Consider the following 144,179-nt stretch of genomic DNA (forward strand, 5'->3'; position numbering starts at 1 on the left):
GGTGGATGAACGCAGTGCCCTCGTTTGGGTGTAGGGACTGATCAGAGCCTGAAGGTACGGAGGTGCCGTTCCCCTCACAGCTCCGTAGGCAAGCACCATGGTCTTGTAGCAGATGCGAGCTTCAACTGGAGTGAATTATCTGGATCAAGAGTCCCAGTTCTCGTGAGGTACTGATAATTGCTTGAAACAGCGCACCAAACATCTCTCCACAATCTCTCTATTGTATGATTGTGAACACAACTTCTAGTGATTAAACTTTTTCTGTCTGCTCAACATGAAAAATGGAAATGTAACAAAATATCAATGTAATGTGTGTGTGTGTCCAGGAACTTGTACGATTTCCTCTGGATCCACTGACATTGTTGTTTCCCAATCAATGCCATATGCTTCCAAATTGTTTCTAAGGAAGAAGAGATAATTATTGAACATGCTTCTTGTCAAATATATTTAGCCTAATTACTGTAAACAAAATGTAACCTTAAGAAAATGTTATGCACACTACAATATATTGCATCATATTACCTATCAATATTAGTTATCAATGTATAAGGTGAATATAAAACCAAGCTATCTTGAACATCAGTGTAATTTAATAATATGCATGGGTGTTATAGTTGTATGAATTTATCACAATGCAAGCCTGCTTATTGAAATAAAATACCAGCAGTCCTAATGCAACACAATATTCGCTTAACAGTGAAACACCACTGTTCGGGCTACTTAACATTCTTAAACAGTACGCAAAATAATTTTATTTTTGGATTCAGCCTCTGCACCATGAATTCAAGCTTACCTGTCATACGTCCACAACGATTTAGCAAGCAGCAGACCAAGCAATGTGCGAGGAGGACCCCACATATTTACATTTACATTTTAGTCATTTAGCAGACGCTCTTATCCAGAGCGACATATAGTTAGTGAGTGCATAATTTTTTTTTTATACTGGTCCCCCGTGGGAAACGAACCCACAACCCTGGCGTTGCAAATGCCATGCTCTACCAACTGAGCTACACGGGACATAAAATAATTATTCTGATCGGTGTCAGTTTAATACACTGACATGAACTGAGGATCGATTCTGTTACTTGTTATTCTTGTTAAGTAATTCCATTCTAGGATAGTTGTTCAATGAATTGCTAGCACTAGCTAGTTGCTCACGCTGCTACATTGGCTGCAACGTAAACAAACAAGCAAGATAGCAATGTTTACGCCGGCTGTGTGATGATGCTTTTTCCTGTTTAGGAAGCTACATTTCGAACTACATTTGAAATGTAATGGATTTTAAGCACATATCGGAGTCACATGAACAACGAAGTCCAAAAAATGAGCAGTTAAAAAAAATGCGCAGAGTCACGTCAACAAGGCAAACGACATCAACCTGTGTATGGTGAATAGCAAACGACAAAACAATAGACATCAGCAAAGTGCCCTTTTCGGTGGTGGTATAATTCCACCCCATATTTTTGGCGGGTATGCATTTTTGATCGTTGTTGTTCTGAACCCACTTCTCATCTATGCTTTAGAACCGAAAAGTTGTGCCGTGCATCTTGATTGTTGGTCAATGTCAATCATCAGCACTGGCTTACAAAGGCTGGCGCGCATTTACAGATTAGTGACCACTGACCAGAAAGAACTTGTTTCATTTCCTCCAGTTTTGCCTGGCAACAACAGATGTTTATCATCCATATAACATACAGTTTAGCAATCTACCACTGACTTATGATTGCCAGCACAACCTGACGATTTCATTGATCATTTTCATATTTCAGATAGGCCTAGTTTAGGTGGCTACTGACTATATGTCTGAAGATAAGCAGCTGTAAAGTCACACTGTCTTCAATGTTATCGGATGAAGATGTATCATATTGTGGCAAATTTATTACCATATTTGTGAGGAAGAAAAGGGCTACCGGGCTTGGCAGGTAGGCTGCCCTCCAATGTGATGGCGCGGTGCAGACAGAACATGCTTTCCATCCGAGCCTGCAACCTCTGCTACAAGTAGGCCGTATGATTGTATGATTTAGCTTGCTCTGAACTCCAGAGATGTGACATGATGTATCCCTACTTGATATTGGCTGCTAACATGAATGACTTTCAGCTCCAAATGCAAGTGTAAAAGACAGTTTTTTTTAAAATGTAGCCTAACTTGCGTTTTGAAAATGCATCACCTTTATGGCTGTAATGACAGTCAACATTTGGAGTTGGGTTGGATATAGTACAGTATTTCTTACATCTATTTTGACTGGAATTGTGTTGGTTATTGTTAATAAGTGCTGAATTTATTCCATTCAAAATAGTTTTGCAATTGTGCTATTCGGTGTTTTTTCGCGTTATTTGTAACTTATTTTGTACACAATGTTTCTACCACCGTATCTTATGACTGAAAAGGGCTTCTGGATATCAGGACAGCGATTACTCACCTCGTACTGGACGAAGATGTTTTCTTTAACGAGTTGCACGCAAAGGATTTTCTTCAGACACCCGACAAGGCCCAAATCCCCATCATTCGCATGAGAAAGAGATGGAGATATCGGGGACGTAGGTCCGGGTGCCTTCCCAGCTAACAAAGAACTTAGCTGAGACATTTGTAACATTCCCCTTAAGTCTTTCAGAGGTACTGAATGTCATAGCCCGTTTGGGACATTATAGGCACATTCATAACGTTTCTAATAAGTATTATAGAGGTTATAAATAATCAGGTCGCTATACAGACATCATGGGAACATTAAAAACGTTCCTTGGTAGTCCATGAAAGGTTCTGAATATCATGTTATTTTGGAGATATCCTAGGAACATTTCATAACGTTACATTTAGAGCTATGGTTTGTCTTCATATAACGTTAAAATCGAAATGATATACATTTTGGAACATCGTCTGTAAGTTTCACAATAACGTTATCATAACTTATGTGGGGACTAAAATAACTTTGTGGTCACGTCCTGGAACGTAATTTTGTTAGCTGGGTTGTCAGGATCCGACGGCGAGTGCTTAATCTGCCTCTACCATCAGTCCTATTAGCCAATTTACAATCATTTGATAACAAAATAGACAAACTAAGATCACGGATATCCTACCAACGGGACATTAAAAACTGTTACTCAGGTAATTACTGAGTGCTGAACGACGACATGGATAACATACAGCTGGCAGGATATACGCTGCATCGGCAAGATAGAACATCTGCCTCCGGTAAGACAAGCGGTGGCGGTCTGTGTATATTTGTAAACAACAGCTTGTGCCCGAAATCTAATATTAAGGAAGTCTTGAGGTTTTGCTAGCCTGAGGTAGAGTATCTCATGATAAACTGTAGACCACACTATTTACCAAGAGAGTTTTCATCTATATTTTTCGTAGCTGTCTATTTACCACCAAAAACCGATGCTGGCACTAAGACCGCACTCATTGAGCTGTGTAAATCCATAAGCAAACAGGAAAACGCTCATCCAGAGGCGGCGCTCCTAGTGGCCGGGGACTTAAATCTGTTTTACCTCATTTCTACCAGCATGTTAAATGTGCAGAGGAAAAAAACATCTAGACCACCTTTACTCCACACACAGAGACGTGTACAAAGCTGTCCCTCGCCCTCCATTTGGCAAATCTGACCATAACTCTATCCTCCTGGTTCCTGCTTACAAGCAAAAACTAAAGCAGGAAGCACCAGTGACTCTTTCAATTAAGAAGTGGTCAGATGACGCAGATGCTAAGCTACAGGACTGTTTTGCTAGCACTGACTGGAATATGTTCCGGGATTCTTCCGATGGCAGTGAGGAGTACACCATATTAGTCACTGGCTTCATCAATAAGTGCATTAATGACGTCGTCCCCACAGTGACCATACGTACCCCAACCAGAAGCCATAGATTACAGGCAACATCCGCACTGAGCTAAAGGGTAGAACTGCTGCTTTCAAGGAGCGGGTCTCTAACCCGGACGCTTATAAGAAATCCCGCTTTGCCCTCCGACGAACCATCAAACAGGCAAAGCGTCAATACAGGACTTAGATTGAATCGTACTACACCGGCTTGCAAACTACAGACTACAAAGGGAAGCACAGCCCTGAGCTGCCCAGTAACACGAGCCTACCAGATGAGCTAAATTACTTCTATGCTCGCTTCGAGGCAAGCAACACTGAAGGATGCATGAGAGCATCAGCTGTTCCGGATGACTGTGTGATCACGCTCTCCTTTGCCGATGTGAGTAAGACCTTTAAACAGGTCAACATTCACAAGGCCGCAGGGCCATACGGATTACCAGGACGTGTACTCCGAGCATGCGCTGACCAACTGGCAAGTGTCTTCACTGACATTTTCAAGATGTCCCTGACTGAGTCTGTAATACCAACATGTTTCATGTGCCAGATTTGTCCCCTGGTGCAGTCGCCTTATGAAATGGCCATAGACAGTAATACAAATTGCAGTTCAGAAGTCCTGTTTTGAGATGAACACACCAATTTGGCAGAGGTATATTTTGTTACCCTGAAAAGATTTAGATATGGAACCCCCACAGATTTGCCCCCTGGGCCCGTGTCAACCGTTTTACTAAAAGGCTGCAGACTGTACCACTATTTTACAAACCTTTAAATGAGATATCCCTATATCCCTATGCTCCTTGGCGTATTACAACAACAGTTAGGCTATTTTCAAACAACTCTCCCCCCTCCCAACCCCCACCCCATTTGTCAACAAGTCTATAGTCACTGCCCTTTTGCATGCTATCTCCCTTTCATTCTAAAACGTGTGGATTTGTTTACATAGGCATAGCTAGCTAGCTAGCCAGCCATTTCATACAGCTACAGCAGCAATCTACTAGCTAACCACTTGAAACACAACATTTCAAGGGATGAGGTGAAATACAACGTTCAACTCCAAAAAGTATTTGTATTGTAATACCAACATTGTGCAATTTGTAAAGTTTCCGTGATGTGTTCTGTCGGTTCCCATGCTAGCCTTGCTAACGTTTGCTAAACCAAAGCTAGTTAGACACAATTGCAGCTACAGCTAGCTGCAATAGTTTCAACCTTGTGAAATTGTTTTGTAATAGCCAATTTATGTAAGAAAGTATTTCACATAGCAGTACATCTAACATCTAGCTAACGACATTCATTGTATGCGCAGGTTGCGTTGGACAATGTTGATGGCAGGCCGACTAGCAGGGCAAGAGGCAGTGGTAGTGGGAAAGCCAGGAGTAGAGGATGGACAGGCAGAGGCAGGCAGCAGAGAGACAGAAATGAGGATGAGGAGAGGCTTTTTGCTCTCTGATGTGATGGCTGCCACACAGGTTTGTATTATGTTGAAAATGCCTAGAGATTTAACAAAAATAAAGTATTTTTTCTTGAATAGTTCATGTATGAACAGAATAATTGGTGGCTGAATACATTTGGGTTTTTGGTATTTCTCCACATACAGTGTCTTCGGAAAGTATGCAGACCCCTTGACTTTTTCCACATTTTGTTACGTTACAGCCTTATTCAAAAATTATTAAATTGTATTTTTTCCTCATCAATCTACACACAATACCCCATAATGACAAAGCAAAAACAGGTTTTTAGAAATATTTGCTAATTTATTAAAAAACTAAAATATCACTTTTACATTAGTATTCAGACCCTTTACTCAGTAAAGGGTCTGTGCCCAAACAGTTTGAGCTTCTACTTCTAAAAATCCACCTTTCCAGAAATAAGTCTCTCACTGTTGCCGCTTGCTACAGACCCCCCTCAGCCCCCAGCTGTGCCCTGGACACCATATGTGAATTGATTGCCCCCCATTTATCCTCTGAGTTTGTACTGCTTGGTGACCTAAATTGGGATATGCTTAATACCCCAGCCATCCTACAATCCAAGCTAGATGCCCTCAACCTCACGCAAATTATCAACGAACCTACCAGGTACAACCCTAAATCCTTAAACATGGGTACCCTCATAGATATCATCCTGACTAATATACCCTCTAAATACACCTCAGCTGTCTTCAACCAGGATCTCAGCGATCACTGCCTTATTGCCTGCGTCCGTAACGGGTCCGCGGTCAAACGACCACCCCTCATCACTGTCAAACGCTCCCTAAAACACTTTAGCGAGGAGGCCTTCCTAATTGACCTGGCCCAGGTATCCTGGATGGATATAGATCTCATTCCGTCAGTAGAGGATGCCTGGTTGTTCCTTAAAAGTAATTTCCTCTCAATCTTAAATAAACATGCCCCATTCAAAAAATACAGAACTAAGAACCGATATAGCCCCTGGTTCTCCTCAGACTTGACTGCCCTTGACCAGCACAAAAACATCCTGTGGCGTACAGCATTAGCATCAAATAGCCCCCGCGATATGCAACTTTTCAGGGAAGTTAGGAACCAATATACACAAGCAGTCAGGAAAGCAAAGGCTAACTTTTTCAAACAGAAATTTGCATCCTGTAGCACTAACTCCAAAAAGTTTTGGGACACTGTAAAGTCCATGGAGAATAAGAGCACTTCCTCCCAGCTGCCCACTGCACTGAGGCTAGGAAACACTATCACCACCGATAAATCTACAATAATCGAGAATTTCAACAAGCATTTTGCTACAGCTGGCCATGCTTTCCATCTGGCTACCACTAACCCGGCCACCAACTCTGCACCCTCTGCTGCAACTTGCCCATGCCCCCCCGCTTCTCCTTCACACAAATTCAGACAGTTGATGTTTTGAAAGCGCTGCAAAATCTGGACCCCTACAAATCAGCTGGGCTAGACAATCTGGACCCTTTCTTCCTAAAACTAGCCGCCGAAATTGTCGCAACCCCCTATTACTAGTCTGTTCAACCTCTCTTTCATAACGTCTGAGATCCCCAGAGATTGGAAAGCTGCCGCGGTCATCCCCCTCTTCAAAGGGGGTGACACTCTAGATCCAAACTGCTACAGACCTATATCCATCCTGCCCTGCCTTTCGAAAGTATTCGAAAGCCAAGTTAACAAACAGATCATCGACCATTTCGAATACCACCGTACCTTCTCCGCTATGCAATCCGGTTTCCGAGCTGGTCACGGGTGCACTTCAGCCACGCTCAAGGTCCTAAACGATATTATAACCGCGATTGATAATAGACAGTACTGTGCAGCCGTCTTCATCGACCTGGCCAAGGCTTTCGACTCTGTCAACCACCGCATTCTTATTGGCAGACTAAATAGCCTTGGTTTCTCAAATGACTGCCTCGCCTGGTTCACCAACTACTTCTCAGATAGAGTTCAGTGTGTCAAATCGGAGGGCCTGTTGTCTGGACCTATGGCAGTCTCTATGGGGGTGCCACAGGGTTCAATTCTTGGGCCGACACTTTTCTCCGTGTATATCAATGATGTCGCTCTTGCTGCTGGTGACTCTCAGATCCACCTCTACGCAGACGACACCATTTTGTATACATCTGGCCCTTCATTGGACACTGTGTTAACAAACCTCCAAACGAGCTTCAATGCCATACAACAATCCTTCAGTAGCCTTCAACTGCTCTTAAACACTAGTAAAACTAAATGCATGCTTTTCAATCGAACGCTGCTAGCACCCGCCCACCCGACTAGAATCACCACTCTCGACGGGTCTGACCTAGAGTATGTGGACAACTACAAATATCTAGGTGTCTGGTTAGACTGTAAACTCAACTTCCAGACTCACATAAAGAATCTCCAATCCAAAGTTAAATCTAGAATCGGCTTCCTATTTCGCAACAAAGCCTCCTTCACTCATGCTGCCAAACATGCCCTCGTAAAACTGACTATCCTACCGATCCTTGACTTCGGCGATGTCATTTACAAAATAGCCTCCAACACTCTACTCAGCAAATTGGATGTAGTCTATCACAGTGCCATCCGTTTTGTCTCCAAAGCCCCATACACTACCCACCACTGTGACCTGTACGCTCTTGTTGGCTGGTCCTCACTACATGTTCGTCGTCAAACCCACTGGCTCCAGGCCATCTATAAATCACTGCTAGGCAAATCCCCGCCCTATCTTAGCTCATTGGTCACCATAGCAGCACCCACCCGTAGTCTGCGCTCCAGCAGGTATATCTCACTGGTCATTCCCAAAGCCAACACCTCCTTTGGCCGCCATTCCTTCCAGTTCTCTGCTGCCAATGACTGGAACGAATTGCAAAAATCTCTGAAGCTGGAGACTCTTATCTCCCCCAATAACTTTAAGCATCAGTTGTCAGAGCACCTTACCGATCACTGCACCTGTACACAGCCCATCTGAAATTAGCCCACCCAACTACCTCATCCCTATATTGTTATTTAATTTGCTCTTTTGCACCCCAGTATCTCTATTTGCACATAATCTCTTGCACATCTAGCATTCCAGTGTTAATACTATTGTAATTATTCTGCACTATAGCCCATTTATTGCCTTACCTCCATAACTTGCTACATTTGCACACACTGTATATATATTTTCTGTTGTATTTTCTGACTTTATGTTTTTTTTTCTTTACCCCATATGTAACTCTGTGTTGTTTTTATTGCACTACTTTGCTTTATCTTGGCCAGGTCGCAGTTGTAAATGAGAACCTGTTCTCAACTGGCTTACCTGGTTAAATAAAGGTTAAATAAAAAAAATAAAAAAATAAAAAATAAAAAATACTTTGTTGAAGCACCTTTGGCAGCGATTACTGTCTCGAGTCTTCTTGGGTATGACGCTACAAGCTTGGCACACCTGTATTTGGGGAGTTTCTCTTCTCTCTGCAGATCCTCTCAAGCTCTGTCAGGTTGGATGGGGAGCGTCTCTGCACAGCTATTTTCAGGTCTCTCCAGAGATGTTCGATCGGGTTCAAGTCCGGGCTCTGGCTGGGCCGAAGCCACTCCTGCAATGTCTTGGCTGTGTGCTTAGGGTCGTTGTCCTGTTAGAAGGTGAACCTTCGCCCCAGTCTGAGGTCCTGAGTGCTCTGGAGCAGGTTTTCATCAAGGATCTCTCTGTACTTTGCTTCGCTCATCTTTGCCTCGATCCTGACTAGTCTCCCAGTCCCTGCCGCTGAAAAACATCCCCACAGCATGATGCTGCCACCACCATGCTTCACTGTAGGGATGATGCCAGGTTTCCTCCAGACGTGACACTTGGCATTCAGGCCAAAGAGTTCAATCTTGGTTTCATCAGACCAGAGAATCTTGTTTGTCATGTTCTGAGAGTCCTTAAGGTGCCTTTTGGCAAACTCCAAGCAGGCTGTCACGTGCCTTTTACTGAGGAGTGGCTTCCGTCTGGCCACTCTACCATAAAGGCCTGATTGGTGGGGTGTGCAGAGATGGTTGTCCTTCTGGAAGAAGCTGCATTAATCAGCTTCTTGATATGCCACACCTGTCAGGTGGATGGATTATCTTGGCAAAGGAGAATGCTCACTAATGGATATAAACAAATTTATGCACAGAATTTGAGAGAAGTAAGATTTTGTGCATATGGAACATTTCTGTGATCTTTTATTTCAGCTTATGAAACATGGGACCAACACTTTACTTGTTGTGTTTATATTTTTGTTCAGTGTACTTAAGTATCAAAAGTATAAATAGTTTCAAATTCCTTATATTAAGCAAACCAGACAGCACAATGTTCTTGTTTTTTACATTTACGTATAGCCAGGGGCACACTCCAACACTCAGACATCATTTACAAACAAAGCATTTGTGTTTAGTGAGTCCCGCAGATCAGAGGCAGTTGGGATGACCAGGGATGTTCTCTTGATAAGTGCGTGAATTGGGCCATTTTCCCGTCCTGCTAAGCATTCAAAATGTAAGTACTTTTGGGTGTCAGGGAAAATGTATGGAGTAAAAAGTACATTATTTCTTTAGGAATGTAGTGGAGCAAAAGTAAAAGTTCTAAAAAAAATCAAAATAGTAAAGTAAAGTACAGATACCCCCAAAACTACTTAAGTAGTACTGTAAAGCATTTTTACTTAAGTACTTTACACAACTGACAGATGTAAAGGGGAACCAATAGTATCAACCTTCACAACATTTGGTTAGGAGGTTTTCATTCGACAACGACGATATAATAATAGAAATAAATGTGATTTGGTAAAATGTAACGGAGTAAAAATTAAGTTACTTCCTTCAGAAATTACTTGAGTAAGAGTATAAGTACAGCCCACAGTGAGTAACTAGAAAAGTACTAGTTCCTCCAAAAATTCAAAGGGCATTAGTGGACCAGATTCTAACCCATGCTTACTGTGGCATATGTGTGCCTTGACTACACAGGCACTGAATGTATTTTGCCTATTGCTTGCCTAGAACATATAATAAAACAATTGATCTAAACATATAGATATTTTCCCTAACAAAAAATGAATCTACCCCTACAAATATTGTCAATTTATTATAATCCACATAAGAATTCACTCGAGACGCGCTGTAGCCTGCACGTAGCATAGATAGGCTACTTGAACTGACGCCCAGTGGACATGCGGTCTAAGTTATTGTGTGGCCTACAAACATCGCTTCCAGCTGCCCCCTGGTGTCAATTCTAAATATTAAATAGACATTCAAATCCTCCTGCTGCAGTATCATTTTCCTCCTGCGACGAAATGGGTCATATTTAGATCCGATATCTGTAGTCATGGCTCTATTTAACACTGTGCGTTTCCCAGCCTCTGTTCTGGACCTGGGAACTGTGAAGGGATATCGTTTTTTTTATCAATAGCCTACCCTGCATAAACTTGATGTTGTGTTTATTCAAGGATTTACAGTGTTAACTCTATGGCAGTGGGACCTCTCTGACCTGTCTCTTGTATGCTAAGGGAGAGAAAGCAGTGTCAAGTTGGAAAGAGGGACGATAAAAGACACAAAAGCATTAGCCATAAATGGTCAAATATATGTTCGTAAAGAGAATATGTTTAATGCAGTGACCTTGGTATTTGTTCAAGTCTCACTGCATGAGATTTACCAGTAGTGGTGTTACATGCTCTTCAGTTTGCATTCACCCCATTTTGGCGTCACAAAAGTGGGTTCAAGGTTTCTCTGATGAGCTGAGCGCTTTAAAGTAGATAAACACACCAGAGCTGTCTACAAGCTGTCCAAACACAGGACAGAAAACTTGTACAAAGTTGGCGCCTACGTGGAACGAATTAGGGACTTTACATGTATGTGTGTAATGAGACATTGTGGGTGTGATGGCTGCCTATTAAGACTAATTAGGGAAAATTCCCTTCATGTCTATACTGCATGAGCAGTATCAACACTTGATACTTAAGGCTCCTATACTTTCCGTTGAAGCCTTTTCTTCATATAGCTCTGAAGATAACTTTTCTAATACCATTGAGTCAGTTTTTTTGTTTTTGTTTTTGCCACTCACAGTCCGAGTCTGTTTTGTCGGTCATTGGCTGCGTTTACACAGGCAGCCCAATTCTGATAGTTTTTCAGTAATTGATCTTTTGACCAATCAGATCAGGTCTGAAAAAGATCTTATGTGAAAATATCTGATCTGATTGGTCAAAATACCAATTGGTGGCAAAAAGATCAGAATTGGGCTGCCTGTGTGAATGCAGCCTTAGTTTCTTTTATCATCCAATTATAGGCTAGAGGAAGACCCTTGACCCTTTAATTCACCTTAGTGGTGCATATTACCGGTATGCATATATTTTATCTAATTTCCATTAATTGAATGACAGCCTTTTCGTCTGTGAATCTGTGGCGTGCCAATTGGCCACCCAGCTTGAGAGGTCTCTTATCCTCTCTGGTTTAGTCACAATGGCTGCGTTTACACAGGCAGCCAAATTCTGATCTTTTGCCCAATTATTTGCAAAAGATCTGATCTGATTGGTCAAAAGACCAAATATTGGTAAGATATCAATTGGGCTGGCTGTGTAAACACAGCCTAAAGGTGTCAGCATGCTTCAGTTTGGCTGGCTGAACTGAACGAGTGTGCTCGATACACGCTGAAAAGACCTTCACTTGAAAAACGAGAAAAATGCGGCAATAGTACTGTTTGTCCCTTTTAAGACACCGTTCCTCAAAATATTCAGAATTAATCTAAGATAATTCAAGAAATCTATCATTAATTTTGACGTTTGCCGAATTCCAAAATGAAGTCAAACTGTTCCGAACTGCTTCTACTGGGACAACATGTGGACGCCTTTTAATTTTTTTATTTTATCTTTATTTAACTAGGCAAGTCAGTTAAGAACAAATTCTTATTTACAACGACGGCCTACACCGGCCAAACCTGGACGACGCTGGGCCAATTGTGCGCCGCCCTTTGGGACTCCCAATCACGGCCAGTTGTGATACAGCCTGGAATCGAACCAGGGGGTCGTGGTGATGCCTCAAGCCCTGAGATGCAGTGCCTTAGACCGCTGCGCCACTCGGGAGCCTTTAGTGCATTGTATCACCAGTAGTTGATTATTTAGCCACATTAGCTGACACTGGATAAGATGCTGGATAAGAGTGTCTGTTAAATAAATACAAACAAGTTCCTGCTTCCTACTACACATTGTTAAATGTTAAAACAAACAACACAGTCAAGAGGAGCTTATGTTGATGCAACTTGATAATGCAGACAGAGCATGAGATGACTGCGTCTGCTGCTGTTAAACAAGCAATATCTTTCCTCCCTACTATGTGATACCACAAACAATGGTGGATCAATGGAGGATAGAGGATACATTTTCCATCACCCTGAACAGTTGCTACCAGCAGGAGGGAGGAATACTATTTGTGTTGGCTTTTCCAAGTCTGGGCATTGACAGTCTACCTTTCTTCTCTGTTTGATCATAACAGTGAAGACTTTATAGTACAGTCGGAAAAGATTTACAACACCCAAAACAAGCACTCTTGGCATTTAGACTATTGTACGGTCACTTCCGCAATTATTGGCACCCTTGATAAAGATAATCAAAAAGGACTATAAAATAAATAATACAAATACCAAACCCCCTTTTATTGAGAGCAACCAACAAATGTAAATAATATAATATGCCATTTAGCAGACGCTTTTATCCAAAGCAACTTACAGTCATGCGTGCATACATTTTTACGTATGGGTGGTCCCGAGGATCGAACCCACTACCCTGGCGTTACAAGCGCCATGCTCTACCAATTGAGCTACAAAGGACCATGCCTGGAGTTTGCTAAACGCCATTGGATCGGAACCGGGTTTTATTGTCAGATAAGACGAAAATAAAGCTCTTTGGCTACGGACACCAGTGGTGGGTTTGGCTTCGAAAAAAGGATGCATATGCAGAAAATAACCTTATACCTAGTGTAAAATATGGTGCTGGATCTTTGATGTTATGGAGCTGTTTTGCTTCCGCTGGTCCTGGGGCCCTTGCTAAAGTCAATGGCATAATGAATTCTACCAAGTCGTAAGACATTTTAGCAAAAAGCAAGACAATGACCCCAAGCACACATCACAATCCACAAGGAAATGGTTCATTGCCCACAAAATCAACATTTTGCAATGGCCATCTCAGACTCCGGACTTGAACCCTATTGAAAACCTGTGGTTTAAATTGAAGAGCGCAGACCGAAGGATATCAAGGATCTGGAAAGATTATGTATGGAGGAATGGTCTAAGATCCCTCCCATTGTGTTCTTCACTCTCAAAAAACCCAATATACTGTAGATAAAGTGCTGTTATCCTCGCAAGGGGAGGGTGCACAAAGTATTGAAAACAGGGGTGGCAATAATTTTTGACACCTATCTTTTTTTATTTATTTTTAGTGACTTTTATAACAAAATATTTTTCTCTGATAAATTGTATTAGTATAAAAGAATTTCCCAGTATTATTTCTTTTATACAGTCTTTTTTGCTTGTCTTTATCACAGGTGCCAATAATTTTGGACTGTATATGTTACTAATGAAAGCTTAGTTTAGAGTTTCATCCATTCTGTATATGACATGTGTAGACAAGGTAAACAGTTATAATTGGCATATTTTGGGGCTTATATTGACGCACCTCTAAAAAGCACCCTTGCCTCCAGGGACAGAGGAATGAGGAAGATACCAATAGATCTCTTTAATCTGAGGTTTTTTTTAGTCTTTGAGGACAGAAACCTTGTATTTAGCCCTAGGGGAGAGTCACATTTTCCTCATGGTTTGTTTCTCTTTGTTAATAATGACTCGACAGTGTCGCAATAAAAACAGTCTTTTGTCAGACACTTCAAAAGTTTGTTTACAGTAGAGATTTACTGGGATGCAATCAGAGGCGTCATGCCCATAGGGGGTAAGGGGCACGTGCCCCCTCAGATTTGTCCTGTTTAAAATAATAATAATACAACATTTTCTTTGTATTTTTTTGTTGCATTTTTGCTGTTGTTTATCTGTAATACTATTACAAATTTTATGAAGTTGGCTTTAGCTAGCCCAAATAGGTACCCAATCTCCCAACCTCAAAACTAGCTACAAAGAATCCATTTCAGGCTGTCAATCAAGTTAGAGTAGCTAGCTTGTCTAACCAGGGCCGCCGGAAAACATGTGACGAGGCGGCATTTGCCACAGCACTTTTCAATCAGGTGTGGCAGCGCCACACCACTTTTGATTTAGTTTAATAAAATATATCGACACAAATCTTAAAAAGAGGGGCAAAGTGCTGTTTTTTAGACTGATTTGCCTCATGATTTGTCAACTCGCACACAATTTCTCTGTCCGTCTCTTTGCATGTCAGATTCAGAGAAATCGCAGGCACAACGCACAAAGCTCAAGGCGTGCTCTCCACTTTTGTCCAGTATTTATTTAGTAAGCATGATAACACATCACTCCCGACGGAGACAAGCAAAAACTCTTACATAAATGTAGCAGCCTATGACATTAGCGATCTGACATGTTGTATTGCAGGGAAACACCATTTTTAAAAAGTCTGATCAACTGTAGGCTACTAACAACAGCAGCTGCATAGTCTATCTAGCCTACTACGCACCCTGTCCCTCTGGCCAGGGTAAACAAAATGGTAACATTGTGCATTTATAGCCCATTTGTTTGTGAGAAAATGTGAATGGGATAAAATGTGGTTTATATTCAAACTTGGGCTGACTAGGCTACCTAGACTTTTTCAATCCAAAAATGATTAACTGTGAGCAAATTTGTTATTAGGCCGACAGTTGCATAGGGCAGGACTACACGATGCAAACTTGCATAAAGCAAGCTCAGCCCTGTTTGAGTTGTCTGAGTTGTATTGTCCAATCATGTTGCTTCTCTTTGTCTGTGTATAGGAAACCCCCCTAGTCCTTGTTTAAAATATAATTAATATGAACAAGTACAAGGTTGCTGCAGTTCGACAATGGTTTCATCCTCCCAAAGGTCAGGAGTTTTTCCAGGAGTAAAAAAAAAAACTCAACAGATGAATCACATCATACCGTATAAGGTCCAGAGTTTTACCTGGTTAGGTTACCAGATCAGGAAAAACTACAGGCTCCAGATTGTATTCCTTCTCCACACCACTCTGGGACCTGTGGCGCTACCTCTGTGTCGAACTATCTTAGCTGGTATGCCTGCTGGCAAGGTTGGTAGACTTTAGAAAAGCAAGCAATTACTACATTTACTGAATAATACTCACATTCCTTTCAATCTTTTACCCAGATTTTAGCAGATGCATTTCGTTTCTTTAAAAAAATTACCACCAGTCAGGAGGATACAGACAGCTCAAGAGGTATGCTTAGATATGCACAAAAATCTACATTTTTGACACAGAACTAAGCATAATGGTTATGGCTCTATATTGCAGGACAAATATGGTCCTGCAATGGTGAGTATGGTCCTCTGTAGCTCAGCTGGTAGAGCACGGTGCTTGTAATGCCAAGGTAGTGGGTTCGATCCCTGGGACCACCCAGACACAAAAATGTATGCACGCATGACTGTAAGTCGCTTTGGATAAAAGCGTCTGCTAAATGGCATATTTTTTTAATTGATTAAATATGTTTCAGGTGTTTGAAAAATACAAAAAAATCTCCAACTGGCCCCCTCCAGACCACCCCCCCAGCCATCCTCACATAGTTTGTGCCACCTCAGATTTTTGGGGTGCATGACACCCCTGGATGCAATCGGAAAAGGTTTTCAGCTCTCTCTCTGTTCCCAACCTCTCTATTGTGTCCACGTCAATGCATACAGTACATTCCGATGGCGAAGCAGGACTGAGAATCAATACACACTGATCTCTATAAGCATTTTAGTCAGTTATCCTCCTTATGCACCTTAACTCTGCTTAGTGCTGGTCTGATCCAGTTTCTGGTACCTGTAGCAAAACCTCTGCTACTCACCTTGACATTGGATGTCAGAGCCACAGACTCATCTGACCCCTCTAACTGACCACGATAGCCTTGCATTCAGCAACCACTCGATCCTTAGTCACTTTTGACAGAAGACCCACAGTCTCTAAAACACAAGCCAGTATAACAGTAGGCGCCAGCACACACAAACTGTAAACAGAGTTGTTGTGCAAGCAGCTCTTCAGTCCATGCTGGTGTCCTTGAAAAAGTATTCATGCCGGCGTGAACATCACCTCACTAGTTCTGACTTGTGAGGTTCATGCCACCTGTAAAATGTAAATGTCTACAATGAAAGCTTGATGTGATGTAGTTAGATTAATTAGTTGAATTAGGATGTAGAGTTTCAGAATCCCTTCCAAGTAACCCTTCAAAATCATTTTAATTGACGAACATCTGAGTGCTTTTAGTGTGTCACGCCCACTCCCGCTCCGGCGCGCGACGTTGCCGGTCTACTAACCACCGGCCCTGGCAATCATCATTACACACACCTGCTCCCCATCATTACACACACCTGGACCTCATCATTACCTTGATTATTCTCCCTTTATTTAGCCCTCTGTAGCCTAAGTCATCAGGCAGTATTGGTTTGTGTTCATGTTCAGATCAACTTTATTCCCCCCACCAGGGGGAAATTATTTTGGTAAAGTGCTTAAAAGACAGTACATAAAACATGAAAACACAGAAACTACCCAAAATAATTCATTCAAAGTGCTATAGCTACATATTTAAAGTGAAAGTGCAATATGCTGTATACTCGAGGGACCAACAGACTATCTATTATACAGGCGAATGTAAGGGTTTCCTCCCCTCCTTGATAGGGGGCGTCGGAGGCGCTGTGAGAGTTTTTTAAGATACTCTTCAAAGAGGTAGGGTTTCAGACATTTTCGAAAGATGGGCAGGGATTCCGCTGTCCTGACTTTAGGGGGAAGCTTGTCCCACCATTGGGTTGCCAGGACAGAGAAGAGTTTTGACTGGGATGAGCGGGAGCTGCCCTCCCGTAGGGGTGGGAGGGCCAAGAGACCAGAGGTGGCGGAACGGAGTGCTCAGGTTGTGATGTAGGGTTTGAGCATAGCCTTTGCACTCTGGAACGGAGACACCATGGAGTTGTCAACCGTGATGGAGAGGTCTTGGAGCGGGCAGGCCTTTCCCAGGAGGAAGAGCAGCTCCGTTCTGTCGAGGTTGAGGTGATGGACCGACATCCAACCTGAGATGGGGGGGAAGGAGAAGAGTAGTTGAGTGTCATCAGCATAGCAATGATAGGAGAGACCATGTGAGGATATGACCAAGCCGAGTGACTTTGTGTAAAGAGAAAAGAGGAGAGGGCCTAGAACCAAGCCCTGGGGGACACCAGTAGTGAGAGCACGTGATGAAGACACAGATCCTCTCCACACCACCTTGTAGGAGTGACCTGCCAAGTAGGATGCAATCCAGGAGTATGCAGAGCCTGAGACACCCAACCCTGAGAGGGTGGAGAGGAGGATCTGATGGTTCACAGTGTCGAAGGCAGCTGATAGATCTAGGAGGATGAGAACAGAGGAGAGCGGTCTCAGTTGAGTGAGCCGCCTTGAAGCCTGACTGGTTAGGGTCAAGAAGATGGTTCTGAGAGAGCTGGTCAGACAGCCCGCTCAAGTGTTTTGGAAAGAAAATAAAGGGATACCGGTCTGTAGTTCTGTGTGAGTGGGACCAGTGGACTCAGTAGGTTGAGTGAAAGAGGAACATACGTCGTCAACCTTTTTTCAAAAGTGGTTGACAAAGTCATCAGCAGAGCGACGGAGGAGGTGGAGGATTAAGGAGGGAGGAGAAAGTGGAGAAGAGTTTCCCAGGGTTGGAGGCAGAAGCTTGAAATTTAGAATAATCGACATTAGCTTTAGCAGTGGAAATAGAGGAAGAGAAGGTTAAACAAATAGGCCTGAAATGACCGCAGATCAGCAGTTCCAAACACTGCCGGACACCAGGAACTCCACATGGATTGTGCTGGCAGGGTACACTAAATTAGAAGGGTTGCAGCCACTGGGTGGGGAGCTTCTGTAAAACCTACAGGGAGAGGAGCGAACTGGGATGGGAAACACACACATACTTGCCAAAGCTACAAAAGAGCAAAATGAGATCATCAGAAAATAACTAAGTAAGATACTCAAGTGAGAGAATGGTGTGGAGCCTTTCTCTCTTTCCTTCTTCGAATAACTCTGCAGAACAACTCGGCAGAACGTCTTTGTTTCGGAGTCAGTCTTCATTTTGGTGACAACATCACCGCTTGACAATGCTGCCAATGAAAAAACTGTGGAGACTGCAGTACTAGGACTACCTCCCAGCACTGATTGCTGATTGCCGGGCAGAGGTGAAGAAAACTCCCTACAATACAACACGCCCACAACTTAGCAAGACTGTTACACAAATAGTCCATAATGACAGTCACAAGTACTGAGCAATCAGACAGTTCAAACAGCAATAATTGACTAGGCTACTAGGTAAAATAAAATACTCATCATTTTATCTTTGAACTGTCTTGCACAATTAACTAAATTTTTTGGGATCACTTTACACATTTATTTTGGGATCCACAACACGTAATTTGCCTGATGACGGGCAAGTGAAGAAGGAGAGTCTCATTTCATATAAGCAGATTTTCGTCCACGTTCCCTCTCCTTGCCGCCTCCTCGATTACCTTTTACATTTTCAAAAGGAGGCGAGAGAGGACAAATTGAGAAAAGGCCCTGGATTCAGATAAGCAAAGCTTCTCATGTAAGCATGTAAGCTGTTATTTATCTAACAGGAGGAAAACAGATCAGGAAATATGACTACCTGTTGGCAAATATGAATATAATTACTTGTCATGAACTGGAAAATCTGGGAAATTAAGTCATTTGAATTACATTTATCAGCTACATGAAGTGTACATGATGTGTCCTTCCTGTATATAGCCTAATTACATAATGTTCCTTCTTGATAAGATAACAAATGAATTGCTGGGAACAAGGTGATGTGCCACGCCCATTGAAAATAGGAAGCGTTAAGACCTTTTGGATTGTAACCAAGGTGGACAGTGGTAAGTCATATGCAGAAGCAGACTTTTTAAGGTGCTCTCGGAAATATTTACAATTGTCGGTCCAAACTAAGGTTCACCTTCAACCCTCTCTTATAAACACAGCCACATAGTGGCAATGGAGGCTCAACACTGCCACTGTTATGGCAGTTGTCTGTTAGGGGTAGAAGAGGGTGAGTAGATCTTTCTTGTGAGGGGGACAAAGGAATCAAACTCTGACTGGTTTTACTGTAGTGTGCAGTCACTCCCTGACCCACTACTCCCACCTCTCTTGGTCAGGGGTTCACACTAAAAGGAATGAATCCCCTGGGTCCATAAAACAAAAAGTGGGATCTAAATTATTCTATCAGCTTCTTTTTTGCAATCCAGGATCATTTCGATCTGACGGTTTCTGTCGTTTTTTCCAGAAAATAATTGGATAGGAACATTCTGATACAGATACCACAATATCAAGATCACAGAATGTGGATTTTCAATGTATTGAACAGGGCCTAGTTTCCCAGAGCCTTCGTAGCATTAAGATCACTGTTAGAACCATTTTATGATGTATCTTTAGTAGCCGAGGTGTTTCCCAGAGCCTTCGTTAGTAACATGGCTCTTAAAAACCTTTGCACATCTACGAGTGATCCAGACCACTTGTAGAGCAGCCAAAGTGCATCGTTACAGTGCCTTGAATTGATTTTTATTTGGATTTCATGTACTGGACATACACAAAATAGTTCAAAAAATTATAAAAAGAAATAACGGAAAAGTGGTGCGTGCATATGTATTCACCCCCTTTGCTATGAAGCCCCTAAATAAGATCTGGTGCAACCAATTACCTTCACACAAGTCACATAATTAGTAAAATAAAGTCCACCTGTGTGCAATCTAAGTGTCACATGATCTGTAACATGATCTCAGTATATATACACCTGTTCTGAAAGGCCCCAGAGTCTGCAACACCACTAAGCAAGGGGCACCACCAAGCAAGCGGCACCATGAAGACCAAGGAGCTCTCCAAACAGGTCAGGGACAAAGATAAGGAGAAGTACAGATCAGGGTTGGGTTATAAAAAAATATCCGAAACTTTGAACATCCCACGGAGCAGTGACACAAAATCTAAATTGAACAAATGTAACACAACAAAATTTGGAAAAAGTCAAGGGGTGTGAATACTTTCTGAAGGCACTGTAGGTTGGGGTAAAGTGACTAGGCAACAGGAGAGATAATAAACAGTAGCAGCAATGTATGTGATGAGTCAAGAGTTAGTGCAAAAATTGTCAATGCAGATAGTCCGGGTAGCTATTTGGCTTGGGGGTAGCAGCTGTTCATTGTCCTTTTGGTTCCAGACTTGGTGCATCAGAAGCGCTTGCCGTGTGGTAGCAGAGAGAACAGTCTATGACTTGGGAGCTGGAATATTTGACAATTTTGACATCGCCTGGTATAGAGGTCCTGGATGGCAGGGAGCTCAGCCCCAGTGACGTACTGGGCCGTACGCACTACCCTCTGTAGCGCCTTGCGGTCGGATGTCAAGCATTTGCCATACCAAGCCATGATGCAGCCAGTCAAGATGCTCTCAATGGTGCAGCTGTAGAACTTTTTGAGGATCTGAGGGCCCTTGCCAAATCTTTTCAGCCTCCTGTGGGGGAAGAGGCATTGTCGTGTCTTCTTCACGACTGTTGGTGTGTGTGGACCATGTTAATTCCTTACTGATGTGGACACCGAGGAACTTGAAGCTCTCAACCCGCTCCACTACAGCCCCGTCGATGTGGATGGGGCGTGCTCGGCCCTCCGTTTCCTGTAGTCCACGATCAGCTCTTTTGTCTTGCTGACGTTGAGGGAGAGGTTGTTGTCCTGGCACCACACTGCTGGGTCACTGACCTCCTCTTATAGGCTGTCTCATTGTTGTCGGTGATCAGTCCTACCACCGTCGTGTCATCAGCAAAAGGCCACAAAGTCGTGGGTGTTTTATTTATTCCACTCACATAGCAGTCAATATAAACTGAAAACCATGAGTTAATGGATAAGAGCAACAAAATAAGAAAATGTAGAGTTTAAAAAAAATCTATAATGTCCTGCGGTATTAAAGTGACTCATTAATCAATGAGCAGAAATATGGGATTGGTGACCTCATATACCATTCAGTTCTAGACTTTGGTATAGTCCGTTGGATTTGGCTGCGGGTGTTCCTGCCTGTCACTGTAATTCGGTCAGTGGGTAGCCAGTCTCTGAATGTATGTTTTAGGAGGCTGATAGAGAAGTCAGTGCAGAGTTGTGTCCGTCTTTCATGAAGCCGGGATAAGGACAGCGTCTGAAGTGCCTCAGTATAACTGGAGTATCCTCCTAGGATGGTGTGGCATGCTCTCTTCTGAATACGCTCCATGTCATCAGACTGGGCCTGGGTCAGTGAGCTGTGCCAAGCAGTAGCAGCATACTCCAGGGTGGGGCGTATGTAGCCGGTGTAAATGCTCGCCAGTTCTTCCTGTGGCACATGGAACCTTTTAAGGTGGCAAAGGAAAAAACGTTTTCTGTTGCTCTTTGTAGAAACCTGCTCATCACGTTGTAAGTCCTTCTGTACCATTACCCCTAAAATCTTCACACTGATTGATTGATCGAATGTATTAGACCAGCTGGTGACGACTCCAGATAGAATTTAAGAACATCATCAGGGATAACACAATAAAGCTTAAAAGCTTATTTCCACATTGTGTCCTTTTAGACCACACACTTCCAAACTGTCTGGGGTCTATATTGCGTGTTATGTCTTCCTTCATCCAGGTGGCAGTGAATGTCTCAGCAACTTTTGATAGTTGTGGTGTCAGGGATATTGATCATAGCTGGTCGATTTACGGAGGGTTGGTCTTGGGGATGGGCACGACCGTGGCTTCTTTCCACTGGGAGGGGAATTCACCTTGCTGGAATGAAGTATTGAGGATTTTTACATGTTTAGTAATTTAGCAGATGCTCTTATCCAGAGCAACTTACAGATAGTGAGTGCATATATGTTGTCACAGATGGGTTGACTCAACTTGCAGGCAAATTCTCGTAGTATCCGCTGTGGCACACCATTGGGGCCGGGGGCTTTGTTGGTTTTGATCATACGCAGCTTACCATACACCTTCCAGGAGAGGCTGCGGTGCAGGTAGGAAGGCTGGGAGGGTTGATGTGTCTAGTGGTTGGCTGACCTGAGAAAACCGGTTGTTAATTTAATTTGCTATTCCAATGTTATTGTTTTGATGGTTTGCACCTGTCTGTGCCACTGTTTTGGGTTTTATTTTTTATGATGAGCAATCTGGTTAGAATAAAATGTATGTTTTGCATGACTGATGGCTTTCTGAACTTTGTTCCTGTAGAATCTGGAAAGTGTAGAATTCTTTCCACTCCCATATTCCTTTTGACAACGAGTGATCAGGTTCTTGATATCAGCTGTCATCCAGGGTCTGTCAGAAAGGTGCATTTTCACAGTTAGGACAGAGAAAGTGTTCGTTACACACAGAGTTCAATGTGCTATAGAAGGCAGCAGTCTTGGATGTTGCATTAGCAATGTTGTGTATTGCTTGCCAGGAGTGGGTTGTGATCCACTTTCCAAAACTGTTTAGGTTTGATTGTCTGATTGGTCAATACTCTCGCTTCTGTTTTTATTTTGTCTCTTGTTTATGATTTTTGGAGACCATAGGACTGGTGATCACTGAGGCCAATGGGTGGTAGGATGGATGGTTTATGGTAGAATTGTGCCATCTTTCTAATGATTAGGTCCAGTATTGCCTCACCTCTGGTACCATCTTGCACAACTTGGGTAAGTCCATTTCCTTGATAGACAGTGTTTGTGTCAAATCTATTAAAGTCTCCTAGTATGACAAGACCATAGTTAGGGTACTCAGTTCTTAATAGGTCTGATGATGTTATAAGATTGTCTCTTAATGCATTTTGGTGAAGAGACTGAAGAGGGATGTAAACAGTACATATGACAATAGAGAGGGGGCGAGGCAGGTGGCGAGGGCTCACCCAAACCCACAGGCACTCCAAATCTTCTGGGACAGGGATATATTTGACAGCTGGCTGTATGGGATGCTATCTCTAATGTACAGAGACATGCCTCCTCCACGGCGATTGGTCTGACACTTAGAGTAGTGGGAGTAGCCATCTATTCTGAACGCTTCCTCCGGATGATCCGGGGAGAACCAGGATTCAGACATTGCAGAGATGTCAGCTTTGTTAATGGACAAGGTTGCATGCAACTCATCTACACTGAGTATACCAAACATTAGGACACCTTCCTAATATTGAGTTGCACGCCCTCCGAACAGCCTCAATTTGTTGGGGCAGAGACTCGAAAGCGTTCAACAGGGATGCTGGCCCATGCTTCCAATGCTTCCCACAGTTGTGTCAAGTTGGCTGGATGTCCTTCGGGTGGTGGACCATTCTTGATACACACAGCAAACTGTTGAGCATGAAAAACACAGCAGCGTTGCAGTTCTTGACACAAACCGATGCACAAACTGGGATCTTGCTGGTTTACAATGGTCTGGATGTCAATTAAGTTTTGCGCATTTGTCTGATGCGGCAGTGCATTGTTTAAAGTTTGGGAGCACTCAGAGGAGGGTCTATTTCCAACAATAGTTTGAATATACTTGGAGTTACGACCTGCTCTCTTCCCTCTCCGGCGTCCTCTCTGGCAAAGTATACTGTGAGCTTTGAGGAAATCCTTGAAGTGTTGCTTGCCTTGAAGCGAGCATAGAAGGCATTTAGCTCGTCTGGTAAATTCACGTCACTGGGCAGTTGGCGGCTGGGTTTCGCTTTGTAATCCGTGATCGTTTGCAAGCCCTTCTACATCTGACGAGGATCAGAACCGGCGTAGTAGGATTCGATCTTAGTCCTGTATTGAAGATTTGCCTGTTTGATGGCTCGTCAGAGGTTGTAGCGGGATTTCTTATAAGCGTCCAGGTTAATGTCCCGCTCCTTGAAAGCGGCAGCTCTAGCCTTTCTCTCAGTGCGGATGTTGCTTGTAATCCATGGCTTCTGGTTGGTATATGTACATATGGTCACTGTGGTGGTGACATCGTTGATGCACTTGGTAATGAAGCCGGTGACTAATGTGGTAAACTCGTCATTGTTATCGGATGAATCCCAGAACATATTCCAGTCTGTGCTAGCGAAACAGTCCTGTAGCTTAGCAACCGCTTCATCGGACCACTTTCGTATTGGTACTTTCTGTTTGAGAAAGCAAGAATCAGGAGGATAGAGTTATGGTCAGATTTGCCAAAGGGAGGGCGAGGGAGAGCCTTGTATGCGTTTCTGTGTGTGGAGTAAAGGTGATCTAAAATGTTGTCACTTCTAGTTGCACAGGGTGACATGATGGAAAAAAATGGGTAAAACAGATTTAAGTTACCCTGCATTTAAATCACCGGCCACAACAAGCGTCGCCTCTGGGTGTGCATTTTCTTGTTTGCTTACGACCCTATACAGCTCGTTGAGTGTGGTCTTAGTGCCAGCATAGTTTTTTGGTAAATAGACAGCTATGAAAAATATAGATGAAAACTCTCTTGGTAAATAGTATGGTCTGCAGCTTATCATGAGGTATTGTAACTCAGGCAAGCAAAAACTTGAGACCTCCTTAACATTAGAGATCGCACACCAGCTGTTCTTAACAAAGACACACCCCTCCCCCCTCATCTTAACTGAGGCTGCCGACCGGTTTTGACGATGCATGGAAAAGTCAGCAAGATGTATATTATCCATATCCTTGTTCAGCCACGACTCCGTGAAACATAAAATATTACAGTTCTTCAGGTCCTGTTGATAAGATGGTCTTGAACAGAGCTCGTCCAGTTTGTTCTCTAGTGGATGTATGTTCGACAACAGAGCGGAGGGTAGAGGTGGTTTATTTGCACACCAACGTAGTCTAGTCAGGATACCTGCTCGTCTGCCTCTTTTGTGCAGTTGCTTCCTCTTTCGAGTCCCGGGGATTGGGGCCTGGTCCGGAGTAAGCAAAACGTCCAGAGCTGCTGACTCGTTGAAGTAGAAATTGTCATCCAAATCGTGGTTAGTGATCGCTGTTCTGATCTCCAGAAGCTGGTTTTAGTCATAGGAAATGATAGTGAGGACATTATGTAAAAAAATTAAAAATAAGATCAAATAAAACATCTGCTATCCCCTGCAGTGCCATCTTAGATCAATTGAGTTCTATTTTACCACTAGGCTACTGTCTGTAATTGCTGCCTCAATGTGTTTAATGATGTGACAACATATGCGCAATGATGTGTCCAAACTGTGATTTAGTGCATTATTATTGGGTACGCATATTAAACTGCCTCAATAGCCTATTTGCAGCCATAGGTGGTTTTCAGATGTAAGATCGTTTTTTTAAACATTGTCACCTTAGTTACATTGATATTTCTTAGTTGTAGTGCTTTTCACCTTTCTAAATCCACCCTGAATCCACCATTCCAGTGGGATAAAGATAATCCAGATTTTCGGCATCAAAACTATTCCAATCACTTTTAAAAAATGCAAAAAACAACATTTAATCACTATTAAAGGCCAAATCTGAATCCCTATCCGGAGGATCAGAATCATATTTTAAAAACCGAATTCTATGGAAGCCCATTCCCGCCACCCCAAAAAAAATCTGAGTCATGCCCATTTCGCCACTGAGTGTGTTGTTGACGAATCTTGTTCTACTAGCCTGAGTTATAATACTCGACACCGCCATTAATTTTTCATATCGTGAATTCTAATTAATTGTGTGAATGGTGTAGCCTTACCTTGGCCTTTTTTTTATAGAAGTGTGGAATCTCTTGGACAAGTTGGGAGTTACCTGTCAAGAGGAGAAACACGGACGCCTGGCTGGCTTAGCTAGCCTAGCTAGCCTGGAGCCTCAAATGGAGGACGCTAACAAACGTTTTCAACGCTGCAGAAGCTTTTTTAATTTTGCTATATTCCGGGACAATGTGGACTGCCCGGACTTTCAATGTAACAACTGTTTGCTTGCAGAGGACTACAGGGGTGAAGTGGCAAACAAGTAGTGAACCTACACAAGCTACAGGGGAATCCACGGCCGCCTACTTTTTCTTTCTCTTCTACCCCAGAAGCCAGACACCGCTCTGGCCTGGTGGAAGTGTTGCCGCCATGTCGGCTCTCCACAGCCGACTGGCTGGTACTCTGCAGGGATCCCTCCCCGAAGGGGTCTCTCCCTTCCTTGGAGAATGGAGCTAGTAGGATGCTCCTGGATGACTTGGTGGATGTTCCTGTTCTCGATCCTACCAACCAGCAATGGAGATACAGTGGGGAGAACAAGTATTTGATACACTGCCGATTTTTCAGGTTCTCCTACTTACAAAGCATGTGGAGGTCTGTAACTTTTATCATAGGTACACTTCAACTGTGAGAGACGGAATCTAAAACAAAAATCCAGAAAATCACATTGTATGATTTTTAAGTAATTAATTTGCATTTTATTGCATGACATAAGTATTTGATACATCAGAAAAGCAGAACTTAATATTTGGTACAGAAACCTTTGTTTGCAATTACAGAGATCATACGTTTCCTGTAGGTCTTGACCAGGTTTGCACACACTGCAGCAGGGATTTTGGCCCACTCCTCCATACAGACCTTCTCCAGATCCTTCAGGTTCCGGGGCTGTCGCTGGGCAACACAGACTTTCAGCTCCCTCCAAAGATGTTCTATTGGGTTCAGGTCTGGAGACTGGCTAGGCCACTCCAGGACCTTGAGATGCTTCTTATGGAGCCACTCCTTAGTTGCCCTGGCTGTGTGTTTCGGGTCGTTGTCATGCTGGAAGACCCAGCCACGACCCATCTTCAATGCTCTTACTGAGGGAAGGAGGTTGTTGGCCAAGATCTTGCGATACATGGCCCCATCCATCCTCCCCTCAATACGGTGCAGTCGTCCTGTCCCCTTTGCAAAAAAGCATCCCCAAAGAATGATGTTTCCACCTCCATGCTTCACGGTTGGGATGGTGTTCTTGGGATTGTACTCATCCTTCTTCTTCCTCCAAACACAGCGAGTGGAGTTTAGACCAAAAAGCTCTATTTTTGTCTCATCAGACCACATGACCTTCTCCCATTCCTCCTCTGGATCATCCAGATGGTCATTGGCAAACTTTAGACGGGCCTGGACATGCGCTGGCTTGAGCAGGGGGACCTTGTGTGCGCTGCAGGACTTTAATCCATGACGGCGTAGTGTGTTACTAATGGTTTTCTTTGAGACTGTGGTCCCAGCTCTCTTCAGGTCATTGACCAGGTCCAGCCGTGTAGTTCTGGGCTGATCCCTCACCTTCCTCATGATCATTGATGCCCCACGAGGTGAGATCTTGCATGGAGCCCCAGACCGAGGGTGATTGACCGTCAGCTTGAACTTCTTCCATTTTCTAATAATTGCGCCAACAGTTGTTGCCTTCTCACCAAGTTGCTTGCCTATTGTCCTGTAGCCCATCCCAGCCTTGTGCAGGTCTACAATTTTATCCCTGATGTCCTTACACAGCTCTCTGGTCTTGGCCATTGTGGAGAGGTTGGAGTCTGTTTGATTGAGTGTGTGGACAGGTGTCTTTTATACAGGTAATGAGTTCAAACAGGTGCAGTTAATACAGGTCATGAGTGGAGAACAGGAGGGCTTCTTAAAGACAAACTAACAGGTCTGTGAGAGCCGGAATTCTTAATGGTTGGTAGGTGATCAAATACTTGTCATGCAATAAAATGCAAATTAATTACTTAAAAATCATACAATGTGATTTTCTGGATTTTTTTAGATTCCGTCTCTCACAGTTGAAGTGTACCTATGATAAAAATTACAGACCTCTACATGCTTTGTAAGTAGGAAAACCTGCAAAATCGGCAGTGTGTCAAATACTTGTTCTCCCCACTGTATGTCACTTGCCGTGGAAGTCGAAAATAGCATCCTCTGGCAACTAGGGCCTCCTTGGAGATGTTAAGCCCGGACCGGACACAGACAAGAAACAGATTCGCTGCCTTTCTTTCCTGGGGGCTTCCGATTCGAGATCGGATCAAGGGGTACCTGCGTCTTCGTCCTCTGTTCTGTCTCCCTCTCTGGTGGCTTCTACCTCGGTTCAGATCCTCAGAGCTCCCACCCTCACCAGACCATGAGGCTGTCTGAGACTCCAGCCCATTCATCACCCACAACAGATACTACAGCTGGTTTGGGTCCATCTGGCCCCACTACCCTTCGGTCCTCGAGGGGTTTGTGAAACCACTGGATGTGAAAGAATGGCCGGACCTCCGCAGCCATTGCACCATCTGTCGTCATCGGCAGTTCTATGGTAAGAAACATCTTCGTTCCCGGGGCAAAACTCTGTGCTATCCTGGAGCACGAGTACAGGACATTACAAGGCTGCTTCCGACCGTTCTACGACAGATGCTGATGCTGTCGTAGTGCCCGTGGGGTCAAACACCATTAGGAGGGCATAGCTAGCAATTATTTCAGTTCCGGTAACATCGTTGGGCCGCAGGTGTGAACATTTCAGAAGGCTACTGGCATTACACACCTGACTAAAAGATTACTGTAGCTCTGTTGGAATCACTTTTATAGATAACTTCGACACCTTCTGGAAACAGAAGATGCTCTACAGCAGGGGTGTCAAACTCATTTTAGCTCAGGGGCCACATGGAGGAAAATCTATTCCAAGTGGGCCGGACCGGAAAAATCATGGTGTATATATAACTTAAAAACAACAACTTCAGATTGTTTTCTTTGTTTTAATACGATCAACATACAACATAAAGCTGGAGCCTGAGGACAGTGTGTCCAAAATAGTACAAGCACAACATCACTATTAATCATAAAACACGTCAAGTTTATTTGAAAATTCTAAAGAAAAAGAACACACAAACACACAATGCCTCAGTGATTAACAGAACTGTTTCACAGATCACAGAACTATATCAGGGTGTCATTTCTCAGGCAGAAATGTAGATAAAAATAATGAAATCCTGTTCCCCAAACAAGTGCAAGAACCACAGAGTCAAGAATAGGTTAAATATACAAATAAAATAAAATCAATTAAAAACAATAGCACATCAACATAAAAACATATAAACATAAAGCTGGAGCCTGAGGACAGTGTCCAAAAGCACAACATCACTATTAATCATAAAACACCTCAAGTTATTTGAAAGTTCTGAGGACAAAGAACACACAAACACACAATGCCTCAGTGATTCACAGAAGTATATCACAGATCACAGAACTATATCAGGGTGTCATTTCTCAGGCAGAAATGTAGATAAAAATAATGAAATCCTGTTCCCCAAACAAGTTCAAGAACCACAGAGTCAAGAATAGGTTAAATATACAAATAAAATAAAATCAATTAAAAACAATAGCACATCAACATAAAAACATATAAACATAAATCTGAAAGCGTTGCTCAAACTCCCGTAACAGTCCCGTTATTTTATCTTTGAACCGCTTCATGTCTGCCACATGTTGGGTCGCGCACACATTTTTCAGACAGGGGAAGTGAGCTGCATCACCACCGGCAAGTTGCGTCTCCCACAATGACAGCTTCAACTTGAAAGAACGTATGCTGTCATAATACTGCGTGACAACTTTGTTGCGCCCTTGCAGCTGTTTGTTCAAGTTATTCAGGTGCTCTGTAACATCCACCATAAATGCAAGGTCCTGCATCCATTCTGCGGAATGAAATTCTAACACTGGTTTGCCCTTTTCTTCCATGAACTGTTCAATTTCTTCTCGTAAATCAAAGAAACGCCTCAGCACAGCACCTCGGCTTAACCATCTTACCTCAGTGTGGTATGGCAGGCCATAGATGTGGTCTTTCTCTCTGAGAAGGCTGTCAAACTGACGGTGATTCAGGCTTCTGGATCGGATTAAATTAACAGTTTGGATGACCACCTTCATGACGTTATCCATCTTTAATGACTTGCAACACAAAGCCTCCTGGTGCAAAATACAGTGAAAAGTCAAAAAATCACGTCCTCCATTTGCAGATTGCACTTTCTCTCGGAACTTTGTCACAACGCCTGCTTTTTTCCCGATCATTGAGGGCGCACCATCTGTAGCCAGGCTGAAAGCGCGGGACCAGTCCACTCCGACCCTGTCCAGCGCGCCGACGAGTGCGGTAAAAATATCAGCTGCTGTCGTTGTATCTGTCATCGGCACCAACTCCACAAACTCCTCGGTGACAGTCAATGTGTCATCAACTCCGCGGATGAAAATGGCCAGTTGTGCAACATCTGTAATGTCCGTGCTTTCATCAATTGCAACCGAAAACGCAATAAATGACTACTTTTTGCTTCAACTGGCTGTCCAAATCCACTGAAAGATCGGAAATCCTGTCTGCAACTGTGTTTCTTGTCAGGCTGATATTTGCAAAAGCCTGCCGCTTTTCAGGGCACACAATCTCCGCTGCCTTCATCATGCATGTTTTTACAAATTCACCCTCACTATATGGTTTTGAAGCCACTGCGATTTCATTAGCAATGAGGTAGCTAGCTTTCACTGCAGCGTCACTGATGTCTCGGCTGTGAGTAAACACAGACTGCTGTTTCTTCAGACCCGCCAACAGTTCATTCACCTTCTCTCATCTCCGCTGTCCTTGAAAGTTGTCATATTTGTCGGCATGAAGACTCACATAGTGGCGACGAAGGTTATATTCTTTCAGCACTGCAACATGCTCTGAACACACCAAACATACAGCTTTCCCATTCAATTCTGTGAATAAATAGGATGACCATTTTTCTTGGAACACTCTGCACTCTACGACCACTTTTCTCTTTTTTGACAGAGCCATATTGGGGCATTGAGGGTGCCAAAGCACATAATGTTAAAAGTAGAAGCCGTAATAAATATCGCGGGCAAAACAAAGTAGCTCATTGGCTGCACGTGCTTGACCTACTTGCTCTGCCCCGGTATAAACAGTTTGCTTGCTTAACACAATTGCTATTGCGCCATCCAGTGGACGCAATTGGAACAGCAGTTTTTTTAAAAAATCATCTCGCGGGCCGGATTAAACCCGTTTGCGGGCCTGATCCGGCCCGCGGGCCAGACGTTTGACACCCCTGCTCTACAGGAATGACAGAGTCCATCCAAATCATCTTCGATCCTGAAATCTGTCCATGCATTTCAAGGCTGCGTTGAGACAATTACTCATCAATGACCAGCTAAGTTAATCACAACCATTGTGATGCTGAGTTGTCATAATGCTGCAGCAAATGTACACTTTCCCAGGGGCATTGGAAGTAAGTACTTTTATTTTATTTTCTTAGGGGGTAATGTAAGTAACTTAATGTATGTCCCTCTAACTACCTTGAATGCCTCTGTTGATCCTACAGCTATTGTATTCAGTAATCATGTGCTTTTGAACCAGAGTTATACTGTTAGCACTGAGGCGGTATGCCCTAGTAGGAAGTCCACCGTGTGCAGCTCACCCTATCAGCTCAAACAGAAATAACAAGAGCATGTCTAATTCTGATAAGCTTCCCAGTAAAGCAATAAAAACAATCAAGCATCCCAGAAAAGTGCTAAAAATAGCCCACATTAAAATACAGTACCAGTCAAAAGTTTGGACACACCTACTCATTCAAGGGTTTTTCTTTATTTTTACTATTTTCTACATTGTTGAATAATAGTGAATACATCACAATTATGAAATAACACATATGGAATCATGTAGTAACCAAAAAAGTGTTAAACAAATCAAAATATATTTAATATTTGAGATTCTTCAAAGTAGCCACCGTTTGCCTTGATGACAGCTTTGCACACTCTTGGTATTCTCTCAACCAGCTTCACCTGGGATGCTTTTCCAACAGTCTTGAAGGAGTTCCCACATATGCTGAGCACTTGTTGGCTGCTTTTCCTTCACTCTGCGGTCCAACTCATCCCAAACCATCTCAATTGGGTTGAGGTCGGGTGATTGTGGAGGCCAGGTCATATGAAGCAACACTCCATCACTCTCCTTCTTGGTCAAATAGCCCTTACACAGCCTGGAGGTGTGTTTTGGGTCATTGTCCTATTGAAAAACAAATGATAGTCCCACTAAGCGCAAACCAGATGGGATGGCGTATCGCTGCAGAATGCTGTGGTAGCCATGCTGTTTAAGTGTGCCTTGAAATCTAAATAAATCACAGACAGTGTCACCAGCAAAGCACCCCCACACCATCACACCTCCTCCTCCATGCTTCACGGTGGGAACTACACATGCAGAGATCATCCATTCACCTAGCCTGTGTCTCACAAAGACACGGCGGTTGGAACCCAAAATCTCAAATTTGGACTCATCAGACCAATGGATCGATTTCCACCGGTCTAATGTCCATTGCTCGTGTTTCTTGGCCCAATCAAGTCTCTTCTTATTATTGGTGTCCTTTAGTAGTGGTTTCTTTGCAGCAAAATCGACCATGAAGGCCTGATTCACACGGTCTCCTCTTAACAGTTGATGTTGAGATGTGTCTGTTACTTGAACTCTGTGAAGCATTTATTTGGGCTGCAATCTGAGGTGCACTTAATTGCCGATTTCTGAGGCTGGTAACTCTAATGAACTTATCCTCCGCAGCAGAGGTAACTCTGGGTCTTCCATTCCTGTGGCGGTCCTCATGAGAGCCAATTTCATCACAGCGCTTGATGGTTTTTGAGACTGCACTTTAAGAAACTTTCAAAGTTCTTTACATTTTCCGGATTGACTGACCTTTATGTCTTAAAGTAATGATGCACTGTCGTTTCTCTTTGCTTATTTGAGTTGTTCTTGCCATAATATGGACTTGGTCTTTTACTAAATAGGGCTATCTTCTGTATACCAACCGTACCTTGTCACAACACAACTGATTGGCTCAAATGCATTAAAGAAGGAAAGAAATTCCACAAATTAACTTTTAACAAGGCACACCTGTTAATTGAAATGCATTCCAGGTGACTACCTCATGAAGCTGGTTGAGAGAATGCCAAGAGTGTGCAAAGCTGTCATCAAGGCAAAGGGTGGCTACTTTGAAGAATCTCAAATATTAAATATATTTTGATTTGTTTAACAATTCTTTGGTTACTACATGATTCCATATGTGTTATTTCATAGTTTTGATGTCTTCACTATTATTCTACAATGTAGAAAATAGTAAAAATCAAGAAAAATCCTTGAATGAGTAGGTGTGTCCAAACCTTTGACTGGTACTGTTTTTAGCCTAAGAAACAAGGTTCATGAAATAAATAACTTGATAATTACAGATGACATTCATATTCATTCATCTCTGAAAGTCACTTACAGTACATTCGGAAAGTATTCAGACCCCTTGACTTTTTCCACATTTTGTTACATTACAGCCTTATTCTAAAATTGATTAAATTGTTTTTTTCCCTCATCAATCTATAAAAATACCCCATAATGACAAAGAGAAAACAACAGGTTTTTAGAAATGTTGCTAATTTATTACAAAATAAAAAACTGAAATATGAAGGAGAGATTGACTTCATCACTACTTGTTTTTGTAAGAAGTGTTGACAAGCTGAATGCACCGAGCTGTCTGTTTAAACTACTAGCACACAGCTCGGACCCCATGCATACCCCACAAGACATGTCACCAGAGGTATCTTCACAATCCCCAAGTCCAGAACAGACTATGGGAGGTGCACAGTATTACATAGAGCCATTACTACATGGAACTCTATTCCACATCAGGTAACTAATGCAAGCAGTAGAATCAGATAAAAAAATACAGAAGAGACACACACACAGGTACAGACACTCATACGCACACACATGCTAGCACACACACTCTACCCACACGTACATTGTTGTATGGTGGTATAATACATTTTGTATTGTAGATATGTAGAGGTGTAATAATGTTATATGATGTACTGTTTTATCTTTTGTTTTATGTGTGATGTAAGTGCCTTAATGTGTTTGGACCCCAGGAAGAGTAGCTCATGGGAATCCCTAATAAATACAAAGAAATACAAATAGTAAATCAAACTTCATAAAAGTGCTAGGTGGATAGTTATTTTACAGAGAAAAAACAACAACAACATATTTTTTTAACAGGACAAATCTGAGGGGGCACGTGCCTCTCTGACCCCTATGTGCATGACGCCTCTGGTGTCCTGAGCCAATGAATACCAAGAGGGTGGTACGGTTGTGCAGAACTGCACCCTGCCATTGAAGAAGTGGCCCAACTAGCCGGTCTGGCTAAAGAGTGGGAGGGACATTCACCTGCAGTGAAAAGGTGTGTTCTAGCCTGAGCTAGGACAGAGGGGAGCAAACATACTTAGGGCCAGCACTGACAATCCAGAGAGTCAGTGAGAGAGTACAGAGAGGGAGAGAGAGACACACACCAAAATTGATCAAAGCTCAAGATTTGAAAAGCATCCAGCTCCAAGATGCCAGTTCTGTGGCGCTCCACGTTCTTCCTGGTGATGGTACTGCTTGCCATTAGTAGGCCCAGCCTGGCATCTCAGGCAAGGAATGAAGAACAAAGCACAGGAAATGGAACAAAAGATCCTATCACCACCCTGCCCATCGTTATCTGGAAGTGGGAGGAAATTCATTTCCCATACCTGGTGGCACTCTGGATCCTGGTCAGCTGGCTCTGCAAACTCGGTGAGTACCATACATGTACATCAGTGGAGGCTGGTGACTTGAAAAATTGAGGAGGATGGGAGACCCACGGTATAGGCTCGGAACACACGGAGACAACAATGAGGGTATGAGGCATGAGTTGGGGTGTTCAGAGGCTTGACATCAGTGCAGGACAGGGGTTGAGGTGTTCATAGGCTTCAGTGCAGGACAGGCTCATCATGGATGGATGGCGTTGGAGAAGAGCTCAATCTTCCACTGAGGGCAAGACAGGATTTGACTGGGAAGACAAAAACCAATAACACAATACACTACACAGTTACACAAAACATCTAAGAATGAGTTAGTCCAAGCAAAATCATTGATGTGTAATAATGTGATTGCGTTTGTGTGTGTGATTGACTCTCCATACAGTAATGAGAGAAAATTGATATGGGCCAGTGAATGAGCGGGCACATGAGACGTGGCTTCAGTTCATGTCAGGAGAGAGTTGACAATGGTAGTGGAGTGGAGTGGTCATCACCTCTTAATCAGGGAACAGGAGGGGACTTAGCTGTAAATACAAATAGCAGATACATTCCATTACAGCTGCACCATCGTAGGTTTGGGCAACGAGTTTCTCCATGAAGTTAAACTCAGACATATCAGAATTCACAAAGTCAAACACAGACTGCTCATCTCACCTCTTGACACATCAAAGTAGCCAAAGAAACATTCCTGAATAAAGCCTTGATCATCCACATACCTGACAATAACTAACAACTGCAAGCAGACTAGTGACAAGGCTATGACGGGACCAGTTGTTCCTAATCAGGTCACATATTTTTTTTTTTACTCCTGAAATAAACTCCTGGCCCTGGGGGGGATGACAACCCTGTCAAACTGCAGCAACCTTATACTTGTTCATATTCATTATATTTAGACTAGATTAAGAGGGGTATTTCCTCGACCCAGACACAGAGATAACAACTGATAGACAATAGAACTCACAGGGCTGAGCTTGCTTAATGCATGTTTGCATCATGCAGGCCTAATAAAAAATGTACTCACATCTGTCATCACTATTATGTTGATTGATTAATTACAGCTAATTATTTTTGGATTGAAAATGTATAGGCAGCCTAGCCAGCTCAAATTGGAATATAAACCAAATTTGATCACATTCACATTTTATCCTGACACACAAATGGACTATAAATACATAACATTACCTATTTATTTGCCCTGACCAGATGGACAGGGTGCATAGGCTGTATGCAGCTGCTATTATTAGTAGCCTACAGTTGATCAGACTGAAAAAATAGTATCGTACAGCATGTCAGATCTCTAATGTTTAGGTGTAGCCTAGGCTGCTGCAACATTTATGTATTGATTGTTTGCTTGTGTCTGTCCGGAGTGATTATGTGTACCTTTTCTAAATAAATACAGAAGGAAAGTGGAAAGCCTACTTGAACGCGCACGAGTAATGCGCTGCGTCAACCTCTCTTTAATCTCCCTTTTAATGGAGATGCGATGGAAGCTATCAAATCATTCTGAATTGATTTCGACATCCCAGAAAAGACAGTCGAAAGTTCCATATGTTCAGCAAGTAAAGCATCGTAACGGGCAATTACCTCTGCAAGCTCCTTGTAGTTGCCCTAACATGCCCAAATATGCAGTGGTGTCGATAAGCCGCTTGAGAACATCCCTGTTTCTTCTTACTTTCTCGTTGTGTTGCTCAATTTGAATACACAGACTTTCGTCCATTTACATGATCGATGCGGCTTTTTCCCAGAAGCTTGAATCTGATGTGGGCATTTATATGCTTCCTGCTTTTGTTATGCCGTTTAGCTGAATGATCGATGTTCTTCAGGTCACTGTACCCCCCTTTCGCCCAAGGCTTTCCAAAAAGCAGGCAAGGCCAGCAATATAGGCGGCTTGATGAAAGGCTCCCTGTTAACCAGCTATACTGTTGATACCAATTGGTATTGAACACCCTCACCTTTTCATCCTTCTTCATGAAACTGATCTCAGGCAGAGGTCGACCCTCGGTTTTAATTCGCACCTTTTCCATGTACCCCAGAGAATGAAAGGGGTTCTTCAACAAAAAGTCCACAGCATTTACGGTAGCATTTGCCATTCTGGTGCCATGCTCGCACTGACTGCTAGCTACTGCTACTTGCTACTGAAGTTAGCAAGGCAACTGGACACAAAAATAAAGTTCTAAAACCAAGAAAACCATTTATAATATACCTCCTCCATCTCCTGTAATTTGAAGAAACTAATTTGAATTGAATAATATGCTAAAAATGCTCAACTATCACTTTTCACTCTCAATCTCTATCCAACAATGTCAACAACTCACCAAGCTTCTCAACACATAGAACCCCCCATAATGCTCTGCGGCACAACCCCAATACAACACACTAGGTTCATTCTCTGATCCTAATCTCATGATTGGATGGACAACATGTCAGTTCATACTGCAAAAGCATTGATTGGTTGGAGGTCGTCCTCCGGAAGTGGTCATAATTATCATGTAGGTCTATGGAAGGGGGTGAGGCCTGCGAGCCTCCTAGGTTTTGTATTGAAGTCAATGTAGCCAGAGGAAAATGGAAGCTAGCTGTCCTCCTGCTACACCATAATGCTACCCCAGAGATTGCTGTTGAAGTTACTATAGACCTTCACTGAAAAACAGTGTGTTTTAATTAATTATTTGGTGAAAGGGTAGGTAACAACACATCTGCCATGCTGATCCTCAAAAAGTTATACAGCTGCACCATTGAGAGCATCCTGACTGGTTGCATCACCGCCTGGTATGGCAACTGCTCGGCCTCCGACTGCAAGGCACTACAGAGGGTAGTGCGTACGGCCCAGTACATCACTGGGGCCAAGCTTCCTGCCATCCAGGACCTCTATACCAGGCGGTGTCGAAGGAAGGCCCTCAAAATTGTCAAAGACTCCAGCCACCCTAGTCATAGACTGTTCTCTCTGCTACTGCACGGCAAGCGGTACCAAAGTCTAGGTCCAAAAGGCTTCTCAACAGCTTCTACCCCCAAGCCATAAGACTCCTGAACAGCTAATCATGGCTACCCAGACTATTTGCACCCCCACCCCATCTTTTTATGCTGCTGCCACTCTGTTAATTATTTATGCATAGTCACTTTAACTCTACCCACATGTACATATTACCTCAACTACCTCAACTAGCCGGTGCCCACGCACATTGACTCTGCACCGGTACCCCCCTGTATATAGCCTCCCTACTGTTATTTTATTTTACTTCTGCTCTTTTTTTCTCAACGCTTTTTTGTTGTTGTTTTATTTTACTTTTTTATTAAGAAATAAATGCATTGTTGGTTAAGGGCTATAAGTAAGCATTTCACGGTAATGTCTACACCTGCTGTATTCGGCGCATGTGGCAAATAAAATTTGATTTGATATGAATGTATTTAGTGTAGTTTTATCTAAAAAGGATAACTTTTTAAATGTTTCACTATTTCAATGAGGAGGATGGTCCTCTTCCTCCTCTGAGGAGCCTCCTCTGATGTACATCCCCTTCCCCGGGCTACTCATCTTTATAGTATTTCATCGTACCATAGATTGCCACCCTCTATTCACACTCGGAGAGTTTGTTTGGTTACGCTTTACTTTACCCTGAGTCATAAGGCCCAACATTAAACTGTTATACTCATGACATAACAGATGTTATAAACCAAGCTGGTGTCAGCTTAAGACAATGACTTTACACTGTCATGACACAGCCAATTCACTATGTGTTAGTGTAAAATTGTACTTAGCAGATTTGGACGTTAGGTGACCGTTTAAATGATGCAGGACTTATTTAGGTGTTTCGACAGGAAAGCTGAGGAGAACTTTGATTCTGGCAAGTGATAATGTAATTTGTGCTAAGGTATATGCGTATGTATGTACAGATATGAGTTATGGAGTGTCATCTTTTGAAGGTTAATGGTTAAAGGTAATGGAGCATCTACCGTGTTGTGTTGTGTTTAGGTCTCGTTTGTTGTGGTGACATGGTAGTCATTAGCAATGTGAGTGTTCACAACAGACATAATTGAGATGTGACATTGATTACACTTTATGTGTGTTTGTGTAAATGTGCATACACTGTGCCTTCACAAAGTATTCACACCCCTTGATTTTTTCCACATTTTGTTATTACAAAGTGGGATTAAAATGGATTTAATTGTCATTTATTTTCAATGATCGCCACAAAATACTCTGTAATGTAAAAGTGGAAGAAATATATATATATATATACATACATTACCAGTCAAAAGTTTGGACACACCTACTCATTCAAGTGTTTCTTTATTTTTTACTATTTTCTACATTGTAGAATAATAGTGAAGACATCAAAACTATGAAATAACACATATGGAGTCTTGAAGGAGTTCCCACATATGCTGAGCACTTGTTGGCTACTTTTCCTTTACTCTGCGGTCCAACTCAATCCCAACCATCTCAATTGGGTTGAGGTTGGGTGATTGTGGAGGCCAGGTCATCTGATGCAGCACTCCATCACTCCCCTTCTTGGTCAAATAGCCCTTACACAGCCTGGAGGTGTGTTTTGGGTCATTGTCCTGTTGAAAAACAAATGATAGTCCCACTAAGCACAAACCAGATGGGATGGCGTATCGCTGCAGAATGCTGTGGTAGCCATGCTGGTTAAGTATGCCTTGAATTCTAAATAAATCACAAACAGTGTCACCAGCAAAGCACCCCCACACCATCACACCTCCTCCCCCATGCCTCACGGTGGGAACCACACGTGGAGATCATCCGTTCACCTACTCCGTGTCTCTTAAAGACACGCCGGTTGGAACCAAAAATCTCAAATTTGGACTCATCAGACCAAAGGACAGATTTCCACCGGTCTAATGTCCATTGCTTGTGTTTCTTGGCCCAAGCAAGTCTCTTCTTATTATTGTTGTCCTTTAGTAGTGGTTTCCTTGCAGCAATTCGACCATGAAGGCCTGATTCACGCAGTCTCCTCTGAACAGTTGATGTTGAGATGTGTCTGTTAACTGAACTCTGTGAAGCATTTATTTGGCCTGCAATCTGAGGTGCAGTTAACTCTAATGAACTTATCTTCTGCAGCAGAGGTAACTATGGTTCTTCCTTTTCTGTGGCGGTCCTCATGAGAGCCAGCTTCATCATATCGCTTGATGTTTTTTTGCAACTGCACTTGAAGAAACTTTCAAAGTTCTTTACATTTTTACTTCATGTCTTAAAGTAATGATGGACTGTCGTTTCTCTTTGCTTATTTGAGCTATTCTTGCCATAATATGGACTTGGTCTTTTACCAAATAGGGCTATCTTCTGTATACCACCCCTACCTTGTCACAACACAACTGATTGGCTCAAATGCATTAAGAAGGAAATAAATTCCACAAATTAACTTTTAAGAAGGCACACCTGTTAATTGAAATGCGTTCCAGGTGACTACCTCATGAAGATGGTTGAGAAAATGCCAAGAGTGTGCAAAGCTGTCATCAAGGCAAAGGGTGGCTACTTTGAAGAATCTCAAATATTAAATATATTTAGATTTGTTTAACACTTTTTGGGTTACTACATGATTCCATATGTGTTATTTCATAGTTTTGATGTCTTCACTATTATTCTAAAATGTGGAAAATAGTAAAAATCAAGAAAAATCCTTGAATGAGTAGGTGTGTCCAAACTTTTGACTGGTACTGTATATGGAAAATAGAACACTAATATACTGTATCTTGATTAGATAAGTATTCAACTCCCTGTGTCTATACATGTTGGAATCACCTTTGGCAGCGATTACAGCTGTGAGTCTATCTGGGTAAGTCTCTAAGAGCTTTGCACACCTGGATTTTACAATATTTGCACATGATTCTTAAAAAAATTCTTCAAGCTCTGTCAAGTTGGTTGTTGATCATTGTTCGACAGCCATTTTCAAGTCTTGCCATAGATTTTAAAGCCGATTGGAGTGAAAACTAGGGGTGGGCCGAGTACTCGGACAAAATGAGTATCGTAACTAATCGAGAATTTTTTGAAATTATTCTTGATGGAAAATGTTTTATTTCCAGCTGCCAGCACGCATCTCTCTTTAACTCAAATAGTGTGAAGCGCTGTGTGCTCTAAACAACTTCAAAACATTATGATTTCCTAGAGGTTGCAGTAGGTGCCCCCCCCCCCCCCCACCCCCCGCCCCACAAGGCATTAGTAGCAGAAAAACTGAAGGGTTAAAAATAAAACTGAATGCTATGGCTCGTAGTGACTCAATTGTAACCAGTATGAACTTAGCAACTTTGCAATATACACTACAAAGATACAACTTTTCATTCCACAAGAATATGTACTGTGTCTGCAACTTCAGGCCCAAAAATGTCCTTTGTCTAACCTTTCCATCTTGCCAAGACTGAACCTTTTTATTCAGGTGTTAAAAAGTGCATACTTATACATGCTTGGAGGAACATGGGCCTCAAGGCCAAGGTCATGTTTAACATTTTAAAGGCTAAATGGCAGGCCGGGCGCTGGTTAAAATTATACATTGGGACATTAGTTAATTAATATGGCTAATAATGTGAACTGATGCATGCCATCTTTTCCCACCCTATTTAGCAATGGAGCTAAACATTTGGCAGTAAATAAAGTAGATCATGATAAATCCAACTTTACTTTATGTTAAAATAACATTTGACTTATCATTTATAATTTGTGAAAATAGATTACTCATAGGGTCTGTCATGGTTGCAGTTTCGAAACACTTCCAGACAATGTGAAAATGTCCACCTGTTAGGCCTTTCTAAGTACAACAGGCCTATCTATGTGAGCACTTGTGATATGTGCTACATTGACTGCTGAATAAAGTCAGTATATGTTCACATATACTGTCACATACACTGAGTGTACAAAACATTAAGAACATCTTCCTAATATTGAGATGCACCACTGTTTAGTGTGAAAAACCCAGTAGCGTTGCAGTTCTTGACTCAAACCGGTACGTCTGGCACCTCCTACCATACCCCGTTTAAAGGCACTTAAATATTTTGTATTGCCCATTCACCCTCTGAATGGCACACATACACAATCCATGTCTCAATTGTCTCAAGGCTTAAAAATCCTTCTTTAACCTGTCTCTTCCCCCTTCATCTATACTGATTTGAAGTGGATTTAACAAGTGGCATCAATAAGGGATCATAGCTTTCACCTGGATTTACCTGGTCAGTCTATGTCATGGAAAGAGCAGTTCTAAATGTTTTGTTTACTCAGTGTATACTGACTTATGATTATTCACTTATTCACATATTACAAACAATTCCATTAAAAAAAGAAAATGTCAGTTGGATTACCTGTGCCCCCTGGGTAAAGAGTCATATTTGTTATGCTATTTGAGCACAGTAACTAACCAATAAGTGACAGATAGTAAAACCAAGTCATGATGCCTCTGGACCCAGCTCCTGACCGAAACAACATCATCACTATGGAGTTCACCAGAATGGCAACAGTGTTTACATCACAAATACATGATGCCATTGTTTCCTACTTGACAAGTTTTTGTTGTATATCAACAATGTTATGGAATACATACAAATACACAATGTCCCTAAGTTTACACCCACAGATGTATTGTCCCATGTGCACACACCTCAGTCAGAATGTGGGCATGAAACAGCCCTCTGGAGCCAGGCAAACAATGAACTGAAATTCCACAACAAAACCCACAGATCCAATGTAACAACTTTTTAATCCGACTTGAAAGCACACATTAGGATGAAGTTTTCTCCTTGAGAGTGCCATAGTAGTCTCTGCCCTTGACTGAGTGCAATAGAGACTGAGGAACCGAAGCCAAGCAATGCAGACACTGCTCAATGTGACTGAGTAACCAAGAGCAGATGCCCTAAAGAGGAGGTACTGTATTTCCTCTTTCTTCCCTCCACACCCTTCCACCTTGAGAGGACATATAAACGGTTGAGCCTGTTATTCAGTGCACCTCTGCCCTCACTGCACCATTGCCCTCAGACACCGGCCCGGCCCACACCACTGTGACCTGAGCATTGAGCAGGTCATCAGAGAGAGAGAGAGAGAGAGAGAGAGAGAGAGAGAGAGAGAGAGAGAGAGAGAGACTGTGCCACCGTCAGAGAGGAGAAGAGAGGAGAGGAGAGAAGAGGGACAGAAACGTAACATTCTGTCCGGCTGGGCTGAACAGTCTGTACTACAGTTTGGCTCCAGATATCTATGTGATGCTGGGACAAGAATACCCTGAACCTCTCGGAGCGTAGGGCATCAGGAGAGGCCAAATACGTTCTCAGGACTCTCAAAGAACCCCGAGAACAAATTCTGCTCCATTATTTATTTATCTATTTATTTGGTGAAATGCCATGCATAACTTGCCTCTGGCTGCTGGGGGCATTGTTGCTGACTTGTACTGTGGGCCTGATAGTTGAGGGTACAGAGGTGGGAGCACCCCAGGGGTCGCATCCAGAGCTAGGGGTGGTGGGATCGAACCACAGCCAGGCTGGAGGGGACCATGGGTCCAGCCTCTCAGGGATACAAATCGTGACATTTAAATGGCACCATGTGGAAGCCCCCTACCTCATCACCTTATGGATACTGGTGGCTGGGGTATCCAAAATGTGTATGCATACAGGTAGGTGCAGTCAGCTCAGGGGTCTTGAGGATTAGATGACCAGCTGCAGATTCACTGTTAGAGAGTGGGGCCTGATTTGATTTAGTTCCTAATGAAGATTGATAAATTAATGTTTTAATTTGGTGTTCTGAACTTTTGTGGAGAGCAGTTGAGATCAAATAAAAGGAGATGAAAGAATACATACCAAATCCAGGGTCCACTTCTGCCACAGTTCAAAATAATGTTACAGACACAAAACTGCTATGTCAGGGAAGATATTGCAGAGTTGGTATCATTCACAATGATGCTGGCAGACAGATTTGGCAAAGGCTGTGAAAGTTGTAATGACTTTCTATGTGGCCTGGACTCAAGGAAGATTACTCTTTCATGATCATAAAACATAAAAAATAATTTATTAGACTCTGACCTTCCATGTATAATTTGGGTCTCATTTCAAAGGAGATAAAGTATTTTTTATGCATTTTTTTTACCCCTTTTTCATGATATCCAATTGGTAGTTACAGTCTTGTCCCATCGTTGCAACTCCCGTACGGACTCGGGAGAGGCAAAGGTCAAGAGCCATGCGTCCTCCGAAACACAACCCTGCCAAGCCACACTGCTTCTTGACACACTGCTCGTTTAACCCGGAAGCCAGCCGTACCAAAGTGTCAGAGGAAACGTCGTACAACTGGCGACCGTGTCAGCTATAGCGTGATGGGAAAAGGACATCCTGGCCGACCAAACACTCCCCTAACCCGGACGACGATGGGCCAATTGTAAACATCAGACAGATCAAAGGAAGCAGGCAATATCATCCAGTGAGAACGAAAGCTGTGTTTTGTGAAGCATTTGTGCCATAAATAGGCCCAACATAATGCCACTACTCTCTAGCATTTGCAGCCCTTGTCAGTGTTATCAAGGCAACACGCTGTTCTTCTGACCAAGTGCTTTTCGCTTTTTACTCAAGTTCATGGGATATATCAAGATGTAAAAAAATATATTTTTGAGTAGGTGGTGAGTGTATATGGCATCTTCTTAAATACATACAGTACTTTTTATATTCAAGGTCAATCATTGTGCTTCAGAGGAACAGCGCCTATGTCCAATATGGTGCTAACATTTTTGAAAACTGAGAATAAGGGAAGAAAAAGCAGACAAAAGGTTGCAAATGCTGAACAAAAATGTATGTTTTATTAAGTTGAAAGTTTCTCCAAACAAGTGTAAAGAATAATTTACTCAAACATACTTGAGGTAATCTGGAACGGACTCCAATCCATACAATTACATTTTTGTAATTTAGCAGACGCTCTTATCCAGAGCGACTTACAGTTAGTGAGTGCATACATTTTTATTTTTCATACTGGCCCCCCGTGGGAATCAAACCCACAGCCCTGGCGTTGCAAACGCCATGCTCTACCAACTGAGCTACATCCCTGCCGGCCTTTCCCTCCCCTACCCTGGGCCAATTGTGCGCCGCCCCATGGGTCTCCCGGTTGCGGCTGGCTACGACAGAGCCTGGAACCAGGATCTCTAGTGGCACAGCTAGCACTGCGATGCAGTGCCTTAGACCACTGCGCCACTCGGGAGATATTACCATTAATGTCATGAAGGAAAAATTATTTTAACAAAAGCGTGGGTACTGGTTATCTATTGTTTACTTATCATTTAACTAACTTATCCCAGATCTGGAGTGTTGGTGATGAATCACTTGAGTATAAGTTACACATACAGTTGAAGTCGGAAGTTTACATACACTTAGGTTGGAGTCATTAAAACTAGTTTTTCAACCACTCCACAAATTTCTTTTAAACAAACTATAGTTTTAGCAAGTCGGTTAGGACATCTGATCTGTGCATGACACAAGTAATTTTTCCAACAATTGTTTACAGACCGATTATTTCACTTATAATTCACTGTATCACAATTCCAGTGGGTCAGAAGTTTACATACACTTAGTTGACTGTGCCTTTAAACAGCTTGGAAAATTCCAGAAAATTATGTCATGGCTTTAGAAGCTTCTGATAGGCTAATTTAATTTGCTTGACATCATGGGAAAATCAAAAGAAATCAGCTAAGACCTCAGAATAAAGATTGTAGACCTCCACAAGTCTGGTTCGTCCTTGGGAGCAATTTCCAAACGCCTGAAGGTACCACGTTCATCTGTACAAACAATAGTACGCAAGTATAAACACCATGGGACCATGCAGCCGTCATACTGCTCAGGAAGAAGATGCATTCTGTCTCCTAGAGATTAACGTACTTTGGTGCGAAAAGTGCAAATCAATCCCAGAACAACAGCAAAGGAACTTGTGAAGATGCTGGAGGAAACAGGTACAAAAGTATCTATATCCACAGTAACCTGAAAGGCCGCTCAGCAAGGAAGAAGCCACTGCTCCAAAACCGCCATAGAAAAGCCAGACTACGGTTTGCAACTGCACATGGGGACAAAGATCGTACTTTTTGGAGAAATGTCCTCTGGTCTGATGAAACAAAAATAGAACTGTTTGGCCATAATGACCATCGTTATATTTGGAGGAAAAAGGGGTTTGCTTGCAAGCCGAAGAACACCATCCCAATCGTGAAGCACGGGGGTGGCATCATCATGCTGTGGGGGTGCTTTGCTGCAGGAGGGACTGGTGCACTTCACAAAATAGATGGCATCTTGAGGAAGGAAAATTATGTGGATATATTGAAGCAACATCTCAAGACATCAGTCAGGAAGTTAAAGCTTGGTCGCAAATGGGTCTTTCAAATGGACAATGACCCCAAGCATACTTCCAAAGTTGTGGCAAAATGGCTTAAGGACAACAAAGTCAAGGTATTGGAGTGGCCATCACAAAGCCCTGACCTCAATCCTATCGAAAATGTGTGGGCAGAACTGAAAAAGCGTGTGCGAGCAAGAATGCCTACAAACCTGACTCAGTTACACCAGCTCTGTCAGGAGGAATGGGCCAAAATTCACCCAACTTATTGTGGGAAGCTTGTGGAAGGATGCCTGAAACGTTTGACCCAAGTTAAACAATTTAAAGGCAATGCTACCAAATACTAATTGAGTGTATGTAAACTTCTGACCCACTGGGAATGTGATGAAAGTAATAAAAAGCTTAAATAAATAATTCTCTCTACAATTATTCAGACATTTCACATTCTTAAAATATAGTGGTGATCCTAACTGACCTAAAACAGGGAATTTTTACTAGGATTAAATGTCAGGAATTGTGAAAAACTGAGTTTAAATGTATTTGGCTAAGGTGTATGTAATCTTCCGACTTCAACTGTAAAACGAAAAAAATACTTTTGAAACAGCTTTTGCAACTTGCTAAATATTTTATTTTCAGAGCCGAGGTCCTGTAGGATAAATAAACAGAATAGTTGAGGGGAATCTTCTACACTTTGATGTGTACGAACATACGGGTGTGATCATACTACAGTGGTCCCCGCAGCGTAAGCTCAAACCGGTGTGATTAGAACACTTCATTAGAACGTCTTGTTACGATTGAGGTTTGACGATCAGCGATTGAGCTGGCCAAACTGTTTTTTCACAGAAACATTTTGCACAAACACAGTCTTTACAACATTATGTCCTCAATCTGAGCAGTTTATTTTTGGATGCAATGTTCAGACATTTACAGAAGTAGCAACAGCATAACACAATTCTCATTGAAATCGGAAAATGTAAGCTACATTAGTCCTAGCGCTAACTGAGTAAAGCGTGAGCTAACACAAGAGGTCATATTTAGTCAACTCTTGGCAGATAGAAACCATAATATGAATAAGCTAATAACAATTACTATTTACAATTCATCACATCAGGGTGAGTTCACCAGTGATTGGGCCTCCTCTGTAGCTCAGTTGGTAGAGCATGGCACTTGCAACGCCAGGGTTGTGGGTTCGATTCCCACGGGCGGCCAGTATTAGAAAAATGTATGCACTCGCTAACTGTAAGTCGCTCTGGATAAGAGCGTCTGCTAAATTACTAAAATATATGTTAAATAATTGAGTAAAACACTGTCTAAAAAAATCCCACAATGGGTAGAGTTTGTGCGCGCTGCCATGTTTGTTTTTCTGCGTCAACCAAAGATGATAAGAAGATGTGACAAGATGAGTTAGGTCTGTTTGCAGTATGCATGTTGAAGGCTAAGGGAGGGTGGTGTCTTCTACCATCATTCACTTCCGGAAGTTTACTCAAAAGACGAGTGAACCATGCCTTCACCTCATTTTGGTCTGACAGATGTTTATGTGACACCCAGAATGCATTGAATGATGTCAACAAACATAGCTCCACACATAACCGGCAAATAGCTTAGCATTAACTCATCATAATCAGTACAACCTTCAAAAAAGTATTTTACACACATCATATGTGTCCATTATAATCCATTATAATCGGAATGCATGATTTGTCACCAGTACTTGAAATGTTAATAAAAGTTAAAGAAGGAGTAACCTGAATGATAGTGTGGAATCTGAAAAAGCATTACCGACATTAAAAACGTGCTTCTCTCCACTAATCCAGAGAATGAGTGAGTGATGAGAACATTTATAACGGCACATTGCTGGTTAATCATACTCCAAGGACAGAAAAACTACACTTTCTCAGTCTTCTGAAATGGTTGATCATTTGCAAGTTTCGCAACCTAACACATTTTAATTATTTTGCTTTACCGTTTAGTTACGGCTTTGAGTTTTAACACCTTCCTGTGTGTAGATCCCAATAATGTTGTCAGGTAGGAACAAATGTCAATGTCGGACTCCATGGTATCCTGTGGACATCTTGATCCCGTTATTGACCAACAATCAAAAAAGTGTAAGGCCACAGCCTGTAGGCCTATTCATAAAGCGTCTTAGAGTAGGAATGCTGTTCTATGATCAGGTCCTCCCAGTCCATGAAATATTCAGTAGGATATTTAAGCCACAACTGAACATACAGTAGATCAGCACTCCTACTCTAAGATGCTTTATGAATACAACCTCAGGGATCAAGAAAGTGTAAGGAGGCCTGAACTAATTAGCTAACTTGGCTATGCAAAATGTATTTTTTTACTTCATAGGTTTATCAGGCAGTGAGCAGAGCACAAGGGCCATGTATTCTCTTGGAGGCATCATTGGAGTAATGAAGCAAGGCCCGGATTTAAAAAACCATCTTAAGAAGACAGTTCTTCCAATTGCCATTTTTTCTTTAACTTTATGCTAACCAGGGCCCGGTTTTCCAAAAGGATCTTAAGGCTAAATTAATCGTTAGAACCTTCGTAGGAGCATTGTTAAATCTCTGAGCTGTTTCCCAAAACCATTGTTTCTAAAGTTGCTCTTGAAGAAGCTTGTTATTTAATGACTGCCTCAGACCACTTGTAGAACAGCTAAGATTGTTGTCGTTTTTGCCCTTCCGTGTCACTTTATACTCAGAAGATTTCCACTAAACATAAAATCAAGATGTTTATATGTCTTTCTGTGACCGCCAATAACTTCAGAACAAATGTGAATACAAATACAAAGTTGCCAATTTCTTTACATTGTTACTAACCAGCGAAGGATAAAAATATGATTAAATGAAAACCGAGATGACTGTATTAGAAATATAAATACAGTGTAGGCTACATACTGTAGAGCTATTATTTAAATGACATTACAATCAATTCCATGTTCATTCAGTTGAGTTTTATTTAGCTATTTCTATGCTACTGTCTGTAATTTCAATATATTTCAATCAATATATTTCATTATGTGTAACGTGCACAATGATGTGCCAAATCTCGATTTAGTGCATTATAGGGTAAGCATTAGAATAAGCCGCCTCAATATTTGTAGCCATAGGTGATAATATCTCTCTAGGATCTGATGCCTCGTCAGAATTGTGGATTAATTATAATGTTAGGTAAGATATGAAAGGTAGAATGCTGATCCGAGAGCAGCGCTGCCTTTCTTTCGATCCAATCAGTATCGACTCATGCCTTAACAACGCACTTAGGGAATGTTTTCTCTGCATGGTGTTTTGGGAAATTAGTGTTACATCTTCGGCCATTGTAGGAAAAATGCACCATTAAAACATTTGTAAGCCTAAATTCAATCGCTCTCGGGAAACCGGGCTCAGGTCTGTTTGACTTTGCTCCACCAGAATCTACCAAATGATGACCCTTTTTGTCTTTCATTCACTCTACGTATCTCTGAATGTCTCTTTTGTCCTTGTCTCACTCTGTTCACCAACAGTTTTCCAGCTGAGCCCCAGCCTGACCAGCGTGATCCCGGAGAGCGGCCTCCTCATTTGCATCGGTTGGGTCCTGGGCGGCATCATCTACGGGGCAGACAAGGTGCAGACCTTCAGGCTGCAGCCCTTCACCTTCTTCTTCTACCTGCTGCCCCAGATCGTCCTGGACGCGGGCTACTCCATGCCTAACAAGCTGTTCTTCGGCAACTTGGGCGCCATCCTGGTTTACGCTGTTATTGGCACCTGCTGGAACGCTGCCACTTTGGGACTCGCCCTTTGGGGGTGCTGGTTGGGTGGGGCCATGGGTAAGGCAGGCAACGTGTGCGTTCCTATAGCACCCGATTTCCTATGCTAGTGTACTACTTTTGACCAGAGGGCCCTGGTCAAAAGTAATGCACTATATAGGGAATAGGGTGCCATTTGGGACAGGCCCAACCAAAGCCTGAACTGACCACGGGTTCTTCTATAGTTTTCAGATGATTGGAACTAGCATTTGTGAGGTCCTCAGAGTTAATGTGTAAGGTAGATCAAAGGTCTGAGATCATAACACCTTTTACTCTGGGCCTCTGTAGGTGATATCAACACTGGTCTCCTGCAGTTGTTGTTGTTTGGGAGTCTGATTGCTGCTGTGGACCCCGTGGCTGTGATTGCCGTGTTTGAGGAGGTCCATGTCAACGAAGTCCTGTACATCCTGGTGTTTGGGGAGTCCCTTCTCAACGACGGCGTCACAGTGGTCAGTCTCACAAACTTGATTATCCTCATTCATCATTATTAGTTGCGTCCCAAATTGCACCCTTTTCTCTATATCAGCCATACACAATAGGCGGTGTCAATACGGACCGTGGGCCTCAATTATTTATTTATTTTTGGAACTCAGTCTGGCTTTCAACTTACTCTTGAAATATGTAATAGTTGAATACACAAGCTGCAATTTCATTATTTGGCAGGGCATCAGCAGTTTTAATCTTGTTATGTCAGTCATTGCTGACCTTAAAGAGCTATTTATTACAGTTGATCAACTAGCCGATGTCAGCATACGTTTTTAGCTAGGTTTTTCAGCCCATTGATTTTGTTGTAATGTTTGAGTCCCTTAGATATCACATGACCACACATAAGACATGGAAAAATCTATAGAATTGCAGGAAATTAGCTTTAAATCTGCATACTACGCCCATTATGACAATCCGATAATGACAATATCCCTCTGGACCTTTGCCATCCTAGGAAATTTGTGAGGTTGGACCTTCTGAAATAGCATTTGAATACCCCTGTCCTATATAGTGCACTACTTTTGATCAGGGCCCGTAGGCCATTTTGATCAGGTTCCTTTCAGTTGGTAGCCTACAGTTTGTATAATTCCATTTCATTCCATTTGCTTCCTCTGTAAACGCTTTCACGTCCGTGTCGTTATTGCTGAGGATAATTTGTCATAGTTGATCATATTTCATGTAAGAAAATTGACATGTAGGCTAATTAAATCATTATGGAGCGCAGACCAAGCTGTAACAGTTTGAACCTGACGCATGGCGCGATACTTGGCCATATCATCCCACTGGGCACACCACGTCATTTCAACGTGGACATTTAGGTAATATTTGGTTGAGATGTTGATCAATGAGATTTCAACCACTATTCACCCACTCAAAAAGACAGACGGAGTTTGTTGAATTCCCAATGTGTTACAACTATTATTTGAACCATCTAAAAGCACAAGCACATGCCAATGGAAAAAAAATAGTCATCTAAATATGTCATCACTGTGTTTCAGCCATTTAAAAGCACAACAAAGTTAAAGTGTCTTTATTTTTACCACAACTTAATGTGTTATCACTGTCCAAATTACTTGGATTGCAGTTGAGATTAATTTAAAAGTACATAGTGCAAGTGATCAATGCTGTTCGAGATTCTGCGCAGATTATTATAGCAAAAAGATCTGAATCCTTTTCATGCTACAGTACCTTCAGAAAGTATTCATACCCCTTGACTTATTCCACATTTTGTTGTGTTACAGCCTCAATTCAAAATACAGTATGTATTTTTCTCACCCATCTACACACAATACCCCATAGTGACAAAGTAAAAACATGTTTTTAGAAATATTTGCAAATGCATAAATATCTCATTTACATAAGTATTCACACCCCTGAGTCAATACTTTATAGAAGCCTTTGGCGGCGGTTACAGCTGTGAGTCTTTTTGGGTAAGTCTCTAAGATGCTTTAAACACCTGGATTGTATAATATTTGCCCATTATTCTTTTAACCCTTTGACACGAATACACAGGTGTGATTATTCTACAGTGGTCCCTGCAGCGTACGCTCAAACCGGTGTGATTAGAACACTTATTTAGAATGTCCAGTTACGATTGACGCAACAGTCAGCGTTTGAGCTGGCCACAGAAACATTTTGCACAAACATAGTCTTTACAACGTTATGTCCTCAATGTGACCAGTTTATTTTTGGATGCAATGTTCAGACATTCACAGAAGTAACAATTCTCATCCAAACCGGAAAATGTAGGCTACATTAGTCGTAGTGCTAACTGAGGAAAGAGTGACCTAGCACAAGCGGTCATATTTAGCTAACTCTCGACTGACAGAAACCATAATATGAATTAGCTAATAGCAATTACTATTTACAATTCAACACATCATGGGTGACCTCACCAGTGATCGAAATAATTGAGTAAAACACTTATATCGAAAGTATTCCGACGATGGGTAGTTTATGCACGCAGCCATGTTTATTTTTTTGTGTCAACCAAAGATGATAAGAAGAGCTGACAAGATGAGTTGAGTCTGTTTGCAGTATGCATGTTGAAGGGGGTGTGTCATCTACCATCATTCACTTTCATCATTCACTTCCAGAAGTTTACTCGAAAGAAGAGTGAATCATCCCTGACAGACGTTTATGTGACAACCAGAATGCATTGTATGATGTCAACAAACATGGCGCCACACATAGCTGGCAATTAGCTTAGCATTAGCTCATCATAATCAGTACAACCTTCAAAAAAGTATTTTACACACATCATATGTGTCCATTACAATCGATACAAGAATCGGAATGCATGATTCGTCAACAGTACTTGAAAACTTGAATAAAAGTAAATACATAATGCTCCATACATACATACAGTGTGCTACAGTAGAAATGACAACATGATATACAGAAACTATAATGATAGCGTATAAGGCACTTTGATAGGAACGCACACAAGTCCAAAGTTGTTATCAGTAGTGAAGGCAATGCGGGCGCCAGCCGGAAAATGTGCCAGGGAGGAAAAAGTTTGTGCTTGGGCTCTCATTGAAGAGAGAAGTGTGTCCTGCTCAGTAATGCCTCAAAGTAAATTGTCCGCAACAGTGAAATGGGCTTCTTCTATGTGAATGAATGAGGAGGCGGAACACACCTCAATTCAAACTGTTGTTAAAAAATAAAACTTGTTAGAAAATAATTTGAAATTGACATGTTGAACCATAGCCTATAGTTAATTAGCAGGCAGAGTGCCTTGGTTTGAGGGCAGCGTGGGTTAACTGTCATGTTACGTAACAAACATATTTTGGAACAGTAAGTGCATTCTGACATCACACACATAAAAAAATAAACTCACGCTGGGGCGACCGTTAGAGATATTTGTAACTCACACGTGAAAAGGTTAAAATTCTTCAAGCTCTGTCAAGTTGATTGTTGATCATTGTTAGACAGCCATAGATTTTAGATAGTCTTGCCATAGATTTTCATGTCGATTTAAGTCAAAACTGTAACTAAGCCACTCAGGAACATTCAATGTCGTCTTAGTAAGCAACTCCAGTGTAGATTTAAAATCAAATCAAATGTTATTTGCCACATGCGCCGAATACAACAGGTGTAGACCTTACAGTGAAATGCTTACTTACAAGCCCTTCACCAACAATGCAGTTGTTAAGTAAAAAAAGAGATAAGTTAAAAATAATAATAATTAAAGAGCAGCAGTAAAATAAAATAACAGTAGGGAGGCTATATACAGGGGGTACTGGTACAGAGTCAATGTGAGGGGGCACCGGTTAGTCGGGGTAATTGAGGTAATATGTACATGTGGGTAGAGTTAAAGTGACTATGCATAGATAATAAACAGAGTAACAGCAGCGTAAAAGTCTGGGAAGACATGATTAGCTGTTAAGAAGCCTTTTGGAGCTAGACTTGGGGCTACGGTAATGGAGAGTACAGTCTATGACTAGGGTGGCTGGAGTCTGACTATTTTTAGGGCCTTCCTCTGACACCGCCTGGTATAGAGGTCCTGGATGACAGGAAGCTTGGCCACAGTGATGTACTGGGTGGAACGCACTACCCTCTGTAGTGCCTTGCGGACGGAGGCCGAGCAGTTGCCATACCAGGCGGTGATGCAACCAGTCAGGATGCTCTCGATGGTGCAGCTGTATAACTTTTTGAGGAGCTGAGGACCCATGCCAAATGTTTTCAGTTTCCTGAGGGGGAATAGGCTTTGTCGTGCCCTCTTCATGACTGTCTTGGTGTGTTTGGACCATGATAGTTTGTTGGTGATGTGGACACCAAGGAACTTGAAGCTCTCAACGTATTCCACTACAGCCCCGTCGATGAGAATGGGGGCGTGCTCAGTCCTCTTTTTTTTCCTGTAGTCCACAATAATCTCCTTTGTCTTGATCATGTTGAGGGAAAAGTTGTTATCTTGGCACCACACGGCCGGGTCTCTGACCTCCTCCCTAGAGGCTGTCTCATCATTTTTGGTGATCAGGCCTACCACTGTTGTGTCGTCGGCAAACTTAATGATGGTGTTGGAGTCGTGCCTGGCCATGCAATCATGGGTGAACAGGGAGTACAGGAAGGGACTGAGCACACACCCCTGAGGGGCTCCCGTGTTGAGGATCAGCGTGGCAGATGTGTTGTTACCTACCTTTACCACCTGGGGGCCGCCCGTCAGGAAGTCCAGGATCCAGTTGCAGAGGGAGGTGTTTAGTCCAAGGGTCCTTAGCTTAGTAATGAGCTTTGAGGGCACTATGGTGTTGAACACTGAGCTGTAGTCAATGACTAGCATTCTCACGTAGGTGTTCCTCTTGTCCAGGTGGGAAAGGGCAGTGTGGAGTGCAATAGAGATTGCATCATCTGTGGATCTGTTGGGGCGGTATGCAAATTGGAGTGGGTCTATGGTTTCTGGGATAATGGTGTTGATGTGAGCCATGACCAGCCTTTCAAAGCACTTCATGGCTACAGACGTGAGTGCTACGGGTCGGTAGTCATTTAGGCAGGTTATCTAAGTGTTCCTTGGGCACAGGGACTATGGTGGGCTGTTGAAAATGTTAGTGAAGATGCTTGCCAGGTGGTCAGCGCATGCTCGGAGTACACGTCCTGGTAATCATTCTGGCCCTGTAGCCTTGTGAATGTTGACCTGCTCAAAAGTCTTACTCACATCGGCTACGGAGAGCGTGATCACATAGTCATCCGGAACAGCTGATGCTCTCATGCATGCTTCAGTGTTGCTTGCCTCGAAGCGAGCACAGAAGTGATTTAGCTTGTCTGGTAAACTCCTGTCACTGGGCAGCTCGCGGCTGTGCTTCCCCTTGTAGTCAGTAATAGTTTGCAAGCCCTGCCACATCCAACGAGCGTCGGAGCTGGTGTAGTACAATTCAATCTTAGTCCTGTATTGACTCTTTGCCTGTATGATGGTTCGTCGGAGGGCATCGCAGGATTTCTTATAAGCGTCCGGTTTAGAGTCCCGCTCCTGAAAGCGGCAGCTCTACCTTTTAGCTCAGTGTGGATGTTGCCTGTAATCCATGGCTTCTGGTTGGGGTATGTACGTACGGTCACTGTGGGGACGACATCACCGATGCACTTATTGATGAAGCCAGTGACTGATGTGGTGTACTTCTCAATGCCATTGGAAGAATACCAGAACATATTCCAGTCTGCGCTAGCAAAACAGTCCTGTAGCTTAGCATCTGCGTCATCTGACCACTTTCTTATTAACTGAGTCACTGGTGCTTCCTGCTTTAGTTTTTGCTTATAAGCAGGAATCAGGAGGATATAATTATGGTCAGATTTGCCAAATGGAGGACGAGGGAGAGCTTTGTACCCGTCTCTGTGTGTGGAGTAAAGGTGGTCCAGAGTTTTTTTTCATTTGGTTGCACATTTAACATGCTTGTAGAAATGAGGTAGAATGGATTTAAGTTTCCCTGCATTAAATATTTGGCCTTGTGTTTTAGGTTATTGTCCTGCTGGAAAGGATTTTGCCTGTATTCTGTTTCTTTTTATCCTAAAAAACTCCCTAGTCCTTGCCGATGACAAGACAATCCATAAAATTATGCAGCCACCACCATGATTGAAAATATTAAGAGTGTACTGAGTGATGTGTTGTGTTGGATTTGCCCCAAACATAACGCTTTGGATTCAGATTAAAAAGTTAATTTCTTTGCCATATTTTTTTGCAGTATTACTAAAGTGCCTTGTTGACAACAGGATGCATGTTTTGGAAAAAATTTATTCTGTACAGGGTTCCTGTCATTTAGGTTATTATTGTGGAGTAATTACAATGTTGTTGATCCATCCTCAGTTCTCATATCACAACCATTAAACTCGGTAACTTTCTTTCAATCACCATTGGCCTCTCTGAGCAGTTTCCTTCCTCTCCAGCAACTGAGTTAGGAAGGACACCTGTATCTTTGTAGTGACTGGGTGTATTGATACACCATCCAAACTTAATTAATAACTTCACCATGCTCAAAGGGATATTCACCACCTGCTTTTTTAAATTATGATTTTTTACACATCTACCAATCGGTTCCCTTATTTGCAAGGCCTTGAAAAACCTCCCTGGTCTTTGTGGTTGAACGTGTGCTTGAAATTCACTACTCGTTTGAGGGCCCTTACAGATAATTGTATGTGTGGGGTACTGTCACGATCGTCGTAAAGGAGAGTAGACCAAGGCGCAGCGTGTGAAACGAACATGACTTTATTATATTAAAGTATCTAAATTACAAACAAAACACGACTCGTGAAGTCCACGGTTACACTGACCGCATAAGGAACAAAAACCCACAACCCTAAGGTGAACACTGACAGTTTAAATATGGCTCCCAATCAGAGATAACGAGCCGACAGCTGACACTCGTTACCTCCGATTGGGAGTCACATGACGAGACAAGACACTACAACCAAACCCAAACACAACCAAATGAACACACCCTATACCCAACACAACCAAATGAATACACCCTGGCTCAAACTACACAGTCCCGGAGCCAGAGCGTGACAGTACCCCCCCCTAAAGGCGCGGACTGCGACCGCGCCTCAATAAGGGCTAAACAAGGGAGGGCTGGGTGGGCATACCTCCTCGGCGGTGGTTCTGGCTCCGGCCTTGATCCCCACCTCCTCTCCAACCCCCCAAAGTACCCCTGGTCCTGTCTAGCCCCGCTGGCCGGAGCCGGACTGACGACACTTGCCCCTGGCTTGGTGCGTGGAACAGGAATGGACCGGAATGGGCTGGCGACGCGCACCACAGACTTGGTGCGGAGAGCAGGAACGAGCCGGACAGGGCTGACGACGCACCCCGTAGGCTTGGTGCGTGGAGGAGGAACGGGCCTTACCAGGCTGACGACTCGCACCCCTGGCTTTGTGCGTGGAGGAGGAACGGGCCTTACCAGGCTGACTTCTCGCACCCCTGGCTTAGTGCGAGTGGCAGGAACAGGCCGGACCGGGCTGGCGACGCGCACCGTAGGTTTGGTGCGAGTGGCAGGAACAGGCCGGGTCGGGCTGGCGACGCGCACCGTAGACTTGGTGCGGGTGGCAGGAACAGGCCGGACCGGGCTGGCGACGCGCACCGTAGGTTTGGTGCGAGTGGCAGGAACAGGCCGGGTCGGGCTGGCGACGCGCACCGTAGACTTGGTGCGGGTGGCAGGAACAGGCCGGACCGGGCTGGCGACGCGCACCGTAGGTTTGGTGCGAGTGGCAGGAACAGGCCGGGTCGGGCTGGCGACGCGCACCGTAGACTTGGTGCGGGTGGCAGGAACAGGCCGGACCGGGCTGGCGACGCACCCCGTAGGCTTTGTGCGTAGAGCAGGAACAGGCCGAGCTGGGCTGGCGACGCACCCCGTAGGTTTTGTGCGTAGAGCAGGAACAGGCCGGGCTGGGCTGGCGACGCACCCCGTAGGCTTTGTGCGTAGAGCAGGAACAGGCCGGGCTGGGCTGGCGACGCACACCGTAGGCTCTGTGCGTGGAGCAGGAACAGGCCGGGCTGGGCTGACGACGCACACCGTAGGTTCTGTGCGTGGAGCAGGAACAGGCCGGGCTGGGCTGGCGACGCACACCGTAGGCTTGATGCGAGAAGCAGGAACAGGCCGGGCTGGGCTGGCGACGTACACCGTAGGCTTAGTACGTGGAGCAGGAACCGGCCGGGCTGGACTGGCGACGCACACCGTGGGCTTGGTGCGTGGAGTAGGAACAGGCCGGTCCGTACTGGGAACACACACCACTGGCCTTAACCGGGGATCAGGAACGGGCCGGACCGGACTGGTAACACACCTCAGTCTCTCACGCCGTGCCTCAACTACTTCCCTCCCTCTACTCGCCAATGGCTCCCGTAATCCGGTAGCCTTCTCTCCACGTCTCCCTGTGGCAGCCTCCTGCTGCCCAGCCGCCCAAGCCATGTGCCCCCCCAAAAAAACTTTTTGGGGTTGCCTCTCGTCCCTCCGACGATGGCCCTGCTGACGCCGTTGCTCCTCTCTCGCCAGGGCCTTGATCCTCCCCCAAGGTCCCTTGCCCCCGAGCATGTCCTCCCAGGACCACGATTTGCCCACCTGGGCCATCGCCAGCCTCTCGATCTCCTTACCCGGCGCTTCCTCCCATGTCCAGTCTCCTTGCTCCTGGACACGCTGCTTGGTCCTTTTTTGGTGGGTTTTTCTGTCACGATCGTCGTAAAGGAGAGTAGACCAAGGCGCAGCGTGTGAAACGAACATGACTTTATTATATTAAAGTATCTAAATTACAAACAAAACACGACTCGTGAAGTCCACGGTTACACTGACCGCATAAGGAACAAAAACCCACAACCCTAAGGTGAACACTGACAGTTTAAATATGGCTCCCAATCAGAGATAACGAGCCGACAGCTGACACTCGTTACCTCCGATTGGGAGTCACATGACGAGACAAGACACTACAACCAAACCCAAACACAACCAAATGAACACACCCTATACCCAACACAACCAAATGAATACACCCTGGCTCAAACTACACAGTCCCGGAGCCAGAGCGTGACAGGTACAGAGATGGGGTAGTTATTTAAAAATCATGTTAACCGCTATTATTGAGTCCACACAACTTATTTTGCGATTTGTTAAGCACATTTTTACTCCTAAACTTATTTAGGCTTGCCATAACAAAGGGGTTGAATAATTATTGACTCAAGACATTTCAGCTTTGAAATTGTATTATAAATTATAATCTTTTTGACAAACTGGAAGCCAGTCTAAGTCAGTGGCACAGAAATATAGATATTTGGTTGTGTTGACAATCATATAACATTCAATATCACTTTTGCAATACAGTAAATAGTCTGTTAAGTCGTCGATAAATTAACCAATGATATGTTGGATTCACGTCTCCATTTAAACCAAACATTTAAATTAAAAAATAGGATTAAGCCAGTCGCACAGATACAGTGCATTCGGAAAGTATTCAGACCCCTTGACTTTTTCCACGTTTTGTTACGTTACAGATGGAAGCCACTCCTCAGTAAAAGGCACATGACAGCCCGCTTGTAGCGTCATACCCAAGAAGACTTGAGGCTTTAATCGCTGAGGTGCTGAGTAAAGGGTCTGAATACTCTAAAAACCTGTTTTTGCTTTGTCATTATGGGGTATTGTGTGTAGATGGATGAGTAAAAAAAAAGATGAATCTTAGAATAAGGCTGTAACGTAACAAAATGTGGAAAAAGTCAACTCCTTCAAATGTTGATATTTGTTTGCGTTGACAACCAAAAACAATTAAATATCCAGATTGTCTTCAATTTAATAAATCATGTGTAGGATTCACGTCTCTATCTCAACCAAAAATCGAAGTTAAATCAAATTAAACAATATAGTCCTATTATTTAACTTAGATTTTTTGGGGGATTGAGATGAAGACGTGAATAAAACATATTAAAAACATACACTACATGACCAAAAGTGCTCGTTGAATGTCTCATTCCAAAATCATGGGCATTAATATGGAGTTGTTCCCTCCTTTGCTGCTATAAACAGCCTCCACTCTTCTGTGAAGGCTTTCCACTAGATGTTGGAACATTGCTGCGGGGACTTGCTTCCATTCAGCCACAAGAGCATTAGTGAGGTCAGGCACGGATGTTGGGAGATTACTTGGATTTGGCTGTTTCAGCCACACCCGTTGCTGACAGGTGTATAAAATCGAGCACACAGCCATGCAATCTCCATAGACAAACATTGGCAGTAGAAAAGCCTTACTGAAGAGCTCAGTGACTTTCAACGTGGCACCGTCATAGGATGCCACCTTTCCAACAAGTCAGTTCGTCAAATTTCTGCCCTACTAGAGCTGACCCGGTCAACTGGAAGTGATGTTATTGTGAAGTGGACACTTAAATTATATATTTTTAAATGTAGGTATATGAACACACTGGTAATAGATAATTTGTTGTATCACTGAGAAAAAGGGAAACAGTCTTCCAGCCTTGGAGATCATCCACTGCTCTATACACATTAACTGAAATTAGGCTAACTATTAGAAGTTTAGCAACCATAGCTGTAGATAGATCAACTTTCCAGTAGGAGGTGCTGCCCGGCATACACTTTTTTCTGATAGTGGATATAATGTTGAAGATCTGACGTTGTTTCAAAGGTACAAATTCAACATATTTTATACAAGGTTTGTCTATGTTGAAAATTGGTTACCATGATGACATACTCCTGTGGTAGAAAAGTCACCCTCAAATCAGCAGTTGCTGACTTTTTATGAATCCAATGTATTTTCCACGTAGACATTTCCACGTAGACATTTTCCACATCACAATTTGTTGACAAATTACATTGAACATTAATTCAACCTTTTTGTGCTCTGTGGGATTGTATTTAAGTAGAAGTATTGCCCTCAATTCAATCTTTGCAACGCTGGTTGAAATTAGATGAAAATAGTACTGCTTGATGACTTTTTGCAAATCTAAATGTGTTTCATATGTAGATTCCATGTCACAATACGTTGACAAATTACGTTGAAACAATGTTGATTCAACCAGTTTGTGCCCAGTGGGATCACACAGTTCCATGGTCAGGGCGGGCAATAGGTCAGGGTATACTACTGGACACTATTCTCCATATTATATTTATATGTACACTAATCTTCCAACTTTATCATGGGTTGAAGAACTGAATGTGGCAATTTTCTGAATTAATTAAATCACAGTTTTTTTATTGTGTGCGTAAGCCTAAGGTTAATAAAAATATATATATATATTTCACTCTTAAGTGTTTTTAAATCTAAGCATGGGTTCTGAAACAGAGATAAATATGCATATGCATCTTTCATTCATCTCCATTCTGAACGCCTTCTCCATAGGCTACATTCTAATGTTGTGCCAATCAAATTCAGTATTTAAAGGGATTGCTTTAGATGAATGAACCGAAAAACGATTTGAAGAAAAACTCATTGAGCAAATTGGTAGGCCACCCAGTGGGTGTGTTTTCTGGGATTTAATTAAATGTATTCAGTGCGCGCAAGGGAGCCACCCACACAAACCTCATTACACACGTGCGTAGGGTAAGTCTGAATATGCCCCTTGGTAAGGAATAGGGTGCCATTTGGGACACAGACTTAATGTGTACACTACAGTTTTTTGCCAAACACATTTACTTAACTTTTTGTAATGTGTTAAATAAGAAGTTTGTGGAGTTCCAAATGTAATGACATTAATCATTGGAAACCTAAACCCGACAAATAAAGTACAAAGGCAATACACAAGACAAGGCACTTTGACTGAACTGCACCGGTCAGTCACATGCTTTACTTGTCTGTTTGTAGGCCTACATAACAACATCAATCACATTCAAATGATTTAAGAATACAATTTTTATCTAATGGATTATATTACACAATTGATTCAATTAATTGTAACACATTAAATAATGTAATGTTCAATTGATTTGGTTGCTTAACCTCCCCACCTCCTCAGTGACCGTTCATCTTTATTTCCATGTTCCCTCAGGTGCTGTTCAATGTGTTTAATGCATTTGTGTCGCTTGGAGGGGCACAAATCAACGCTGTAGAGATCATCAAAGGCATAAGTACGTAAGAGCGCCACACCTTGGCTACGTCCAAAATGGCACCCTATTCCTTATATAGTGCACTTCTTTTACATTTGACATTTTAGTCATTTAGCAGAGCGACATAGAGTAGTGAGTGCATACATTTTCATACTTTTTTTGTACTTCTTTTGACCCTATTCCTTATATAGTGCACTTATTTTGACCATGGCCCATAGGGCTCTTGTCAAAAGTACTGCACTATGTATGGAATAAGTGTTTGATTCTCAGGCCAACAAATGGAGCCCTGTCAGATAGTCAAACGTGACAGCTTATTGTGCCAACTTGAAGCAAACTGTAAGGGTAATGCAACAAGCAATAGAGTCTGTTTAACCCAGGGGTAGGCAACACTGGTCCTGGAGAGCGGTTTTTGATTTAACCGACCTGGAAGACCAAGTATGTTGAATTTAGGCAATCACTGAACTGATCAATTAGCTCAGTTGGTCAGGTGGGGTACCTAGTTGGGACAAAATCCTACAGTACCTGCGGCTCTCCAGGAACAGGGTTGCATACCGCTGGTCTAACTAACATTTTATGTTTTCATGAAATAATTACTTTCTTTGTTCCCTCTCTATGTCCTTCTGACTCTCTTCTTCCTCCTCTTTCTCTCTCTCTTTTTTATCACCCTCCTCTGCTCTGTGTAGTCTCATTCTTCGTGGTGGCGGTTGGAGGCTCCCTGATTGGTGTCATCTTTGCTGTGCTGATCTCGCTCCTGACCAGATGCACCAAGAACATCCAGATTATCGAGCCAGGCTTCATCTTCGTCCTGGGCTACCTCTCTTACCTCACAGCCGAGATGCTCTCCCTATCCGCTATCCTGTCGTAAGTCTTTCTGACTGTTATGTTGATTTATTAGACAATTTACTGTATACCCTTTCTGTTAAGGGGTGTTCCACTGGAAACCTAACATGATATTTCCACTTACCTTGGCTTAGTTTTTGGATATGTATTTCAATTACTTAGTACACTCTTAGAAAAAAAGGAGCTATTGTAGGGAAGTCGGCTGATGAAAGACCAGGCCAATTCCAACTCTTTTCCCCCATTCCCAATGCACTCTGGATTAAGGTGTCCGCATGCTTCCCAGACTAAACAGTTTGGAAGAGTTTGTGCATATATTATGACGACATTTTGTGACGTTTTTGTTCGCTTTGGACTTTGGTAAGGGGTTTTTCGGCTGTTCGGGCACACACATTTTTTTCTTTAGGCAAGCTGAAATCGGTAGCCAGAGTCTATGCACCTTCGTTGGTAATTGGTCATCAGTAGGGATTCTTCAATAAAGTCTTTGTTGTCATTCAACGAGAGATGACTTGTTTTCATGCAAATTTTTTCATTGAGAAATACTGCACCAAACATCTTAGTTAGGTGTAAAATTGCGCTACTAAGATCTCCTCGGCAAAAAGGTCAAAATTAATGACAGATTTCTTGAGTTATTCTGACTATTTTGAGGAAGTGGTTATGGCATCTCAAAATGGACAAACAGTACTATTGCCACTTTTTCTAGTTTTTCAAGCGAAGGTCTTTTAAGGGAGTATGCGAGCTTATGGTTCAAGTGAAGCTGACTGAAGTATGCTGACGCCTTTACAAGATAACACTCCAGAGGTCCATTAAATGGCAGAACATCCACTTCACACGTTCTATCCAGGACAGGATGGCAGAGTAATAGCAGGGGCCCGCTAAATGGTTTGCCCTGCTCTAAACGGACAGAATCCAGACTATTCAAATAGAATCAGGAAAACATTCTTTATTAAACCCCTACAACTCATCCAGAACGCTGCAGCCCGTCTGGTGTTCAACCTTCCCAAGTTCTCTCACGTCACCCCGCTCCTCCGCACACTCCACTGGCTTCCAGTTGAAGCTCGCATCTGCTACAAGACCATGGTGCTTGCCTATGGAGCTGTGAGGGGAACGGCACCTCCGTACCTTCAGGCTCTGATCAGTCCCTACACCCAAACGAGGGCATTGCGTTCATCCACCTCTGGCCTGCTGGCCCCCCTACCTCTGCGGAAGCACAGTTCCCGCTCAGCCCAGTCAAAACTGTTCGCTGCTCTGGCACCCCAATGGTGGAACAAGCTCCCTCACGACGCCAGGACAGCGGAGTCACTCACCACCTTCCGCAGACACTTGAAACCCCACCTCTTTAAGGAATACCTGGGATAGGATAAAAGTAATCCTTCTACCCCCCTACCCCACCCCACCCCCAAAAAAATAAATACAAATATTGTAAAGTGGTTATCCCACTGGCTATCATAAGGTGAATGCACCAATTTGTAAGTCGCTCTGGATAAGAGCGTCTGCTAAATGACGAAAATGTAAATGTAAATGTAAACACCAAAAACCTTGCTTTTTGGGAGAAATCATTACATAAGGATCCGGGCTGGGAGGCAAGAAGTGTACTGATGCATGCTATGATCATTGTGTGCTGTAGAAATGCTAAATTATATTGTGTATTCTAAACTTTGTGAATAACCGCTCTATTTCAAGGAGAGCAGGTCATGTTTTGTATCATTATGTAGGGAACATTATGCCCTGAACAATTACCCACCTTTCCCGGTTATACAAAGGATTTATCCATCAATAATGGAACAATATTACATTCCCTGACGAAAGGGACTCTGCTCCCTGGGGCTGGGTGCACCTCCTTCTAAGCGAGACCACGGAACGTTTCAGCCAATCAGGCAAGGAGCCTCAGCCCCTAGCCCCGCCCTCACTGTCCAGTCGACCTGAACTATAAAAGCATGGCTCGAATAATAACCACAAACGACCTAAATCCTTCTGCTGCCCGGACATCAGCGTAGTTGGTAACTGGAAAGTGCCCCTTGCTTATTGATCCGCCCGATCTCAATGAGTGGAGACCAAACACCAATATTGGAATTTTAATGTCACAATGGCTCTCACAATAAAGATTGCAGATTACGTGCCTGTTTTTAGTGTAATGTAATGTACTTATTGACTCAAATCAAATTGCCTTTTACTTTCCTTGAGGCGCCTTTGTAATGTAACATATGAGGGTGACTCACTGGTACAGTGGGGGAAAAAAGTATTTAGTCAGCCACCAATTGTGCAAGTTCTCCCACTTAAAAAGATGAGAGAGGCCTGTAATTTCCATCATAGGTACACGTCAACTATGACAGTCAAATTGAGAAGAAAAAAATCCAGAAAATCACATTGTAGGATTTTTAATGAATTTATTTGCAAATTATGGTGGAAAATAAGTATTTGGTCACCTACAAACAAGCAAGATTTCTGGCTCTCACAGACCTGTAACTTCTTCTTTAAGAGGCTCCTCTGTCCTCCACTCGTTACCTGTATTAATGGCACCTGTTTGAACTTGTTATCAGTATAAAAGACACCTGTCCACAACCTCAAACAGTCAAACTCCAAACTCCACTATGGCCAAGACCAAAGAGCTGTCAAAGGACACCAGAAACAAAATTGTAGACCTGCACCAGGCTGGGAAGACTGAATCTGCAATAGGTAAGCAGCTTGGTTTGAAGAAATCAACTGTGGGAGCAATTATTAGGAAATGGAAGACATACAAGACCACTGATAATCTCCCTCGATCTGGAGCTCCACGCAAGATCTCACCCCGTGGGGTCAAAATGATCACAAGAATGGTGAGCAAAAATCCCAGAACCACACGGGGGGACCTAGTGAATGACCTGCAGAGAGCTGGGACCAAAGTAACAAAGCCTACCATCAGTAACACACTACGCCGCCAGGGACTCAAATCCTGCAGTGCCAGACGTGTTCCCCTGCTTAAACCAGTACATGTCCAGGCCCGTATGAAGTTTGCTAGAGTGCATTTGGATGATCCAGAAGAGGATTGGGAGAATGTCATATGGTCAGATGAAACCAAAATATAACTTTTTGGTAAAAACTCAACTCGTCGTGTTTGGAGGACAAAGAATGCTGAGTTGCATCCAAAGAACACCATACCTACTGTGAAGCATGGGGGTGGAAACATCATGCTTTGGGGCTGTTTTTCTGCAAAGGGACCAGGACGACTGATCCGTGTAAAGGAAAGAATGAATGGGGCCATGTATCGTGAGATTTTGAGTGAAAACCTCCTTCCATCAGCAAGGGCATTGAAGATGAAACGTGGCTGGGTCTTTCAGCATGACAATGATCCCAAACACACCGCCCGGGCAACGAAGGAGTGGCTTCGTAAGAAGCATTTCAAGGTCCTGGAGTGGCCTAGCCAGTCTCCAGATCTCAACCCCATAGAAAATCTTTGGAGGGAGTTGAAAGTCTGTGTTGCCCAGCGACAGCCCCAAAACATCACTGCTCTAGAGGAGATCTGCATGGAGGAATGGGCCAAAATACCAGCAACAGTGTGTGAAAACCTTGTGAAGACTTACAGAAAACGTTTGACCACTGTCATTGCCAACAAAGGGTATATAACAAAGTATTGAGAAACTTTTGTTATTGACCAAATACTTATTTTCCACCATAATTTGCAAATAAATTCATGAAAAATCCTACAATGTGATTTTCTGGAAAAAAAATTCTCATTTTGTCTGTCATAGTTGACGTATACCTATGATGAAAATTACAGGCCTCTCTCATCTTTTTAAGTGGGAGAACTTGCACAATTGGTGGCTGACTAAATACTTTTTTCCCCTTCTGTACTGGGGTCCGACACATAATGAAAAAGACACAGCAGACAAAAAAAAGACAACAATTTATTACATTTAAAAAATATTAACATGTTGTGTGTGTGTGCATCTATCAGTTACACATACAGTACATACACACAACAAGTAGGTCACATTGGGGAGAGGCGTTGTGCCATGAGGTTCTGCTTTATTTGATTTTTGAAACCAGGTTTGCTGTTCACTTATGCTAAATAAGATGGAAGGGAGTTCCATGCTGTCATGGCTCTGTATAATACTGTACGTTTCCTTGAATTTGTTCTGGACCTGGGGATTGTGAAAAGAACCCTGGTGGCATGTCTGGTGGGGTACGTGTGTGTGTCAGTGCTGTGTGTAAGTTGACTATGCAAACAATTTGGAATTTCCAACAAATTGTTTCTTATAAAGACAAGAAGTGACGCAGTCAGTCTTTCCTCAACTACATAGTATTAATATTAGCCCTCTGATTACAATGAAGAGCAAGACATGCCGCTCTGTTCTGGGCCAGCTGCAGCTTAACTAGACCTCTCCCCATCTTTACAACCATTGAATCTATATGTTTTGACCAAGACAGTTTACAATCTAAGGTAACACCAAGTAATTTAGTCTCCTCAACTTCAACAGCCACACCATTCATTACCAGATTCAGCTGAGGTCTAGAATTTAGGGAATGATTTGTACCAAATACAATGCTCTTAGTTTTAGAGATGTTCAGGACCAGTTTATTACTGGCCACCCATTCCAAAACAGACTGCAACTCTTTGTTAGGGGTTTCAGTGACTTCATTAGCTGTGGTTGCTGATGCGTATATGGTTGAATCCTCAGCATACATGGACACACATGCTTTGTTTAATGCCAGTGGCAGGTCATTGGTGAAAATAGTAGAGGGCCTAGAGAGCTGCCCTGAAGCATCTCTAATGTTTGACATTATAGAAGCTTCCATTAAAGAAAACCCTATGAGTTCTATTAGATAGTTAGCTCCTAATCCTGGATATGGCAGATGTTGAAAAGCCATAATACATAAGTTCTCAACAACAAGTTATGGTCAATAATATCAAAGGCTGCACTGAAATCTAACAGTACAGCTCCCACAATCTTCTTATTTTCAATTTCTTTCAACCAATCATCCGTCATTTGTGACAATGCAGTACATGTTGAGTGCCCTGCTCTATAAGCATGCTGAAAGTCTGTTGTTAATTTGTTTACAGAGAAATAGCATTGTATTTGGTCAAACACCATTTTTTCCAACAGTTTGCTAAGAGCTGGCAGCAAGCTGATAAGTCTGCTGTTAGAACCAGTAGAACCAAAGGCCACTTTACCACTCTTGGGTAGCGGAATGACTTTGGCTTCCCACCAGGCCTGAGGACAAAGACTTTCCTCTAGGCTCAGATGAAAGATTGGACAGATAGGAGTGGCAATAGAGTCAGCTACCATCCTCAGTAGCTTTCCAACTAAATTATCAATGCTATGAGGTTTGTCATTATTGATCGATAACAATAATTTTACCACCTCTCCCACACTAACTTTACAAAATTAAAACTTACAATGCTTTTCTTTCATTATTTGTATATTTTTATGCATGAGTACGATGGCTCACTGTTCGTTGTTGGCATTTCCTTCCTAAGTTTGCCCACTTTGCCAATGAAGTAATCATTAAAATAATTGGCAAGATGGAGTTGAATTTGTCTTTCTGCCCATCATTTTATTTAAATTACTCTGTTTTTTTCCCATGATTATTTATATCATTGAGCTTGGCTTCATAATACATTTTATTCTTCTTTTTGTTGAGTTTAGTCACATAATTTCTCAATTTGCAGTAAGTCAGCCAGTCAGATGTGCAGCCAGACTTAAAGCCACTCATTTTGCCCCATCTTTTTCAACCATACAGTTTTTCAATTCCATGGAGCCTTAACAGTTCTAACAGTCAGTTTCTTAACAGGTGCATGTTTATCAATAATTGGAAGAAGCAATTTCGTAAATGTATCAAGTACAGCGTCTGGATGCACCTTATTAAATCACATCATCTACATAAGAGTCACAGCTAGATATTTTGTATGATCTCTTATACATTATTTTAGGCCCAGCTTTTGGAACTTTGGCTTTCATGGATTTATACACTATATTGTGATCACTGCCTCCAATGGGTACGGATACAGCTTTAGAATAAAGTTCTACAGTATTAGTAAAAATGTGATCAATACATGTGGATTATTTTGTTCCTGTAGTGTTTGTAAACACCCTGGTAGGTTAATAACCTGAACCAGATTACAGACATTGGTTACAGTGAGAAGCTTCATCTTGAGGGGACAGCTTTATGAAAACCAGTCAATTTTCAGGTCCCAAAGAAAGTAGACCTCTATGTTTACATCACATACACTATCAAGCATTTCACACATATTATTTAGATACCGACTGTTAGCACTTGGTAGCATATAGCAACATCCCAAAAGAAAAGGCTTTAGATATGCCAGGTGAACCTGCAACCACAACACTTCAATAACACTTGACATAAGATCTTCTCTAAGCATTACAGGGATATGGCTCTGAATACATACAGCAACACATCCTTCATAAGCATTATTGTCTCTTCAATAGATGTTATATCCTTGTATTGCTACTGCTATATCATTAAATGAATTATCTAAGTGAGTCTCAGAAATAGCTAATATGTGACTCACTTCAGGAAACTAGGTGTATGTCGCGTGTCACTACTTCACTTCTTCACAACGCTCAGAGTTTACGAATGCCCAGAGCGCACTCTGGCACTCCAGATTGAATTTACGAACACATCCGTAGTATAAACAAGCCTTTAGTCTTGAAATCTTTGGTTGTTTAGTACATGGCCTCACACGTGAATCCTTAAAGAGCTTGGTTGGGCTAAAGCTTAAGAGGGTGTGAATGAACGATGCTGAATGGGTGTAGACAAAGAAGTGCTCTCCAGTAGGTGTACCAAAACATTCAAGGGCCATTTTCTCAAAAATGAGGTTTCAAGTTTATCAACTTTTAAAGCAGAATTACTTTCCCATTGTTCCTCAACTGTAGTGTATGATATACAATTTTCTAGCTCTGAGTCTCTACTTTTATCGAATGTAAAAATCACCATTTCAAATTTAGCTACATAAGACCGAATCGAGCCGGTAGGTCACATATATGAATGTTATCTGATGTTAGCAAGTTATTGATTTCATGAACCTTATTTCTAAGGCTACGTATATTCATATGGACTATTTTCAGCCCTTTCCTGGGTAGCTTATCAGATATAGACATAATATGGAAAAGAGCAAACAAAGCAAGAGAAAGAATATATACATTCAGCAGTCCATTAATCAGTTGGTGTGTGTAAGTGTGTGTGTGTGAGCTGCGGGGTTGAAGCTACGAACCCATAGGCTTGGCTCTCTCATCCCTTCCTGGCTTTTGGACAATGAGACTGCTTACATCTGCTATGACAATGTCCCCACTCGCTCTGGCAGCTTTCATGGCTGGGATAAGTTATTTCCTCTTCTGGCACACAGCTTCAGGATAGTCCTCGTTGAGGAAGATGTACAGTCAGGTCCATAAGTATTTGGACAGTGACAAAATTTGCATCATTTTGGCTCTGCACGCCACCACAATGGATTTGAAAGGAAACAATCAAGATGTGCTTTAAGTGTAGACTTTCATCTTTAATTTAAAGTAATTGGACAAATTAACATAATCATAAATTTAATTCTGAGTTGTAATACTTGGTTGCAAATCCTTTGCAGTCAATGAATGCCTGACGTCTGGAACCCATAGACAAAAAAAGTAAAAATAATATATATATATATATATAAACTCTTAATTGTTGACTTTGACACAGATACGCCTACCTCCTGGAGGGTGTTCTTGATCTGGCTAACTGTTGTGAAGGGGTTTTTCTTCACCTGGGAAATAATTATTCTGTCATCCACCACAGTTGTTTTCCGTTGTCTTCCGGGCCGTTTGGTGTTCCTGAGCTCACTAGTGCATTCTTTCTTTTTAAGAATGTACCAAATAGTTGATTTGGTCACACCTAATGTTTTTGTTATCTCTCTGATGGGTTTTTTTTTTCAGCCTAATGATGCCTTGCTTCACTAGCAGTGACAGCTCTTTGGACTTCATATTGAGGGTTAACAACAACAGATTCCAAATGCAAATGCAACACTTGAAATCATCTCTAGACCTTTTATCTGCTTACTTGTACATTAACTAATGAGGGAATAACACACAGCTGGCCATGAAACAGCTGAGCAGCCAATTGTCCAATTACTTTTGGTCCCTTAAAAAATACCCTCAATTTAAAGCTGAAGGTCTGCTCTTTCAGCTCATTATTTAATTTCAACTCCAATATGCAGTGGTAGACAGCTAAAATAATAATAACTTGGTCAATGTCCAAATATCTATGGACCTGACTACGTTCATCTCAAGTTCTTGGCTCTTTCCAGAACAGCTACCTTGTCCTTGAACCTCAGGAACTTTACCACTATTGGCCTGGGCCTGTCACCTGGACCAGTGGTGGGTTTTCCAGTCCTTTGGGCACGCTCCACCTCAATCTTCTTGTGGTCCATCTTGAGTTTCTCTGAGATAATTTCCCTCACTTTGTCCTCAGACTCCGTCCAGGTCTCATGTGGAGATTCTGCAATTCCATCCACAACAATGTTGTTCCGCCTTGATTGTCCCTCGAGATAATCTGATTTCTCTGTCATTGTTATTATGGATTCACATACAGAACTGATGTCCTCTCTCAATGACTTACAGATTGCTGTCATCTTGCCGATCTGATGTTTAAACTCATCGAGCTGACCCTGGGAGAACAGCAAACTGTTCTTCAGGTCCTGGACCTCTATGGTCAGGTTGTCTATTATTTTATTTGTTGACCAGTATTTAGACACAACACTTAAAGCTATTATCTTGTTGTTACAACAACTGCTTTGTCATGGTGACGTGTATGCGGTAAAACTAAGTCAAACGCAGGACACCGAGCCACTGGCAGATGTACTTTACTGACACAGTAATCAAAGTACAAAAAACCCAAAAACCTCCTAACAGGGAGGAAACAAATACTCGCACAACACAGCTACTGCCGACCTCACGAAAAACAATCACACACAATAACCAATGAGAGACAGGGGGTTATAAAGGGAATACAATGTAACATAATGGGAAACGGGTGTAAACAATAAAGACCAAACAAGACAAACACCGAAACATAGATCGGTAGCAGCTAGTACTCCGGGGACGACGAACGCCGAAGCCTGCCCGAGCAAGGAGGAGGAGCAGCCTCGGCTGAATCCGTGACATGCTTGTAGAACTATTTTTGTTCGTTTAAAATATCCTTCACCTGTGATAGAGAGACAATCAGGACCATGACAATGTCTTATTTCATGGTTCAAATAAAAACATTGTTGTGGTACCTTGACACCCAGACTGCAGAAGTTTGCATTTTCCAAGCCAAGTGCCCAAACAGACAAGGATGGAAACCTCAAAGGGGAGGTTTCATCACTTACACGTGGTCAAAAGTTTTGAGAATGACACAAGTATTGGTCTTCACAAAGTTTGCTGCTTCAGTGTTTTTAGATATTTTTGTCAGATGTTACTATGGTATACTGAAGTATAATTACAAGCATTCCATAAGTGTCAAAGGCTTTTATTGACAATTACATTAAGTTTATGCAAAGAGTCAATATTTTCAGTGTTGACCCTTCTTTTTCAAGACCCTGGCATGCTGTCAATTAATTTCTGGGCCACATCCTGACTGATGGCAGCCCATTCTTGCATAATCAATGCTTAGAGCTTGTCAGAATTTGTGGGTTTTTGTTTGTCCACTCGCCTCTTGAGGATCGACCACAAGTTCTCAATGGGATTAAGGTCAAGGGAGTTTCCTGGCCATGGACCCAAAATGTTGTTGTTTTGTTCCCCGAGCCACTTAGTTATCACTTTTGCCTTATGGCAAGGTGATCCATCATGCTGTAAAAGGCATTGTTCGTCACCAAAAAGTTATTGGATGGTTGGGAGAAGTTGTTCGCTGAGGATGTGTTGGTACCATTCTTTATTCATGGCTGTGTTCTTAGGCAAAATTGTGAGTGAGCCCACTCCCTTGGCTCACCCCACACATGAATGGTCTCAGGATACTTTACTGTTGGCATGACACAGGACTGATGGTAGCGCTCACCTTGTCTTCTCTGGACAAGGTGTTTTCCGGATGCCCCAAAAATCGGAAAAGGGATTCATCAGAGAAAATGACTTTATCCCAGTCCTCATCAATCCAATCCCTGTACCTTTTGCAGAATATCAGTCTGTCCCTGAGGTTTTTCCTGGAGAGAAGTGGCTTCCTTGCTGCCCTTCTTGACACCAGGCCATCCTCCAAAAATATTTGCCTCACTGTGCGTGCAGATGCACTCACACCTGCCTGCTGCCATTCCTGAGCAAGCTCTGCACTGGTGGTGCCCCGATCCCGCAGCTGAATCAACTTTAGGAGACGGTCCTGGCGCTTGCTGGACTTTCTTGGGCGCCCTGAAGCCTTCTTCACAACAATTGAACCTCTCTCCTTGAAGTTCTTGATGATCCGATAAATGGTTGATTTAGGTGCAATCTTACTAGCAGCAATATCTTTGCCTGTGAAGCCCTTTTTGTGCAAAGCAATGATGACGGCACGTGTTTCCTTACAAGTAACAATGGTTAACAGAGGAATAACAATGATTTCAAACACCACCCTCCTTTTAAAGCTTCCAGTCTGTTATTCTAATTCAATCAGCATGACAGAGTGATCTCCAGTCTTGTCCTCGTCAACACTCTCACCTGTGTTAATGAGAGAATCACTGACATGATGTCAGCTGGTCCTTTTGTGGCAGGGCTGAAATGCAGTGGAAATGTTTTTGGGGGATTAAGTTAATTTTCATGGCAAAGAGGGAATTTGCAATTAATTGCAATTCATCTAATCACTCTTCATAACATTCTGGAATATATGCAAATTGCCATCATAAAAACTGAAGCAGCAGACTTTGTGAAAATTCATATTTGTGTCATTCTCAAAACTTTTGACCACGACTGTACAGTCTGATACACATAATGCATCTTTCTAGCTGGTGAAAAAGGCGGCCGAGCTTAAGGATGCTAGGCTAACACTAAGTGAACTCATTCCTTCCCAACAGGGGGCGGAAGAGCAAATTGACAAACCATCCAATGCCAGCCATACCCAGAACTAGTTTAGAATACTGTCTGACCAATCAGGCATGATGAAATATGGCTGGAGTGAGATTCCAGACAGAGCAGACTGTTGGGAAACCCATTCAGATGTTGCCTACCGGGAAACAGACAATCTCACCACAAAGCAAGGTGGTTTGGAACTGGGAAAACCCGCTCTTTCTGAGCAATCTGGCCCCTCCCAAGTAACACCTGTCAGGAACAAAGAACTTGACTCCTTGGACACTCTGGAGCAGCTCAATGAGTTGTCCCGTCTTATCAATAAATTTGATCCCAAACATAGAAGTGTTCAAGAATATCTTACAGTTATCTCGCTTTTCTTTAACCCTATTAAACTCCATAAAGTTTTCCTGATCAGGAAAACTGACTCGCTCGGTTCGAGAGTTCATAGGCCGACTACCCATCAGGTGCACAACAAATCAAAATATCAAATCAAATTGTATTGGTCACTTACACATATTTAGCAGATAAATATTTTGCAGGGGTATGGAAATGCTTGTGTTCCTACCTCCAACAGTGCAGTAGTATCTAACAATTCACAACAATACACACAAGTCTCAAAGTAAAAAAAAATCAATTAAGAAACATATTTATGTGAGTTGTAAGCAGCTGCTCACTTAGGTACTGGTGTGGTCCTGTATGCCTGGCATCTGATGAGGACCAGTGTCCTGACTTTTGGTTAGGACATCTCTGTCTATTCCTATGTCGCTGTGGGTTGTCCGACTGTTCAGCACTGTGATGTTTCTTAACAGAGACATATCCATCATGCCACATCTCATTGGTGAGGTCTCTTAGCTCATGGGGTGACATTGTATCTTCAGAAGCTTTGCATATGATCTTTAAATGATCTTCTTCCTTTGCACTTGGTGTATACACCCTTGGAAAGAGGGCCCATTTCATCCTATCATATTAGGTTCTAGGGTCCTCGTGGTGTCCTTGTTTTACCTGAGTGGCTTTCAAGAAAGATTCTGTGAAGTCATACTTAACCGTATATGCATGTTAAGTTCCACACCCCTCCTATGGTTGCTTACCTAGAGAGTAATCCTGACCTGTATCTGACCCCCAATCTAATCATGTGTAACCCTACAAAAGACGTTCACTGCTTGTGTCCTGGTAAACCCTTCATCTTATATAATGTAGATCGTCTGTGCAGCCTTAAGCCGTTTTCTGAGGATGAACGTTGTCAAACTGTAGTATCCGCTAAGGATGACATAACAGTCACGCAGGTTGAGATAGCCGGCGATTCGTGGCTCGTCAGTACCCCGGCCAGCCACGTCATAGTCACATATGATCGTCATGACACTGTCACTAAGCTGCCTCTCCCAAATCAAACTGTTCTCATCCAGGTTCCTGAAGGAGATATAGTACACCTAGGGGATGTCGCATTGTACTACCTAGACTCATTCAAGATGAGATTCTCTATGACGGTACTAAACTCCTTGACTTTAAGCTGACTACCCAGGGCCTGCACATCGCCCCAGTTAAACCTAAATCCCTTAGGACACCCCTCACCCATTCCTAGAGTCCATCAGACACCATCCAATGTGTTTCCATCATGATAGGCTGGATCATCACAGGATGTCTGGCCTGTGTACTCTACCTGCGCTTAGGAGTAGTATGACTGCCAACCATAGTCTCATGAACCGAAGCCTTGCTCCCCTCAACCCCTACCGGGATCCCGACAGGTCAAGGAGAGTAGGATGACCCAGAACACTCCAGAGGACCATTAAATAGCAGAACATCCACTTCAAACGTTCTATTCAGGACTTCACCCAGGGGCAGACTTAGTGATTTGGAGGCCCCAGGCAGAGGCCAGTCTGAGGCTCCCCCCTCATTTAAAAAAAATCTGTTTTATAGTAAAGACAATTTAACTGTAAACATATATTACTTTTTAATTTGCCATGAACACAACCAGTGATTATGTTTCCATCTGATTGTCAAACAATTCACATCAAAAAGTTGGTTACCTTCACATATTCATCCAAAATAATTCCAGCATCCCAACAGTGCACTGTGCACCAGCCAACTTTCCTTCAATTCACAAGTGGCTAAAACAATCTCACTGGAGAAAGCATCAGAGCGAGCAAAACAACCCCCTCTGTCTTACTATACAGTGGGGAGAACAAGTATTTGATACACTGCCGATTTTGCAGGTTTTCCTACTTACAAAGCATGTAGAGGTCTGTAATTTTTATCATAGGTACACTTCAACTGTGAGAGACGGAATCTAAAACAAAAATCCAGAAAATCACATTGTATGATTTTTAAGTAATTAATTTGCATTTTATTGCATGACAGAAGTATTTGATACATCAGAAAAGCAGAACTTAATATTTGGTACAGAAACCTTTGTTTGCAATTACAAAGATTATACATTTCCTGTAGGTCTTGACCAGGTTTTCACACACTGCAGCAGGGATTTTGGCCCACTCCTCCATACAGACCTTCTCCAGATCCTTCAGGTTTCAGGGCTGTCGCTGGGCAATACAGACTTTCAGCTCCCTCCAAAGATTTTCTATTGGGTTCAGGTCTGGAGACTGGCTAGGCCACTCCAGGACCTTGAGATGCTTCTTACGGAGCCACTCCTTAGTTGCCCTGGCTGTGTTTTTCGGGTCGTTGTCATGCTGGAAGACCCAGCCACGACCCATCTTCAATGCTCTTACTGAGGGAAGGAGGTTGCTGGCTAAGATCTCGCGATACATGGCCCCATCCATCCTCCCCTCAATACGGTGCAGTCGTCCTGTCCCCTTTGCAGAAAAGCATCCCCAAAGAATGATGTTTCCACCTCCATGCTTCACGGTTGGGATGGTGTTCTTGGGATTGTACTCATCCTTCTTCTTCCTCCAAACACAGCGAGTGGAGTTTAGACCAAAAAGCTCTATTATTGTCTCATCAGACCACATGACCTTCTCCCATTCCTCCTCTGGATCATCCAGATGGTCATTGGCAAACTTCAGATGGGCCTGGACATGCGCTGGCTTGAGCAGGGGGACTTTGCGTGCGCTGCAGGATTTTAATCCATGACGGCGTAGTGTGTTACTAATGGTTTCCTTTGAGACTGTGGTCCCAGCTCCCTTCAGGTCATTGACCAGGTCCTGCTGTGTAGTTCTGGGCTGATCCCTCACCTTCCTCATGATAATTGATGCCCCACGAGGTGAGATCTTGCATGGAGCCCCAGACCGAGGGTGATTGACCGTCATCTTGAACTTTTTCTAATAATTGCGGCAACAGTTGTTGCCTTCTCACCAAGCTGCTTGCCTATTGTCCTGTAGCCCATCCCAGCCTTGTGCAGGTCTACAATTGTATCCCTGATGTCCTTACACAGCTCTCTGGTCTTGGTCATTGTGGAGAGGTTGGAGTCTGTTTGATTGAGTGTGTGGACAGGTGTCTTTTATACAGGTAACGAGTTCAAACAGGTGCAGTTAATACAGGTAATGAGTGGAGAACTGGAGGGCTTCTTAAAGAAAAACTAACAGGTCTGTGAGAGCCGGAATTCTTACTGGTTGGTAGGTGATCAAATACTTATGTCATGCAATAAAATGCTAATTAATTACTTAAAAATCATACAATGTGATTTTCTGGATTTTTGTTTTAGATTCTGTCTCTCACAGTTGAAGTGTACCTATGATAAAAATTACAGACCTCTACATGCTTTGTAAGTAGGAAAACCTGCAAAATCGGCAGTGTATCAAATACTTGTTCTCCCCACTGTATGTAGCCCAGTATGAAAATGTATGCACTCACTAACTGTAAGTCGCTCTGGATAAGAGCGTCTGCTAAATGACTAAAATGTAAATGTAAATGTTCTGATGCTGTCTGGCCAAAAAGAGTATGACATGCCATTCTCTTTTTGGCCAGACAGCATCAGATACATGGGCTACACATTAGAGTTCTTCATGGGTCCAAAAAGTAGGACCTGTTCCGAAATGGACCTGGGGCTTTCCTACTATGCATAAATAAATAAATTAAATATAGAGAACGGTTCTGAACGGACACGAGGACAACTACACCCGTTCCGTATAGTCCCAGTCCGATCCGAGTGAGGGAAGCAGCAGAAGAGTCTATTTTTAAGCTTTAACTTTATTAACCGGAGGTAATAAAGTTAACCGGAGGTAATAAAGTGCGAGGGAGAGGAGGGAGAGAGGTGTTTACCTTTAACTTTTTTTGCAATGCACTTTCTGAACTGTTAAAGGTAGCAATACGCAACAAAGAGTTTAGTCTACTGGAAAACCACATGAAAAAGGAGAGAGAGGTGCCACTCTAGCAGGCGGGGGAGGGGCGAGAAACAGCAACCAACCAAGCCGACTCGTGTTATAGTAGAATACTAGCTGCCATAACTAGGTTATTTATCATCCAATATGATTATGTAGTACCTGTCTTGACTGCATCAAATTGGGAGATGCTAGTTAAGCTAGCTAGCTAGGAAGGCAAAACCCCCTCCCTCCCCATTTCCCTTGCAACTTTGAAACTTCCCCTCAGATTTTACTGCTGCTGAACCAACCTGCTGAAGCAAGACAGAATGAGAGTGATGAGCTGAGCTGAGCAGCCCACGACAGTGGGTCGTTAGCGGGGGGCACCTTGAGGGGCCTCAAGAGGATGATAAAAAAAATATATATATATATATATTACGCCCAGCTCACGAGGCCCCTTGATGATGTGAGGCCTGAGTCAATTGCCTCTTCTGCCAAATGGTAAGTCCACCAGTAACAGCATCGTAACAGCAGGGGCCCGCCAAATGGTTCGCCCTGCTCTAAACAGACAGAATCCAGACCGTTCATTTGGAATCAGGAGAACATTCTTGTTAACACCAGAAACCTTGCTTTTTGGGAGAAATCATTATATAAGGATCTAGGCTGAGAGGCAAGAAGTGGAGGCAAGAACTATACTGATGCATGCTATGATCATTGTGTGCTGTAGAAATGTTAAATGAGATTGTGTATTCTCCCCGTTGTGAATAAATTCTCTATTTTTCAAGGAGAACAGGTTTTGTATCATTATGTAGGGAACAGTATACCCTGAACAATGACTCACCTTTCCCGGTGGACAAAGGATGTATCCATCAATAATGGAACAATATTCAATTCCCTAAGGAAAGGGATTCTCCTCCGTGGGGCTGGGTGCACCTCCTGCTACCACGGAACATGCTACCACAGAATATTTCAGCCAATCAGGCAAGGAGCCTCAGCACCTAGCCCCAAACTCACTGACCTCAATGTCCATTCGAACTGAACTATAAAAGCATGGTGCGAATAATAGCCATAGCCGACCGAAATCCTTCTGCTGCTCAGACGTCAGCGTAGTTGGTAACTGAAAAGCGCCCCTTGCTTATTGACCCCCCGATCTCAATGAGTGGAGGCCAAACACCAATGTTGGAATTTGAATGATTGTCCTCCGCTCTCGCTTCGATCTCAGTTGGACGAAGACACCAACCCGGAACTGTTTGAACAGGGACCTTTTGCACTGAAAGGGCGTTTGTGAATCCGAGAGATTGAGCTACTAAACGTAAACACATTCAATGCAGCCTTTTCTCACTCCTTTAATCCCTATTGGTGTGAGCATGTATCTTTCTTTCACTTTAATTCCCTGCTTTGTCTCGTTTAGAATCATTGTGATTATATTTTTTCTATCCTTGTGAGTTAAAAGAAACCATCCTCCTATCCATACTTGCTAAGAAAGTTTCCTCAGGACTTAAATGATAGGTGGTGCCCCGTTTACTGTAGAATATATATATACATTCATATTTTATATTCCATCCTTTATTACCCAATTAATTACACATTATCATAAGAACCTAAAAGGGTTCTTTGGCTGTGCCCATACGAGAACCCTTTTTGGTTCCAGGTAGAACCCTTTTTGTTCCAGGTAGAACATATTTGGGTTCCATGTAGGACCTTCAGGGTCCTACATGGAACCCAAAAGGGTTCTACATGGAACCAAAAAGTGTTCTCCCTGAAACCATAAAGGGTTCTCCTATGGGGACAGCCGAAGAACCCTGTTGGAACCCTTTTTTCTGAGAGTGTATGTATTTGCCATTGATGACCCTTGAGGTTGACTCTGGTCAACAATGTCAAAGCTCTCTATTTACCATCACATACAGTACCTACTGCATTTTAGTATATGTTCTAAGTGACATGACCCTTTTCTTGCTGTGTCATAGGTGTACGTTCTGTGGCGTCTGCTGTCAGAAGTATATCAATGCCAACATGGACGAGAAGTCGGTCAACACGGTACGATCCACAATGAAGGTGTTCGCAAATGGCTCAGAGACCATCATCTTTGTCTTCCTCGGCATCTCGGCCATAGATCCGTCTATATGGGTGTGGAACACAGCCTTTATCCTCCTCACACTCCTCTTCATCTTTGTGTTCAGGTTCATGGGTGAGTTTGGGTCATAATCTTTAGTATGATTTTGTGAGAGGGGGAATCAATGGAGATTCTATTTTGCTCAATCTCTACAGGATGAACAATATTGTGGTTTGGAAGTTTAGGCAATTACCAACTTGCAATCCTTGTGTGTGTAGCTCAATATTATACACAAGGATACTTGTTGAATGCTTCACATTACCAGCACTGACACTATGTGTGTGTATGCAGAGATTGGCAAAAGATGCATCTGAAAGTATCTTGTTTCAAATACGAAATACCCGACAGACCAATGTATCAAAATAAAATAAAAGGATACTTTTGTATAGTATCTAGATAACCACGCACCTTAACACCTGCCAGCTTTTCCCTGAGCCAGCCGCTCCAATGTGTCTGAGGAAACACCGTTCAACTGGCGACCGGGGTCACTAGAGCGCGATGAGCCAAGTAAAGCCCCCCCGGCCAAACCCTCCCATAACCCGGACGATGCTGGGCCAATTGTGCGCCGTTCTATGGGACTCCCGGGCACGGCCGGTTGTGGCACAGCCCGGGAATGAACCCGGGTCTGTAGTAACGCCTCTAGCACTGCCTTAGACCACTCGGGAGGCACCAAATACAGGAATTTTAGGTATTTTTGTATTTTCAAAATACAACAACATTCTCAATGACGATAACAAAAATCGTTCTACTTGCTATGACTTTGATGTGTTTTTTTTTTACTACTTTAGTTAACTAAGACTGAAAGTTGCTATGGATAAGATTGTCTGCTAAATGACCAAAATATACATACAAAAATTAACAATAGCAAAGCACACTGGGTATTATTATTGGTCTCATTTCGGGGGCAGAGCTAATTAGAATAATAACGAGCATGCTTTGCGAGTGTTCATTTGAACATTTACAGCACATGTACATTTTGGTAATTTAGCCGATGCTCTCATCACATCAGTGCCATCATACTTCTAATACCAATGCAGGGTAAAAGGGGCCACAAAATTGTGAACTGCTATAACAAAATGGTATAGAAAAGTATTTCGTATTTTGAAAATACAAATTACAGCTCTCGAAAGTATCTTGTTCAAAAGTTATTCAAAATGAATCGAATACATATTTTAAATACAGTCGCTAGTGAAAGTCTACACACCCCATATTAAATTACTATACTACAGTATTATTCACTGTAGTGTTTTTGCAGACGTTACAGTAGTATTCACTGTAGTGTTTTCACATTATACTACGGTATACTACACAATTCTATAGTAAGTACTGCACTTGAGCAAGGGATACTATAGTGTAGAGTATAGTATTCTACAGCATACTATACGATTCTATAGTAAGCACTACATACTCAAGGGATACTACAGTGTGGAGTATAGTCTTCTAGAGTATACTACAGTTAGTACGGAATTCTATAGTAAGTACTATAATATTCTGTAGTAAACTGTAGTATTTTCCTTTAACTTTTTACCTGGGCTTTGCTCCTTTCATATTTATTTTGATCCTGACAAACTCATATCCATAACATGATGCTGCCACCACAATATTTCAAAATGGTCAGATGATCAACAACATTGCATTCACTCCACATTACTTGCCTGTGTGACAAAGTGAAAAGAAGAAAGCCTGTGTTAAAAAAAATCCACTCCAAATCATCCATTCTGTTTGCAACAAGGCCGTTAAGTAATACTGCAAGACAACATGTCACGATCGTCAGGGAGAGACCAAGGCGCAGCGTTGAATGCGAACATTATATTTATTAGAATGATCACACGATCAAAACAACAGATGAAAACGTGATGTCTACGGTTGAACACAAACCAAATAAGAACAAGAAACCACAAACACAAAGTGAAAGACAGACAGTTAAATATGTCTCCCAATCAGAGACAACCAGCTGACACTCGTTGCCTCTGATTGGGAGTCACTCAGGCCAACATAGAAATACAAACATAGAATTACACACCCTGGCTCAACATAACAGTGTCCCCAGAGCCAGGGCGTGACAGTACCCCCCCCTAAAGGCGCGGACTCCGACCGCGCCAACTAAATACCACAGGGGAGGGACCGGGTGGGCACTCCGCCTTGGCGGCGGATCCGGCTCGGGCCTGATCCCCACTCCTCTCCAACCCCCAAAGTACCCCTGGTCCGGTCTGGCCCCGCTGGCCGGAGCTGGACTGCACACTGATGGAGCGGATTGCTCTAGCTCCGGCGTAACGCATCTGACCGGTGCCGGACCAGGCACCAGTGGAACAGGCACGGGCCGTGCCGACCGACGACGCACACCACTGGCTTGGTGTGGGGAACAGGCACGGGCCGTGCTGGACTGACGACGCACACCACTGGCTTGGTGTGGGGAGCAGGAGCGGGCCGGACAGGGCTGACGAAACGCACCACTGACTTGGTGCGGGGAGCAGGCCGGGCCGAAGCTGGCGACACGCACCGTAGACTTGGTGCGGGGAGCAGGAACGGGCCGAGCCGGTTGGACGAAACGCACCACAGACTTGGTGCGGGGAGCAGGAATGGGCCGGACTGGGTTGGCGACGCGCACCACAGACTTGGTGCGGAGAGCAGGAACGGGCCGGACAGGGCTGACGAAACGCACCACAGACTTGGTGCGGGGAGCAGGAATGGGCCGAGCCGGCTGACGAGGCGCACCACTGACTTGGTGCGGGGAGCAGGAACGGACCGAGCCGGTTGACGGAGCGCACCACTGACTTGGTGCGGGGAGCAGGAACGGGCCGAGCCGGTTGACGAGCGCACCACTGACTTGGTGCGGGGAGCAGGAACGGGCCGAGCCGAGACTGACGGCGCACCACTGACTTGGTGCGGGGAGCAGGAACGGGCCGAGCCGGGCTGACGAAGCGCACCACTGACTTGGTGCGGGGAGCAGGAACAGACCGGACCGTACTGGGGACACACACCACTGGCCCTACATCGGGATCTGGAACGGGCCGGACCGGACTGGTAACACACCCCAGTACCTCTCGCCGTGCCTCTCCACCTTCCATCCCCTCTTCGACCAGTGGCCCCCGTAACCTGGCGGCCTCCTGCTGCCCCGACTTCGTGAGCCCCCCCCTAAAAATTTTCTGGGGGTCTCTCCTCCCCGTGGGCCAGGCCTCTATCGTTCTCGCCCAACTCTCGCTCTTCTGTCTCCAACTCCCGCTATTCAGCTCCTCAATGGGCTTGACCCAGTCGAAGCTCTTCCTCAACTGTTCCCAAGTCCATCCACTCTGCTCTTTACAAGGCTGGACCCAGTTGAGGTTGCCACGGAGATCTGCAAGCGATTCCCCAGGCGATGGCTCCTGGACACGCTGCTTGGTCCAGTTTTGGTGGTTTCTTCTGTCACGATCGTCAGGGAGAGACCAAGGCGCAGCGTTGAATGCGAACATTATATTTATTAGAATGATCACACGATCAAAACAACAGACGAAAACGTGATGTCTACGGTTGAACACAAACCAAATAAGAACAAGAAACCACAAACACAAAGTGAAAGACAGACAGTTAAATATGGCTCCCAATCAGAGACAACCAGCTGACACTCGTTGCCTCTGATTGGGAGTCACTCAGGCCAACATAGAAATACAAACATAGAATTACACACCCTGGCTCAACATAACAGTGTCCCCAGAGCCAGGGCGTGACACAACACAGCAAAGAAAATAACTTTTTCAAAACTGAATTAAAAACTACAGGTTTGTGTCAAATCCAATACAACACATGGTGAAACTCTAGGTTATTTACATAATATCAGAGAACCGGGGTTATAAGTGAAATATTTCACAATAGGATTTTGTTTCGGAACTCCCATAACTCGAAGAACCAAATCACAAACATCTGTTGGAGACAGACCGGGAGAACAGCGAAAAGGGTCCGACCCCCCCTGCTTAAAAGTGCCACTCTCCCACTCACTGACAATTTTCAAAGGTGCAGTGAAATACTTCACTCATAATATCAGAGAACCAGGGTTATGTAAATAACCTTGAGTTCTATATTTCAACTACTCATTCCGTATTTCACAATGGGATATAGTGAACTCCTGTATCGCAACTTGCTCTCCAAAAGCCAGGAGGTCCCGGCACAGATGACCCTAAGAGGTCCCGAAACCGATCTCCCAGAGGAGATACCCCAAAAGGAAACACGCTCAGTTCTCTGTAGGAGAGGGCCGTAGTAGGCCCCCTCCGAAGGCCAACATCCAACTATTAGAATAAATCCTAATAGCCCCCACTATCCCAGCAGGATAGTGTAGGAGAAGAGAAAGGTATCCAGCTTCTGTCGAAGGCAGGTACCAAGGAGAGCATAACAGCATAGTAAAAGGGTTTTGTCCACTCCAGCAAAGGCACAGAGCAGACACTGGAACGAAAGGAGATGCTCTTCTGGGAAAGGCAGCGGACAGGAAGTCAGAAAGAATCCCAAAAGCCGACCATGAATAAACTACTCGACCTGAATCACAGAGAGAGGTTAAGCAGGCTACATATAGGTACTGCGTGTTAGCAGCAGGCTGAAGGAAAACGGTCCACACGCTGGTTGTGCGCAGGGCATTTAGCCAACTGGTGACTGGGGCAGACACAGTGGTCAAAAGGGTTCTGTTTGCAAGGGTGCCATACGGGACCCTGCGAAAGGCAACCACATCAGGACTGGTCATAAGCAGGTAGAGAACCGGCTGACTGGAATGTCACTTATTATCGAGATGAGCTCGAAGGGCGAGGTGCAAGTCTCGGAATACACCAAAACGTAGACCACTACACCGCGAACAAGCATGTCCCGAAACACCTCGTTCACAAAGGACTGGAAAACGGATGGACCATTCATCAAACCATACGGCATCACCAGGTATTCGTAATGCCCTGTGGTTGTGCTGAATGCTGTCTTCCACTCGTCCCCCTCTTGGACACACACCAGGTTATATGCACTCCGGAGATCTAATTTTGTGAAGAAGCGTGATGGAGCCGGGCTGATGGACGAGAAGTAGATCTCCAGCTGCAGGAGGAATCACTGGCAGCGGGCAGCTGTCCCGTCATAATCCTTCGGTCGGGAGAGATTAATCCCTCTGGGTGCTGGGGTGTGGGTGGCTGGATCCGGTCGCTCAGCTGGTCCCGACGGGTTGGGTCCTCTCCTCTCCAGGCATTGGATGACCTGGAGAACCCGATCCATCACTTCTCCCAAGCTTGCTAACATTGTAGAATGCTCCCGGATCCGTGCCACGACTCCAGGCATGTGCTCTTCTCCTGCTGACTTCATGTCGGGTGTGTGATTCTGTGGCGAGTGATTTAAAAGGAGACAGACGCAGGAGGGTAAATCACAGAATAAAAGGGTTTATTCCGAAGGCACAGCGGTATGCAGCAATGCGTCAAACACAGTGAGTAATCAGGCGCACTGGTAAACAACAAGGCACACGGGTGAAATATCCCGGCGATACAAAATACATGGAGCTCCTCCGAGCTAAACTAACCTCCACAATAAACAATCACACACAAAGACAAAGGGGCAGAGGGAACACTTATATAGGTACTGATGAGGGGATATGAACCAGGTGTGTATAATAAATAAGACAAAACAAATGGAATGATGAGATGAGAAGCGGCAGTGGCTAGAAGGCTGGTGATGACAAACGCCGAAGCCTGCCCGAAAAAGGAGAGGAGGCAGCTTCGGAGGAAGTCGTGACACAGGGAGGTTAACCATGTCAACCCACAGGGCTACTGTGAGCGAGAGAGCAATTGTCTCACACCCTCCATACGGAGCCTCTGCACCATATAGCCGGATCAAGCATAAATCGGCTTTTATGGGGGCTGCAAAACTCGGATTCCTCCATGTTGTGCTTGTCCAAGCTCGGGGAGCCTTAGCCAGCACTTTGCCAGTAAGGGACTTACAGTATTCCACAAGCACTTAGCTTCCCGTAGGCAAGCTGGAACTGCAGGTAGCAGTTGCTTTATTGGGGCTGAGCTAGTGGAAAGTCTTCTCCCATCGTACAGATCCCTTTCTCGGTTTCTGTTCCCCGGGGGAGCCGGCCACTCGATCTCCAGTCTCGTCGCGGCTCGCCTACAGACATCAAGGAACCCAAACTCCAGTGGAGCAATGGCGTCTTCTCTGTCTTCGGGGCTGTCTCGCCTAAGAGTCTGAGAGGGTGGGACCTGGTCGACCTCCATGTCAGGTGCCGCCTCAAAGAGACTGGCGAAGTTAATCGCTCCATCATCCTCATCGTCCCCTAATTTGCCTTTTCCCAAGACTGATAGAGGGCAGAATTGAGGCTATCCATGATCTCGTTCCAGCTGTGCTTGGTCGTGGGTTGAACCGGGCTACCGAGAGAGAGGCCGGTTTGAGTCTCTTCTTCAGATTCGCCTCAGTTAGCGACTTGCAGCAATCGTAGGACTCAAAGTCCTTGAGTGCCATCTTGGCATGTTTCCGTCCCAAGCACATTATGCACAGATGGTGAACATCCTTCCTAGCAATCTTAGAACTGCAAGCACAAGAACATGGGTATTTGAGTGCTGTGCTAAGCTCGTTTTGGGAAGAAAGAAGCCTTGTGGCTGATGACTAGTAGCGATTAGCACAGTAGAGAACGCTATATCAACGAGGCTGAACCACATTAGCTAGCAGCTACCTGGAGTTGTACTGTAGCTAGCTTGGTGCTAGCTGAAGGGGTTGAGCTAGGATAGTGTTAGCCTTTAGGTTAGCCTACTCCCACGACCGAAAGAGGCGTGTGGCCGGGTCAACGGTCTAGTTAGTACCGGCGAATAAACGCAGGTTAAACTAAGTGAGGGGGAGAGCTAGCCGAGCTAGGTAGAATTGCGAGGTTAGCTTGCCTTGCAGCGAGCTAGCCGAGCTAGCTTAAGCCTTGCAGCATGGGCTAACCAAGTCACACTAGCTAGCGATGTAGTTAGCTAGCAGGAGGGGGGACTGAGGTAGAAAGATATTTTTACATGAGCAATACTACCGTGTCGCAGGTAGAATAACATGATTAGCAAAGGGTGGCTATTTGAAGAATCTCAAATATAAAATATATTTTGATTTGTTTAACACTTTTTGGGTTACATGATTCCATATGTGTTATTTCATAGTTTTGATGTCTTCACTATTATTCTAAAATGTAGAAAATTGTAAAAATAAAGAAAAACCCTGGAATGAGTAGTTATGTCCAAACTTTTGACTGGTACTGTATTTTTAAAAATTAGGAATATTTTTTATAATTTTATTTCACTTTGAAAATGTGAAGTAGGTTGTGCAGATCTGTATAGGAAAACTAATTTAATCCCTTTTTACATGTAATTTTATGGCAGCAAAATGTTTAGACTGCAGTGGGTGTGTAGACTTTCACTAGGCACTGTACATGTAACAGAAATATATGTGTGTATTTATATCATAGGGGTCTTTTTACTGACCTGGATTCTGAACCAGTACCGACTGGTTCCCTTGGACTTTATTGATCAAGTAGTGATGGGCTACGGTGGCCTACGAGGGGCCGTAGCCTATGGCCTTGTGCTCTTGCTGGATGAGAATAAGTACAAGGAGAAGAATCTGATGATCAGCACCACCCTCATAGTAGTGTACTTCACTGTGATGCTGCAGGTAAAATAGCTCATTTAAATGTCAAACATCAGACCATACATATTTCACCATTTGTAGTTTTCTTTCATACAATGTAATATGTCTTGACTTGAACAGACTGGTACAGTATATGTTAATTTGTTACCAGCTGACTATATTTTCTCCTTATTTGTTGCAGGGAATAACCATGAAACCACTGGTCACCTGGCTGAAAGTGAAGAGAGCAGCAGTGACAGAACGCACACTAGCTGAAAAAATACAGAGTAGGGTAACTATCTGATTAGAAGTCTTTGTTGTTCATCAACCGCAGAGAATCAGACAACAAACCTTACATCTCTCGAATAAATCCCAAAAGTAACGTTTCTACTTTTAGTAAACTGTACTATGCCAGTTTTTCAATCACAGGTCTGTCAAATGAATTTTATAAACAGAGTTCCAAAGTTCCACGGTTTATTAAGAGGAGAACACACAAATAAATTAGCAGCAGGGCGAGATTCATGCAGACTTTAAATAAAGCACACTCGTGATGAAATACTCATTGTAAGCTACTACACTCGTGATGAAACAGTGTGAGATAGCGCACTCGTGGTATAATACTCTTATAGGATAACAAACTGGTGGTAAATGGCATGAGAATGCACAGTCTGCTTTCGAATCAAATAGCTCCCTCCTAAGAACAGCCAACCCAGGAGGTCTCTAGGGAAGAGTGGTGACACAACATACAAACATATATATATATATATATATAAAAAGACAATTTAACTAGTCCACCTACTAAGGCAACCCCAAGTATTTTACCTGGATACCAGCTCAACGACCTACCTATCGGGACACTAACTAACTCAACAGTAAGAGCAGCGAAAGGCCTCTCCAAAGCTCTCTGAAAAATACAAACATAATTATAACCCCAGATCATGTACACAATAGCACTTTCAAAACGTGTATCCTTTATTGAATACACAACATTTTAAAATATACTTGATTCACATTATAATGTTAAAAGCGAATGCCATTAAAATGAATGAGCTATACCCGTCTCCCTGAAGCTCCCGGCGGGTTACACAATAATTATTCTCAGGCTTGTCAAAGGTGCGACTGTAATATGCAACAACTCGTTCTCCTTCTGAAGTCAGCTGCGACAAGACTGCACGAGGCCTTCACTGCTGGCAGATTTCCCAGATCTGGGGCGATACACACAGGGTCCTGACACAAAGCCTGCTTCGGGATGTTAAAGGCTGTTGGTCCATCCCCCACTCAAAGAGAGTATTGACTGCCATGTGGATATCAGTAAAAACGACTTTGTCCGGCTTTGTCATGACGCCTGCCTGGCTGACTCTGTGTCCGAGGAAGGTAACCTCTTTCTGCATGAAACTGCACTCAGCCCAGCTCTTTGGATTCGGCCCAGAACTTCCCTAATGTTTTCCAACGCAGTCTCAAACCTTGTCCCACCCACCAGTAGGTCATTGAAATACAATACACATTGTTCCGGGCACACCTTTGAGAACCTTCTCCATAAGACAATGTCTTTGCTTTGTCTTCGGGTGCCAGAGGTACCTTCCAGTATCCGCTCCGTAGGTCCAGGGAGGAGAACCAAGCTGAGCCAGCGACATAATCGAGGCATCTGTCTATCCGAGGCAGTGGGTAGGAGTCTTTCACCATCTTGTTGTTAAGTTGCCGATAGTCAGCAGAGAACCTACAGGGTCCATCCTTTTTGGGGACCATGACTACGGGGAGGCCTATCACGGTTCATTGGGGTCAGTAGATGCTATCTGTTCTATGAGCTCCTCCGCTGCGGCTTCGCAGGCATAGGGCATCCATCTGGCGCATTGGCAATGGTGTGCTGCACCAAGTGGGTTCGATCTACATCAATAGGGGTGACAGCAAAGCTGTGCCGGAATGTGTAAAGTTGCTCCCACATGGCTTTGACAGTGGCGACTGCTGCTGATTCTGTGTCTGTGGTGACACTTGCCATCTGTAGAACTGGTGTAGGCGGGGGCTGTAGTTCCTCATGGGGCTCCATGGTGGTGGCTATCATTGGAGAGGGGGAACGTGCACTCTGAAAGGGGGCTTCCCACAGAAGGCTAGGGCACGGTTGGTTTGTTCGTACTGGGAGTGTCACTTTTCTGGTCAGTGGGCATCGTGGGAAGGCAGACTCACTGAGAAGGGGAATGGGTTTATCATCTTGGAACATAATGGTATTTGTCTGGAAGTCAAGCTTTGCCTCAGCCTCACAGTCACCCACCTGTAGACTTCACAGCTTCCCAGTATAGGAGCTCGTTCTCCAGTTACTGTGATCAAGGTTAAGCACCAGGTGGTTAAGGGTCACTGTGGAACCTGTGTCCAGTAATGCACATGTCAACTGGCCCCCCCAAACATGAACTCGACAGCAGTTAGTGGCAAGGGGGACAGGTGAATAGAGGCGGATGGGTCTGCAAGATGAAGGTTGTTCATCAAGGGCTGAGTGTCAGTAGCTAAACCCTCTTTTATAAAACATCAACCAGTTCATCTAAAAGTGTGTGAAATTGGTCAATTGAAATATAATCTTGACAAAATAAATCCATGACTCATCATTTCTTTTATTTTTTCAGACCTTCGACCACATGCTTGTCGCCATAGAGGACATTTCTGGACAAATAGGAGATAACTACATGAAAGATAAGTATGTGGACACTAACATCATATTAGCAACATCAATAAGTTATTATTATCATATAAGTATTATTTAAATAAATGTATTACATACCATTCCTTCAAAGACTAAAGTGAGCACTAAATAGTTTTTTGACTCTCTTCTGATATCCTTCTAAGGTGGAATAACTTTGAGGAGAAGTGGTTGTACTGGCTGTTGATGACATCCTCTGCCAGGAAGTCTTGTGACCAAATATTCAACATCTTCCACAAGCTCAACCTCAAGGATGCTTCAAGCTATGTGAAAGAGGTCAGGGAAAGCCATGACAACTTAATACTGTAGTTACAATGCTACACAATAGGTTAACCTCCAGGATCACTGATTTACTGTAACATTACAACAAATAGAAAAATTGGATGGCATACCATGACAAAAATGTGTATAGCAGATGTTACAGCGGGTGCAGCGAAATGGTTGTGTTATTAGAACTGTTAGGAGCTAGTAACATAAGCATTTCACTGCACGCACTGTTACATCTGCTAAACTTTGTACGTGACCATAAACTTTGATTTGATTAAGTATTTTTATCCCATTATCATAGGGAGAACGCAGAGGCTCATTGGCGTTCGTACGGAATGAAAGCAAGGCCGATGTGGATTTCAATAAGAAGTTTGGTGCCGATTTCTCAGAGATAATGCCTTACATCATGACAGAAAATATGGGACCGGATCATGTTCCAGTCTCCTCCATCTTGTAAGTAACATTGCCTGCATCCCAATGGCACCCTATTCCATAGGGCTGAGGTCAAAGGTAATGCACTATAGGGAATAGGGTGCCATTTGGGATGCAACCTTATGCATGTCTAAAACACATGCATCATTAACTTGGGAAGGCGGATATGTAAACTTAAACCCTGTTGGGTGATTCCACGCCAGCAAAAAATATTTTTGGTATCTCAGATTGTTCTGGCAATTCTAACATAGAAAGCATATTGGAAGGAAGGATGTTTGACATGGCCAACAGCTCTAAAGAGAGGCTATAGCAAGCACTACTAGCTTTAGGCACAAACACGGGTTTAGGTTGAAGCAACCTTGGACAACCATGGGGCAAAGTACAGGCACTGAAACTGATAGTGTTTGCAGCTTACTCACCTGCTTTGCGGATGTAATGGCTAAGTAAAGCAGTATTAAATTAGAGAACTCATTTCCATGCTTTCCAGCGGCGCAAACTATCTGCTTGGTCACTGGTTGTAGGCGATGTACGCCTTCCTGCGGCTGAAAAGCTGCTATACGGGATGCCAGTAAGACTGGCAGGGCCAGGAACGGGACCATAGGAATGGGATTTTGGCATGCATAGCGCAATCCCTCCTTTCATAGATGGGGGGTTCCCTTGTCATATTGCTCCAATAAGGAGGCTAGACGTCTGTATCAGTCTAGCAAGACTGCAATACAGGGGAACAGAGTGGACGATCTGTTACAGAGGCATCACCTTAAGAAAACACGCATGGTGTGTTCCAATGGTCCCACAGTCACCATCCCATATTCGGCACCAATTTAGCAAACGGCCGGCCAACCCGGGTCGCTGTTGTGGGAAACAAATACCCTACGCATGGTGCCCAACGGTGGCTATACCTACAGCATAGCTAGCTGAACAGGTGAAAAGTGCCTGCTGTGTCTAACAGTCTGGGAGCCAGTCTGCTTCGTGAAGGGAGTGAATGCACCCTAGCGGTTGCGAGTCATCAGTGTAGTAAAATCCCTATATTGTAGGATAGGATGGAAATGATGTTGCATGACAGTTAACCAAGTTGATGGAGAACTAGTGACCACCCCGAGGAGATTGCATGAGCCTAGTGGATCCTTCTAGGATAAAGGCTGTCTCAAACCTTCTAGGATGTGCTCAACACCCACATGAAAACAATACTACAGTATTTACAGTTTCCTATAGTATAAATACTGTAGTAAAAAAAATATACAAAAAAACGACCATAGTCATGAATGTAGTGTTTCTGCGGACTGTAGTATCCTGTAGTATTTACTGTAGTGTTTTTGTTTTATTATCTTGGACATAGCATTGGGCACTTTCTCCTTGAGGAAAACTACTTGACAAAATACTCAAAGAGCAAATTTCCCATAACTTGAATGAATGTAGGAGTTCTGAACGGATAGTTCAGAGCTTCTGTTTTTTTCTATAACCTTTAGGGAACACAATATATGGTCTATACTTGGAATGTAGGTTTCCTCATTTATGGGTGGCACAAATTGGGATATGGGGGAGGGGAATAGGAAGGGTATATGCAAATTAAATACTGTAGTATATACACTATTGTAATTACTGTTGTGTTTTTGCAAACATACCTGTAGTATTTACTGTAGTTTTTTTGCAGTCTGTAGTATACTGTAGTATTTACTATCCTCAAAAAGCTACAGATGCACAATTTAGAGCATCTTGACTGGCTACAAAATTATATAGTAGGTACTACACATGACCAAATCACCAGATGTCACAAAGTGCTTCTACAGAAACCCAGCCTACAACCCCAAACAGCAAGCAATAAAGATGTAGAAGAACGGTGGCTAGGAAAAACTCCATAGAAAGGCAGGAACCTAGAGAGGAACCAGGCTCTGAGGAGTGGCCAGTCCTCTTCTGGCTGTGCCGAGTGGAGATTTTAAGAGTACATGGCCATTAAGGCCAGATTGTTCTTCAAGATGTTCAAACGTTCATAGATGACCAGCAGGGTCAAATAATAATCACAGTGGTTGTGGAGGGTGCAACAGGTCAGCACCTCAGGAGTAAATGTCAGTTGGCCTTTCAAAGCTGAGCATTCAGAGGTCGAGACAGCAGGTGTGGTAGAGAGAGCGAGAGAGAGTGAGAAGGTCGAAAACAACATGTCCGGGACAAGGTAGCACGTCCGGTGAACAGGTCAGGGTTACATAGCCGCAGGCAGAACAGTTGAAACTGGATCAGAAGCACAACCAGGTGGACTGGGGACAGCCAGGAGTCTTCAGGCATGGTCCTAGGGCTCAGGTCCTCAGAGAGAGAGCAAGTGATGGGAGAATTAGCGGGAGCATACTAAAGTTTACACAGGACACCAGATAAGGCAGGAGAATTTCACCAGATAGGAAAGACTTGACACCAGCCCCCCAGGCACATAGACTATTGCAGCATAGATACTGGAGGCTGACGGGGGGGGGGTATCCCTGGACAGGGCCAACCCCACCCACTTTGCCAAAGCACAGCCCCCACACCACTAGAGGGATATCAACAGACAACCAACTTACTACCCTGAGACAAGGCTGAGTATAGACCATGAAGATCTCCTCCACCGCACAAGCCCGAGGGGGCACAAAACAGGACAACGACCCTAAGCACACAGCCAAGACAATGCAGGAGTGGCTTTGGGACAAGTCTCTGAATGTCTGTGAGTGGCCCAGTCAAAGCCCGGACTTGAACCCGATCGAACATCTCTGGAGAGACCTGAAATTAGCTGTGCAGTGACACTCCCCATCCAACCTGACAGAGTTTGAGAGGATCTGCAGAGAAGCACCAAATACAGGTGTGCCAAGCTTGTAACGTCATACTCAAGAAGACTCGACGCTGCCAAAGGTGCTTCAACAAAGTACTGAGTAAAGGGTCTGAATACCTATGTAAATGTTATATTTCCTTTTTTTTTATATTTGAAAAAAATAAGTCTGTAACGTAACAAAAAGTCAAGGGGTCTGAATACTTTCCAAATGCAGTGTATTAGCTGGAAGTAGAAGTGTAAGTGTTGTTGTCCATTAGTTTACTCCAATTAGGGTAGGGGTGGTAGGATTACGGGAAAATAATAAAGGAAAATATTTTTCATGTACAGAACCAGTCAAACATTTGGACACACCTACTATTTTCTACATTATAGTATAATAGTGACTATATCAAAACTATGAAATTAAACATATGGAATAATGTAGTAACTAACAAAGTGTTAAACAAATCAAAATATATTTTATATTTGAAATTCTTCAAAGTAGCCACCCATTGCCTTGATGACAGTTTTGCAAACTCTTGGTATTCTCTCAACCAGCTTCATGAGGTAGTCACCTGGAATGCTTTTCCAACAGTCTTGAAGGAGTTCCCACATATGCTGAGCAATTGTTGGCTGCTTTTCCTTCACTCTGCGGTCCAACTCATCCCAAACCATCTCAATTGGGCTGAGGTCGGGTGATTGTGGAGGCCAGGTCATCTGATGCAGCACTCCATCACTCTCCTTCTTGGTCAGATAGCCCTTACACAGCCTAGAGGTGTGTTTTGGGTCATTGTCCTGTTGAAAAACAAATGATAGTCCCACTAAGCGCAAACCAGATGGGATGGCGTATCACTGCAGAATGCTGTGGTAGCCATGCTGGTTAAGTGTGCCTTGAAATCTAAGTAAATCACAGATAGTGTCATCAGCAAAGCACCCCCACACCATCACACCTCCTCCTCCATGCACCATGGTGGGAACCACACATGCGGAGATCATCCGTTCACCTACTCTGTGTCTCACAAAGACACGGCGGTTGGAACCCAAAATCTCCAATTTGGACTCCAGACCAAAGGACAAATTTGCATCGGTTTAATGTCTATTGATCGTGTTTCTTGGACCAAGCAGGTCTCTTCTTCTTATTGGTGTCCTTTAGTAGTGTTTTCTTTGCAGCAATTCGACCATGAATGCCTGATTCACATAGTCCCCTCTGAACAGTTGATGTTGAGATGTGTCTGTTACTTGAACTCTGTGAAGCATTTATTTGGGGTGCAATTTCTGAGGCTGGTGACTCTAATGAACTTATCCTCTGCAGCAGTCTTCCATTCCTGTCACGGTCCTCATGAGAGCCAGTTTCATCATAGCGCTTGATGGTTTTTGCAACTGCACTTGAAGAAACTTTCAAAGTTCTTGAAATGTTCTGTATTGACTGCTTCAAGTCTTAAAGTAATGATGGACTGTCGTTTCTCTTTGCTTATTTGAGCTGTTCTATTTGAGCCCCCCTACCTTGTCACAACACAACTGATTGGCTCAAACGCATTAAGAAGGAAAGAAATTCCACAAATTAACTTTTATGAAGGCACACCTGTTAATTGAAATGCATTCCAGGTGACTACCTCATGAAGCTGGTTGAGAGAATACCAAGAGAGTGCAAAGCTGTCATCAAGGCAAATTGTGGCTATTTGAAACTTTTTTGGTTACTATGTGTTATTTCATAGTTTTGATGTCTTCACTATTATTCTACAATGTAGTAAAAAGAAAGAAAAACCCTTGAATGAGTATGTGTCCAAACTTTTGACTGGGACTGTAGGCCTATGTAGCCTATACTATAGATTATTTATATTTTAATGCAGTCATCTCGGTTTTCATTTGAAGCATCTTTTCATCCTTTGCTTGTTTGTAACAATTGCAAAGACATTGGCAACTTTACATTTGTAGTCAACTTCGTTGTGAAGTTATTGCCGGTCACAGAGAGACAGATAAACATCTTAGCTGTTCTACGAGTAGTTTGAGGGAGTTGGTAAATAACAAGCGTTTTCAAGTGCCACTTTATTAAACAATGCTTTTGGGAAACAGCTCTGAGATTGAACAATGCTCCTACGTGGGTTCTAACGATGAATTTAGCCTTAAGATGCTTTTGGGAAACCGGGCCCTTGTACGTTTTTCAAGTCTGCCTTCCAGTGGCCAGCAAATTACCAACAGTGAACATTTATGTTTCTTCCCTTCTAGACTGGACAGTGTGCCCTCTGTCTGCCTGGACATACATGAGCAGGACCTGAAGATGAGGGAGTCAGAGGACTTTGACGCACACCATCTACTGCAGCAGCACTTGTACAAAGGCAGGAAACAGGTATTGCTTAGTCAAAGACAATTAGATCCTCAAAAATCTCAGGGGCGCTAAAAAAGCAACTTTTTTTTACCCTCTTCTCTTGCTCTCATTCCCTCACCTAACAGCACAGACACAGGTACAGTCGGAAGCAACTCGAAGTCAACAAGGACGAGAATGAGGTGCAAGAGATCTTCCAGAGAACAATGAGGAGCCGTCTAGAGTCCTTCAAGTCAGCCAAAATGGGTGTCGCTCCACCCAAGAAGATAACCAAGCATTTAAAGAAAGACCAGCCACAAAAGGTCAGGAATGACTGCACTTTTTTCTCCTTCCCCCTTGTCTTCATAACCATCCTCTTGGAGGCAATGTGATAATATGTATGTTGTGTATTTGACTTTGTGTCATTTTTAGATGCCAAATGGAAAATCCACGGATAACAGTAAAAGCCATGTTTATGGGGATGAAGGTACTTCTTTGCTCTTTGCTTTTCACTTCTTTTTTGCATTATATGAGGTTGAGGGGAGAGTCGTTCTTAAACTACGGTGGCCTTTTTCTAGATGTTTTGGGGGTACCTATTCTAAATCAACTAATATAGCAGCTTAATATCTTTTAATAATTTGTACCATTATGATAACATTGTGCCACCAGTAGGAGTAGTAACACAAATGACGGTTACACCAATGACACATTTTAGGTAATTGAGGGTTTTCTTAAATGGAGGCCACATATTCTCAAATCTATTAAAAATAATTTACTAAAGTGATATGATTAACCATTTTGCTCACAATGTAATTTCCCTTAATTTAAATAGAGTAACACCAATGACACTTTGTATTTATATAAAAGTATTGCTTCCGACCCTCTCCTTGCCCCAACCTGGGCTCGAGCCAAGCAAGGGAAACAACTACTTTAAGGTCTCGAGTGACGTCACCAATTGAAACGCCACTAGCACGCAACGTTAACTAGCTAGCCATTTCACACCGGTTAAATGTATCAATGGAATCCTCAGTTTTAAAACATACTACATGGATGTGATTAGCTAATACTTCTCTTTAATATAAACCCCTCCCCTTATAACAGTTTGCCACTGGAGGGAACACTCAAGGTCCTTGTATACAGTATCTTTGGAGTGAATTTCAAGCCGGTAACACCAATGACATAAAACTTAGTGACACATAGGAAGAGGACGAGGCTGATTACATTTGCTTTCTGCCATTTGGGTTTAGATACCTGTGCATAAGTAAACAACATAATTTCTCTCTGGCTCCAGATTTTGAGTTTTCTGAAGGAGACAGTGCCTCTGGTTGCGAGGCTGCTGGTGGTTCATTCCCCATGAGAGCCAATAGAGGAGGTAAGAGAGTCTTCTTCACATCAACTCAAAATGAATTAAATTAACCAAGTTAAACATGTCTAAGTCAGACACTAAAACGCTTCAGTCACTAAACAACAATAAGCTCACCTCTTAAGAGAACTTTCAATCAATGAAATCAATTCCAATTAATTTAAATCTCCCTCCTGGTCTAGCTGGAATCGTCAACCCAGCCTTCATGGCAGAGATGGACCCCATGCCACCAATGCAGCAGATTCCTTCATGGCTGGCTGAAGCCGAGGCGGAAAGCAGCACCGTGACCCCTTCTCAGAGGGCTCAGGTGAGACTGCCCTGGACACCGAGCAACCTCCGCCTGGCTCCGCTGCGCCTCAGCACCCATTCCAATGACTCCTTCCTGCTGGCTGACTCCCCTGGCAAACAGGAGGGCATCTCTGAGCCCCCACCACCACAAGACGGACAGGGTCGGGGAACCCAAATGTAGCCGTTCCACAAACGGACCTCTTTTGACCCCTAACCCTAGGTCCAGGTTCTGACCCCAGTTGCAATGTGCTCTCCAAATAAGGCTTTTGGAATTGCACAGTTGACTGAATTCTTCCCTGTTCTTACTGTGTGTTTAGTTGTAGGTTAGGTTTTTTAAAGGAAAGGGGACTGTACTGTATGCAACTCCATGTTAAGACATGAGACCAACACCAAATAAGAATGATTGGACATGTGACCTTGCCATCCAAACCCAAGGTACATTTTTACTCAGTTTACCTGACAAAACCAATCCCTTTAACAAATACAAACTCACTTAGATCCCATGTTGACCGACAGTAAAATAAAGTTCCACCACACTCGCCATATTTAAGTCCATAGAATGACACCAAACAAGCAAGTTTATGCATGGGTTCAGACTGTCCTTTTTGTGACCACCTCACCCCTTAATGTGAGAAAATTATCTAAAGTTATATTGTAGATTTAGAAATGTTAGGCCTTTTTAGGCCTATTGCAATTGTATTGATTGAAATAATGTCTTAATCGCTTTGTGTGTGTTTTTTTCAATTTGTTTGAGAGACTTGTAGCCACTATTTGTTCCCCAATAAAGTGTATTGGCCACCTGTATCTTGTATCAGTCTGTTCGCCTTTGCATTACACTAATCTAAGCAGAATATTTATCAGGGGAGACATATTCACAGATGGTGAGGGGCTGCAACAATCATTCACTTACAGTGGTGTCTTTCATAATAGCCAGGTGTTCCACAATGACTAGCTTCGTATCTCTGTTACGGTAAATATGTACAAATGGTAAATCTATACAGGATCCATCGTTCACTTTAAAATCTACTGGCCCAAACAGAATTTCTACTGGCCTGGACGTGGTAGTATATACAGTAAATGCATTAGGGTCATGCAGGGGCTAGGTTGACATGCTTTCTCTCTCTATATTCAGATAGTAATAGGCCACATTTGGTTATTATGGGATATATTAAATAGCTGTGTAATATATTTTTATATCTCAAAATAGTACATTGGCGCTTTAAGACCACTGCTTTTCAAAATATCTATCGATCTGGCTACAGTAGTCTAAACAAGAATGCTGCCCTTACAAAAAAAGATTGCAGTTTTGAAACTGCAGTAAAAGTGCAGTAACTGCAGTCGACTGTGGTATTTTGGACGCAGTAATTGCAGCATACTGCAGTTACACGGCGCTCTGACTGCAATCTTTTTTCGTAAGGGTGTAGCTTTCTTTTTGCATAATATCAACAGTACACCTGTATTTGGGGAGTTTCTCCCATTCTTCTCTGCAGATCCTCTCAAGCTTTTTTTTTACTACAGAATACCACAATCGACTGCAGTTACTGCACTTTTACTGCAGTTTCAAAACTGCAATCTTTTTTTGTAAGGGAGGCAAGTTCCCATTCAGTTGTCAAAACGTGGGTTGGGACAAGCATGCATTGGCAGTCAAGCAGCAGGCTACTATTCCCCATCATTTGTCAGTGCTATTTTGCTGAAAAAGTTGAGAGAGGGTTTATCTAATGTTCCCTTGTTAGATTTTTAGCTCTTGTTGTTGTTGAGGTGCATAGGCAACTGAGGGAGATTTAGCCTACCTTTTCATGGTTGTTTGCTCAGTAGGACTGTTCCCAAATGTAAGAGGACTCCCATGGTATTTGCAGAAATCCGTTCTTGGTGTATTTTTTGTGGCTTTTGGCGAATGCATTCTAATGATATACAGTCGCGCTGTTGCTACTGCCTGTAAACACAAAGACCAGTTCAAAGTGAATGATGGCAGGCCCGTGTGGCAAATGGCTTATTTGCATATAGGCCTACTGTAGCTCTGATTGGCAATGGCGCACCGGTGTAGACTCCGTTCCTGGACAAGACAGATGTTTTTATTCGGTTTTATTTACTACAGTGTCTATTAATTGTCCAAACGCACGGCCGCTTTCCCACTTTATATTGCTATAGAATGTTGACAAATGTCATATCATAGCTGACACCCCATTCTTTCTGCAGAAATCTTTGAATCTTAATTAGGAGTAGATACTTAAGATTTTTTGTCAAACGTGGCCGGCTTGTGCCATCAAACCCCTGCAACTTCTCCAGAACGCTGCAGCCCGCCTGGTGTTCAACCTTCCCAAGTTCTCCCATGTCAACCTGCTCCTCTGCACACTCCACTGGCTTCCATTCGAAGCTCGCATCCACTACAAGACCATCATACTTGCGTACGGAGCAGCAAGAGGAACTGCCCCTCCCTACCTTCAGGCTATGCTCAAACCCGACACCTGAGCACTCCATTCTGCCACCTCTGGTCTCTTGGACCTCCCACCCCTACGGGAGGGCAGCTCCCACTCAGCCCAGTTCAAGCTCTTCTCTGTCCTGGCATCCCAATGGTGGAACCAGCTTCCCCCTGAAGCTAGGACAGCAGAGTCCCTGGCCATCTTCCGAAAACATCTGAAACCCTACCTCCTCAAAGAGTTTTAAAAAAGCCTTTTGTGAACTAACACTCACGCTTGACTCCCCAACGAAGTAAAAGTGTAGAGCGACACCAGAGCTGTCTTTTTCGGCTTATGTATATCTGCAATGGTATTATGAAAAGACAGGACAGGAATACATCAGTCTTCAATGCACCATCTGACAAGTTGTTCTATAGAGGAGCATGAAGAAAAGTAAAACAGATATCCTGTCTCACATCTCCAATACATTGCTAGGTGCTTTCTGTGTTGACAGTATTAAAATACAACAACTCATATACAAAACACTGTAATACAAACAAGCTACAGCGTCAAATCGCATTTATCCCATTCAGACCTTAGAGAGCTAAAACTACATCTCCCATGATGCAACGCTAGCATACGTTGGCAGCTCAGCTAACCATCGGCATCACAGAAAGACATGCAACACTGCATGACCAAAAGTATGTGGACACCTGCTCGTCGAACATCTCATTCCAAGATTATGGACATTAATATGGAGTTGGTCCCCGCTTTGATACTATAACAGCCTTCCACTCTTCTGTGAAGCTTTCCACTAGATGTTGGAACATTGCTGCCCCGACTTGCTCCATTCAGCCACAAGAGCATTAGTGAGGTCAGGCACTGATGTTGGGAGATTAGGCCTGGCTCGCAGTCGGCTTTCCAATTCATCCCAAAGGTATTCTATAGGGTTGAGGTCAGGGCTCTGTGCAGGCCAGTCAAGTTCTTCCACACCGATCTCGACAAACCATTTCTGTATGGACCTCGTTTTGTGCACGGGTGCATTGTCATACTGAAACAGGAAAGAGCCTTCCCCAAACTATTGCCACAAAGTTGGAAGCACAGAATCGTCTACAATGTCATTGTATGCTGTAGCGTTAGGATTTCCCTTCACTGGAGCTAAGGGGCCTAGCCCGAACCATGAAAAACAGTCCCAGACCATTATACCTCCTCCACCAAACTTTACAGTTGGCACTATGCATTGGGGCGGATAGCGTTCTCCTGGCATCCGCCAAACCCAGATTCATCTGTCGGACTGCCAGATGATGAAGATTGATTTATCACTCCAGAAAACGTGTTTCCACTGCTGAGTCCAATGGCGGCGAGCTTTACACCACTCCAGCCGACACTTGGCATTGCGCATGGTGAGTTTGTGTGCGGCTGCTCGGCCATGGAAACCCATTTCATGAAGCTCCCAACGAACAGTTCTTGTGCTGACCTTGCTTCCAGAGGCAGTTTGGAACTCGTAGTGAGTGTTGCAACCAAGGACAGATGATTTTTAGGCGCTACTTGCTTCAGCACTCGGGGGTCCCGTTCTGTGAGCTTGTGTGGATAACCACTTCACACTTACAGTTGACCGGGGCAGCTCTAGCTGTCACACCCTGATCTGTTACACCTGTCTTGGGCTTGTCTCCACCCCCTCCAGGTGTCATTTTCCCCATTATCCCCTGTGCATTTATACCTGCGTTTCCTGTTTGTCTGTTGCCAGTTCGTCTTGTCTCGTCAAGCCCACCAGCGTGTTTTTCCGTACTCCTGTTTTCTCTAGTCCTACCGGTTCTGACCATTTCTGCCTGCCCTGACCCTGACCCTGACCATGACCCTGAGCCCGCCTGCCATACCATTCTGCCTGCCCTGATCCCGAGCCTGCCTGCTGTCCTGTATCTATCTGACTCTGACCTGGTTTCCAAACTTCTGCCTGCCCTGACCCTGAGCCTGCCTGCCGCCCTGTACCTGTCGGACTCTGACCTGGTTTCAAACCTCTGCCTGTCCTCGACCTGCCCTTTGCCTGCTTCCTGTGGTTTAATAAACTACTCTGTGTATTGAACCTTCCGTCTCCTGTGTCTGTATCTGGGTCATATCCTGAGTCGAGTTACTAGCACGGCAGAAATTTGACGAACTAACTTGTTGGAAAAGTGGCATCCTATGAAGGTGCCACGTTGAAGGCAATTCTACTGCCAATGTTTGTCTATGGAGATTGCATAGCGGTGTGCTCGATTTTATACACCTGTCAGCAATGGGTGTGGCTGAAATAGCCGAATCCACTCAATTGAACAAGTGTCCCCATACTTTTGTATACAGTGAGGGAAAAAAGTATTTGATCCCCTGCTGATTTTGTACGTTTGCCCACTGACAAAGAAATGATCAGTCTATAATTTTAATGGTAGTTTTATTTGAACAGTGAGAGACAGAATAACAACAAAGAAATCCAGAAAAACGCATGTAAAAAATGTTATAAATTGATTTGCATTTTAATGAGGGAAATAAGTATATGACCCCCTCTCAATCAGAAAGATTTCTGGCTCCCAGGTGTCTTTTATACAGGTAACGAGCTGAGATTAGGAGCACACTCTTAAAGGGAGTGCTCCTAATCTCAGTTTGTTACCTGTGTAAAAGACACCTGTCCACAGAAGCAATCAATCAATCAGATTCCAAACTCTCCACCATGGCCAAGACCAAAGAACTCTCCAAGGATGTCAGGGACAAGATTGCAGACCTACACAAGGCTGGAATGGGCTACAAGACCATCGCCAAGCAGCTTGGTGAGAAGGTGACAACAATTGGTGCGATTATTCGCAAATGGAAGAAACACAAAATAACTGTCAATCTCCCTCGGCCTGGGGCTCCATGCAAGATCTCACCTCGTGGAGTTGCAATGATCATGAGAACGGTGAGGAATCAGCCCAGAACTACACGGGAGGATCTTGTCAATGATCTCAAGGCAGCTGGGACCATAGTCACCAAGAAAACAATTGGTAACACACTACGCTGTGAAGGACTGGAATCCTGTAGCGCCCGCAAGGTCCTCCTGCTCAAGAAAGCACATATACAGGCCCGTCTGAAGTTTGCCAATGAACATCTGAATGATTCAGAGGAGAACTGGGTGAAAGTGTTGTGGTCAGATGAGACCAAAATAGGGCTCTTTGGCATCAACTCAATTTGCCGTGTTTGGAGGAGGAGGAATGCTGCCTATGACCCCAAGAACACCATCCCCACCGTCAAACATGGAGGTGGAAACATTATGCTTTGGGGGTGTTTTTCTGCTAAGGGGACAGGACAACTTCACTGCATCAAAGGGACGATGGACGGGGCCATGTATCGTCAAATCTTGGGTGAGAACCTCCTTCCCTCAGCCAGGGCATTGAAAATGGGTCGTGGATGGGTATTCCAGCATGACAATGACCCAAAACACACGGCCAAGGCAACAAAGGAATGGCTCAAGAAGAAGCACATTAAGGTCCTGGAGTGGCCTAGCCAGTCTCCAGACCTTAATCCCATAGAAAATCTGTGGAGGGAGCTGAAGGTTCGAGTTGCCAAACGTCAGGCTCGAAACCTTAATGACTTGGAGAAGATCTGCAAAGAGGAGTGGGACAAAATCCCTCCTGAGATGTGTGCAAACCTGGTGGCCAACTACAAGGAACGTCTGACTTGCCAACAAGGGTTTTGCCAGCAAGTACTAAGTCATGTTTTGCAGAGGGGTCAAATACTTAATTCCCTCATTAAAATGCAAATCAATTTATAACATTTTTGACATGCGTTTTTCTGGATTTTTTTGTTGTTATTCTGTCTCTCACTGTTCAAATAAACCTACCATTAAAATTATAGACTGATCATGTGTTTGTCAGTGGGCAAACGTACAAAATCAGCAGGGGATCAAATACTTTTTCCCTCACTGTATATAGTGTAGCTAGCAAAAGCAATACTTTTTAGCGCTCTGTAAAACTACATCAATTACAACAATAAAAACTCTGAAAGTTACATGTTTCAATAGTCTCACACTCCCTTATAACAATACCTATAGCATTAACATTGAGATGCTTTATTTATTTAAGGTTATGGACCTTTCCACAGGAGTAATCTGCAACACATACCTTTTTCTCTCACTGTTTTCACGGACTGAGGGGAACGGGAGCTACGGGTAGTACCAGGGTGTTAGTAGGTGCCGTAAGCACCCAGATGAAATAAAATAAATTTCATGAAATAAAAATAAAATATGTTAATATCATCCAGCTACTGTAGCTGCCTCCTTAACATCAACAGGCAGTACTAGTAGCGCAACAAATGAAAATATAAACCAAAAGCCCTGGCAATCATAACGATCTGATTCCCCCTTCTGTCTGAACTTTACTGTTCACGGGCTTGGGCCACTGACCCTTAACCTGGATGTTCTGTTCTGCGTTGTGTACTATTCAAATAATTTGGAGTTTGATGGAATAACTATTTTAGCTTTCCTACAAAAGGACAATGAAAAGAACAACTGGATACATGAAAAGTTCATATTCCATGGACTTATAAGGATTCACGAGCTGGAAGGCTAAAACTAGACCCTAACAGAGAAATGGCTGCCAGGGTAGGATTGGTATCTCCCTTTGACGCAATTGTGGGAGGAATACTGTGAAGTACTTGGTAATTTTTTTGAGGCAAACGAAATAGAAAATGACAAGAAAATAACCATTGAGTTCAGTGGGAAGCCAAACCTACAGTCTTATGAGAATCTGCTTAGTCCTGGTAAGCCTGGAGATCAACACTTTGAGGAGCTGGTGGAGTTGCTAAAAGCACATTTCATCCTGAAGCCTAGTGAGATCATGCAACGGTTTAAGTTTAATTCAAGGAACAGAAATGTGGAGGAGGGTGTTGTGGACTATGCAGCTGTGTTGCGTAAACTGACACAAGCTTGCAGTTAAGGGGACAATCTGAAGGAAATGCTGAGAAATAGGCTAGTTTGTGGCATAAATAATGATTGGATCCAACTGAAGTTATCCGAGACTGGACTTAATTTTGATAGAGCATTGGTCTTTGCTCAAGCAATGGAGACTGGCAACAAGGATGTAAAAGAAATCCAGGGAAAATGTGTGGACAGTGCTAATGTGAGACTTGGAAACAAGGGACAGGCCAGGGAAGTGTGCACATGTCAGAGAGCAAAACCAGCACGAGGTGAGCACGTGAAAGCATGTTACAGATGTAAAGGTGATCACATGGCGAGTGCCGTTTTCAAGATGAAAAGTGCCATAAGTATGGTAAACAAGGACACATAAAACAAGCATGTAGGGCTAAATCCCCTGCAGAGAGTTCCAATCCAAAGGGGGAGGAGTAAGAAGCAAGAAAAAGGAGTAAGAAGGTATGGGACACATCCTATCAGTGAGGAAGCTGATGATGTGGAAAATCTCGTCCTTATACTAATCAAAGAATCAAAGTATTTCAGAGTTTTTGTAGAATTAAGATAGACTTTATTACAAATAGACAAAGCCGAGGTGATTTGCAAAGGATCTCTCTTTCCACCTCCCAGCTCTTAGTTTATATAGTAATTTTCACATACATCTCCGCTTAAAGCCCCTCCCTCTTGGGTTCCCCCACCACCATCCTCAGTTTCCCCCTCTCGACCACGCCGCCCACTTCCTTAGTCTAAGATAGCAGCTAAAGTTGACTTTTATTCAGTTTAGAATCAATAGTAGTACAATCAATCAAGCCCTTGTCATGCAAAAATAATCATGTTCAGTTTAAACTCTGTTCAACCCCGGCTCACCCTGGCTTGACCTGAATATTGATTGTTGGACATGACAGGTCCACACTCAATCTCCCAAACATACCCAAACCCAACTCCTTTCTTCCCTCCCATCATGCTGTAATTACTCATGATTAGTCTGAACTCTGCTCAACTCTTGGTCCGCTCCCAAGACTTTGTTTGAGGAGAGAGGCAAAAGGCAACCATCTGGTTTCAGTCTCTGATAAGGTAGGACAGTCATGGATTAGGTAAGAGCGAGGAATTCGACCCGAGGTCAGATCCCCATTTCACACACACACAAAACCAAGTGAAAGGAACCAATTAAGTTCTTGCCCAGCAACAGAGAGTACCCATATTTATTTCTGACTCCATGTTCGTCATATTTGTGATAAACTCTGTTTATCTCATAGTTTACTGAAAAATCTTCATCATATCCCCCCTCTGGGACTTCATTGGTCCCAAATCCTTACAAAAGTATATAATGATTAATATAGTAACTAACATAAGAATACTTATGTTTATGATATCAAGCACAATCCTTGCATTTAAGGTTATACTCACAATAAACAATATTAGCGTTTCTACTCAAAACAATACCAATATACGTGTTAGTATCCTAACACATTAAAATACATAAAATACATGCAACTTTGTTTTAACCATGATCTCTATTTAAGACAGTTATTTTGATATAATCTAGAGTCATTATCATCACTAAAGTAATATGGAATAGGATACAAGTCTGAGAGATTAAAATGTTCACTTCCAGATCTGTCCAGGTTTTGCTGGTCCTTGTAGTCATGACAAGTCCATCCTCCTCCTGCCACTACCCCATACACACATTCTGGGTTTCCATAAGGACAGTCAAGTGGTCCTCTTTTGACATTGCAAGGTTTCCTGTTAGAATTCATATAATGTCCTGGTTTCCCTGGAACAGGGATCACCTCTGTCAATTTCATGTCCCATTCCGTTTTGGTCCTTATAGCCATTTTCCTCACAGTCATTTGTTTTACCGTTGTTTTGATCAACAGGGATTTCAGCAATGGCAACACACAGCAAAATGCTATTCACATTACTACCAGTGCTATACCTATCATCATTACCATTTTTGTGAACATTGCTCCCCATTTTCCAAAAGTTAAGTCCAACCAATCCCAGGCACATGCGTCCTGCCCAGCATTGTTCTTGACTTCCTGTCTTAATCCTTTAAGCTTGATCATTGCCTCAGAGAATGTTCCTCCTGGGGCAGTATTATTAGGAATGAACGTGCAGCACTCGCTTCCAAACATAACACAGGCTCCTCCTTTTTCTGCTAGGAGCCAATCTAGAGCCTGTCTATTTTGCCAAGTCATTCTACTTGTTGCCTGTACTTGTTCTCCCAGCGCAGATAATGCTGAATCAGTATAATTTATGAACCTTTGTTGATTGTAATATATGTAATTGATCCATTCCAAATTTTTATTAGGAGTTATCCAAAGGAGTATTAATTCAAATCCTGATTTAATTTCACTCCTAGCTTTAAATTCATTGGGAATTCCTCTAGGCTGGCCTATAACATCTATCTGTACGTTCAGATCGGCTTCATATGCCCTTTTTTATCTTTGTATTTTAGTATCTCGTGTATCAACCTTTAAAGCCTTCCAGTCAACTATTACAACTTTTTGTATTAACTGTACCCAGGCACAGATCCCTTTCCATCCTTTTGGTAATACTGTCCTTAGTTGCCCCTGACAGACCCAGAAAAAATCTGCAATTGCCACTGACTGATCCTCATATGGATCGATAAGTGACAATGCCAATGTCTGATTTTCGCATACTTCTGGGGTAACTATTACTCCAGTACTTGACCCTGCTGCCTGATTGATTTTTCTTTGAGGGGTGTCTGCATTCCAAAGGCTATCTGTATCTAGATGCCATGTAGTTTCACATTCTCCCTTGAATTCTCCCAAATTATATAACCCAATTGTTTTATTGTAACACTCATATTTTTGCTCATAGTCTATTTGATATTTCTCTGGTGTTTCCCTTTTCTTTGTTCCTATTCTAACGTCTAGTTGCTTACACGTCTCTCCCCATCCTGGTTGATTATAAAATTGTTTATATTTAGGATTTCCTAAATATGACAAACATTCTGCTGGGCAATATGGTCTTTCCGAGTTCCTTAGATGACAGAAGTTGTGGTTGAACATAGCACAGTCCTGGTAACTGTGGGGATTTGGAACTACTGTTAATTATTTTAAAGGAGATGAAGTGCATATTAGGCAGTTCTCTTTCTTTAATTTTAATGTAGTATATTGTGCCCATCTATACCAGTCATTGTTTAGCACCTCCTTTCATTCCCTTTCTTCTGCATTTGGTAGGGCTCTAACATGTAAAGGGTTTAGTGCACTTTCCCAAGGAATAACTACTTCAACAACCCTTCCCCCTGGAAATGTAGCACTTATAAGTACTGCATCAAATTGTTTATCTATGTCTTGGGCTGTTATCCTTATGTCCTTATATTATCTTAAGGTCACAGTTACCCCATGTGATTTCCCCATAATCCTTGTGCTGGTTCCTCCCACACCAATAACCATTTGACCCTCGTACTTTAATAGCGATCTCTTTCTGTATTTTAGATATGGTTCCTGCTTGTGCAGGAATATACATTTTAATCCTGTCTGTTTCTCTTCTCTGTCTTGTTCTTTTGCTCTTTACTATTGTCAGTATGCCATTCCCCTTACTTTTAGGGGAACTAGTCAAGGGCAGAGAAATCAATGATGGGGATATCTGGTGCGTCTTGGATGTCTGGAATATCTTGGAGGTCTGGGATCTCTTGGAGGTCTTGTAGGTCTGGGAGGTCTTGAAGGTCTGGATGGTGTTGAAGGTCTGCCCTTCTGCCGTGGAAATCAACAAGAGCACGTAGCTCATCAGTAGCATTCCCATTACCATCTTCCCCCATCTCCTGATTCTCGCCAACTCCAGCATCCTCAGGTCCTTCATCTCTAGATCGTTGGTTTCCTCGTGGTACCCTGGTGCAGTGTTATAGATGATACCAGGTCGAGCTCCACTCTATCCGTACAGCCGTTGGTGTAGAGTGGGTGACGATGTATGGCACCTCACGTCTTGATTCGTTCTACTTCCCTCTGAAGACCCTGAGGTAGACCTTTTCCCCTGGGACTACCGGTCGTGGTGGATTCGCTTCTGATTCTGGAACTCTGTTTTTCTCCTGTTGGTAGATAACTTTATGTATCGCAGTTAGTTGCCTAATATATTCTTCTAATTCTCTTTCCAATTATATGGTCCTCTTATCACTGACACTGGCATGGGTCGACCCGTAAGCATTTCATGCGTTATTCTGTTAGCTTGCATGCGATAACTCATTAGTGCCAGAGGTAATGCATCTTCCCAATTCAATCTCGTGCTTCTCTTTGCAATTTTTGCTTTCAGAGTCCCGTTAACTTTTTCCACCATGCGTGATACACACATCCCAATCTTTGTTTTATGCGCAACTGCTGCAGCACTAGCTTTACCGTTTTCTGTATAAATGCTGAACCATTATCTGTACTGATTTCTGTCAGGATTCCGAATCGTGGCATCACTTCTCTTGTTAAGAATTTCACTACTGTTGCTGCCCCTAGAGTTTTAGATGGAACTACTTCTACCCATCTGCTAAATCTGTCAATTACTACTAGCATATACCTTTTCCCATTCACTGGTTTTATCATGTCCACACAATCTATTACCAGGCGTTTGAAAGGTCCCTCTGGTACCAGTATATGTCCAATTGGTGCTGTTATTCCTTTTCTGATATTGCTTTGCACACATGTCTCGCATTCTTCCAATCTTGAATCTACTGTTGCTTGCATATATGGAGACCCAAAATCTTGTTTCCTAATCTTTCTTACTACCTCCCTTCTCCCACAATGGTCAAATGGTCCATGTGCATTAGTAATAAGTAAATCCATAAGTGTTATAGGAGCCATTATTAGTCCCTCATGTGTTCTCCATAAATTATTCCCATCTTTTGTTGCACCTCTTTTTTCCCACATAGTGTGATGTTTATGTTGGCTCTCTCTTGCATTCTTATTATATCATCTATTTCTGGGGCTGCTTCTATCAGAATCAGTGGAACCTGTATGGCTACTTTACATTTGTATGCTACTTTTGCCGCCTCATCTGCTGCATCATTTCCTCTGGTAACGTATTCCTTTCCCTTTTTATGTGCTTGGCATTTAACAATTGCTATTTGTTTTGGCCTCATTAATGCAATCATTAGTTCTTGTATTTGTTCAAAATGCAAAATTGGGCTTCCATCTGTTCTCCTAAATCCTCTCTGTTTCCAAACTGCTCCAAACAAGTGACATACCCCATGCGCATATGCTGAATCAGTGTAAACATTTACTACTTTGTCCCTTCCTTGGTTACATGCTGCTGTCAATGCTCTCAGCTCTGCTAGTTGAGCAGAACATGGTTGGTCACAACTTTCACTCTCTATGGTGTAGAATTTGTCGTCTAGCCCTTTCCTTACTACTGCATAACCAGCATGATTCCCTTCATAATCTCTAAAGCAAGACCCATCTACAAACAACTCCTCTGTAGCTCCTAGGATTGGAATTGACAACAAATCAGGTCTCAATTTAGTGAACATCAAAGACTCTGCTACACAGTCATGCGGGTCACCTTCAGTTTCTATTGGTATCCTCTCTGCTGGGTTAAATGTAGTACATCGTTTTATGGTTACGTCTGGATAGGTCAATAAAGTAAAATGCTCTAATATTCTAGCATTGGTCAGTACAAATGTTCCTTTCTCAATCAACTCAGTTATTTTATGATGAGCATAGATCACCACTGGGTATCCCATTGTGATTGTGGATGCTTTGTCATATGCATACTGTACAGCTGCCAATCCCTGGTAACATGGTGGATGTCCTTGTGCTACCGAATCTAATTTAGAGCTATAGAATGCTATTGGCTGCTTTCTCCTTCCTGCACAGGTTTCTTGCATCAATACTGCTGTTGCAAATCCCTGACAGCGATTTGCTACATACAGTAGGAAGGGTTTCGTGTAGTCTAGAGTTCCTAGTGCTGGGGCTGTTTGCATATCCTGTTTTATCGTTTCAAATGCTGCTATTGCATTGCTATTCCACTTCAGCTTTGTCCTCAACTCTGTTACTCCTGCATTCTTCATTATTTCTCTCAAAGGGGCTGTTTTTACTGCATACTCCTCTACCCAATCTGAACTGAATCCTGTCATTCCTAAAAATGTCAGCATTTGTCCCACTGTTTGTGTTATCGGAGCCTTACTCAACCCTTCCAATTGCGAGGGAGCAATTGCTTTAGTCTGCTGAGCTATAGTTCTTCCTAGGTACTCAACCTGTGCCTGACAATATTGAAGCTTTTTCTTTGACACTTTATGTCCTCCTTCTGCAAGCCTCTCCAATATTTTTACAGTATCCTGATGACATTGCTCTATCATGGTTGCACAAACCAGTAAGTTATCTACATACTGTATTAGTGATCCTTCCAATGTTAGGTCTTCTAAGTCAGCTCTTAACACTTGATTAAATAAATGAGGAGAATGCTTAAATCCCTGAGGCATTCTTGTGTATGTAAATTGCTCTCTTCCGCTAATGGTACACTGAAAAATGCTCCACATAAATCTATTACTGAGAACCATTTTGCATCTGGTGGAATGTTTGTCAGCAGTGTGTGTGGATTGGGCACCTCTGCTTGGTAATCTTGAACTATTTCATTCACTGGTCTCAGGTCCTGATGGAAGCAATGCGTGTTACAGTCACTCTGAGTTTTAATCAGTACTCCTGCCTCTAACAATCCCTCTATTGTAGGTTGGATTCCTGCCTCTGCTTCAGGTTTCATTGGGTACTGCTGTTTCTATGGGGGTTTTACTTTACTTTAACACAAACTGGATTAGCTGATTTTACCAAACCCACATCTGTATCATGTTTTGCCCATAGTTGTTCTGTGATCATACTTTCCATTTGTTTCCTTAACGTTTCCTGTTTTATTTCTTCTTTAACTACTGGCATCTGTCTTTCCTCAGTTAATTCCACTTCCTGTGGTTCCCCCATCAATTCTGCAGAACATAGGACTTTAATCAGGCTCTTGTCAGCAGACTGGAAAATCAATGGATTCTCTGTATTTTCCCATTGTGTATTCATAGCTTTTTTCATCATTGGCCCCAAATCTTTTGCCTGATATCCCTCTGCCACTAAAAGTGTTATGTGAGGTTCTGTTCCTGGTATCTCAAACCAGGTCTGTATGATATCAGAACCTGGAGCATCTTGCGCTTCCATTGCTGCCACTTGTTTCCCTATTACAAAATATTGTGATCTCATGGAGGCCGGTTTACCCCATGCCTTCCTTAACCATAGTTGTTCTAGCAAATGATTTTGATACAGGTTATATTGTAGTGAACAATGATAGCCTAATTTTGGTAACTTCATTTCTGGAATTTGAGCCCTAATAAACTTTCCCCACTTCTTTAGTACCTCGTGTACTGGTGATTCTATGTTCCCTATCCAATATACATTTGCTGTTTTGTCCATGGCCATCATCATTTGTGGACGTACACCTTCCTGATCAATTATTAGTCCCTCTGATGTGCTTTTAATTTGGATGCCCATTCTACACAGTGCATCTCTTCTTAATAGATTAAATGGAGTTTGTTCTGACACTAATATGGGTATGCAGGTAACTTTTCCTCCTCCTAGTTTTACTGGAACTGTCATAGGTATTAGCTGCGTTTGTCCCGAAAATCCTACTGTCTTTGCATCTTTGCCTGAGATGGGGAGGTGAGAGGCATAATTTGGAGTTACACATGAGTAAGTTTCTCCAGTATCTATCATCATTGGTGTGCCTCTATTATTCACCTGAACCTGCAGTATAGGTTCTTCATCAGCCTGCATAGTTACTGCCACTAGCTGACCCTCCCCTTTAGGATTCCCTGGGCATCCCTAGTATCCCTGATTTGGTCCTCCCCACGGGTTCACTGGGCCCTGTGGAGCCTGTGTCTGAGACTGCCGCCATGCATCCGAGCTGGGGCCATTTCTTTGCCAATTACCCTGTTGTGGTTGCCTAGGCAGCCATAGGTTAGTAGGACAATCCCTTCTCATATGTCCTGATTGATTGCACCCCCAGCAGACGCCTGGAGGTCGTCCTCGTCCACCATTCTGGTATGTCTGCTGCTGTGGTCGGTGCCCTTGATTCCTCAGTCCGCTTTTATTCTTTTTGTTTTGCCACTGTCCAGGGGATTGTTGTGTGTACACGTTCACTACTGGTGCGGCAGGAACTCTTTGGCCTTGCTGCTGAGGCGGTGGTTGTTGACCTCCCTGGATGACAGGTGCCATGGTGCCCTCTTCCGGCGGCGCTGGAGTGATCACTGGGGCTTGTGTTTTCTTTTTGTCCTTTCTTGTCAGCTCTTCCAGCTGCATCTGTGCCAGTTTTTTTTATGTCTCTCCCTTGCTCTGTCAGTTTCTGTTCATCCTTCCTGTATTTCTCCACTGCATGGATAACATGGTCGCAGAACTCTTTGTGTGACTTTGATGTTAGTCCCACCACATCTTCCAGTCTGCTTCTGACAGGCATTGGCATTGCTTCCATCAATGATGTCCTGAACAGTGTTGTCATCAGTGGATCCCCCTCTGGATCTTTTTCTGTTTCTTGTCGCCACCTCTTGAGCTGGTCCTCCAGGTAACCTGCCTGGTTTTCTTTATCCCCCAATGGCTCCCCTCTCAGTGCTTTAGGGTCTATTTTGGCTGGATACTCCATTCTCAGTGTGTGCCATAGTCCTGGCCTATAATTGTCAAAGGCAACTCCATCCAGTAACGTCCTCCGCACCGCCTGTATGAGGCCACCCGCCTGCAACAGGTCCTCCATTTTGGCCACTCCCACCACCCTGGCCAGCAATGCCTTCAAGTCTCCCACCGCCAGTAGCTCCCCATTGTTTGTTCTTCAAATGTTCTAATCCATTTTCCTGCTCCTTCATGCAGGTTAGGCAGTCTAGTCACCAGGCCTTCCAGGTCCTGCGATCCCCAGGGCACATAGTGAACCTGTGTCCATTTTACCAATATGGGATATTGAGCTCCATACTTTTCTGGCTTTTTTATTGTCCTTCTGCTTCTTAAATTTGATTTTTCCAGATGGGCTTGCAGTGCCTTACCTAATTCTGTTACTATAGTTTTGCATCCCGTGGCTCCCTCTGTCTCACTGTTCTTGAGCAGAGTCAGCATACTGTCTAAGTTCTTCACCTTCCTCATTACTTGCATTCTCCCCATCTCTTTGCCCATCATACTCTTGTTCATCTATCCCATAATTTTCCAGTTTTGTTAACATGCCCCTCAGCCCCCCATAACAGTCTATATCTAAATGTGATCCTTTTTCTCTTTTTGGTGTGGAAGCCTGCTGCTTCCCTTTTTCCTCTTCTATCTCTACATTCCCTGTTATTGAGACTAGTCCTGTGACCTGAGAATACTGCCCCCCTTGTGTGTATGGTGGTGGTGTAGTTAAGCCAGCCTTTTTTGGTTCTCTTTCCTTCTCCATTATTATCCTTCTAGCTTTGGCTTTCCTTCCTCCAAAAATATTTTCAAAATGTCTCTCTCTTTCTCTCTCTTCTTCTTTCTTTTCTCCCCTTTCTCTCCTGTTTTATAGTTCTTTATTAGGGTATCCATTTCCTCACACACTGTTACATCAAACGTTCCTTCCTTTGGCCATTTTGTTGCTATTTTTCTGGTTCTTATTTCCCATTTATCAGAGATTTTTCCAATCTCTTCCTTATTCTCTGGGAGCCTTCTCTTCATGATTTCTACTGGTGTTCCTGCCATCCCTACTCCTTGTATTCTTGGCCTTCCTGTTGCTAATCTTATATTTGGTTCAGTGTTTATATTAGGATGCAAGGTAAATTATTTCTGTTAGCTTTCTCAGCTAAAAGTTTTTATATTCCTCAATTAATGGTATTCTTCTTCCTAATATATCTTCATACTCTGCTTCTTTCCAAAAATGAAATGTTATCCCTTGCGTTTCTTTTAATAGTCTTCTTATCCTTTGTTCCCTTGTCTCATCTCCCATCCAGATAACACAGTTACTCTCCTGTCCTTATGCGCTATATTCTTTTTATTTATTTATTTTGAGCTTTCTCTTCTACTTCTTTATATCTGGACAGCTAGTCCCTCTCCTAAATTCTCCTACCCAGATTTATATTATTACTATTATCCTGGTATCCTTACTGGATCAATGACATAGGTAATAACTGTTTCGCATTAGATTGTGCCTTTTTCCGATAATGTTATAATTGTAGCCTATTGCATTAATTTAGTCAAAATATAAATTTGTTGTTTAACAAATCTATAACCTAAAAAAGTTGGTGCTATCCCATCAGTGTAATAGTCAAAACTACATGCAATCCACTGGTCCACGTAACGAAAACAAATTATTGTTTTAGAATTCATTAACTATTTGCATACATCACTGGTGTTACGCAAACTATAGAATAAAGTAATAACAATTAGAATTTGTCAAAGAATGTTTCCCATTCAACTATTCAGACTTCTGCTTCAAATGTCCCTTACAGCCCGATACAGTCCAGCAAGTACGACTCTCTTTTACCCAGCGAACTAGAACATGGCATTAGTAAAGTCTATTCACAAACCACCAATAACTAATATTATATTTACATTCATATTATTAAAAGACATTACTTTCATTCCAGTCTACCCAAACAATTAAAATTTGAAATTCTCACTTCCCTATTAAATTACTTTCCTTTGTTATCAATTCAAATCATGGCCACAGCTCTGTTGTAATTGCCAGTCCGCTATTACATTTATGTAACTATCCTTTCTGATTAGGCTATAGTTAATAAAACAAACACTTGCTACAGTTGACAAGCATACATTCAATTCATATTCATATTCAATTCAATATTCCAAATTACAACACTATTCACAGTAGTTTAAACTATCAAATCATTAGGCAACGCAAAAAATGACTACCTCGAAAACGTCCCACTATTCATGTTGAATAAGTGAGTCTTTCAATTCGAAACAAGCAAGCTGCTAAATCGTCCAGTCTTACATCACAAAATAAACACTGACTGTTCTATAAATCTAAGCAACCCATAACCATAGTCGAACTACAATCAGAAACCTAGATTTTAGTCAGTAATGCAGAACCTATGCTTTATTGAAATGACAAGTAAATCCTCCTTTATTCCAATTATAATGGTCTGTAGTCTTAACATCTGGCACATAACACAATTATCAGAAAATAGCTTTACAGAACAAAGATCTCACAAACTCGAAAGGAATTAATTAGCAGTCAACGAGTCAAATCTACATTAATTGACTTGGAAACAGATCTAACGAGTTTAATCAAATGGATTTGTTTTTTCCCCTACCATATACTACAATTCCTTTACTATATCACCTCAGCTCCGAAATGATAGATAATTATTATAATGCTTAATCTTATTTCTATCAAATTATCTATGTACTGTCTCCCACCCCTCACGCACGTCTACGTTTTGGGTGCACAAGTCAGTACCTATACATTATTCCACTTATTATTTTATCCAATCTCTAGTAATCAGTTACACTTATATAAAATTCATCATATTGTAATATGTTCATATCAACCAAACCATTTGTATTTCTAATGATTCTTTATTACCACAAGTCAGTTCATCATAATCTACCTCCAGTGGAACAACAACTTTAACTACCTAGACCCTGCCCCTCAGTCATAAAATCCTCCCAGAATCTTATAGACTGGTCACTATTCACTGAACTAACATCTCACAATATACCTACCCCCGAGCAGCCTCTAACAATTAACTCCACGTTAGAGCCCCTATTCACGTACTGGCTAGCCACCTGCCTGTTCATCCCTCTGGAGTGCTAACCTTAGCTCTCCAAAGCGGTATCCACAGGATTGAACTTATTTACACTTATAAACAATAACATTGCATGCATGCTTATTTCTCATTCCAACAAAAACTCTGTACTTTTCCTAAATGTAGTCCATAATACTGGAGAGACCCCTCCCGTACCTCACCCTCAGATTCAGCTTGATCGAATCACACAATTTCTATGTTAAAAGTAAGAACATCGCTTACCTCTATTAACAGTGGCCACTGTATTTTTGTGTGTGATTCGTCCAAACGTTCTCCGATGGCGCAGTACCCCAATGGTCTCTTTCCAGTCCCTTCGTGGTCGCCAATATGATGTGGAAAATGTCGTCCTTATACAAATCAAATAATCAAAGTATTTCAGAGTTTTTGTAGAATTAAGATAGACTTTATTACAAATAGACAAAGCCGAGGTGATTTGCAAAGCATCTCTCTTTCCACCTCCCAGCTCTCAGTTTTTATAGTAATTTTCACATACATCTCCGCTTAAAGCCCCTCCCTCTTGAACAGGTGTATATATACTGAGATCATGTGACAGATCATGTGACACTCAGATTGCACACAGGTGGACTTTATTTAACTAAATATGTGACTTCTGAAGGTAATTGGTTGCACCAGATCTTATTTAGGGGCTTCATAGCAAAGGGGATGAATACATATGCACGCACCCCTTTTCCATTATTTATTTTGTAGAATTCTTTGAAACAAGTAATTTTTTTCATTTCACTTCACCAATTTGGACTATTTGGTTTATGTCCATTACATGAAATCCAAATAAAAATCCATTTAAATTACAGGTTGTAATGCAACAAAATAGGAAAAACGCCAAGGGGGATGAATACTTTTGCAAGGCACTGTATAAACGTTTACCTTTTGGTGTCTCCAGCAGTCCTGCTATTTTTCAGAGGACCATCGAGGGCATACTTCAAGGGATTCCACATGGGATTCCACATGTTGATTCCACATGTTGCCAGAGCATCTGAGCACACTGACTGAGGTACTACAGAGATTGGAGAGTGCAGGCTTACGTCTCAAGCCGAGTAAGTGTACCTTCATGGGGAACAAGGCAGTGTTCCTTGGACACAGAGTAGATGCCATGGGTATTCATCCACTCAATTACAATTACAATCCAGATCGCATCTGCTCCTACAAATGTGACTGAGTTAAAAGCTTACCTGGGACTACTAAACTTGTCAACAGTGTTAGCATCTCTTCACACACTACTGCGTAAAGAGACAAAGTGGTAGTGGGGAAAAGAGCTTTGTTTGCAATATCAAAGAAACTGATGCAGTTATCGAATGTGTTGGTTCTTGTGTGACGCGTCAATCTACGCGGTAGGGGCATTTCTGTCACACCTTATGCAAGACAGAACTGAGAGACCAATAGGGTTTATGTCGAGAACTCTTAACTCAGCAGAAAATAACTATTCTCAATTAGACAAAGAGGGGTTAAAAGTAATGTTTGGGGTTCAGAGGTTCCACAAATACATATATGGCAGGAAGTTTACCATATATACAGATCATAAACTTGACTTTCTCTTTCCAATTAAATGAAGGCAGTTCCACAGATGGTGTCTCCGAGAATACAGAGGTGGGCAGTGACGTTGAGGGCATACGAGTATGTAATCATTTTCAAAATAGGAAAGTACCATGGGAACGCAGATGCCTTGAGCCGTCTTCCGCTGCCGTACACGCCCATCGTAACAGCTCAAGAGGACATAGTGTTGATGTTCGTGGACACAGACACGACACTTGTGACTGCAGAGCAAGTGAGAACCTGGACAGGTAAAGATGCAGTACTGTCTAGAGTTAGAGAATATGTGGTAAGGCGATGGCCACAACAACCCGAAGAAACTGAATTCACACCATACAGTATCAGGAAAACAGAGTTGAGTGTACAGGATGGTTGCGGTTTGTGGGGAGCACGATTGATTATTCCACAGTCAGCACGCCAGGTTATCCTACAGCGGTAACATCAGAGTCACCCTGGGGTCTCGCGTATGGAAATGTTGGTTATGAGTTACTTATGGTGGCCAAAACTAGATCAGGAGATAGAGAATCTAGTCAAGACATGTGTCAGGAACACGCGTCAGCAGCAGCTCCACTCCAACCTTGGGAATTTCCAGAGAAACCTTGGAGAAGATTGCACATAGATTACGCAGGGCCATTCATGGGGAAAATGTCCCTGATAATCATCAATGCCCATTCAAAATGGATGGATGTGTATCCTGTTAGTTCTGCTTCATTTACCACTACTACAGATGGCCTACGACAGAGCTTTAGTACTCAAGGGATATCTGAGATGGTGGTGAGCGACAATGCGACCTGTTTCGTGAGTACAGAAACACAAGAATTCTTCAGAAACAATGGTATTGTGCATGTGACATCTGCTCCATATCATCCATCTTCAAATGGACTGGTGAAACGGGCAGTACAGACTTTCAAATAAATTATTAATAAAAGTGCAGAAGGGAGCATAGCAGCAAAAGTGTCACGTGTTCTGTTTAGCTAGAGAAAAACACCAGGACTTTCTCCTGCTGAGATGTTATTAGGTCGTAGACTACGCTCCACATTGGAATTAGTCTATCCAGACCTGAAAAGGAAAGTTGAACGCAAACAAAACAGACAGAAAGAGAATCATGACAAACGTTCCAAGGGACGAAGTTTTAGAGAGGGGGACCCTGTCCTTAACAGAAATTTCAGTCATGGGCTAATATTTTTTCCTGGATTCATAGACTCAGTGACTGGTCCTGTCTCCTACAACGTAATGTTGGGAGATGGTAAAGTGGTTCGCAGACATGTTGATCAGATTCTTGCCAGACGGGAAGGAACAACAAGTGAGTTACCAGTTGTGATGGCAGGCTGTTCTCTAGCTATCCAAGTTCTTCTGTGGTATACGTTCCACAGACAGAGACTGTAACAGAGGAAACAGTTCACCAAGAGGAGAACCCAGTTTCAGAGTCAGATACTCTGAGCCCGGCTCAGAAACAGCTGGTGGCTTTTCCACCGTTGAGAATGATCACCACCGCTAGTGTTCGTCGTTCTCAGAGGCATACAAAGCTTCAAAGCCACTTGAACTCTGAGCAAGAAAAAAAAAGAACTGTGATATATAAATTGTTTATTAAAAGACAACTAAATGTCTCACAGTAAAAGAGACTCAATAGTTATATACGTACAGTTACCCAAGCATGTGAAAAGAAAATAACATTATTGTGAACATGTGAAATGTCATGTTTATTGTTTACAGTGACTTGTTAAGATCAGAAAAGTACATAGAGTGCCTTGGGAAAGAATGGTGACTTTTTCCACATTTTGTTACATCACAGCCTTATTCTAAAATGGATTAAGTAAAACAATTTCCTCATCAATCTACACACAATATCCCATAATGACAAAGCGAAAACAGGTCTTTAGAAATGTTTGCAAATGTATTAAATACAAAAAACAGAAATACTTTATTTACATAAGTACTCAGACCCTTTGCTATGAGACTCGAAATTGAGCTCAGGTGCACATTGTTTCCATTGATCATCCTTGAGATGTTTCTACAACTTGATTGGAGTCCACCTGTGATAAATTCAATTGATTGGACATGATTTGGAAAGGCATACACCTGTCTATACAGTTGACAGTGCATGTCAGAGGAAAAACCAAGCCATGAGGGCGAAGGAATTGTCCGTAGAGCGCTGAGACAGGATTGTGTTGAGGCACAGATCTGGGGAAGGGTACCAAAACATTTCTGCAGCATTGAAGGTCCCCAAGAACACAGTGGCCTCCATCATTCTTAAATGGAAGAAGAACCACCAAGACTCTTCCTAGAACTGGCCGCCCGGCCAAACTGAGCAATCAGGGGAGGAGGGCCTTGGTCAGGGAGGTGACGAAGAACCCAATGGTCACTCTGACAGAGCTCTAGAGTTCCTCTGTGGAGATGGGAGAACCTTCCAGAAGGACAACCATATCTGCAGCACTCCACCAATTAGGCCTATATGAGTGGCCAGACGGAAGCCACTCTTCAGTAAAAGGCACATGACCGCCCGCTTGGAGTTTGCCAAAAGGCATCTATAGACTCTCAGACCATGAGAAACAAGATTCTCTGGTCTGATGAAACCAAGAATGAACTATTTGGCCTGAATGCCAAGCGTCTCGTCTGGAGGAAACCTGGCACCATCCTTATGGTGAAGGATGGTGGTGGCAGCATCATGCTGTGGGGATGTTTTTCAGCGGCAGGGACTGGGAGACTAGTCAGGATCGAGGCAAAGATGAACGGAGCAAAGTACAGAGAGATCCTTCATGAAAACCTGCTCCAGAGTGCTCAGGACCTCAGACTGGGGCAAAGGTTCACCTTCCAACAGGACAAAGACCCTAAGCACACAGCCAAGACAATGCAGGAGTGGCTTAGGGACAAGTCTCTGAATGTCCTTGAGTGGCCCAGCCAGAGCTGGGACTTGAACATGATCGAACATCTCTGGAGAGACCTGAAAATAGCTGTGCAGCAACGTTCCCCATCCAACCTGACAGAGCTTGAGAGGATCTGCAGAGAAGGATGGGAGAAATTCCCAAAATACAGGTGTGCCCAGCTTGTAGCGTCATACCCAAGAAGACTCCAGGCTATAATCGCTGCCAAAGGTTCATCAACAAAGTACTGAGTTAAGGGTCTGAATACTTATGTAAATGTGATATTTCAGTTTGAATTTGTGAATAAATTTGTTTGAAAAAATGATAAAAACCTGTTTTTGCTTTGTCATTATGGGTTATTGTGTGTAGATTGATGAGGGGAAAAACATTTTAATCAATTTTAGAGTAAGTCCATGCTAACAGACAAATCACGAATCTACAGCCATCAACATACTGTTGTCCTGCACATCTAATGTGCTTCCTTGTGCCTATCTTTAGAATAAACAGCAATCAACTGGGCTCGCTGGCTGGACAGTCCTTTTTTAAAAACACAATGCAAGACAGTTACGAAGTACGATCACATCTGTTACACTGGTGCCGAGACCAGTCTTCTTGTCTTTGCGGGACAGCTGTTACAATGGCAAACGAGAGTTGTCTTAGGGGTGTGATTTGATGTGGGTGTTTCTTGGGTGTGTTATTGCCATTCACTGAGGGGGTTCGATTAATTTGCCTCATGCAGCGCGACACATCTCCTTCGCATAAAGTTGTTTAGGCTGTTGATTGTGGCCCGTGGAATGTTTTCCCACTCCTCTAGAATGGCTGTGCGAAGTTGCTGGATATTGGTGGGAACTGAAACACCTGTCGTACACATTGGTCCAGAGCATCCCAAACAAGGTCAATGGGTGACATGTCTGGTGAGTATGCAGGCCCTGGAAGAACTGGGACATTTTCAGCTTCCAGGAATTGTGTACAGATCCTTGCGACATAGGGCTGTGCATTATCATGCTGAATCATGAGTTGATGGCGGTGGATGAATGGCACGACAATGGGCCTCAGGATCTCGTCACAGTATCTCTGTGCATTCAAATTGCCATCGATAAAATGAAACTGTGTTTCTTGTCCGCCGATACCATAACCCCACCACCACCATGGGGCACACTCTGTTCACGACTTTGACATCAGCAAACCGCTCGCCCACATTTACATTACATTACATTTACGTCATTTAGCAGACGCTCTTATCCAGAGCGACTTACAAATTGGTGCATTCACCTCATAGCCAGTGGGATAACCACTTTACAACCATTTATTTATTTTTTCTTTTCTTTTTTTTCTTTGGGGTGGGGTAAGGGGGGATAGAAGGATTACTTTATCCTATCCCAGGTATTCCTTAAAGAGGTGGTGTTTCAAGTGTCTCCGGAAGGTGGTGAGTGACTCCGCTGTACTGGCGTCGTGAGGGAGCTTGTTCCACCATTGGGGTGCCAGAGCAGTGAACAGTTTTGACTGGACTGAGCGGGAACTGTGCTTCCGCAGAGGTAGGGGGGCCAGCAGGCCAGAGTTGGATGAACGCAATGCCCTCGTTTGGGTGTAGGGACTGATCAGAGCCTGAAGGTACGGAGGTGACGTTCCCCTCACAGCTCCGTAGGCAAGCGCCATGGTCTTGTAGCAGATGCGAGCTTCAACTGGAAGCCAGTGGAGTGTGCGGAGGAGCGGGGTGACGTGAGAGAACTTGGGAAGGTTGAACACCAGACGGGCTGTGGCATTCTGGATGAGTTGTAGGGGTTTAATGGCACAGGCAGGGAGCCCAGCCAACAGCGAGTTGCAGTAATCCAGACGGGAGATGACAAGTGCCTGGATTAGGACCTGTGCCGCTTCCTGTGTAAGGCAGGGTCGTACTCTCCGAATGCCCACACGGTTGGACATACTGCCAAATTCTCTAAAATGATGTTGGAGGCGGCTTATGGTAGAGAAATTAACATTCAATTCTCTGGCAAATACTCTGGTGGACATTCCTGCAGTCAGCACTTTCAGTTGACCGGTGCAACTCTAGCAGGGCAGAAATGTGACGAACTGACTTGTTGGAAAGCTGGCATCCTATGACGGTGCCACGTTGAAAGTCACTGAGCTCTTCAGTAAGGCCATTCTACAGCCAATGTTTGTCTATGTAGATTGCATGGCTGTGTGCTCGATTTTAAACACCTGTCAGCAATGGGTGTGGCAGAAATAGCCGAATCCACTAATTTGAAGGGGTGTCCATATTCTTTTGTATATATAGTGTATATACACTATAAAAATGCACCTTTATAACAAAGGATTACATGCATCTATCATCGCATTTACAGTCTAATGTAAGCCTGCTATTCCTAATGTCGTGAGTAGATTGGGTAGGCTATTAATGAGAGTGTAGTGGCATAGGCCTATAGGCTATATCAGAGACGTTTGTTTTCTTTGCATGGGAAAGATTTGGCCTTTGATAAACATTTCATACACTTCTACTACACTTTATGACTGGAGACATTATTAGCGCAATCTTTTTTAATACGATGGTAGCCTAGGCCTACTCTGCTGACAACAGATCAGTAAAAAATACCTTGTCTTGAATGTAAGTATGTAATCTAGGCCTAAAAGGGATCCAGCTTTTGTGAAATTAATGTTGTCATTATTTTGCATTTTAGCTAAGCCTAACCCCTTTCCTTACCTTAACCTAATTCTCCTAACATGCTACGTTAATTATCCTAGCCTGCAGCGTAAATTCTCCTAATCTGCTACAAAAGTCAAATTACTTTAATTTGACAAAAGCTGGATCCCTTCTAGCCATGACCATGAAAAGGGGAGGCACAACTTGTACAATGAGGTCCATATAGCCTGGAGGACATTATTATCCCAAAAAACTCCAGTGGCACTGACCCAATGATACTTTTTTGAGAACTTGATTCATAAGGAGGGAAAATTTATGGACAAATGCCTCAATGGGATAAGATAACATGTTGTGTTGACTAAATGTTGTTCCAGCCCAACAATAGATTTCATCTTTATATGACACTAAAACACCTGAATGAATTAAACATAACCAAATAATTAAGAGCCCTGATGGTATAGGTGACCTGAAGACATGATATTCTAACATCAGTTGTGGTTTTCATTTGTTTATGTACTGTAGGTTTACCAGCTGACCTCTATCAAGACAACCATGTAGACTGGATTCTCCCTGTGAAGATGAGCAATGCTGCAGCAGCATCAATTTGTACTTCTATACAGGATGGTTGTCATATGCTGTGCTTTGGTCAATCTGAATGATTCTGTTGTGACATTTGAGTAGAGAGCACCTTAACCTTGTCGTCATGACAAAAGAAACTGTATGAATATATCAAATGTAATTTGCAACAACATGTAATAACTATTGTTTATGATATTGTAAACATACTGTTCTTTAATAATAGGCTATATTGTTGTATGGGTGAAATGAAGTATAGTGTGTCATCTCTGCTTTGCCTTGTCCCTATGAATAAAGTGTATTTCTTATAGCTAGGGCTGTTGCGGTGACCGTATTACCGTCACACCGGCGGTCACGAATCATGAAGGCAGTCAAATTCCACCTGACCGTTTAGTCACGGTAATTAGGCTTCTCCAAGCTCTGATGCTGCTGATGGTCATTAGTAGTCTACAAAACATGCTAGCTGCCTGTACTCAGTACTCTATTGTCCCTCTAATCACTCTGACATCAATGCAAATGTAATCGAAAATCTAATCAAACACTTAATGAGAGCCCATGAGCTTCTATAGGCTATGCAATTATGCGAGAAAACAGAGTGATGGCCTCTATTGAAAAGAGGAGGATCCTATCAGCTTTCTATAGGCTTACTATATTTATTTATCAACTTTCTTAATATTAAGCAAATATTAAGCACATTGCTTCTCTTTACAACAGGAGAATAGCCTACCTGGCTGGCATGAAAATGAACCACAGGAAAAGTGTCCTCCATTCGCTATTCAAGTGCAGAGATGTTGCGTTTATATTTTTGTTCAGTATAAGGGCATTGATTACATGTATTCTTTCCCCTGCCCCTGTTTCGAGACAGGTGCATGATAATCGTCCATTCTAAATCAAAACTTATTTCACACATAAATTATTTAGTATATGTAAAGACAAGATTAAATCAATAATAGTCTGAAGGGTGACAATATTAGCCTATCACTTGTGAATTATATATTATCACTTGTGAATGATGCCCAGCTTAAGGCAAGAAACATTGCCTTTTTTTTTTATGTTTTCGAATCATAGCCTCATGTAGCCTAGCCCATAGGCCTATATGTTATGATAAGGTTTGTATCACAACTAAAGTGGCCAAATAACTTCTTAAAATGAAGCACATTAATCCGCTTTACAATGGGTGTACAGCCTAACTGACAGCGCCTGAGTTTCAAGTTTGGGGAAGATAATTTTCACCATAAAAATGCACCATTATAATAAAAGCATTACATGCATAATAGCATTTGTGGTCACCTTTGATAATGGTGTTTTCCCACTAATGGAACATTCGTGCTTATAGTCTATTGCGGTGTGCGCATTGCTGCGTTTATAATGTGAAGAAATAGCCTAATAGTTTAGCAACATTTTAAGCTAAACGTTCTGATCTATTGTGTCAGCCTCATTGCGTAAAACAGTTTTTTTATGCTAGTGGTTGTATTAATTTGGGATCTATCGCATCCCACAACTGTCCCAGACTATGTTTGTAATATTTATTTCTCGCACAGAATAGAATAGGTCAACTTTTGTACTATGGGAGATAGTAGATTGACATAGGCTAGTGCTTTTGCTGTTCATTAGGCCTACTCATCTTGTTGGCTGACAAAAAGTAAATGTTGACAGTTCTTCCAATATCTTCAATATGCACCTCGGAATTGGATAAGGACACACGCAGTTGCATCCCAATGTGTCTTTCAAGCGACTTTTTTCAAATCATCATTAGAGTTGCATCATGCAGCCTTACAATGTATTAAAAATCAAAACATATAGCCCAACGTTTGTAGAACAACTAAAGTTGCATTAATAACTCTAAATTAAGCATATAGCAGTACCTATTTCTTTGTTAACCACTCAACACAGAATAGCCACGTGCGCACTCCCTCAAATCGTTTGGAGAAAATATCCTTTCTATTTTATTCAGCTTTGTTCAATTGTATTCTTCATACTATAAAAAAATATAAAATAATGCCACAGAATTGTGTAGCTCACAGCCATATGTCATAGCCAGATCAGGACCTAACATAAGGACAACTCAGAGTATGCTATTCTGTTCTTCTGAAATAGACTACATTTTCTTCATATCATGTTTCTTTAGACCTGTCTAAAATAAATAATGGATTTATTGTGAAGGTGTACGCTATATTACATGGATTTATTAGACTTATTAAAATGTAGATGTTCCAAAGGTCTGCATCAATGGCTTTTAGGCTATGTGTGGAAGCCAGGAGATGCTAAATGTGTTTATGTTAATTAACGGTCAATTACCATGAGACTGACAACTATTTGCTTGACAATCACCGGCTGATGAAATTTCATGACCGCCACAGCCCTAAGCCTAACTATTCTTTATTCTACAATTCAACCACATTTAGCATATGTAATTGTTGTGGTTGTCTTCGGCAAGCCATCTTCATTATCACAGTGGCACCTCTAAGTGCCACTCAGACCTTTAGGGAGAAAAGTATCTGGCATTGAACTTGATTTTAAACTAAAGATCCCATCTCCTGCTTCCAGCCATTTCATCACCAAGATTACAAGGGTTGGATTTGCACTAAACAATTTCATATCAGCACAAGGCATGTACACCATCTAGTATAATGATTAGCCTCATATACATTGTGTACTGGTATTATTTTTAAATTGAGAGCATATAGCTCAACAATATGTAAACAATGTGTGAGTTAAGCTATTTTCTGCTTCAGATGCACAATGTCAAGTGTTGCATTGCAAATTCCCATAAGGCTAATGCCATCATACTGTAGGCCAGTGGTTCCCAACTCCGGTCCTTGAGTACCCCTAACTGTACACAGTTTTATTGTAGCCCCGGACAAGCACACCTGATTAAACTTATCAGGCCCTCAATGAGATGAATCAGGTATGTTTGACCAGAGCTGCAACAAAATGTGTGCTTTTGGGGGTACTCAAGGACTGGAGTTGGGAACCACTGCTGTAGGCATATGGCTGCATTGGCATTGCATGCCATTATCAGCTGTAAAATATGTTCACATGGCTGATATCCCCCCAAAAAAGTGACAATCAAATAATATAATAATAATATGCCATTTAGCAGACGCTTTTATCCAAAGCGACTTACAGTCATGCGTGCATACATATTTTTTTTGGTGTATGGGTGGTCCCGGGGATCGAACCCACTACCTTGGCGTTACAAGCGCCGTGCTCTACCAGCTGAGCTACAAATAAAACGAATTGGAGCGCTTACAACTGAACAAAAAGGTAGATAATGTTCACTTGAGACAGTTTCTTTTACCCTCTTTATTGCAGGATTGTGAGCTGTGATTAATCGACATTGACACTAGTTCATCCTGAATAATAGTTAAGTTAGACAGCACAAGAAGAGTAACGAACAGCAAAATCACTAGCCTATGTCAATCTTCTGTCAAGTTAAAATTTCGGTAGAGAAATAAAAAGCCTATTCCAAACTGACTCTGGGACAGTTGTGGGACGATAGATCCCAAATTCAGGTTACATTTACATTTACATTTACGTCATTTAGCAGACGCTCTTATCCAGAGCGACTTACAAATTGGTTCATTCACCCTATAGCCAGTGGGATAACCACTTTACAATTGTTTTTTTTTTTATTGTTTTTTTTTGGGGGGGGTAGAAGGATTACTTTATCCTATCCCAGGTATTCCTTAAAGAGGTGGGGTTTCAAATGTCTCCGGAAGGTGGTGAGTGACTCCGCTGTCCTGGCGTCGTGAGGGAGCTTGTTCAGCAGTGAGGAGAATGTGGCAAAGAGCTTCCTAGGGTTAGAGGCAGATGCTTGGAATTTAGAGTGGTAGAAAGTGGCCTTAGCAGCAGAAACAGATGAAGAAAATGTAGAGAGGAGGGAGTGAAAAGATGCCAGGTCGGCAGGGAGTTTAGTTTTCTTCCATTTCCGCTCAGCTGCCCGGAGCTCTGTTCTGTGAGCTCGCAATGAGTCATCAAGCCACGGAGCTGGAGGGGAGGACCGAGCCGGCCGGGAGGATAGGGGACACAGGGAGTCAAAGGATGCAGAAAGGGAGGAGAGGAGGGTTGAGGAGGCAGAATCAGGAGATTGGAGGGAGAAGGATTGAGCAGAGGGAAGAGATGATAGGATGGAAGAGGAGAGAGTAGTGGGAGAGAGAGAGCGAAGGTTGCGGCGGCGCATTACCATCTGTGTAGGGGCAGAGTGAGTAGTGTTGGAGGAGAGCGAGAGAGAAAAGGATACAAAGTAGTGGTCGGAGACATGGAGGGGAGTTGCAGTGAGATTAGTAGAAGAGCAGCATCTAGTAAAGATGAGGTCAAGCGTATTGCCTGCCTTGTGAGTAGGGGGGACGGTGAGAGGGTGAGGTCAAAAGAGGAGAGGAGTGGAAAGAAGGAGGCAGAGAGAAATGAGTCAAATGTAGACGTAGGGAGGTTGAAATCCCCCAAAACTGTGAGGGGTGAGCCATCCTCAGGAAAGGAACTTATCAAGGCGTCAAGCTCATTGATGAACTCTCCAAGGGAACCTGGAGGGCGATAGATGACAAGGATATTAAGCTTAAATGGGCTAGTGACTGTGACAGCATGGAATTCAAATGAGGAGATAGATAGATGGGTTAGGGGAAAAATTGAGAATGACCACTTGGGAGAGATGAGGATTCCTGTGCCACCACCCCTCTGACCAGATGCTCTCGGGGTATGCGAGAACACATGGTCAGACGAGGAGAGAGCAGTAGGAGTAGCAGTGTTTTCAGTGGTAATCCATGTTTCCGTCAGCGCCAGGAAGTCGAGGGACTGGAGGGTAGCATAGGCTGGGATGAAGTCAGCCTTGTTGGCAGCAGAACGGCAGTTCCAGAGGCTGCCTGAGACCTGGAACTCCAGGTGTGTGGTGCGTGCAGGGACCACCAGGTTAGAGAGGCAGCAGCCACGCGGTGTGAGGCGTTTGTGTAGCCTGTGCGGAGAGGAGAGGCAGCAGCCACGCGGTGTGAGGCGTTTGTGTAGCCTGTGCGGAGAGGAGAGAACAGGGATAGGCAGAGGCATAGTTGACAGGCTGTAGCAGATGGCTACAATAATGCAGAGGAGATCAGAATGAAATGAACTAAACATCTGGGAAAGGAGAGAGCAGGGCCTCCCTCACCAAAAAACTCCCAAATATAACTCTCCCAACTTCCACCTCAGAAACTATAATTGTTTCACTGAACCACCCGAATAAAACTCTCCCAACTTCCACTTTAGAAATTAGAATTGTTGTAAACTACAGCGGTTCAATGTTTCAAGGAATAGACTCAACTTACTTTATTCAGCTAGCTAACTATGACGCCATAGCTAACTAGCATGCTAGCATCCAATAATACACAGTTTAGCACCAATACTTGGTTACAACAAACTACCAATAGTGTGTTAACACACTAAACAGATAATTAGTGTCCGTGTCTAGTTCCTTTCATAACGCAGCAATAATTAAACGTTGGCTAGCTAGCACAAATATATTGTATTTAGCTGCTACAGTACAGCTAGCTGGTAGTGTTGGCTAGCTATCAATGGCTGCTGTGTTGACTTTGTTTGAAAAACGGCGTCGCTGCGAACGAATGTAGCTGGCTAAAAGGATATTGTATTTAGTTGCTACCGTTGCTAATAGCTACTCGCCAGCTAGTCCAGGAGGTGAGTTAGCTAGCTAGCTTCGTGCTACACCCGGCACCGCCGAATACAATACTAACCTACAATAACTACATACAACAACTACCCACAACAACCCACGATGCCTAGCTACAATACCCAACTACAATCTAAATACATAGTTTAAGCCTTACTCGACAAAGCCCAAGCTATGCATAAAGCCAAACTTACCCGACGCCAGCTGTCTGGGTGGCAGACAAGAAGACATTGGTCTTCTGCAATCAGTAGCTGTAATTAAGTACAGTAGCTACTAACTACCTAACGTTAATGCTTCAGATAATGAGGTTAGAAAAACAGCTGAATGGTAGGTAGCTAGCTGGCTTAATTACAGGTACTCTTAAGCGTGAAATAACATTGGAAACAACTATCCACAGTTGCTAAAAGTTACCAGTAGCTACCCGCTAGCTAGCTAGCTTTATTGGTCCAGGTAGTGGGTTAGCTAGCCTCGTGCTTCACCAGGCTCACTCGAATACAATACTTACCTACAATAATTACCTACAATAACTACCTAAATAAACTACCTACAATACCTAACTACAATCTAAATACATGGTTTAAGCTTTACTACAGTTGCTAAAAGTTACCAGTAGCTACCCGCTAGCTAGCTAGCTTTATTGGTCCAGGTAGTGGGTTAGCTAGCCTCGTGCTTCACCGGGCTCACTCGAATACAATACTTACCTACAATAATTACCTACAATAACTACCTAAATAAACTACCTACAATACCTAACTACAATACCTACCTACAATCTAAATACATGGTTTAAGCTTTACTCAACACCATATAAGAAGCCAAGCTTACCTCCTGCTAGAGAAAACACGTCCTCCTCTCTTTACATCCAATAAAAGTTAAAAAGCAATGAGGCTCATGCAACCGATCAGAACAATTTTGATAAACTATTATTTCTTCACATTATAAGCGCAGGATTGCGTACAAGGCAGTAAACTATGCACAAATGTTCGTTCCATAATGCAATTAGCGGGAAAACACCATTGTGAGCGGTTTCATGTGACAGAGATGAAAATATTCATTAGAAATGTAGAAAGGGAGATCTAAATATGCAACAACTAGCATGGGCTACTGGACAATGAAAGAAAGTTGATATGAAACCAATAGAACATGAGCGAAAAAGGCCTACTGGTTTCAATGGCATATGGACGTTTTTATAAAAATAATTGCATGCACATTTGGTTGGATTTTGGCTAGGCTACTTTGAAGCAAGGTAAGCTGAAAAGTTTTTTGTGGATTTTTGTCTCCATTTACCTTTGTTTCATCTGGCTGTGAACACATTGGACAATAGTGCAATATTGCATACAGAGTTTTTAAGGAGGCATACAAAACAGGTCTGCTGAAACTTTTGAGGCCTACTTGGATATACCTGGGCACCCTACTCTGCACTGGGGCATTATCTGTGCAGACACCTGCCTACTGCTGTTTTCATCCTTCCACTTGACATTGTGCCTTGGATGTTTTTGGACTACTGCCTAACTTGAACTCCACTTGGATTTACTCTTTTTGACTCTTCCATGTCCTGGTGTAGAGCTTGCCACCCTCCCGGCTTTCCACCGACCTGTACTGGAAACTACATCCTGTCATGGAAATTCTAATCAAAAGGAAGAGAAACTGCAGATTCAACAATCATACTTTAATATCGATTAATTATTGCAATAATGGAGCTACTCAATGAACCACCCGTAGGTGATTCGTTGAGAGCCCAACAATACAAAAAATGTAGAGGTCTTATATAGTAGATCTCCTGGCTAGTTCCACCCCTCCCCGGCAGATCGGGGCATCATGAGCTACCTTGTGTTCATCTTGGGGTTATCGGGTGTGTGAGATCATAGCTCAGTACTTGAGGCGTCACTACAGACCCCCTGGTTCGATTCCAGGCTGTATCACAACCGGCCGTGATTGGGAGTCCCGTAGGGTGGAGCACAATTGGCCCAGCGTCGTCCGGGTTTGGCCAGTGTAGGCCATCATTTTAAATAAGAATTTGTTCTTAACTGACTTACCTAGTTAAATAAAGGTAAAAAATAAAAATAAATAGCACACAAACAAATTACTATACATTTCGCAGTGTGTAGACCGCCACAATCAACTTGATACCCCAAATAAACAATTTAAATTAAATTACGGGCACAGTTAACCAACCCACCCTCCTTCACGGCACTCATTCTTCCAGCGTGTCTTCATTGTCTTCTTCAGATAGCTTCACAGTTCGTCTTCCCAATGGCACACATGTTCAAAGTGGATGGCCCATGATTAATGTCCCGATTTCAATGTCTGAGGAATAATCAGATTTTCCCAAACAGACTAATGTCACACCTGGGCTGCCACCACCTTTACCACCCATTATGTCTTGTCCATTTGCCAACCAGTATAACAGCAATGTGAGAGAAGTTTGGAACGTGCTCCCTCCACGTGGACTCATGTCGTACTCCTGAGAGAAAAGGCAGTTGATAGCTTCGACTGGATGCTGTGTACAGGTTGCGGGCTCGGACTCAGGTCTCACCTACCGTGAGTGAGTGGTAAAGGACCATACTGAACGCCATTTTCGCCATTACTTCAGACGGTCACTTCAGACGGTCAGAGGGGGTTGAGGTTCACACTGTTCTCATTTTACATTTACATTTTAGTAATTTAGCAGACGCTCTTATCCAGAGCGACTTACAGTTAGTGAGTGCATACATTTTCATACTGGCCCCCCGTGGGAATTGAACCCACAACCCTGGCTTGCAAGCGCCGTGATCTACCAACTGAGCTACAAGGAGGCCAAATTATCCCTTCCATGCATATAGATACCATCTGTGGTCACCTTCGCCATAACCTCGAGAGAGGATAGACCAGAACAACAGTTTAGTTTAGGGCATTTCTGATTCAAGAAATCCAGACAAATTATTTACTGTATGACAAATGACTAATTATTCACTGTACGACAAATTATTACTACTACCCATATTCTTGATGTCACACCCTGGCTCTGGGGACTCTAGTATGTTGAGCCAGGGTGTGAGTTTTCGTTTGTTTTCGTTCTAGTTTAGTATTTCTATGTTGACCAGTGTGGTTCTCAATCAGAGGCAACGGGTATCAGCTGTTGCTTGTTGTCTCTGATTGGGAACCATACTTAAGCAGACAGTTTTCCCACAGTGTTTGTGGGATCTTGTTCCTGTATAGGTTTGTGTTTTGCACCTTTGGACGTCACGTTATCGTTTGTTGTTTTGTTCATGTATCATTATTTAATAAATATGTTCACCTTCCACGCTGCGCCTTGGTCCTCTGTATCCGACGATCGTGACAGAAGATCCCACCAACACTGGACCAAGCAGCGTGTCCAGGAGCCAGCGCCAGAGGTATCGCTAAAGGACATCAACCTCGACTGGGCCTGGCCCACGGGGAGGAGAGACCCCCAGAAATCTTTTAGGGGGGGGCTCACGCCGTGGACGACGGGGCAGCAGGAGGCCGCGATAGAGCGGTCCAGCGGGTTTGCAGAGGAGGCCGCCAGGACTGGTCACAGAGGAGAGGGAAAGTGTAGAGGCACGGCGAGGGGTACTGGGGTGTGTTACCAGTCCGGTCCGGCCCGTTCCTGATCCCTGCATAGGGCCAGTGGTGTGTGTCCCCAGTACGGTCCGGCCTGTTCCTGTTCCTCGCATCGAGCCTGTGGTGCGCGTCGTCAGCCCGGCCCGGCCTGTTCCTGCTCCACGCACCAAGCCTATGGTGCGCATCGTCAGCCCGGTCCGGCCCGCTCCTGCTCCCCGCACCAAGTCAGTGGTGCGCTTCGTCAGCCCGGTCCGGCCCGCTCCTGCTCCCCGCACCAAGTCAGGGGTGCGTTTCGTCAGCCCGGCTCGGCCCGTTCCTGCTCCCCACACCAAGCCAGTGGTGTGCGTCGTCAGTCCGGCACAGCCCGTGCCTGTTCCACCGGTGCCTGGTTCGGCACCGGTCAGCTGCTTCACGCCGGAGCTAGAGCAATCCGCTCCACCAGTGTGCAGTCCAGCTCCGGTCAGCAGGGCCAGACCGGACCAGGGGTACTTTGGGGGGTTAGAGAGGGAGTGGGGATTATGCCCGGAGCCGGATCCGCCGCCAAGGCGGAGTGCCCACCCGGTCCCTCCCCTGTGGTATTTGGTTGGCGCGGTCAGAGTCCGCGCCTTTGGGGGGGGTCACTGTCACGCCCTGGCTCTGGGGACTCTAGTATGTTGAGCCAGGGTGTGAGTTTTCGTTTGTTTTCGTTCTAGTTTAGTATTTCTATGTTGACCAGTGTGGTTCTCAATCAGAGGCAACGGGTATCAGCTGTTGCTTGTTGTCTCTGATTGGGAACCATACTTAAGCAGCCAGTTTTCCCACAGTGTTTGTGGGATCTTGTTCCTGTGTAGGTTTGTGTTTTGCACCTTTGGACGTCACGTTATCGTTTGTTGTTTTTGTTCGTGTTATCATTCATTATTTAATAAATATGTTCACCTTCCACGCTGCGCCTTGGTCCTCTGTACCCGACGATCGTGACACTTGATACAAATTTCTAAAACAAAAGTCAAAGAGAATAACAACACATAGTTGAAACCAAAAACCTATATATTTTTTTATTGGCTTATACTCCCCTATCATCTTGTTGATCTCACTGCGGATTTACAGAGTCAGGAAGTTATAGGGCTAATCCTTAGGGAGAAATCCCGATCATCCAGCAGACCCAATCTGGTGAGATTTGTTATTAAAGCAAGGCAAAAACAAACAAACAACACAACAACAGCAAGACACTTCTTCATATATCACTGGAGGTGGGGAAAACTTCAATCCATTTGGAGTAACTGTCAACCATTACCAACATCTATTTTTTTCCTTTTATAGGCAGGCATGTGAAGAAAAACAATTTGCATATTTACCAAGAGGCCCCAGGGGACCGGTAATTCCTCTTTGGACACATGACTCACATCATGATTCCAAAGATCAGTCAACTAAATTCTCACTACTTAAATTCAGTTCCAGAGAGTTCAGGTATTCTTACTACACGTGTCAACTCACTTGAAAACCAAGAATCAGTTACATCAAGAACACCTTTTCAAATATTGTATACAGGCCTTCTCTACACAAGGCTCAAAGCATTAACTTTTAAAACTTAGAATTCAGTCATATAAGCTTAGTTATAATTTTGTAAAACTACAGTCTACAGCGATCTAAAAGGTCTAAAAGAGTCCACTGAGTTATAACATAACTCTTATACAGTCCAATACCAAATTAATTCCCCTTAAACAAATTACATATACTTCAACGCACATTTTCTAATTGTCTTCAAACTTATAATTTCAAAACAATTCTAAAAAAAATAACTTTCCATCAATCTTAAATAAAACAACAGCAGTAAATGCTTTTCAAGCAGTACATTTCCCTTTCAAAACATTCTTAAAAGAAATCACATCTAAAGCAACCTTAAACAACTATAACCCACTAATTTAACCCACAAATCATTTTCCCATCGCAGTCATTACTGCACCAAGTTCTTAATGATAATATTCTACATACCTTTGCCATTTATTTCAGTCAGGAACTTGTGGAAGGATGGTCACAACGCCCACACGCTTTTTGCATTTCTGTCACGAGAATTTCTATCTCTAATTAATCAAACTTAATGCTTTGAATAATTCCCAGAGGGTATAAGGCTCTGGTTTAATCATGAATTAAACGAAGGTCCGCAACCAACAAGAATGATCTGTATGTTTTAATCATGGAGACCTCTGGCGCCAAAAAACATACATACAGCTTTTATATCCCTTGACACACAAAGGCACTTTGCTCCGCCCACCTTTAAACCATTTCTTAGTCCCCTTCACCCTGGAATGCTTTCTCAACCGTTTCTAACTTCCCCCCTCTGTTAGTGGGTTGACACCACATTATAACTCTAACACCGTTCACACATTTATACTGTATTTGGGGTGAAATCCTTTAGTCATTATTCTTAAAATACAAATTCATCTATCAATTTCCTAAACTTCACTTAATCAAGCCAATTCAGTCTGTCATCTTGTAATTGTAAATGGAAGTCCACACCCGAGCCTAGTTAATGAGATATCCATCTTCAGCTATCAGCTTCATGTCCTTGTCTCGTTAATAATTCAAAGTCCATCTCTCTCTCGGCAACTTCCACTGCCGGCGACCCCGTGCAGTTTCTTCTTTTCCATGTATTAGGCTAAACAGCCCTCTTCCTCGCTCATCATGCAACAGTATAGCCCAAACAATTCTATCTTAGGCAAATCCATACTGTCTATATTACTTTCTTGTTCCACGCGTTCCACTCCCGGAGTAGTTTAGATTTATTTTATGCGCATTATGTCAGTCCTTCATATTTTAGAATCTCCTTAAACCAATTTGCACGTACCATCAATGTAATTATTTTTCATTTGTCCAGTAGTCTTCAGGCTTCGTGTCCTAAGAGTTCAGTTATCCTTCACCGTTCCTTACAGACATTATTTTAATATTTTCTTCAACTGAAAAAGTCAACGTCTTTTCTTGTCTATCTTACTACAATGTTCTCCCATTCTTACTCAAGTTCCTTTAAAATCATTCCATTTATTTAATTATTTGTATTTTAACAAAGTTATTCAAACCTATTTTAACATCTTACTTAAATCCTATCTACTTTCTTCTATGAAACAAAACACTTCACTCAGTTACCAGCCTATCTCATTTTACACATACAGTGGGGAAAAAAAGTATTTAGTCAGCCACCAATTGTGCAAGTTCTCCCACTTAAAAAGATGAGAGAGGCCTGTAATTTTCATCATAGGTACACGTCAACTATGACAGACAAAATGAGAAAAAAAAAAACAGAAAATCACATTGTAGGATTTTTAATGAATTTATTTGCAAATTATGGTGGAAAATAAGTATTTGGTCAATAACAAAAGTTTCTCAATACTTTGCTATATACCCTTTGTTGGCAATGACACAGGTCAAACATTTTCTGTAAGTCTTCACAAGGTTTTCATACACTGTTGCTGGTATTTTGGCCCATTCCTCCATGCAGATCTCCTCTAGAGCAGTGATGTTTTGGGGCTGTCGCTGGGCAACACAGACTTTCAACTCCCTCCAAAGATTTTCTATGGGGTTGAGATCTGGAGACTGGCTAGGCCACTCCAGGACCTTGAAATGCTTCTTACGAAGCCACTCCTTCGTTGCCCGGGCAGTGTGTTTGGGATCATTGTCATGCTGAAAGACCCAGCCACGTTTCATCTTCAATGCCCTTGCTGATGGAAGGAGGTTTTCACTCAAAATCTCACGATACATGGCCCCATTCATTCTTTCCTTTACATGGATCAGTCGTCCTGGTCCCTTTGCAGAAAAACAGCCCCAAAGCATGATGTTTCCACCCCCCATGCTTCACAGTAGGTATGGTGTTCTTTGGATGCAACTCAGCATTCTTTGTCCTCCAAACACGACGAGTTGAGTTTTTACCAAAAAGTTATATTTTGGTTTCATCTGACCATATAACATTCTCCCAATCCTCTTCTGGATCATCCAAATGCACTCTAGCAAACTTCAGACGGGCCTGGACATGTACTGGCTTAAGCAGGGGGACATGTCTGGCACTGCAGGATTTGAGTCCCTGGCGGCGTAGTGTGTTACTGATGGTAGGCTTTGTTACTTTGGTTCCAGCTCTCTGCAGGTCATTCACTAGGTCCCCCCGTGTGGTTCTGGGATTTTTGCTCACCGTTCTTGTGATCATTTTGACCCCACAGGGTGAGATCTTGCGTGGAGCCCCAGATCGAGGGAGATTATCAGTGGTCTTGTATGTCTTCCATTTCCTAATAATTGCTCCCACAGTTGATTTCTTCAAACCAAGCTGCTTACCTATTGCAGATTCAGTCTTCCCAGCCTGGTGCAGGTCTACAATTTTGTTTCTGGTGTCCTTTGACAGCTCTTTGGTCTTGGCCATAGTGGAGTTTGGAGTGTGACTGTTTGAGGTTGTGGACAGGTGTCTTTTATACTGATAACAAGTTCAAACAGGTGCCATTAATACAGGTAACGAGTGGAGGACAGAGGAGCCTCTTAAAGAAGAAGTTACAGGTCTGTGAGAGCCAGAAATCTTGCTTGTTTGTAGGTGACCAAATACTTATTTTCCACCATAATTTGCAAATAAAATCATTAAAAATCCTACAATGTGATTTTCTGGAGAAAAAAAAAAATCCATTTGTCTGTCATAGTTGACGTGTACCAATGATGAAAATTACAGGCCTCTCTCATCTTTTTAAGTGGGAGTGTCACGAGTTACAAAGCCAGAACCCAGAAGCAGACCAGGACAAGGTAAGTTGAAACGAAGGTGAGTGTTTATTTACAAATTCAAGAGTGATGCTGAATAATCCAGGGAACAGAGCGGGCGGCGTTGATTAGTTGTTGGGGGTGCAGTGGTTGATCCCATCATGGCTCGGCAGCCGCCGACCACCAGGCAGAGGTTGGATGAAGGTTCCGGACGAGTGACTGCAGATGGAACAAAACGGAGGTAAGTAAACAACAAACCAACAAGGTGCCAAAACAACAAAACTAACGCTAGAAGCTCTAAGACTGATACTCTGGTAAACCTACTGTTCATGGCTAACGATCCGGCAGGGAATGGATGTTAGGCCAGAGCCTAAGAAGGGTGATGATCAGGACCAGGTGTGCAGATTGCTGATGGGATGCAGGTGCGGAAATCAAGAGAGCTCCCCGGAGCGTTCCAGAACCCTCGGGAAACTGGAGATCACGAGCAGAAAAACTAGTCCACAGACAGGACCCGACTCAGACTGCCGGGATCGTTACAGGGAGAACTTGCACAATTGGTGGCTGACTAAATACTTTTTCCCCCCACTGTAATTATCGCATTTATTTAATTAGTTGCCCTCCTATTTCCACCTAATCTCAACCTAAAAATACCAGCTTCTTCTTACAAGGCCTTCAAACAGACAGTGGAAATGTACAGGTTTAAGGCTCATACAGCTCATGTGCATAACAAAGCTTAGCATTAAGAACTATTAAAGTAATTATTCTTACATTGTCTCTGCTATACAAGCTTAAAGAGGTTATACAGGATTTTGTCCCTTACAATCCCCTCCAAGGTGCTTCTCTCCTGGCTATCATACTGGTAATACGGCCTCCATTGCGTTGCTGATGGGCCCCAGCATTCAATCGCATTGAGTAAATCACTGCTTACTCCTTGCTGTTGTTATGCTGGCGAGATTTGTGCCTTGGTTGTGTTTATTGTGGGTCCTAGTGCTGGCTGGTTTCTAGTCTGTGGTTGGGTTCTGGATTGCTGCCTATGACTGTGGTGATCCTACAAACTTTGTGATTCAATCTAACTGACTATCACACCATGTGAATTGGTTGACCTTTACCTGATTCCTCGACAACCTATTTCATTTGTGTGGATTTTAGAAGACTTGTTCCAAAATGGCATCTACCACTCTCCGCCATACAGGGAAACTGACTTTTTCCAGATTGGCAGCAACCACCTTCAGAGACTACGGTGAACGTTTCATTCCATGTAGGAGCTGCACCTACAATACCGTTCAAAAGTTTGGGGTCACTTAGAAATGTCCTTGTTTTCAAAATAAAAGCATTTTTTTTGTCAATTAAAAAACATAAAATTAATCAGAAATACTGTGTAGACATTGTTAATGTTGTAAATGGCTATTGTAGCTGGAAACGGCTAATTTTTTTATGGAATATCTACATAGGCGTACAGAGGCCCATTATCAGCAACCGTCAGTCCTGTGTTCCAATGGAACATTGTTTTTGCTAATCCAAGTTGATCATTTTAAAAGGCTAATTGATCATTAGAAAAACATTTTGCAATTATGTTAGCACAGCTGAAAACTGTTGTGCTGATTAAAGAAGCAATACAACTTGCCTTCTTGAGACTAGTTGAGTATCTGGAGCATCAGCAATTGTGGGTTCAATTACAGAATCAAAATGGCCAGAAACAAATAACTTTCTTCTGAAACTCGTCAGTCTATTCTTGTTCTGAGAAATGAAGGCTATTCCATGCGAGAAATTGCCAAGAAACTGAAGATCTCGTACAACGCTGTGTACTACTCCCTTCACAGAACAGGGCAAACTGGCTCTAACCAGAATAGAAAGACGAGTGGGAGGCCCCGGTGCACAACTGAGCAAGAGGACAAATACATTAGAGTGTCTAGTTTGAGAAACAGATGCCTCACAGGTCCTCAACTGGTAGCTTCATTAAATAGTACCCACAAAACACCAGTCTCAACGTCAACAGTGAAGAGGCTACTCAGGGATGCTGACCTTCTAGGCAGAGTTGCAAAGAAAAAGCCATATCTCAGACTGGCCAATAAAAATAAAAGATTAAGATGGGCAAAAGAACACAGACACTGGACAGAGGAATATTGGAGAAAAGTGTTATGGACAGACAAATCGAAGTTTGAGGTGTTCGGATCACAAAGAAGAATATTTGTGAGACACAGACCAAATTAAAAGATGTGCTTGATGCCCTCTGTCAAGCATGGTGGAGGCAATGTGATGGTCTGGGGGTGCTTTGGTGGTGGTAAAGTGGGAGATTTGTACAGGGTAAAAGGGATCTTGAAGAAGGAAGGCTATCACTCCATTTTGCAACGCCATGCCATACCCTGTGGACGGCGCTTGATTGGAGCCAATTTCCTCCAACAAAAGGACAATGGGTGGTTACTTTGAAGAATCTAAATTATAAAATATATTTTGATTTGTTTAACACTTTTTTGGTTACTACATGATTCCATATGTGTTATTTCATAGTTTTGATGTCTTCACTATTATTCTACAATGTAGAAAATTTGATTTGTCTGAGCTTGACGTCCAGATTAAGCAAATTGAGACATTGCAGCATATCCTGGATAGGTCCTACTCTAATACCTTTTCCTTTTCTACTACTCAGCCTCGTCGTCGTGCCACTGCCTCGCCACCATGTTGCCACCCTTTGACTGACTGGCCAGTACTGCCCTGCAGAGACCCCTCCCTAGTGAATTCACCTCTCCCCTTCCATCTCACCTGCCCTCCCCATCCTACCCCGACCTCCCATCCCGGCCCCTCCTCCCCGCCCCCCTCTGAGAATAAAGGAGCAAGGACGCTTTATGAGGAGCTGGCAGATGCCACATGTATCAATCAAGCATCCCAGTGGAGGCACGTCACAAACCGTAAGCCCAGCACAAGGCAGCGGCCTTTGGTGAATGGGGCTGAAATGGCTTTGGGGGATCCCATCCTGCTGACCAACAGTTTCACCCACCTGCTTCCAGAGATTCCTGCTCCTTCATCCTCTACCCTGTCTCCAGCCCAGGGGGTCTCTAGCACATATACTACAGCCGGCTCTGGTCCATCGGGCCCCACTGCCCTTCGGTCCTCGAGGGGTCTTTTAAACCACTCGAGGCGAAAGAACGACTGAACCTCCCCGGCTGTTTCACCAGCTGTCATCATCGGCAACTCTATGGTGAGAAACATCTCGGTTCCCAGTGCAAAAACCCTGTGCTACCCAGGAGCACGAGTACAGGAAATTACAAGGCTGCTTCCGACCATTCTACGACAGATGCCGGGAGCTGACGCTGTCGTAGTCCATGTGGGGTCAAACGACATCAGGAGGGCTTGCTCGGAACTTCTGAAAATGGATTTTAAAGAACTGAGTCCAAAAAGCGGCCAATCACTTCAGGTCCGGTACCATCGTTGGGCTGCGGGTGTGAAAGATTCAGCAGGCTACTGGCATTACACATCTGGCTAAAAGATTACTGTAGCTCTTGGAATCATTTTTATAGATAACTTTGACACCTTCTGGAAACAGAAGATACTATACAGGAATGACAGAGTCCATCCAAATCATCTTGTTTCCTGGACTCTGTCCACGCATTTTAAGGCTGCGTTAAGACAATGACTTCTCAATGACCCAAGACCAGCTCAGTTAATCCCTACCATTGTGAAAATAAGTTGTCATAATGCTGAATCAAATGTACATGATCAAATCCAATCAAATTGTATTTGTCACATTCGCTGAATACAACAGGTGTAGACCTAACAGTGAAATGCTTACTTACAAGCCCTTAACCAACAATGCAGATTTAAGAAAAATAAGTTAAGTAAAAAATAGATAAGTAAAAAATTACAAAAATAACAAAAAAATATTTGAAAAATAACAAATAATTGAAGAGCAGCAGTAAAATAACAGTAGCGAGGCTATATACAGGGGGTACCGGTACAGATTCAATGTGCGGGGGCCCAGGTTAGTTGAGGTAATTGAGGTAATATGTACAAGTGGGAAGAGGTAAAGTGACTATGCATAGATAATAAACAGAGAGTAGCAGCAGCGTAAAAAGGGGGGGGGGACAATGCAAATAGTCCGCGTAGCCATTTGATTAGCTGTTCAAGAGTCTTATGGCTTGGGGTAGAAGCTGTTAAGAACCCTTTTGGACCTAGACTTGGCACTCCGGTACCGCTTGCCGTGCGGTAGCAGAGAGAACAGTCTATGACTAGGGTGGCTGGAGTCTTTGGCAATTTTCAGGGCCTTCCTCTGACACTGCCTGGTATAGAGGTCCTGGATGCCAGGAAGCTTGGCCTCAGTGATGTACTGGGCCGTACGCACTACCCTCTGTAGTGCCTTACGGTCGGAGGCCGAGCAGTTGCCATACCAGGCGGTGATGCAACCAGTCAGGATGCTCTCGTTGGTGCAGCTGTAGACATTTTTGAGGATCTGAGGACCCATGCCAAATCTTTTCAGTCTCCTGAGGGGGAATAGGCTTTGTAGTGCCCTCATCACGACTGTCTTGGTGTGTTTGGACCATGATAGTTTGTTGGTGATGTGGACACCAATGAACTTGAAGCTCTCAACCTGCTCCACTACAGCCCCGTCAATGAGAATGGGGGCGTGCTCGTTCCTCCTTTTCCTGTAGTTCACAATCATCTCCTTTGTCTTGATCACGTTGAAGGAGAGGTTGTTATCCTGGCACCACACGGCCAGGTCTCTGACCTCCTCCCTATAGGCTGTCTCATCGTTGTCGGTGATCAGGCCTACCACTGTTGTGTCGTCGGCAAACTTAATGATGGTGTTGAAGTCGTGCTTGGCCATATAGTCATGGGTGAACAGGGAGTACAGGAGGGGACTGAGCACGCACCCCTGAGGGGCCCCCGTATTGAGGATCAGCGTGGCAGATGTGTTGTTACCTACCCTTACCACCTGGGGGCGGCCCGTCATGAAGTCCAGTATCCAGTTGCAGAGAGAGGTGTTTAGTCCAAGGGTCCTTAGCTTAGTGATGAGCTTTGTGTGCACTATGGTGTTGAACGCTGAGCTGTAGTCAATGAATAGCATTCTCACGCAGGTGTTCCTTTTGTCCAGGTGGGAAAGGGCAGTGTGGAGTGCAATAGAGATTGCATCATCTCTGGATCTGTTGGTGCGGTATGCAAATTGAGTGGGTCTAGGGTTTCTGGGATAATGGTGTTGATGTGAGCCATGACCAGCCTTTCAAAGCACTTCATGGCTACAGACGTGAGTGCTACGTGTCAGTAGTCATTTAGGCAGTTTACCTTAGTGTTCTTGGGCACAGGGACTATGGTGGTCTGCTTGAAACATGTTGGTATTACAGACTCAGTCAGGGACAGGTTGAAAATGTCAGTGAAGATACTTTCCAGTTGTGGGTTCGATTCCCACGGGGGGTCAGTATGAAAAAATATAATGTATGCACTCTGGATAAGAGCGTCTGCTAAATGACTAAAATGTAAATGTGTTCAGCGCATGCTCGGAGTACATGTCCTGGTAATCCGTCTGGCCCTGCGGCCTTGTGAATGTTCACCTGTTTAAAGGTCTTCCTCACATCGGCTACGGAGAGCGTGATACCAGGGGCGTTGGCAGACACAATGTAAGTAACTTAATTTATGTCCCCCTAACTGCCCTGACTACCTCTATTGATCCTACAGCTATTGTATGCAGTAATCATGTGCCTATGAACCAGAGTTACACTGTAAAGCTTAGAGAGGATCTCATGTTAAATACTGTTGAAGTAATATGGCTACAGGTTCATCTGCCTCACCTAAAGCCCATTCTTGTGGGAAGTTGCTATAGACCACCAAGTGCTAACAGTCAGTATCTGGATAATATGTGTGAAATGCTTGTTA

At 43.1% G+C, this 144,179-nt stretch overlaps 1 protein-coding gene across 1 annotated transcript; it reads left to right on the plus strand.

Annotated features, from left to right (window-relative positions):
- The first annotated feature begins 34,412 nt into the window (after window positions 1-34,412).
- Window positions 34,413-98,541, plus strand: LOC121571382 (sodium/hydrogen exchanger 3). Its single transcript, XM_041882797.2, has 16 exons — window positions 34,413-34,812; window positions 49,598-49,900; window positions 50,168-50,328; window positions 61,818-61,896; window positions 62,559-62,736; window positions 79,903-80,123; window positions 87,472-87,674; window positions 87,832-87,921; window positions 90,242-90,312; window positions 90,462-90,591; window positions 90,884-91,035; window positions 96,011-96,131; window positions 96,236-96,409; window positions 96,519-96,573; window positions 97,378-97,458; window positions 97,632-98,541. Exons 1-16 carry the CDS (start codon window positions 34,593-34,595, stop codon window positions 97,916-97,918), a joined length of 2,526 nt encoding a protein of 841 aa, XP_041738731.1. The 5' UTR covers window positions 34,413-34,592; the 3' UTR covers window positions 97,919-98,541.
- The last annotated feature ends 45,638 nt before the right edge of the window (window positions 98,542-144,179 follow it).

Source organism: Coregonus clupeaformis, chromosome 8, assembly GCF_020615455.1.
Source record: "Coregonus clupeaformis isolate EN_2021a chromosome 8, ASM2061545v1, whole genome shotgun sequence".
Taxonomy (NCBI): Eukaryota; Metazoa; Chordata; class Actinopteri; order Salmoniformes; family Salmonidae; genus Coregonus; species Coregonus clupeaformis.

What these genes read in the sequence shown, in the direction of transcription:
- LOC121571382 (XM_041882797.2), top strand. Translation starts at nt 34,593, where the DNA reads ATGCCAGTTCTGTGGCGCTCCACGTTCTTCCTGGTGATGGTACTGCTT. An exon ending in TCCCTATCCGCTATCCTGTC is followed by an intron (nt 62,737 to 79,902) that starts GTAAGTCTTTCT and finishes GCTGTGTCATAG; the next exon opens with GTGTACGTTCTGTGGCGTCT. An exon ending in GATAACTACATGAAAGATAA is followed by an intron (nt 90,313 to 90,461) that starts GTATGTGGACAC and finishes TATCCTTCTAAG; the next exon opens with GTGGAATAACTTTGAGGAGA.